Below are 143,669 nucleotides of genomic sequence, written 5' to 3'. Positions count from 1 at the left end.
AGGAAAATTGCTTCAGCTCAACACTTTGCCTCTGAGGCCTTATGGCCTTGGGCTCAGGGCTATGGTGGCCTCCAGTCTGCAGAAAAAGCCCAGCTCCCCCTCAGAAACAGCTCCCTCACCCAGGATAATAAGCAGCGGGGCAGGCGATTTGGCAAAGAAGGCCTGAGAGAAAGCAGATCTACCCATCTGCAGAAACTCCTGAGTCATAAGTGGGGAGGAGGAAGACAGAGGGCCCAGCACCAGCCGCAAGTTCGGTCCTCACTCCTTTGCCTCAGGAAGGGGCCAGCTGCAGGGAGGCGGCCAGGCCGGAGGAGGTAAGGGTGTGTGCTGGGCAGGTACTGGGCAAGCTTCAGTTTTGGCTCTTGTGTAAACTGACACCCCTAAGTGGGTAGGGCTGATGCCAACCACCCAGGCCAGTGCCAAGAGTCCACTGTGAGCTCCAGACTTGTGCTTGGCTGGTTTGCAGCAGTGCCACGTGGCCACAAGCACGGAGCTCTGGCTGGGAGTCACCACTGAGCCGGGTTTGCCCTCAGGGGTACGGAGGCAAAGCCCCGTGAAAAGCACTTTGAGCTCCTGAGATGAGGGACCTTGATGAGGAGGCCCTCGAGGAGGTGGTCCTGCCTCACTGGGCCACTGATTTATGTGTTTTTGCTTTATTGCTCTTATTACACTAGCATGGGCATTTACTCACTGTGGTTGTCCAGACCCCATATGTCAAGAAAATTCCAGTAAATCCGTGGCTGGGAGAGCTGCAACCCATGTCTGAATGCCACCTTCTGATTTCTGACTTAAATAGCATTGCCCTTTTCCTTCTTGCTCAGATTCACCCATTTTGACAATTTTTTATCAGTATGGACAGTTTACCAAGACTGAAATTCTCCATTATTGAGTTAAGAATCTTTCTATTCATGCTTTTATCTGTATTTCAGTCAATAAATATTTAGTGAGAGCCTGCTCTGTATGATTCCCTGTGCTGGTGTTGGGAACATGTGATGAATAAAACAAGGCCTTTCCTTGATGAGCTGACAGGCTGCACCCCAGATGTCACAGCCAGCATCACAGGGGAGTTCTCTCTGTACCCAGCCATGACTGCTGAACACTTTCAATTTCTCGAAAGAAAAATCTTAGAGTCCTTAGAAGACAAGAACACCCCAAATAAGATTGTGATCTTTCAATATATTTTGTCACTTTATCTTTAAACATGTAATTACAGTCACATGGTTCAAATACAAAAACAACATTAAAAATCTCAGTAGGAAGTCTTCCTTCTAATTTTTTCTAACAGTTCTCATCCCCTGATATAAAAAAAATGCTTCTCCTTCTGGTATTTCTTTATGTAAATATATTTCCTTGGTTTTCCTCATTATTATTCAAGAGGTAGTTTATTACAATCACAGTTTTTCTTGACACTACATGTTAGGGATTGTTCCATATCCACACATGGAAGGTTCTCCGTTTTCTCTCACACTTAGCAAAGTGTTCTTTGTTCTAAGCCAGTCCTCCATTATGGAGAAGGCAATGGCACCCCACTCCAGTACTCTTGCCTGGAAAATCCCATGGACGGAAGAGCCTGGTAGGCTGCAGTCCGTGGGGTCGCTAAGAGTCGGACACGACTGAGCGACTTCACTTTCAGTTTTCACTTTCATGCATTGGAGAAGGAGATGGCAGCCCACTCCAGGGTTCTTGCCTGGAGAATCCCAGGGACGGGGGAGCTTGGTGGGCTGCCATCTATGGGGTCGCACAGAGTCGGACACGACTGAAGCGACTTAGCAGCAGCAGCAGCAGCAGTCCTCCATTGACAGCACTAGATAGTCAGTCTCTAATCTCTTTCTGTCAGATAGTGCAGTATCTGTCCTTTCCCATATGCACAGGTACACAGGGTCCAAGGGTTGGGACATTTGTAATTTAGAGAGACTTGCAAACTGTCCTCTAAAGATTGTGCCACATTCATTCCCACCAGCAATATGTGAAAAGGCCTATTTTCCCACCAGGCTGAGATTTTGAAAGAGAAAAGAAGGAGGCAATGTCTAGGCTCTGAAGAAGCAAGGGAAGAAGAAGGCCAAGTCTGGAGCACAAGCCCAGAGCACTCAGCTTGGCAGATGAGGTGCACAGATAGCAGAGGACTGTGTGGTCCAGGCCATGGTGTTTCATTTGTGCTTAAGCCTCAGGACTGATAATTGGAGTGCTGTTCCCTAGGAGAGCAAGGGACTCCAGGAAGAGAATCTGTGAAGGGAGCCCAAGGGAAGAGAGCTCAGCTGGTATATGGAGTGCATGGTACATGAACAAGGATCACGAGACCCAGCAGAAAAAGAAAACGAATGACAACTCTATTATTGTGGGTTTTCATTTTCTAGTAGTCATGTATGGATGTGAGAGTTGGACTATAAAGAAAGCTGAGCACCGAAGAATTGATGCTTTTAAACTGTGGTGTTGGAGAAGACTCTTGAGAGTCCCTTGGACTGCAAGGAGATCCAACTAGTCTATCCTAAAGGAAATCAGTCCTGAATATGCATTGGAAGGACTGATGCTGAGCTGAAACTCCAAAACTTTGGCCACCTGATGCGAAGAACCGATTCATTGGAAAAGACCGTGATGCTGGGAAAGATTGAAGGCAGGAGGAGAAGGGGATGACAGAGGATGAGAAGGTTGGATGGAATCACCAACGCAATGGACATGAGTTTAAGTAAGCTCCAGGAGTTGGTGATGGACAGGGAGGCCTGAAGTGCTGCAGTCCATGGGGTCGAAAAGAGTAGGACACGACTGAGCGACTGAACTGAACTGAGGGAAGAACTTGTAACTTTGAAGGTGTCTCATCCTGTTTAAGGAGGTGGAAGGAATTGTGGAAATTCCTCAGTGGGATTTCCCAGAAGCACCACCCAATCATTCGTGCAGCAAATGTCAAGCCCTAACTTGGCACCCAGAACCACCCTGTGTGCTGAAGATACAAACGTTAATCAGACAAAAATCTCCGCTCTAGGGGACTACCCAGGTGGTCCAGTGGTTAAGATCCCATGCTTCCACTGCAGGGGTGCGGGTTTGACCCTAATCAGGGAAGTAAGATCCCACATGCTGCACAGCGTGTCCAAAAAAAACTCAGAGTTGGACAATTCAATAAAGGATGAAATTAAAAACAAAAAACAGCTCTGTGCTACAGAGGTCTACAGGGACTAAAGAGGTAAACAAATAAATACTTCAGATTGTAAGGGGAAGGGCTAGAGATTGCAGATGAGATGGAAAAGAGGGAAATCCACTCTGAGGAAGTGACATTAGGACAGACAAGTCCAGAGAAGTGGCCCATTCACAGGTCAGAGAAAGCAAGTCCAGGACGGGTGAAGGGGAGAGCAAGGTGGGGGTCCTGAGCGTGAAGGCGTGAGACTGCTCACAGCACCGAGGCATCGAGTGAGGCTGGAGGAGGCAGCCAACGAGACAGGCGGCAAGCTGGGGAGCCTCCGGTGGGTGCTGGACCATGGCAAGAAGTTCGGGTCTTATTTTAAGAATAACAGGAAACAGAAACTGGTCACAAAGACATATAGACATGGCTCTCTTTATGGGAAATATCTAAAATAGGCAAATCCATAGACAGAAAAAGTAGATTAGTCTCTAAAGTAGATTCACCCAGGGCTGGGAGAGTTGGGAGGAAATGGGTCAGTGACTACTAATGGATACAATGCAGGGGGTGGGGGCAGTTGATGAAAATGTTCTAATACTGATTACAGCTGTGGTCATTCACACGATCCTGTGAATATACTAAAAAAAACCCCACTAAATTGTATACTTTAAATGGGTGAATTACATAGTATACGGATTATATCTCAATAAAGCTGTTATACAATAAAGCTGTTATAAAAAATGATAATGGGAAGTTATTGGAGGCCTGCATTAATCAGGGAATAACATCATGCAGTGAGCTGCGGGAGGATAAACTGTAAGGGAGCACAAGCAGAAGTGGAGATAGCTGGGAGGCTACTGCCCTGGTGGAGAAGGTAATGTACTCTTGCCTGGAAAATCCCATGGATAGAGGAGCCTGGTAGGCTGCAGTCCATGGGGTTGCGAAGAGTCAGGCACAACTGAGCGACTTTCCTTTCACTTTTCACTTTCATGCATTGGAGAAGGACATGGCAACCCACTCCAGTGTTCTTGCCTGGAGAATCCCAGGGATGGAGGAGCCTGGTTGGTTGCTGTCTATGGGGTCGCACAGAGTCAGACACAACTGAAGCGACTTAGCAGCAGCAGCAGCAGCAGCAGCTACTGCCCTGGGCCAGGCTCAGGGGTGAGGGATACGTGGGGGAATGGTGACTTGGCCTGGGCTGGTTGCTTTGTGATAGAAATTAATGAAGAAGTCAGACTAGGGTATTTAGAAACTAGAATTTGATAATGGATTGGATGCAAAGGGAGGGGAAGAGAGATGAATCCAGGCTCTTAAACTACAATGGGGAAGACTGGAGGAAGAGTTGGGTTGGGGGAGGGACAGGCCTCAGAGCTCAGTTTTGAACATGACAGGCCTCTGAGATGTCCACTAGGTAAGGGAGATGTCAGAATCAGAGTCACCACCATGCCAACTGTCACAAGCTGAGGGTTAGCAGTCCAATGAGGACAGCTCTACAATTACCCCATCTGTACTGGACACAAGGGCTTCCTAGGTGGCTCAGTGGTAAAGAATCCACCTGTCAATGCAGGAGACACTGGAGATGTCGGTTTGATCCCTGGGTCAGGAAGATTCCCTGGAGGAGGAAATGGCAACCCATTCCAATATTCTTGCTGGGATAATCCCAAGGACAGAAGAGTCTGGTGGGCTGCAGTCCAGGGGTTGCAAAGAGCTGGACATGACTAAGCAACTGAGCACACACTGAGCACGTGCCAGCACACTGTGTGCACTGCTTCAGATTCCCTCGGCCTCCCTGCGGAAGAGTTGATCCCACTGTGGTAATCAGCTTTGCACAGGCCTTGACCAGCATCAAGGCACAAAAGCACCAACAGCATCCTTCTGCTTTCGTCTTAAAGCCTCCTGACACCCATGGAGGAGGGGGACACCCATGGAATCCATTTGGTGTTGACCCATGAGCCACCCAGCAGGGCAGGTAGTTAATATCCCTAGGGTAACTTCATAGGAGCCGATGTACAAGTGATACCCCCCCACCCCGCCTTTCTTCTGGGAGGTTCTGAAGTACATTTCATAAAGCTTCTCAGAAGATCCTGCAGGATGGAGCAGCAATCACACATAGAGACAGCCAACTACTTTCATGTCTAGACCAGCAACTCTCTATATGTGTTTCTCGCTTCCTCTCCCTCACTCCTGTTCCCTGGGTCATGTTCCCAAATACACTGAAGCCTCTGTCTCAGACTCTGTTTGGGGGAGATCCCATTTAAGATACCATCTACCGAGACACAGAAGATTAAGGTCACACGGTTCATCGGGGTGGAACAGGACTCATATCTAGACAGGGGGTCCTGAGCTGGAGCTGCTGTTTCATCCTCTACTCTGTTCCTCATTGCTTCTTCTTCTTCTTTTTTTTTTTTTTTTAAGTATTATTGATTTATTTCTTTGGCTGCGCCTGGTCTTAGTTGCAGCACATGGGATTTTCGATCTTTGTTGTAGCATGTAAGATGGAGTTTCCCAACCAGGGCCCCCCGCACTGGGAGAACAGAGTCTTAGCCACTGGACCACCAGGCAAGTCCTTCCCCTTGTCATTGCTTCTTAAAGACTCCAACTTCTAGATGGCATTGAAAGTCACAAGCCAAGATGGGATCTAAGCAGGAGAGACTATAAGTAGGAGAGAAGTCCCCACACCATGCTAACAATTAAAGGTCAAGAAGAGTAAGAGCCAGTGAAGACGCTCAGGAAAGAGCTGCTATGCAGGTAGGAGGAAAACAGAGCCATTTGTCTACTAAGCAAATGCAGTTGAGAGGTGGGATAAAATGACAGGAAACTGATCTTTGGCTATGCCAAAAAGGAAATCATTGGTGACTTGAACAAGTGCAGCTTCAGTGGAGTGGTAGAAATAAATCTTGGCTGGAGTGGGCCAAGAGGGCATAGGGGTGAGAATGCGGGGTGGGAGGAGACAGGGCAGAGCTGGAGAGAACATAGGGTCAAGCGGGGGTTTGCTTTTAGGATGAGAGTGATGACAGCACATTTATCTGCTGAAGAGAAGATCTGGTGGAGAAAGTGCAGAGAAGAGAAGGATGATGTGGGGCGAAGTCCTGGAGGGAGCGAAGGGATTGGAATCTGGTGAACAAGAAGAGGGGCTGGCTGGGAATTAGAGAGGAGGCCATTCATTGGAAGAAAAGAAGGCAGTGACTAGAATATAGTTGCAGGCACCTTGGGAGAGCTGATGGTGAGAAGAGAAATACTTTTCATATGACTGCATCTATTTTCTTAGCAAAATAAGGAGCAAGGCTGTTAGCTAACAAGGCTGTTGTTTGTTAGGAACAAACAGGAGGTGTTGAGGACTGGAGAAGAAAGGAGATGTGAAACACTCATCTGGAAAGTGGGGCAGTGAATCTAAAAGAGAAACACAATAGGATTACTGGGCAAGCTGAGTGCCCACTTGAGGTTTGTGGTCAGAGACGTAGAGTGTAGCTAGTTGGCATGGCTGTGAATTCTTCCCCACGATGTTCAGCTACTCAGCACAGGTGCAGAGTAGGTAGGGTGTTGGGGTTAAGTAGGGTCAAGGTGTGTCAGGAGATTCCAACTGAAGGGAGAGGGCCAAGAGAGTGGAGGGCTTATGCAAAAAGGTGATTACTGTCAGACCACAGACTCAAGCTGGAGAAGGAGGCTAATGGGAGATCAAGGGACTAACGGACAGCAAAAGAGGGTGAGTTCAGTGGAATGGTGGTCCCAAAGGGGACAAAGAATAGAACAGAGGTGATGGAGTAGATGAGCTAAAAACACAGGAAGTGGTGATCAGGGAGTGGGGCCTTCAGAAGTGTAGAGTTCAGGCTATGGGCATGGGAGTGTGTGGCAGAGGTGGGAAGAAGACGTCAACGACCATCAAGGCTAGGTGTTGGGTCGGTTATCTATGTAGAAGTCCTCCCCTGCCCATTGCGTCTAAGACAACTCCTCATCACCTGCATTAACCCTCTACCTGCCTTTTCCCCCTTCATCGTACCTCTGCCTAACATTATTTTGCGTGCTCAGCCGCTCAGTCACATCCAGCTCTTTGCAACCCCATGGACTGCAGCCCACCAGGCTCCTCTGTCAATGGGACTTTCCTGATAAGAATATTGGAGTGGGTTGCCATTTTCTCCTCCAAGAGATCTTCCCAACCCAGGGAGTGACGGCTCCTGCGGCTCCTGCATTGCAGATAGTTTCTTTGCCACTGAGCCACCAGGGACATTATTTTATGTAGTACTTACTTGTTAATTATCCTTACTCCCATGGGAATGTAAAAACCTTGAAAGCTGGGACATTTTCTCTCTAGTTTACTTCTATATCCTCAATTCTAAGAATGCTTCCTGGGCACATAGTAAATGCTCAAAAATATTTGTTGAATGAAAGGATGATTGTTAAGGTCTCAAAAAATAATGAAGGAGTGGTGGTGGAGGGGAAGATCATGAGCCAGGCACTAAAATATTCCAGGATTGAGTGGAATGGCCTAGAGTGTGGTAAACTTCCTCAAAGCAAAGGGGAGGTGGCTGATTTGATCTGATGGCACTATCTTGCCCTCCTGAAATTCACGTGGAGGAGACAGCGTTTCTGATGCGTTTCTCCTTTCCCTGACCGCCTGTCTTCTCAGACTCCCCACCATTTAGCCCAGGCTTTATTTTCCTTGGGGCCCTTGCTTTATGTTAACCGCATTCCCACTGTCAGGAGAGCTCTCTTTCTCCTCCCTGGCTCTAAAATGCCCTTTGCACTATCCCATGCTACTCTGATCCTGAGCAACCAAGAAGGTAGGCATGCCTTCCCTTGGGCACTGGAGGGAACTTCAGGCATGAGTGAGGAGCCAGAACTTCCCAAAGGCCGCAGGGAAGATGAGCAGGGACAAGTGACAAAGCCACAGACTGACATGGAAACTCCCCAGACCCTCTGGAAGGGAGCGGAGCCAGTAGCCCTGGCTCAGGGATGGGCTGCTCACTATCCAGCAACTCTGAGCACCTGGGGCCCAGCCCAGGGAAATAGCCACAACAAGGCTTCAGCAAGGGGGCTTGATTTGAAGCTGGGATGTGAGGGAGCCATATTCTCATCCAGGCTTCCCCAAAAGCAAGTGTGATCCTCCCTGACCCACTGGGCAGAGAGAGTTATATCCACCTTGCTTACCTCGCTTGTAGGAAAAGTCAAACACTAAAGGCCAACATGCATGAAGCACTCTCTGTGCATCAGGCATCAAGGACTCCTCATAGGGCCCTGTCTGATTCCCCCTTTAGGGATGGAGTCAAAGGGACTCAGAATATCTATGTTACTCATCTGAAGTCCAACAGCCAATAAGTGGCAGAGTGAGAATTTCAACCTCTAAAACACACATAGTTTAGTTCCCTAGGAAGCAGGTATCATTGTCCATTTTACAAATCTGGAAATGGACGTGGAGGGGTTGAGTTATTTGCCCAGGGCTACTGGGCTTGCTGATGGCAGAAGCAGGACTTGAACCCAGGCCTGACTCCACAGCTCATCCTCTTCTCACTGGTCTATACAGCATCCCCAGCATTAGCATGGGGGGCTGCCCTGCCCAAGGCGTCATCTGTGTAAACAAAGAAATTATACTTTCACTCAGGCAGGTTCTGCAGGGTAGAGGAAGTAGCTAGCCAGATGCTGGCAGGAAGCGTTTTGCTAGGATACATCTCCATCTTTCAGAGAAGGAAATGGCAACCCACTCCACTATTCTTGCCTGGGAAGTCCCATAAACAGAGGAGCCTGGTGGGCTACAGTCCATGGGGTTGCAAAGAGTTGGACACAACTTAGTGACTAAACAATAACAACAAAATCTCCATCACTTCAGAACTCAGGCAGCAATACCGATCCCTTTTTTTTGGGTGGGGGGCGGTGCTGCACTGGGTCTCATTCGTTGCTGCAAGGGTTTCTCTAGTTGTGGAGCATAGGCTCTCAAGTGTGCAGGCTCAGTAGTCATAGCTTGTGGGCTTAGTTGCTCCACGGCATGTGGGATCACAGTTCCCTGACCAGGGATTGAACCCACATCCCCTGCACTGAAAGGCTGAGTCTTAGCTACTGGACCACCAGGGAAGTCCAATGCCTATTCCTCTTGAAACTCACCAGGAGGAGGTAGATTTTCTGATGCATAGGAAGAGTCAGACTGGCCCCCATCTCGGTCTTCTCTGAGGATTTCTTTGAGAATCTCTGGAGACTTTGGAGTCATGGTCAGCTGGTAAAGATTCACCTCACCATCTCTCAGGTTGGATAAAGGCATGAAAGGGCAGACTCCTTCACCGAGTCCTTTTCTGGTGTATTTTATGTGTAACCTGAGGCAGGAAGTGGAGACAGGATGTGTCGGTATGCTCTTCAGAATCCACAGGTTAGGGGGGGGACGAGGGATTATTGAGCTGTACGCTACAGGCCTGCAAGCCTTTGACTAGTTGCCCAGCTTTGAGACCAAAGAAGGGGTCTAGAGACAGTGACAGAAGTATTAATGGATTATTGGATAGGGGGAGCCTACACAAAGGTTCCTGGAGCAACACCCCTCCATGTGTGGCAGATAGCAGGACATGGCAGTAGACTTCATTGCTGGAGAGAAGGAGGCTACCATTTCTAGAGGGAATTGACATCAGATGAACTCATCAGTTACCAGGACAAATTAAGCGCTACAATTAAGAAGATTGGATAGCCACATGAGGAAAACAGGCACTGGCCAGGCAGGGGATGTACACAGAGCAAGAGAACAGCCATCTTGAGTGGCCTAACCATACAGGGGGATCTACAGCATCTGTTGCTGAGGAACATGTGCTGATGATGGTGAAGACACCATTGCCAGCCACATGGTTCAGAGACCTTAAACCACTCACACTGAAAATCTGAGGGCTCCTGTTTCATCTTGTGGCCACAGGACCACATTCCACCTTCCATGCCCACCTATCACACACACAGTATGTGCTCAATAAATATTAATCAGCTTCATACAGGGCTCAAGAAAGGCTGTGGGGAGAAAGGAGGTGGTGTTTCACCTCGGCCTTGAAGAGTGCAGAGGACCAAGGCTGACAAAACAGCACAGCAAGGTCACGTGATACACTGAGGGACGAGTGCAGTGTGAGTGGAGATGAGGCCATAGCTCAGAGCTCCCGAGTGGGAACCTGGCTACCGCACGGTGATTTACATTTCTTGTTCTGGAGATGTGGACTTGGGCCCAAAACCATATTATCACCCAGCATAGAGCTGCACCTCCTTACACAGAAAATCTTACAAATTGCCCCTGAGTCACTGGATCAGCTGATAAGGATCCTACTTGATAATCTGGCTCATCTCATTCATTGCAGTGACCGTACTTCATGCTTTAGAGTCGTCTACAATGATGGGAAAGTTCTCTCTCTGCACTTCCAATATGATAGTACCAGTCACCTGTGGCTATCAAGCCCTTGAAATGTAGCTAGTGACACTGAAGTCTGCATTTTACATGTATTTAATTTTAATTAATTTAAACAGCCATATGTGACTAGTAGTTACTGTATTGGGCTATGCAGGTATATGTTGCTGCCTGGTCATGGACCGTGAGCTCCATAAGACACAAAGGTGCCCCGTTTTACTTACAGGCTTCTCCCCAGCACCTACTCAGGGCCTGGAATATGACTGGCATTCGTTAATGAAGGGTTGCCACATAAACTAAGGAGCAAATTCTGTTTCCCCTCACTACTCTATAATCTCTATAAGAGTAGATACCACCTTTTTTGTGTACAGAAAAACCCATATAACATAACATTTTCCATCTTCATCATTTTTAAGTGTACAGTGCAGTACTGTTACTATACTCACACTGTTGTACAACAAAAGGGGGTATCACTTTGTGTTCTCAGACACCAGCACAGCACCTGGCAGGTGCTCTTAGGAAACACTGGCTGAAGGACTGAAAAACACCAGGTTTTTGAGAAGCCAGAGCAGAATTCCAGTGCCACCTCCTACCCCAGCCCCACACGCTCCCTGGGGCTTCGAGGATACCCCAGTGTGAAAGCTCTAGAGCACTGGGTTACAAAGAAGGGTGGGGACAAAAACAAATTTCATGTTTTTAATTTCTAAAATAAAATGTAATCCACATAATGTAGGGACTGACAGCCGTATACGTACATAACTTGTACATCTAGGAATGCTGCCTCTCAGTTTTTGCCGATTGTTTGGAAACAGCTTCTCTAGGACCCTGAGATAGACTGATGCTTCTAATTGATGAACCAGGTCTCTCTCAGCCTCCAGCCACTTTATTCCCTCAGTTCAGGGGACCCTTGATAAATAATGCCGATACACAGCAGGTTTCAGGTGGAAGCCTGAGGAAGGCTGGACTAGAGGGAGATGAGCGCTCAAACTCCAGTACTTTGGCCACCTCATGCGAAGAGTTGACTCATTGGACAAGACTCTGATGCTGGGAGGGATTGGGGGCAGGAGGAGAAGGGGACGACAGAGGATGAGATGGCTGGATGGCATCACTGACTCGATGGACGTGGGTCTGAGTGAACTCCGGGGGTTGGTGGTGGACAGGGAGGCCTGGGGTGCTACAATTCATGGGGTCTCAAAGAGTCGGACACAACTGAGCGACTGAACTGAACTGAACTGAAGGGCAGTCTGAGGGCTGTGAATATAACAGGGAAGAATCTTTGTATTCTATTTAGGAGTCAGTTACTAAGGGTATGTTGCCCATCAGTTTAAATTGTACAGACTGGCCCATTTCTGGGAACCCTGTCTCCCACGTAATGAGTGTTAAGCTAAAATACCATTGTTTAACTCACAGGAAACGTCTTAACCAGACCCACCTGTGAATGGCTGTAGGAAGGAAGAAATTAACACATCCCCTACCAAATATGGGGAACCTGGACTTTAACCCCTCCCCTTTTAGTATAAAAGAAGCCTAAATTCTAACTTCAGAGAAGATGCTTTTTCAGGACTTAAGTCTGCCTGCTTCTCAGTCTGCTATTCCTTGCCCCAATACCTCATCTCTCAATGAGTGGCCTATAGTGAGGTGAGCAGTAGGAGCTTGGACTCGGTAACATGAATTACAGCTTTGGCCACAAGTATCTGTGTGTTTAAATCATGTCTGGGGCTTACTCCTAGCAGAAGAGTCAGATATTAAGCATATAACTTGGAAGAAGTTCAAAGAATTGAATGTCATTCCTGTAACAAAACTCATTGGTTTCCATTTATTTACTTACTTATGTGAACAATGTTTAAATCCATAAAAATAAAACATGGAATGAAATAGACGCTGAACTTTCAGTTTAGCAGTAAATTATAGTCATTTACATATAGATGCACTAATTGGGAAGAAAACTTGCCCCTGCCACCTCATTAAGAGTTCTATTTCCTCCAAAATTTTACTTTTTACGTTTAATAGTTTATCAAATTGTATAATTACTTACATGGCTATGATCAATCAATTAGTAAATCACTGTGACAACTAAAAACATAACAAAAATTGTTAGCTAAGGAAGTTGTAACTTAAAACCTTTTATTGATATTATTACTCAAAAGAAGATTTTCAATCATAAAAAATATATTAGGATAAAATGTATAACAGGAGTAGAATGGAAATAAAAGCTCATGGAGAGAAAGAACAATGTAAATTTCCAACTGTTGAAAAATTTGTCTATTTCTCTATTTCTTAATGGATAATGGAGGATATCAAATTGCTATGATATTTAGATCCCATTGAACATTTAAAAGAGATTTTAAATTTTTTATTTTGAAGTGTCAACATTCATTTTTCTTTGACTTTTCATGACTATAATATATAATCAAATAAAGGCACATGTTAAGTGAAAAAAAATCAATGCTCATAGGATGCGAGAAAGGATATCCTTTGGAATTATTTAAACTTGCGATGAAAAATTTTAAATGTGAACTTAAAAAATACAAGCCGGTACGTAATGTTAAAAAGTCTTTTAGAGGATTTGGAGGCCACTGTCTGGGAGTGAAGAATTCGGTGTCTACAGCGCCTGCTCCCACCCTACGGTACCGATCAACCTCTGGAAATGCATCTGTACTGCTCCGCCTTTACAGGGAATCTTTGATGTGGCCAAAAAAAAAAAAAAGACTAAAAAATAAACCAAACCCTCCCCCGCGTGCCCTGCCCTGGGGCTCTGGACGCCGGGCCAACAGGGCTCAGCCAGCCGTCCGCCCCTCCCCGCCAGCAGCCACCGAGCCCCACTCTCCCCCCCTGCCCTGCCCGGCCGCCAGCCCGGGCCACCTCCTCCCCGCCCCCGCCGTCCAGCCCCGGAGTAAATAAACCGCCGGGCAGGGACCCAGACAATGGGCTTTGGCGAGGAGTTAATGGGCTGGGCCTCTGGCGTTAGCCGAGTGTGACCGGAGCTGGCAGGGGGCCTGGCCTGGCGCCAGCATCGATTACGACTAGACGGAGCCAGGGCAGACTTGGCACGGGCGGGCCCCACAGCTGGCAGATTCAGTCACCCTGGCCACGAGGGCATGAGGCCTGCCCCGGGGGCTGCTGCCACCCGCTGGCCGGGCCCCAGCCAGCTGCAGGCGTCACTGTCAGTGGGGAAGGGCCGCCTGTTGAGGCTCCAGACCCCCGGCTCTGACCTTTGGTCCTCCCCAGGGGACTGCCCTGATAGAGCCTCTTCCTGTCCCTGGCTGCCTCCGAGGCTGCTCTGCGGCCCCGCTGATGGGGGTGGAGGTGGGGGTGGGGTGGAGAGTCGGGGATGGGACAGTGAGAGCAGGAGGACCACAGGAGGTTTCTAAGCTTGGCTGGTGTCTGTCAGCAGGAAGAGCAGGTGAAGCAGCCCTCCCTTCTGCTCTCCAGATTGAGGCTTGCTTTTCCTGTCCCTCGAAAACCTTGCAGGGCTACTTGGCTCAGCTCCACCTCAGCTCCCCTATCCTGAAGAGGGAGTGGGAGGGGTGGCAGGGAAGCCAACCTGAGGGCTCTCTCTCAAGCCTGGTTGCTATGAAGCTGTTCGCATTGCAGTTTATGAGTGGGGGCTTGGCTGAGTGGAAGGGAAATTCTTTGCTTTCTTAAGTTTACTTCTAGCTGCCAGACTTCCCTGGAGGCTCTCCCCTGGGCAGTGAAGTATAGTATCACCCTTCACCACCACACATGTCTCCATTTCAAGTTGACTCTTTAGTCTGTTCAGAGGAGATCTGTGGTCTCACAGTCTTGCTGATTGGGTCTGACATCAGGGAGATCATCCTGCCGGGCAGAGTCTCTAAATTTTAGGGAGTGGTCAGTCCATCTCTCCCCTGAGGTGTTCAGAAAAATAAACCAGGGAGAGAGAAAACGCCTGGCTATGTGCCCAGAGTGACAGTCCCTGCTCCCTGAGGCCTGGGGTGGAAAGCAGGGAGGTCAGGTCCTGCAACAGTGTGATGGTCCCACATCCTCAGAGATGCACAAGTGCATCCCAGCCCAGGAGGCAGTGATAGGAACCCTAACCCCACTGTGACCCAGAGAGGGAGGTTGAAACAGGGAGTGAGAGAGGCATTTGAAACAGCCCTCTGAGAGCAGAGGAAGGACAGCGAGCTCTCACGCCATCTTGAGTTCTCTTTCTAACCCTCAGTTTCCCTCGCTTCGCTCTTCAAGCTCTGGGACCGGATCCTCTACTTTTCTGTGACCTGTTCTCAGAGGGATCTGATGGTGGAATGACTGACTAGCTGAGGGTGGGTGGGTTGGGATGGGGTGGGAATGGGGGGTGGGGGATCGGGAGGGGGATGTGCTATTCACCCAGTGACACAAGCTCTCACAACACTGGGGACTTGCAGCCTCTGGACTGTGAAAAACAGATGCGGTGACAAGTAAGAGACACACTGGTCTGCACTCAGGATAAGTGTCCAGGCATTTTGGACAAAGGGAGGAGTAGTGAGTGGGAGAGATGACTTTCCTTTAAAACAAGTTTGGACATTTGATGGAGAAATAGAAATACATACAATTCATCCCCCCCTCAACCACTGCTCTTACTATTTTAGTGTCCTATGAGGACCTACAAAAATCACTTAGGTCATTTAGGAACATAAAATGTGCTGTGTATAACTTGGCTCATAAAATTGTCACCTTTGTTATATGGTTTTAGAGATGAGAAGGCCTGTTAAAAAGTTAAAAACGTGTTGTTAATGGAGAGTCTTTATTTTTCCCCAGTATTTTTTAAAAACCAAAAGACTCCTCAGGGAGTCTGATTTTTTTTTTGTTCCACTCTGCCCTTCACTTCTACAGTCTGGACTCATCCTTTTGGCCCAGGGGCTTACAGGCCTTTCACACGGCATAACCTCCACATCCAGGGCCGGTTTCACAGATCTGTGACCTGAACAGCCACACAGGGCCCCATGTGTGCTTAGAAGGGCCTGCACTGGGTTTAATAGTCTGCTGTCGCCATCTTAAAATTTTTCATCACATTTTAACAATGGGCCTGCATTTTCATTTTGCACTGGCTCCCACAAATCACAGAGTAAGTTCTGCTCACATCCTGCCCGTCCTCCAGCCTGAGGCCAGTGCTGACCATCCCAATCCTTCACGGCTGGGCCTCATCAGCACAGTATCTCCCCAGGGGCCTGGATGACCTTGCCCTTGCTTAACTCTCCTTCTTCTGTGCCGGCCCCAGCATTCCTCGCCAGATCCTCTGCTGTCCCTGGCCAACTCTTTGGCATCTACATCTTACACCCCCCTTTCCTCTGGCTCTGGTGATGCCAGGAACCCGACAGCCCCATGAGCCTGTTTCCAGCCTGGGGTCAGTCTGAGCAGCCAGGCTTGCTTACCGCACCAGCTGGGATTCCCCTCCAGAAGCATGCTTCGCGCAGAGCGGGCAACCTTCAAAGGAGCCACGTCTTCCTGGTTGCTGCCTCTGCATCCTGATCCAGTCTGATGGTGTTTTTGCAGTTTTCCTGTCAGCTTGGAGGGGAGAAGTTCAAAGAGACTCTGTCTTCCTTTCTGGCTTCCTTTGCAGACAGAGCAGCTTTCTCTCTGCAGCTCCCCTGCCCCACCTCTCTCAAGGAAATTGATGTCTTTCCCACTCCTTCCCTCCCCTACAAAAGGTTCATTCCTAAGGGTTATACTGAAAACAGGTATGTTGGCAGGGGGTCTGAAGCACAAGGCAGCTCAGAGTTCAATCCATACCCTGGCTTGGGGGTCTCTTTGCCAATACTCTCCTATAGAGTTAGACACTCAGAGGCCTGGAGAGAAAGAAGGAGGGAAAGAGAGAGCTCCTGGGGCTAGGAGAGCATTAGCTCCTCTCACTAGAGCTCTTGCATCGCCAGTTCTGAAAGCAGGTAATGGATTGTTTATAACTTGCTTCTCCTGTTCACACTTCGTAGGGACCAGTGACAAACAGGAGTTTGCCCCACCTGCCTCCTTCCTGTGGGAGAAGCTTTGCAAAGAAGTTATTCACTGGGAAGAACCTTGGATCCCAGAGGTCTTGGAAGGGGCTTCTGGGCCCAGAATGTGTGGCAGGCACTCCCAGCCCAGATTGGGAGTTCCCTGGTTCTCTCAAGGCATATGTGCTGCTCGGCACTGAACTTGGCCAGTCTAACTCAGAAGACCTAGCACAGTGCTCAGGACCTGCACAAGCGCAGTTAACCCCGTGCCTCTTTCCCTGCTCTCCCTCCCTCCTCCTCTATCTATTAAGATGGTCAGCAGGACCCCGGGGGTAGAAGTGCCTTGCCTGCTGTTCCCATGCCAGCCATAACCACTCATCAAAGGAGAGCCTGCCAGGCCCAGGGACGAGCCCAGGGCTTCAAGTCTACCCTTCCAGATCAGCACTGAAGCCAGCCAGGCACAAACTGTGTGCTGTCCCTGGAGACAGGAACAGGACCAAATAAGTAGGACTGCAAGCAGGCCAGGAGATGAGGTGAACAGTAGGCCCACATCAGCAGGAACACTCTCTGAAAATCAAAATCCTAAGAGTTGAGGAAACTGGTTTCCAGAGAGCTTCCAAAGGAGAAGCCTCGTGGAGGAGACTCAAACGGTAGAGGAATATCTGCTGGGGCTCCAGGGAAAGAGGGACAGCACCAAGGGTAAGAGAAGGACAGAGGAGCAAACCAGGGCATTCAGCAAGTTACTTGCCTGAAAGGGAAGAAGAGTAAGGTGGGAACTTCCCTCTAAGCCAGACTGTCAAGCTGCCGGGTAAAAGAGGAAGAGGAAGGAGGTCCAGAGGAAAGGAAAATCACACCATGGAATCAAAGAGATTCACTTTGAGCCCAATGAGGAGAGGAGGGGAATAGCGTATTGGGGAAGGGGCGGGGGAGAATTTTAGCCACTTTAGTCAATCATGTGACCCAGCAGTGCTGGGGACTTTCCTCACTGAATTAATGCAGATTGACTTGGAATACCCTTTGTGGCCAGAAATGGTTAGCTGTGCACAAATTATGTCCCCTTCCATATCATGCAGGCTAAGACCGTAAAGAATCTGCCTGCATCACCGGAGACCTGGGTTCGATCCCTGGGTCAGGAAGATCCTCTGCAGAAGGGAATGGCTACCCACTCCAGTATTCTTGCCTGGAGAATTCCATGGACAGCAGAGCCTGGCGGGCTACAGTCCATAGGGTCACATAGAGTGGGACACAACGGAGCAACTAACCCTTTCACTTTCACTTTGCGTAGCATGCAGGTGATGCTGGGAGGTGCCCACCCAGCCCGGAGCTCTATCCCTCAGTTTTCCTGGCATAAGTACAGTACCATGTGACTAGAGCTCACTAATGGAAAATGAACGGAGCTGGTGTGTAGCATTGCCAAGCTGATGCGGTGAAGAAGCAGACGTGCCTTCTTCACCCTCTCTTTACCCATCAGTAGGGGATTTTAAAGGTACATGCTGAAGCTAGATGAGTAACAAGCTAGAAGGAGTCTGGATCCCTGAAGCACCCATCGAGTACCCACATTAGACAGCTGTATATGAGAAATAAACTTTTGTGTGTTAAGCCCTTGAGATTTGGCCAAGGGGTTGCTATATAATATAGCAGTTAGCATTCCTAATATCTCTGACCTAGATATTACACTTACAGAAATCATCAGAGATGCAAAGATTTAGAGAGCCAAAGAAGAATGAGCAGAACCTTAAATGGTTATGATCTCAGTGAACACTGCATTGGACTTGGAGATATGGGAATGGGAAGTGGGCAGCTGAGAGAAAAAAATCAGATTGGGCAATTGCACTGTAGTACAAATCCTAATAGCTCTGGTGGGAAGAAGGAAGAATAGTAGCTGAGAAGAAAATAAGAAAACTGATCAACAAGGCTGGTGGTTATTAATAACAAGTGCATAAACTGAACCATCTGTGGAAACATTTTGGAAGAGGTTGGTGAACAGATCTTGGCATGGGAATACTTTGTTAATTGTGATTGGCGATAATCAGCATTTTTTCGTAAGAAATCCTTTGGCATATAATTAAATTACCTTTTATATCCTTTACCTTTTATATCTAGAGTTTTCCAGCCCAAGTACCCCAACATTAGTGTTTTCAGGAATCTGAAATCTTTTCTTCTCCTTCCACAAGTGATCCTTCTCACCATCCTCTCTGGCCCCAGGCAGTGATGGTAGTATTGGTAGAGTAAGCACTAGTCCTGGAAGTTATGTCTAAAATATACTTTATTTGTATATTGCTTATATTAGGTTGGCCAAAAAAAGTTCATTTGGGTTTCTGTGTCACATCTTATGGGGAAAACCCTGATGAACTTCTGGCCAACCCAGTACTTTCAAATTACTTTCAAATGCATTTTCACTATTTTGTAGAATTGTAATCCCTACTGCAGACAGTATCTTCCAGATTGGTGACACTCATATACACCAGAGTTGATATTCAAAGTTCTATCATTTCATCTTTTTGAAATAGTAACTTCAAATATGGGCAGACAATGAAAAAATAATAATAAAAAATTGTTCCCCCTTGTTAACTCTGTTAGTCAGGATACGCTAGGGTATGCTGCAGCAATAAAGTAACTCTGAATACAGTGGACACAACAAGTCTTCTTTCTTATGTGTTCATTCCAGGGCGGCCAGGGGCTTTGCTCCACATAGTTCTCAGGCACCCAGGATAACAAAGGTTATACCATGTGGTAGTGGAACTTCTGAATAAGAGTCCTCCTCAGTCACTGGAACAAGGCAAGAGAGTTAAAAAATGGCTCACAGATATTTTCTGCTCCAACCTGGGGGTGACGCGCAGCATTTCTGCTCCTATTTCACTGCTTAGACCTTGTGACATGGCCTGCCTACAATGCAGGACTAAATACAGTGTTAGTGAGCACCAGTGTCTTTGCCATAATTACTATGTCTTCTCCCATCTCGTCTGCCGTTTCCTCTCTGGGACTGCCTGTTTTCTACTCATCTTTCTGTGCGTACAGTACTCTTAACTTTCTGAGATTGCACTAGGACAGAGACAGCAAACATGGCTGTCATTTCCTCCTCGCTGCTTAATCGAGGCACTCTTTTCTGCTACGTCTAGATACACCATCAGAATCCGTCCCAACACAGGTGGCTGCCAGTTTGTCAGTATTATCACTTGAGATGAGACTTATTTGCCATTCCCTATCTATGGAATTTCACTGACTCCTTGAACACAGAACTGGTTTTCTTGGCTCCGCCCCCACTACTTTCTTTGAAGATGGACATGAGACCAACAGACACTCATTTCTGATTTCTATACTGTTTACAGATATCTAATCTGGGGCCTCCTATGTTACCAGTGATCTCAGGCTCTGGTATTTTTCTCTTCAACTTCTACCACTTTGATCAGAGTAAAAAACAATCAAAGGAAATTTGACTTCCTTCACAGCTAACATGGGCTAACACAAAGACAGAAAGAAAAGAAATCTTTAGGGAAAAAACAGAAACTCAGGTCCTTCTGACCCAGAACTTTGAAATGGATCGGTCCAGACCTTCTCTCCAACAGCCTCTGAAGTTTCACAAATCACTCCCTTAGACCAAGAAAGGGAATTTTCTTTCCTATTTTCAGCAGCATGGAGTGAAGAGAACATCTTTTGTTTAAAAAAAATTATAAATTTAAAAATAAAGATAATATTCCTTTCCTTAAGAGTTAAAAAAAAAAAAAAGCAGGATCACAATAAGAAAATTCAGAATGTCCTTCCCCTCAACCATTAAAACTCGGCTCACCATTTTCTATTTCTTGCAAGCTTTGTCCTGAGCCCCTGGGGTCTCTGGTAAGAGACACTTCAGAAAATAGAGAAGTTGGGGCAGGCTGCCGGCTTGCTTGTGTTTTGTTTTTGTTTTTTTTTTTTTTCCCTCTAAGCTGTTTCCCAAAACTTCTTGAAGTCCTCACACTGTACAAAGTGAAGATTTGCTCTCTTACACCAAGTAGTCGAGAAGTCTCTCCCGACCGAAGTTTCACTACCGTTGCTGTTTGGAATTGGCTCAGCAGACGTAAACAGGGTCATCCGGGGCCAAAGAGGGTGGGTGTTTAGTTTTAAAGCTCTGGGGTTAAGAGTGAAAGCATGTGACTCCAGCCTGGCCAGAAACAGAGAAGCCTTTGTGTGCAAGGAGCGAGCAATAGGCAGTCCTGAGGCTAAACACAGGGGGAACGGGAAAGAGAGCGCTGACACAGGTTTCAGGGGTCTGACAGGATGCCACTGGAGGGAGATTAACTCTTTGTGTCAGGCTCCAAGGCTTCTGTGGGGGAGAGCTTCTATTTGTGGCTCATGGTAGAGCAGAGGACCTCCAAAATAAATAAATAAATAGAGCTTCCTTGGCTTGCAAAGGGACACAAGTACTCCTATAGCCAGTATGGGGAAGAGGCAGGCTGAAGCAACTGAAAGCTAGAGCAATGTCCAGGGGGAGAGTTTTTGATAAATTAGGCACCAGGACTTCCTTGGAATCCTAACATCTAAACACTGCAGGCTGTTCCTGGGCCAGTGCTTCCCCCAACTCCTCCCCATCCTTGTTGTGGATGGCTGGGACGAACCAGAGAAGACGATGGGGCAGCCTGGACCACATCTCCCCCTCAATGCCCCCCTCCAGGGGAGGAGAGTTGGCACTGCCAGAGGAAGGCTGGCAGGTTGCTGATTCAGCCCACCCTGGTTGTACCCTCTGGCACTTGCAGCCCATGGCAGCATCATTCACCATGGGCTTGGGTAAGCTTCGGTTCTGCTCACAGCCAGTACTGAGCCTGACCCACCATCCTATACTGCTCGTAGCCCATCTGCCCCAGTGCCAGCATGCCCTTTCCCTGACCCCACCTCTGCCCAGAAATCACTGCATCCAATCTCACTAAAGTGAGCAAGTCAAGTTTCCTGAAAGTCTGCAAAAATTTGACTTCTAGACTTCGGCAGGGGAGGAAAAGGAAACAAGATTCATTTTGCCACTTAACGCCTGGACCCACGGGATTCAGGAGGAGTTCAGAAATAAATATGGCGGAGAATGGCCTATCTCACTGAATATCACGCTGGTACTCATTACATTCCTCCCATTCTTATTCATCACTCCTTCCTTCCACAAAGGTTTCTGAGCATCGTGCAAGTGTCAGGTTCTTTGCTGGATAGTGGGGATAGAGTAGTGAATGAGACAGACCAGTTCCTGCCATCAGGAGTCTATCTACACAGGCACACAGTCATTCACATGCTAATCAAGGAAATGCTGGTTCTCATTCTGGGTAAATGGTGGCTGCCAGTGGCAAGAGGCGGTCCTGATGGTATGACAGCCATTCTTACAGGTGAATTTCAGTTTCCTCAGTAGATGAAATATCACCAGTTCTTCTCTACATTTCAGAAGGGAATCACTGTTAGGTGTACAGCAACAGCAGCAGCACATTGAGCAGTATCCAGCCTCAGTGCTCCAGCAAAAGGCTCACTGATTGCAGGTTTGATCTACCAGACTCAGGGCTGATCGATCAGACTGTTGTCACTGTTTAAACCAGTACTCAGCCCACTTGAGTGTGTGTGTGTGTGTGTGTGTGTGTACATGTACAGTCCCTGTAAAGTTTGTACCTGGCGTTCAAGGGCACTCTGGGCAAATGTAATGATGTGTTAGAAATGAGGTTGCTGCCAGGCACTGAACCCTCTCCACTTCAAAGGCAGAATCACCAGGCAGAACCCTGGACTCACTCACGTGTAAAGCAAGAACCTTTTATCAAGGGTGCCCAGAGTTCCCAGGCCTTTCACCTTGGCAGCTCCTGGGTCTCCCATGGCCATGGGCCATGCTCTCCTTCATCGTCAGTGTCCAGTTGCTTCCTGCCAGCTCCTTCAGCACAATCCTCCAAGACACCTTCATCAGAAGCCCCTTTACTCCCTGAGTTTATAGGAAGGTGCCCAGATCTCACTGCCCCGCTTCAAGATGGATGAGATCAAAGAGCTACAACACTGTCACAGCTTCAGGCCCCTGTTCACTGATGGAGAAGTGGGTGTCTCTGAAATCAAGAATGCAGTAAACACAGTCCCTCCAGAGATAACGCCACTCTCCCTCACAGTGGACACGAGGGTGAAGTGTCTGGGAGAGAAGATCACTTCCTGTGGAATAAGCAAAGGCAGGGGAAGAATGAGGAAAGAGCTTGCTTTGGTTTCTGAGTTTTTGCATTACTCGTCCTTTTGCTTTTGTCCTTAGAGTCCTTAAATCTGGAAACCAAGCGACCAAATAACCTGCCTGGGATCTGATACAAAAATCCTTGAGTCTGTGCCTTCTCCTGAGGAAAGGATTGGTATACAGTTCCAGCAGAATCTCTTTTAAAAGAGCTTAAGATCCAACAAAGAAACTGCAGAAGAAAACGCTGGGCAGGTCACAGATAGGCAGTGCGGTTCCACCCTAATGTCCAGATGAGGACACCAAGGACCAGAGAGGTGAAGTCACTTCCCTGCCCGAAGTCATTCAGCTAGTTAGTGACGGAGTCAGCTTAAAAGCCCGTCTCCCTAATCCCAGCCAAGTGAACTTCTCATTGCTTCTGAGTAACTGGTTTTCTTTGGGACTTAATGTTGAGGACAGGGATCACGCGTTTCTTTGAAATCTACGCATGAACTTTCAGGGGCATCATGATGAAGGACTCCTGGCAAAGGGCTCAGCCAGGGCCATCAACTTGTTCAGTGAACCTTGTTGTCTCACAGGCAGCGCTCGGCATTAGTTCAAATGCTAGTGAGAGATCTGCCTGCAGGGTAGCATGGAGCCAGGGCACCTCTGAATGGTAGCAAAGCCACAGCCAGACTGGATACCACTTACATCACGTACTCTCTACCCTCCCTTCAAGGCAGTTCCAATTCTAACTCCATTCAGACCCTTCCCACTTAGGGCAAAAACTTCTCCAGGAAAGCAGGGGATTAAGGGCCGAATGACTGGTTTCAGGGTCCAATGGAGTCTCAATTCCCACAGGGACTGCTTCTAAGGCTTCCTGTAAGACCAAAATCACAGGAAGTGAAAATTGCCCTTGAAAATCCTGTCAGACACCCATGAAGAACAACAGGATCACTGCTCAGGAAACCCCAGACAGCCAGCTTTCCTTCAAGTTGGAAGAGAGTCCTCTTGCCTTGGTTGAGCAGCTGAGGAAACCACTGACGTTTAGGGCCAGACTGGACCAGAAAAAAAGCATCTTTGAGGGATAAGATGCTGGTGCGATAAGAGGTCATTGCATGTTCCTATGTTACATACTATGTTCCTATGTTACACTCACTCCAGGTACCACATGTTCCCTGAGTGCAGGGCCAGAGACCCATCTGCTGTACTACCTTGGTGAATGTATTTCTCTCTCCCCATTCCCCCTGTCTCACTCAACTTGTATAGTATAAACTGAATGGGTGCTCCAGGAATCTCCATCTTCATACTAGCCTCTCAACATACTGCCTCCTTGGGATGCCACTTCTGACCCATAGAAACTGTGAGGTGATAATAAATAACTGTGAGATGACTGGTGGTTTTAAGAGGTTTATGTGCGTGGTGCTCAGTCACTCAGTTGTGTCTGACTCTCTGTGACCCCATGGACTGTAGCCCACCAGGCTCCTCTGTCCGTGGGATTTCCCAGGCAAGAACACTGGAGTAGGGTGCCCTTTCCTCTTCCAGGGGATCTTCCCGACCTAGGGATTAAACCCACGTCTCCTGCATTGGCAGCTGGACTCTTTACCACCTGAGCCACCTGGGAAACCCTTTAATCAATTACATTTAGGGGTAATTTATCATGCATAATACACATATAAGAATACACATACAGTGGAGAAGGAAATGGCAATTCATTCTATTCTGATCCATAGAAACACAAGTTTCTATGGGTCAGAATACTCATACAAGGGGGACTGGAGAGGCAGGCTAAGAAATGAATGTGGACCGGATAGAGTAGAACAAGTTTTCCAGTGGAGAGGGGTGGAATGGAGTCGGTCTTTGAGAAAGGTCCCCTGGCAGCGGAGAAGGCACTGGGGGTGTGGCAAGGCAGGGAAAGAGACCAGGTAGGGGCTTGCAGTTGTCCAGGGGAAAAACTGACCCTGAAACAGTGTAGCAGAGAGAGAAGACAGGTGCAGGGGCTATTTCCAGATAACAATGGTCAGAGCTTATTGGTCATCTGCCTACAAACCATAATAATAAAAGCAATAATATTAACAGCTAATATATATTTTAAAATGAACATGTAATAAGCACTATTCTAAGTCCCTTACACATAGTCACACATTTAATGCTCACAACAAACTTATGAGATTATTGTCATCTCATTTTACAGATGAGGAAACCGAGGCACAGAGAGACTATGTGCCCTGCCCAGTGTGGCTCCGCTGACAAACAGCAGGGCCTGGGTCAAGCTTGGGCAGCTGAGCCTTTAACTTCTCACTGGACTTCTGGAGGGATCAGAGAGAGAATGGACAACCTGGCTGGGACAAGTGAGCCATCAGGTTTCTAGCTGGGCACCTGAGTGCAGCCTCACCTGAAGCAGGCATAGACGACTTACAAGAAAGTCATTTCTGTCACAATCACCTAATACCCCACGAACCTCAGAGGAGCTGCTTTAAGGGCTCAACTGCCACCCCGCATGTGAAATGTAGAATAACATCCGGATATGGCACCAGGCCCCACTTCTACCACACTCCAGTAAAAATAAACCTTGCTGTCCAAATATAGAGTGGTTAGAAGTGCCATGTTTTACAGGAGAAGAGGCAGTTATTTGGCATTAAAAATAGATGAGTTTTGGCTTCCCTGCAGATCTGGGCAAGAGTACTGCAATTTCCAAATGGAAACCAAGATGGATGGGGTGAGCCCCACTCCGACTGACTCAGCTGTTTAAAAAGTCCCAAGAGAAAACTGCATCCCTTTTCTGGGCCTCAGTTTTCTCCCCCTTAAAATGAAGAGGTTAGATAAGACAACTGACGTCACTTCAAGCGCCCACTTTCTACCAGGCTAGGAGCCCAAGTCCAAGGCTGATCCTCAGGGAGCCAACAGCTTCCCAGGTCATGGGGACCCAGCACAGGCCGAGTGAGTTGGCCCTTCGTTTCATAGCTTACTGCTGTGGGTGGTTTTCCCCAAGGATTTTTAGAACTCTGTCAAGCGCTTTAAACTACCCTTTTGAGTCAAACACATTGTTAATCCTCAAAGACAAGCCAGGAAGTCCTCCTACAGCTAGCCTACCTTGTGAGATGCTACCTTGATAAAAGGAAAGCCAGGCCTAGGATGACAGGGGTGAGCGGTTGTGCGGAGGGTGCTTCTGATCACTAAGGCTGCCATTGCCAAGGGCTGGCCCCAGGACAGGTCCTTGGTCCACACTCCCTTTAATCCTGCAGGGCAGGCACACCAGTAATTTACACACAGAAAAACTGAAGGCTCAGAGAGGTTATTCGACTTGCCTATGATCATTCAGCTGGTGGAGGCTGGAACTGAATCCAAATCCAGGTCTGGATCCACACTTTGTGTTTTTCCACTTCACGGGGCCTCTGCTGTGCTTCTCCTGTGATCAGAATGTCTCTTCACTACCCCCAAGAGGGAAAAGAAGTCCTGACAAAAGCTGGGGTCCCGGGCGGGGGTGGGGTGGTGGGGGTGGGGTGTCACTCATGAGGGCAGCGAGAAGCAAGTTAGGAATCTCTAATCCGTTAACAGACCCCCTTGCATTTTTATTACACCTTGGAAAAGACCAGCTTTGCTTTAAATGGTTTTATTAAAAACTGTACCAATTGATGGAGGCAAAGATATATACACATATATGCACGGGAAGAACACACAGCCAAATATTCTGTACAGGTTTAGAAACAATGAGTTCCCATCCCCTCCCTCTCTTCTCTTGTCTCTCTCCCAGAGGCAGAGCACAGTGAACCCAGGTCAGCTAACCTGGGAGGGACAAAATGCTACATTCTCACTAGGTCTCCCCCCACAGCCCTTGTGGACCCAGGGATGGAGCAACCTGCTGGGCGATGCTCACAAAGCAGGGAGAGGTGCTGGTCTGCTGTGCAGAGAGAAGGGCAGCACGGACTAGGAGCCTGCAGAGCTCCAAGCACCTTCAGCCCAAGAGGCTGACGCATCTACGAAGCATATGGCTTGCTCTGCTGTTCCCTCAAGGCTCAAAGTGCCCACCAGCCTTGGACACCCACTGCTCAGTGTTCCCAGGAGGCTTCACAGGCTAATGAGTTAAGGAGTCAGCCTGAGTAGTCTACCACTAAGGTGTCCCCACCCACACACAGAGGGACCCTGCAGCACCAATGTGCAGAAGCCCCCACAGAGCCGATGTGCCTGCTTCTGCTATCCCTCACTTGCCCCACTCCACTTCATCAGAACTCTCTGCGTGCTAACCAGGACACTCACAGTGGCTCCCCAGCCCCCAAGTGGAGGAGGCCCTGGCTGGACCATGTCCCTCCTTGCCATGTCCAGCCCATCCTTGGCTGAGGCTGGGCCACTGGAGACAGACAGACAAGTCAGCTGGGCCCCTCTGAGCCTTCAGGACATGCCTATCACATAAGCCCCTTGCTCTGGGGGCTTGAGGGAGGTGATCCTTGGACTGAGCAAGAAAAGGCCCCAGGGGCAGCCTCTTCAAAACCAGTCCAGGCTTTGAAGCAGGCAAAGATAGAGGAGGCCCAGCTGAGTCCTGCAACTGTCTGAGTGAGTGAGACAGCTGGCCTGAGGGGGTTCCCTCCCTAGTTCTACCACCTTCCAGAAGCCCCTACTCTGGGGTTCTTAATGAGAAGAGTTGTTTTGACCCTGAACATCAGGCTTCCCTTCCCTCCAGGGCAATTCCTACCAGGGAAGAGTTTCCAGTCCCTCTCCCGAACCCTACCCTCAGCTAACCACAAAAGCTCCACAAGTCTTCTGTTGGTTACAGGTCAGGAGCCAGGTCAGACTCTCCCTCCCTCTAACTGATTCTCCACCCCCTAACTGGAGACAGCCAAGCTCCTGGGGGTCATGGCTGGGGAGAGGGAGCCCAGGGGAGGGACGGGTCTCCTGAGGTTGAACTTGAGGAATGTTCAGACCAAGTCACCAGGCAGAGGGGGAAGAGGCCAGTCTAGATCACTACGCCAATTAAAAACAGCCAGCCAGGAGGAACCTCTTCCTCCTGGGACTATTCTACCTGCTGGGTTCTGGCGGGAGGGGAAGGAGGGGAGTTTCACATTTGGTCCTGGCTTGCTTAGGATAGTGAATTAGTTCCTGGCTTCATAGAATATGGAGACAGTGCAGTCAGACCGACCCTCTACCCAGCCCCAGGTGCAATGTTCAACTGAGCTTCTCAGACTGCAGGCTCAGTTCTCAGGAAAGGCCACTAGACATCCTGCTCAGCCCAGCAAGGTCTCTGAGGCTGATGACTTTGCCTAGGCACCAAGGCCTGGACCATTTATTTGCACTCTCACTCAGCTCACACGGAAAGTCTGCTAAGAGGGGGTAAAAGTGGCTGGTAAAAATAATCCTGTTTTCTTATGCATGCCACTTGAGGTATACCAGCACCCTGCCAGTCACAGCCTTGGTCCAGGAGAGGGAAAAATAACACATGTCCCATGCAATTCAAAAAAATGGTGCGAAGACCCACAGGGAAGGCTGGACTTCACAATGGTCAGCCTATCCCAGCACCAGTCTCCATGCCTGTTCCCAAGAAGGAACCTATCTTCTTAGCAGACAAACCATGGTACACACCCTGAGAATACAATTCTGACCAAGAATAGGTAGGTAATACCTCTAGAATATCCAAGCAGAACAAAACCAAGGCTGATGCACAGTTTGAAGTCCTTCTTCAAGCTATTGAGAGCTCATAGGGTACCTCTGTGCAAATTAGGAAAGGCATCCTTCCTGTAAGTGGACACAGCCCAACACTAGGGCATACGACTTAGTGAGCAGAGCGTGGGCTGGAGTCTAGCTTCCATCACCTTCCTGGGCCGGTGCCCTTGTGCAGTGAACAACCTGCCTGACCGTACATCCAGATCAGTGTGTCCTTCAATGGGAATGAAGACTTGCTCTCTGCACAATCAGAGGAGCTGGGACTTGTTCAGATATGAGAGTCTGCTCTGGACTCCTCCAGTTTCCTTGGGTAGCCCTGGGGCCTTCTCAGCCCAGGGAAGCCATCTTTTCTTCGGGCCTTGCTTCACCGTTAGCACCAATGTTAACCTCTCACATATGCAAAAATGATAATTTAATTTCTAGGTGTCTGGTTAACAGATTCCCTGCATCTTTTTCAGATTCCCCGTGTCTGGTCTCAGAGCTGCCAGGCAGGCTGCTTTAAATTCTCTCCATTAGTGCCACAGCAGGGAGAGAAAAGAAAGAGTTCAGAGGCAGCAGTGATCCTGCTGAGTTCCAGAGCTTGCCTTTCTGGCCTGGCTGGAAGCTGAAGGAAGACGGGAAATGTGCACCCAGCTTTGACAGTTCCTCACTCTAATCACTGTCTGTTACTTTAAAAGACACATTTCAGCTGACAAAGCCACTGTGCTGGCTTCTTCCTGGATCCCACTAGGTGTGAGAAAGGAATGGGGATAAAAAGGAGGAGGTAACTGGTTTCCAAGGAAACCAAGGGGTCTGGGTTCCTCTAGGGCTTACTCTTATGGGTGGGATGGCCGCCTGGTTTCCCGGCACCTCCACAGTCCGGTCCTGTCTCTTCCGGCCCTAGAGTGCTGCTGTTGGGGGTGGGACGCAGTCTGTTGGCTGGCTCTTTCAAAAGAAAACCTGACAAAGGCACAAGCTGCTGGCTACACCACGTTGACTGGCTATTTGGCTCCTCCATGGTTGACACCCAGCCAGTCCCGGGCAGCCAGAGTGGGCAGTGGTTCTGCACCTCAGGACCAATCCTGGGCTTCCAAGTGGGACAAAGGCAGATGTGAGGCCTACCCAGAAGTTTGGTTCATTTTTGCGGCACTTTTTGAGGGTCCATGGAGAAACCCAACCCTCCCTGAGGTCTGCTGGAGATGACAGGGGCTGGGCAAGAATCCCTGAGCCCATGGGGTGGGCGATGGCTGGGCCCAGTGAGAGCCCAGACATGGAGCTGGTTGACCGACCTAGTGAAGTTGCCATGCACAGCTGGAAAGCCCCTGGCTGAGGCCCTGGGCAGGGGTTAAAGCAGTGTGACTCGTCGGATAGGGGCTCCATTCACGGTGGAAGGCTGATAGCTTTGGTGGAACCACAAGTCTAATCCAGCCTCCTATTTCTTAAGTTCCTGTGGGAAAACTACAGTCCTCTCATGGGAGATCACTACCTGGTCGTCTTCAACAACCGATGACAGAGGATCTACTCGTCCGAGCCCTTAGGAGGTTCCACGTCACAGACACACCAGCCTCTACTTCAACAGTGTTTGACAAAGGCCCCCACTCCTGGTCGAGGCCCTGAACGGGGAAAGAGGTCCTGCTTGGGTATGTCTTATGTACACAGAGAAATTTTTAAAATAAAAACACAAAACAACAACTTCACAAGACGCAGTGTCAGTCCTCGCCGGTGTCCTTCCATGGTACCCGTGCGAAGGGGGCAGCCCAGCCTCACCTGGGGCCTGCCCCGTTCCTGTTCTCATCTCCATTCAAAGCCACGTTGTGTAGGAAGAGGAGGATCTGCCACCACATGCGATTTCGGTTCTGCTGGTACTAAAAGAAAAAAAAAAAAAAGACAATGTAACTCTTAAATGCAACCTTAGACAACAGCTTATCATTTCCAATGCAAAAGTTCAGATCCACATGTCCCAGGGCAGCACCTTAATCCCATCAGGACAGCAAACTCGGGGGCATGGGGGATTTGGGGGAGTGATGAGAGAAGTGGCGACGAGGGGGAGATAGCAGCGTTCTCCATATACAATTGCAGTGTGAACATTAAAAAGAAAAGACCAGGCTCTTTATGCACTGTGCACAAGAGGATTAAACTTTTTCCCCTGCTTGCAGGATTTTCCAGAGTTTAGCCAAGTGCTGCTTTTAATCAGATTGGCTCCTGAGCCCCTCAAACCTCAGCAGCACCAACAACAAACTTTCTTCAGAAAGAAAGAGAAGAAGTGCCCCCCTCTCTCCCCCAACTCCAAAGTAACACAGAGAACAAGGGGGAAAGGGGTGGGGGAGCCTCCATCTGCAAGTGATTTGACACTGTGAAGGTCAAAGGGTTAATCTTCCATTTAAACCACACTGCTGAGGCAGCAAAAATCTGATTTCATCCAGTGCAAACACGCACACACACAGACACACACACACACACACACACACACACACACTTGGGCGCCTGCCCTCTCTCCCTTCCCAGCATCTTCAGCTCCGCGCTGCCCTTTTTATAGCCGCTCTTGACAGTAAGCCATAAATAATCCCTCTTGGAGCGCTTTCCTACTGACTGGAGCCAATTAAACGTTAAGCAAGAACATACTTGAAAACAAAACAAAAACAAAGAATGCACACTACTCTCTGGAGGTTATCCCAGGTCCTACTGTCAGGCAGGGAAGCTTGGGGCAAAGGTCAGGGGTCAGTGACTCACGGGACTGTGGCTGGTGCCCCACCCACACAGGTATTGGCAGAGGCCCGGAGGGGACTAAGGGGTGCTGGGAGAGGCGGTCTTTGTTCTCTCTTTATCTGCCAGGGCAGGAGGACGAGGCTGGGGCCCTCTCCACGGGGTTCTCAGTGGACAGGGGAATAAAAACCTAGTGTGCAAAAAAAAGAGCCAACACAGAGGCTGGACTTGGACTGCTGCAGCGGCCTGGGCAGCAATCACATTTATGTGAGGTGTGCGAGTGTAGGGGGAGCTGGAGCCCCTGCAGTCTTTAACCACAGCCCCGGCCCCCACCAGGCAACTCCCAGTCAGCTGAGCAGAGGCTAGAGTAAGTCAGTGGCAGAGTTGGAAAGTGAGCCCCCAGAGCTCCTGGATTCCCAGAGCTTCCCAGGAAGGTCAGGCCCTGACCCCCTGACCTGTCCCCAGGCAACTGGGCAGGTTGCTGGGTTCCCTGTCATCCTGCCTGAGGCCACAGAGAGAGAGGAGAGGTGAGATGTCAACTGAGGCTGACTTCAGGGCCCTGTCCTGTATCTGTGTCCCCACATCTGTAGCAATAGCATTGCTCTTTTCCCTGCAGAAGGGGAGACTGGAAAACCCAGAAAGCTGGAGGCACGGCTCCTGCTAGGAAGGGGAGGGAAGTCAGGGTGTGCCACACAGGAGGCCTGGCAGACTGCGACTGGAGAGACTGATGGCTTCCTTGTGTTTTGTAAACAAAGACGAGTAAAAAGAGGAAACACACCAGGCTTAACAAAATCTGGTTAGAGTAAAGCAGCGTGAAAACGGACTCAGCTGCAAACCTGAAGACTCAGGCCTGCCTGCAGCAGCTGGACAGAGCACCCCCTCCTCCTGTCTCCCCTCTCCAGCTGCTACCCAGGACAGGTGCAAAGGTCATGGGTGGAATAGGAGGAAAATCCAGGAAAAGACTGGTCTCTAGGGAGGCCAGTCTGCTGGAATTTAGAGGCTCCTCAGGTGCCTCTTTGAAAAGGCCAAGTAACAATAACAACCACGATCCAAACAGTCATGGTAAACTGAGTGTGTCAGGTTCTGGTTTATGTCCTTGGTTCTCAAAGTGTGGTCCACAGACGAGCAGCTTCAGCATCAGCTGGGAGCTTATAAGAAACGTAGACACACTGAATCACAATGCTTTTTTTTTTAAGATTTTTTTTTTTATATGGGCTATTTTTAAAGTCTATTGAATTTGTTACAAGATCTCCAGGTGACTTTAAGACATATTAGAGTATAAGAAGAACTGCTCTACACACATTAAGCTCCTTTGATCCTCTCAACAACCCTATGACACATGTATATATTATCATGCCCATTTTACAGATGAGATCATTCAAAGAGTTAGGAAACTTGGCCACAGAGCTAGTAAGTAGCAGGGATGGCCACATAGCTAGTAAGGAGCAGGGTCTGGGTAAAATCCAGACCACCTGGCCCTAGAGCAATGTCCTTACTCATTACCACTGTGCTCCAAGTGCCACCACATACCCTTCTTTATACCAGAGCAGGCCCTCCATCTTCCTTTTCTCTAAATCATCTCAAAACAGCTCAAGGGCCAAGGAAGGAGATCACAGCTCTACAATTTGGGGCCTGAACCAATCCCATCTCTGTAGGCCTCAATCTCTCCCCACATTCCCCTAATGGGGGCCACTTGCCACTCTGGGTAACTCTCTGGGCCCGCAATCTTTGTGGATAAGGCAAGAAAGAATCCTCACTCTAATCATGGCGGGTTCTGCTGCTGCTAAGTCACTTCAGTCATGTCCGACTCTGTGTAACCCCATAGATGGCAGCCCACCAGGCTCCCCCGTCCCTGGGATTCTCCAGGCAAGAAAACTGGAGTGGGTTGCCATGTCCTTCTCCAATGCATGAAAGTGAAAAGTGAAAGTAAAGTCGCTCAGTCGTGTCCGACCCTCAGCGACCCCACGGACTGAAGCCTTCCAAGCTCCTCTGTCCATGGGATTTTCCAGGCAGGAGTACTGGAGTGGGGTGCCATTGCCTTCTCTGACGGCAGGTTCTAGGACCCAAAAGACAGTGGTATTAGACTGGAAGGTGGAGACGTTGCTGGGAGACACAGACTGGCCTAGGTCCACAAGGGACCAGCCTTAGGAAGGACCTAGGTTCTGTGCCTCTGCCTGGGACAGGCCTCGGGGCTCCTGAATCAGGAAGGAGGCGCTCTAGGCAGTGGGTAGCATCCCGGGGCCAGGAATCAGAGGACCTGGGAGGCTGGGGTCTCTCACCAGCCAGCCTGAGTCTTCCCTCTCCTCATAGGTGAAGTGGAGGTATGGTATTAGTGGTTCCCATACCTGCTGTGTCACAGAATCCACTGAGGTGCTATTGTAAATACAGAGTCCTCAAGTCCCACCCAGAACAACTGGGGCAGAATCTTCAGGGAAGGGCCCAAGAATTTGTATATTGAAATGCTCCCCTGAGTGACATTTTTTGAAATCAGAAGTAACATCTATTGTCTATTTTAGTTATAAAAATAATACATCTTAAAAAATAATAATAATAATACATCTTAACTGTAGAAAAACTGGAATACAAGAAATTAGAAAGGAAAAAATAAAATCACTCATGATCCTATAGCCTAGAAGAAAACATTTCATGATTTGGTATTTTCTTTAGTCTCTTTCAATCTCCTCCCACCAAAGTAATGACTTGGCGAAGCTGGAGGTTAATCCTGCCCAGGTGCTTCTAAGGCAGCCAGGCCACACAGGCATTTAGAAACCACTGAGGTGATTTCCAACTGTAAAGCTTGGTGATTCGGAGTTTGTCACCCACAATCACCTTCAGGATTATAACTCAGAGCTCCAACAACTAAATCCAGCCTGGTGGAGGGTCTAGGTAGGCTTGGAGAACAAGCTGCCTAGTATAGGGTCAAGCTGGCTGCCTCGGCAGCCATAAGACACAGCAAGACCAGGGCCTGGGAAACCATCTACTGCCCCAGCAACCCTTTCTGTGAGCATGAACAATGCCACACATACCCCACCCAGCCTTCTCCTGCCACAGGGTAAGTTCCAGAAGGCCCTTTTCTGAAAGGACATCAAATTGCCACACAGTAAGAGAACCAGAATGCCTTGATTATGAAGAACAACGATAAACAAAATGTTTTTTTTTAATTTTTTAAAAAGGACATTACTAGAAAGGAAAGAAAAAGGACTTGAAGGGAGGCCAGGGAGAGAAAGAGTAAGAAAAAAGGCAATCAACATTCACTGAACCGGATGAGGTACACAAGACACTGAACATCAGAGCACATGGATGCTTCCAGGAGAGGGTGTCCAGGAGAAAGGGAGAAGGAAAGGGGAACCAGGAAAAAGTGCGCTTGGCCCCTGACTCATCACCTGAGATCAGAGAGTGCTGACCCCTGGCACAAGGCTCAGCTCTCCCAAGCTGCTTGGGACCCCTCAAGTTTGGGAATCTACAAAGAATGGGGGTTCCCAGAATGCACAGCCAGGGTATCCTCAGGGGTAGAAGACGGGCTCAGAAGATGAGAAGCTAATGGGAATTTAACTGTACACCAGAGCTCTCAAATTTGGTCCAGAAGGTAGGACCAAGGCGCGGAAGGCAAGAATCGAGGTGAATGCCCCAAAGGAAGGGGTCCTCACATGGTGGATAAAAATGCTCTCTTCAGTTAAGAAAGCACAACCAGGATGACAGACCCGGGGTTCTCTTTTCAGCCCCACTTTCCTTCTGTGGTCGGGGGATGAAGGCAGTCAGCTGACAAGTGTTGGAGTCATTCCCACTGTGTGCAAGGCACTGTGACTGAATACCCAGTCATTCCTCCTGGATGATGGGGAACACGTAGGGCACACAGTAGGTATTCAACAAGCACACTGCCCTGACTACAGAAAAGCCAGCGTTCCAAGATAACCTGCTTGTCTGAAGCCAGGAACAACTGATGTCTGGCCAGGTCTGAAGATGTACCTGAAGTGATAGGATCAGCCTCTTGCCTAGAGAGAGGCCCAACTATTAAAGGCTTTTTTATTTTTTTTAAGAGCTGGCTGCAGTGTCTGACAAGGTTGTATTACACATATCGAACTCGGTTTCATCCCACATCGCCTCTGCTCTAAGCACAAAGAGTGTTCCCTGCTCTCCCCTGATAAGAATCTCCCTCTGTCTCTCCCGTATCCAGTTCACACCCTCTGGGGGACTCCGTGTGTCACCGGTATACCAGATGCTCCAGCAAGAGCTAGTTCACCCTCAGAGAATTTGGGTAAAGAGCAAAGCTACATTGTAGCCCTGATTTCGAAGAACCAAACACACAAAATGCAAATTGACCAAACAGATCAGTTTATAACAATCTCATACCTAGAATGCTTTCTTATCGTCTCTTTTGCGCCTCACAAAAATCTGGGCCATAGGAAGGGCAGATATTATTTTCAATCCCATTTTACAGATGGGAAAGCAAAGGCTTAGAAAAGTTATCCCTAAAGTTAGTTGGGAGGGGGTGATTCAGATCCCTGACTCCAGAGCTGTGTTCTTTCAGTAAAATATTACAGTGTATTTATTCACATTATGAAAATGATATTAACTGTTCAAAGAGAATCACCACCTAACTGCCCCCCGCCCCAGTATGTTTAAAGAAATTGTTTCCAGATCATTAACTATTCAGTAAGGATGCTGTGGACTAGAAAGACGATAAACCTTTCAGAGGCAGAGCTAACTGAAGATCAAACAGAAATAAAGCTAAAACTGGTCTGAAATGTTAACTTCAGATGTTTCTCTGAAACCAAGCTCAGTTTCTTTTAAAATATAGGGCAATACACTCTCTATAAAATGTCGTTTTCCTACTGCACCTCTTTCCTTTCCCCATCAACTCTAAACCGACCATGGTGAGGCTGAACCACAAAGCCTTGCTGTTGACAATGGAAATACAGAGCTAAGGAAGACTTCAGAAAAATTCCACATACAAGAAGTCGGGAAGATGTTTCTGTTTGATTCAGCAAACTTTTATCAGGTACCCAGCTGAGCTAAGAGTTACGAAGGACACAAAGATAAGCAAGCTGTAAGCCTTGTCTTCAATTATTTTACAGTCTGAAGGGGAGAAAAGCAAGAACTCAGTTTCACAGGAGGCAAAGCTGAGCCAGGGTGGAGAGTGGGACCTCCATCAGATTCTCACCTTCTGGGCTGCACCTGCTGAGGAGCAGGGATGGGTGATGGGAAGACCATGGTTTTAGGATCAACAGTGTCACATGGGCATGTTACCCCACTTCTCGGAGCCCTGGCTTCCAATAAAATGGGGGTAATGAGGTGTTGAAGTACAAGGTTGCTGTGATGCTTAAATGAGAAAAATATCTGTAAAGCATTGGGCCAGTGGCTACCTGGAGCAGCTCCCCAATCTCTGGTGAGGACAAGGGAAACCTGGTCCAGACTCGACTTTGTGGAGCAATTCCCTCGACACCCTCAGCTCAGAGCACCTGCCCCAGGAGCACTATCTTCTAGGCAGGCTCATGAAGTCCTGGGGGAATCCCTGACTTCTCACTCTGAGATGGGCCATGGCAGCCGGAGGCAGCTGGGTTCAGAATTCCAGGCTGCCAAGCTGGGCAAGGAATTCTGAGACCCCCGGGGCAGCCCAATGGGCCCTGTGGGCCTACTGTCCCAAATTGCTTTTGACCCAGATACCAAGGAACAAGCAACGTGGCAAAACGGAAAAGGAAAAATATTCTCGCCAAGAGCTTCCTCAGCCGAGCCAGCAGCACTAACGGATGTTGGAGCTATCAGTCACCACCATGGCAACATCAGTTGCTTCTCCCAGAAGGGCAGCCTGGGCCCAGCTCAGTCCAAGATAGGAGGGCTTCCTCTAACATAAGTGGAGGCCACCGGCTTCAGTCCCTGGGGGTGGGGGATCGGGCTGTGCTTGCCACCCATGCCCCAGAGCCTTGGGTTGCCCCTCTGTGGCCTGGAGACAGGAAGTACTGAGGCCCTGACCCAGCTGCCCCTAGGGATGGCTCTGTCTCCCCCAGTCTGAGAACAGCTCCTTCAAACTACTGAGCAGCTTCTTAGGAACTCAGAGAGGAAGAGGGGTATGTGTGCTCTGGTCACAAGAGAGGGAGACACATATGGCTGATTCACATTGTTATACAGCAGAACTAACACCACGTTGTAAAGCAACTATACTCCAGTTAAAAAATAAATAATTATTTTTAAAAAGTGAGGGAGAGAGGGGAGTGAGGAGGGAGCAGGTCCGTTGTGGATCTACAAGGAGGGGGAGAAGGAACCCCCAAGGCTCTACCTCCCGACCTGAGGCCTTTGCAGCTGACTGTTCTCATCCCGCCCGGGGCCACTCCCTGGACAGGACGGTCAAGCCAAGCACCGAAGGCCAGACTTTTCTCCTCACCCCACACACTGGCTGTTTCTGTACTGGTCATAGAACATGCCCTCTTGGTTGCTAGACACAGATCAAAAGGCAAACCAGACTTTTTTCTTTGTCCTTCTTTTCTAATGCCTCCTCCAAATCCCTCCCTCTCATCACCCTCCCTGCCCCAGGGCGGGAAGAAAAAAAAAACCCAAAGCCAACCCCATCCCCATGGCTTGCCTTGGTGGGGAGGGAATGGACTGTCCGGAACTACAAGGCCCTTCTCCTGGAAGAGAGAGTAGTCAGGTGCAGAGTTGTGTGGGGAACTCGGCTCTAGTCAGCCACGCTGATGACTCAGAAGCTAAATATAGCGAGCGATATAAACAGAGCCAGCCACAGAGCAAACACAGGGCCCCCAAGCCCCAGCACTGGCTCTCACGCACAGCACTCTCCACAGCTCCTCCCCCAGGCTCACTCTTCCCCAGGCACTGTCCGAGGGGCACCTCCCACTCTGGGGCTGGCTCCTAGGGACCCTTCTTACCCTAGAGAGAATCTCTGGGGCTCCTGCCCCGGGCTTCCCCATCTAGAGCCTGAACAACTTTATTAGGCATAGTCTGAACTCCAGAAAACTACTCACCAACAAGGACAGCATCCTAAAGGGTCAGGAAGCAGTGAGGGGCTCCCTGAACAAAAGATCCAGGCTGCTGGCAGAGAAGCCACTAGTTAATAAACCAAGAAAACACCAGCTCAGGTACAACTTCCAAAAGAGCTCCCCAAGAACTCCAAAACCAGGTCAAAACAAAATCCTAAAACCCATTTTCAAAAGTGTTAAATTGTCTAGGCATTAATAGTTATTGTGTGTTAGTCGCTCAGTCGTGGCTGACTCTTTGCGACCCCCTGGACTGTAGCTCACCAAGCTCCTCTGTCCATGGGATTCTCCAGGCAAGAATACTGGAGTGGGTTGCCATTCCCTTCTCCAGAGGACCTTCCCGACCCAGGGATCGAACCCGGGTCTTCTGCATTGTGGAAAGATTCTTTACTACTGAGCCACCAGGGAATTAATAGTTAAACATATTACAATTTCCAAAGGGCTTTCACATCAACTCTGCAAGGTGTGTATGAGAAACTGAGGCTCAGATAAGTCAGTTACATGATTTGCCTATGAACACAGGACTCATAAGGGACAGAGCTGGGATTTGAACCAGACTTTGCGTCTAATTCCAGGATCCTTTCTCTGACCTTACAACTAAAGATGGTTTCCACTGAGTGGCTGAAATTTTTCTCAGATCTCATTTTCCATAAAGTCTAATTACTATTCAGGGAATTTCCAAATCTGACTCTTCTGAATGGAGCCACTCCTGATCCAAGTGAAAAAGCCATTTCCAACAAGAATTTCAATTCTCCTGTAGCTTTACTCACTCAATGGTCTCCAGAAGCCACTTTTTTTTTTTTTTTTTAATGATTCTTGGCTTCTTAACACTGCCCAGAAATATACTACAAAGTTCAAGATGGTGCCATTGGGACAGGAGACTTTCCTAAGGGGAGAGGACACCAGGTTTTTTCCATTCTTTGACTCATGTTGGAGGAGACCACGGCAAGGGGAATGGAAAGAAGCTGGGACTCACCTCTGGGCCAGAGCAGCCCCTGAGCACAGGGAGGAAGCAAACCTGTACTGCCATGTTCCCTGAAGAAGCTGGACAGACAAGAAACACCAAGGCACCATTACAGAGCCAAGGTCAAGGTAGGCTAAGGTCACCAGACCACCACAGAGCACGTGTTGCAGCTAAGCTAAGCTCACAAAGGAGCAAAGAGGGGAATCTTGCACTCCTGACCCAGCCAGAGGAAGTTAAGGGTGTGTGACCAGGTTTGGAAAGGCTTTTTATCTCCACTCACTCTGCCACCAACTCTCTTGCTGCTTTGGAGACCCAAAGCATTGACAGCAAGCACAGCTTCTGTCTCCAATCCTTGCCCATTGGTCCAGAGAAGCCATCCGGAAGAGATCACCTGGGTAGCCAAGCTAGACCTCCATCCAGCAAGCTCCTCGAGAAACATGCTGGGAGGGTTTACAGCCCGCAATAACCAGCACCAGGGGGAATTTGGAGCATGTTGCCTTTAGGGTCATGCTGACACACTCACTTTGCCATAATGCCATCCTATAAGGCACTACCATCATCACACCCTTCCCTGTGCTCCACATCTCCTAGGGCTTCCCCTCAAATAGAAAAAGTATAACTGGAAATGACTGACAGTCCAGTGATTAAGACTCCATGCTTTCACTGCTGAGGGCATGGGTTCAATCCATGGTTAGGGAACTAAGATCCCACAAGCCTGATGTAGCCAAAAAAAAGAATAACTGAGGTCCCTAACCAGGGACAAAAGGCAGAAGCTTCACCTTCCCTACAGGATTCGGGGACCAAGGGCCATTGTCTGGCCCTGGACACCATCCCAGACCTGAGAAGAAAGGAGATGGCCGGGCTCCTTCAACCTTCTTACTGTGTCTTGAGTTGTCTTTCCTGGTTATCTAAACTCAACCCATAATGATGGAGACTGATCATCATTCCCCCAGGAGAAATGTACAAGGACAAGGCCCATAAGTGAATAGCTTAGAAGCCAATTTCTCTGAACAGGGCGGGTGGAAGGGAGCCCACAGGAGGCAGCTCTGCTTAGGGACTAGCTGGACAGGTGGGCTAGAAGATGCACTGTGAACTGACAAGAACAAATGTGGGGGATGATCGGGATTATAGAGACAAAGGAAACAAGCATTAAAGAATACCTGCTGTGTGCCTGGAGCTCAGATAGGTATTTTCTCACTGAATCTTCATGATCAAATTCTGTGATATTAGGTCTAATTTACAGAAGAGGAAATAGGCTCTGCCAGATCAAGGGTCTTCCCAGTAGCTGGTAGCTGGCATTCAAACCTGGGCCTTCAGACTTTGTATCTGAAGCCTCAAGACTTAACCTAAATTACTTCCACCCCTGTGCCTCAGTGTCCTGCTTGCAGAGATGAGGGGAAGGAATAGGGAAAGAAGGTGAATTATAAGAATGTAAGAGTGACAACAGTTTTGTGTGGATATGAAATATCTAGACGTTAGTTTATATTGTAATCAAGTTCAGAAAATGACTCACTTCTTAAAACTAACTGCTAAAAGGTCCTACACATGCCAGCACTCCATCTGCCCATGGCCATGATCCCAGTCCTTCCCACAGGATGGGCTCCCAGGGAAGTGAGCAGGGTGAGTGGGGAGGAGGGGGATAAAAGTAAGAAGACTCCCACGGACAAAAAGCCTAGCTCTTTGCGATGGAAAATTTGGGAAAACCAGCTCTCGGCCTCATTGGCCGGCCTCCTGCCACTGCACAGTAGGAGAAGGTAGCTGGCAGGATGGTGAGGGGCACAAGGAAGTCAGGAACCAGCAGTGGAGGAGGTGCAGAGCTGAGGAGACTCTCCTCTAGTTCTCCTCCCACTCTGTGGCTCTGCCCCTCCTCCTCCCAAGCTGAACCAGGCCCTCCAAGAGACAGCTCTGCACTGGGGTCAGTGATGCCAAACAGCAAAGGGCAGGGTCAGACCTTGGCATCAGGGCCAGCTTCTCCTGTGAGGGACTGAGTTGGGAAGAAATGGTCCTGGGCTGAGTTCTAGTCCTGTGCCAGGGCTCGACTGGGCAAAAGAGGCCTCCCAGCCTGCTCCCAAGCCTAGAAGGGCTTACCAGTGGATGGTGGAACATTCTGGGAAACAGCTGTTGAGAGAGATCAGGTCTAATGGGAATCCAGAACACTGCCTTCCAGGTAGGCCCCCAGGTGAGTCCAGGAGACCCAGAGCCACTGTGTCCTCTATCAGTTGCAGCACTGGGGCTAGGAGCTGCGAGCTCAGGCCAACCACAGGCCTACACAGCCAGCGTAAAGTGAATGGGTAGGAAGAAGGCCAAGAGGTAGAAATCAAGAACCAGAGTGGACTGAAGGGAAAACCCTAAGCCAAGTTTCCACAGAACAATCAAAGGAGGGAATAGGGGCTGGAGCTTGGAGCCAGAGGAGGCAGCCAGGCTGCCTTATTATCTAAGCACAGGGCCACCCTCTCTTCCTGAGGGACTGGGGAACCCACAAGGACCAGGTCTAACCCCACGTTTCCCTCAGAACCCCTTGGCAGAGACGCTCACCTTGGCAGAGACTAACCCCTTATGGCTGGATCTCAGGAAACCTAAACTCAATTTCTGTCTCCCCACCCCACCTCCTACCAGGTGCTGGCCATGTTTTGGTCCTCAAGTCAAACCTATTATCAATAGCTCTCCTCTGGTCACCTGAATTTCCCCGTCTAACCTCAGGGTCTGCCCAATCATGGTGGATTAATTATTTTCTTGATTTCCTGATATACAATCAGATATAGACACGCATACACACACACATACACACACACACACACACATACACATACACAGCCGACTAGGCAAGGACACTGTCCCAGAGGCAGGGAATGTGTTCATTTCCAGGTGGCATGACTTTGCTTCAGTGGTGGTTGTACTAGCAGGGATCCAGCCTCAGGCTCCTCTCCCCGCCTTGGCAGCCATCCAGAAAGTCAGCCCAGGAAGGAAGAGTTAAGTGCCCAGGGGCCGGGCCAGACTGCCGCTGCAGAGCCAGGCAGCCTCCAGCCCAAGGCACAGAGGGCTCCTCCACACGAGCCCGCCAGCCGCCGCCTTTGTTGATGGGCTCTGCCACAAGCTCCACTGACACGCGATGCTCCGCCCTGGCGGGCTGGTGCCAGGCTGCCCGCCGAGCACCCGGTCACTGGTCTGGAGAGACTCTGAGGTACACAGTCTCCAGAGTCCCAACCCTGGTTTCCAGACAGAGACAATGAGGAGCGGCCTCCCCAGCTGGAAAGTGTCGGGTTACAACCGGTTCCACCACTTTTCCCAACTCAGACCCTCCAGGCCTTGGTTACCCATTTCCCACTGCACCGCAGCCAGGTACCTCCGACTGTCCAGTTTTCCTCAGCACCATGAAAATCTTCCCCTTAGGTCTGCAAGGGACCATCTCCCACTGATGAACTCAATAAGATATAGTGTGTCAGTCAAGGCTGCAAGAAGCTATGCCATTCTCCGCAAGAGATTGGAGCATTTCCCAGGGGCCTGAGCTGAAAGTAGGCAGATGAACAACTTGGATCTCAGAGGTGAGAGCAAGAGCACTCATCCAGCCAGGCCCATTCTCGATTTCCAGTTCAAGAGAATCACGGTAACATGGGGCCTTAAACGTGGGGCCTGGCAGAGAGAGTTGCTGAGGCAGGCCCCAGCCCCACAGCCCCAGCAGATGCACACCACCTCCCCCCACCAAGCCCCGGTGCCTACTTGCTGCATATGAAGCCGATGGAACTGGTCTGCAATGCACTGGAGTTTTCGGGCAATCTGTATCTCTGCTCGATGTTGCCACTGCCCTTCAGGGGGTTGCTCACCAAGGGGCAAGCCTGCAGGGAAACTGGCAGGAAGGGGGAGCCGGTAGCCAGCATTGCCTGCAAAGACAGAGGGCCCACATCTCAGCAAGCTCCACCACTGCCCCATCTTCCCCATGCCTGCCACCCCTGGTCAAGACCCAGGGTCAAGGGTAGACTCTAGTATAGGAAGGGAGAGGAACTGAGCCTGCCTTTCTCAGGGCACTCTGCCAAATGTGGACAGCCTGACTTGCCTGCTGCCCAAGAGTATGAAAACTGATGCCAGGCTTTCCTTCAGCCCTCCCTTCACTGGCAGTGCCACGGCAAAGGTAATAAGTGTGGCTGAACTTGCCAACCTTCTGTCCTTATTTACCCAGCTACGCTTGACCACAGTTCATTATTCATTATTCATATAGTAGTAGCAGGCTGAAGCTCTTCTCTAGAAAAACATTGGAGGCAGCTCTCCAGAGATCCTGAGTTGAGCAGAGCAAGGGACAGAGAAAGAAAATCAGAAAGTAACCTCACTTTTTTAGTGTAGCAGAGAAAGGCTGGTTTCAGGCCCTGAAGCTCTGGGCAGTGGCACAAAAACATAGGGAGAGAAGACGCCTCTGAGCCACAGATTAGCCAAGTTCCTCTCTGGAGCCAGCCCCAGGCCAGACACCTAGACCTGCTCTCCTCACTGACCAAGTGCTGGTCACCGAGCTGCCACTAGGGGCGCCCGCTTGCTCCCGTCTTTCCCTCCTCCCTGCCTGCCTGCCTTATCCATCTTCTCAGACTCTTGCCAGAACTACTTTGCCTGAATTGTCCTACAGTGCAGCTCCTTCTGGGAATAACTGCAGCGTCTCCTCAATCCGCTCTATCAGACCCAGCAAGATAGCCTCTGAACCACCCTTCCCTCCATAAGCTTTGTGCTAAATGAAGAACACTGGCTATCTAACCCTGCCCTTTTGCCAAGGAGGGCAAACTGCTAAAACCAACCACTGAAGCCCACAAATGAAAGGGTCTTATCTGACTGAGCCTTGGAAACAGCCCCTTTGCTGGCAATGAGCCTAGGCAGGCCCAACCTCTTTCTCCAGTTCCCCTTCCAAACACAGAAAGTCCCAAGTGACAACTGGGCTGGGGGACCTTCTGCCTCCAGGAAACTTCTCTCCCAGAACAAGCTGGGTTTTCCCCTTCAGTGTCAACAGCGAGTCACAGATCCCCCAGCCTTCTCCAGGGCAACACTAGCCACTTTACGGAAGGTACATCACTATTACGACACAAAAGGCTGGGCCACTCAACAGGCCATAATATGTAAAAGCCAAGACCCAGGTACCCTTCTTCCAACCCAAGGAGACACCATGGACCCAAGGATCCCTCCAGAAAGGGACAAATGAGCAGAAAAGAATGGCAAGGCCAAAATCTGTCCTGCTTGTGGCCTGAGGAGCACAGGCAAGCAGCAGTATATGAGCAGATAGACAGCAGGTGAAGAGTTGAGAGATCAATAGCCCCTGCTGCTCAATTTGGGGAAGGAAATAGCAAAGAGCAGGTTTGGGGAGGGAAAGTCCCCTCTTTTCCCCCATCTCTAAGGGAGGAGTCCTGAGGCTAAGAGCACTCACCATAAAAGAGTCGCTGGGGCTCCTCAGTCACCCCACAAGGCAGCATGACACCCTGGCTCGGGGAAGCTGGGCTGAGAGTCTGGGTAGCCTTGTCTTCCTGGCTGGTGGGTCGAAGCCCAGGGCCACAGCAGTGCGTGAGAGGGAAGAGCTGCAGACGGCTGAGGGGGCAGTCCAGCTGGCTCTGGGCAAACAGGTCAGCAGAGAGCAAGCTCCTGGGCTGGGTCCCCGGCTCCCCATCCTCGGGCTGGAATACGTCATCCTCCAGCTCCTCCACACACTGGGGTGGCTCCATCTCCCCTGTGAGGGTGCAAGGCAGGCATCCGGGAGGCTGCCCCCACCCAGGCTCTACCTAGAAGGACTTCCCTCCCTTTCCTTCTTTCCTGCTCCCCCTTCTTATGTGGAGAAGTGGGCTCAGGCACTGATGACAGTCAACCCTACAGATAAAGCATTGACAAGGGTGACAACCCATCCCCAAATGTGGGCTGCCTTGCAGTTTCGGGATTCTCCATGTTTCTTCCCTGTGCCCACTTGGAGCCACCTTCCCCTCAGCCTCCTCTTCTGACCCAGGCTGGTCACAGTCACACAGTTGGACTGCTACTGACTCTCAGCCATAGCAGGAGTATGGTCAGCTGCTACGAGCACGGAGGGTACCTGGAGAAATGTCAACAAGACTAGACTCTGCGAGTGGCTGTGGGAGGGCAGAGGGCGCTGTGACTGGCTGTACCCACAGTGCTCACCACACACACACCCCTTTGCTGGCCTGAGGAGTAACCATCAAGTTCTCATCTCAGTCTGAGCAGAGCTCCAGGCTGGGCAGCAAAAACAAAAGCCAGCGATCCTAGCCCGGCCAGGTTCCCTCCAAACCTGCTAAGCCCCGCCCAAGACTCTAGTCTCCACCCGCTGCTTGCTCAACACAACAAACAGGCTCAACGATGTGGTAAGAGTGTGTCCTGGGAGAGAGAGGGGGAGAAAAACCCAAGTTAGTCATTGCAGCTGCCCTCTCAGCAGAGTAGAGCTATCTGCCTACCACAGCTTAGCCGAGAGGAGAGGTCCAGCAACCAGCAAAGTGCCCAGAGTCCCCCAGCTCAGTGTGGAGTCACTAATCTCCACAACTTCAAATCCTTCCCCACAGCCTACCATTCCTGCCAGCACCGAACCTGAGATGGGTACAACCTGCCTCATAGAAGGAAGTGAAATTCAGCCCTCTCTCTATGACCTCACTTGCTGCCTGAACTCAGGTTGTTGATATGAGTTTCTTGGTGATAAAGAAGTTCCACTTGCTCCATTTGATGGCTCTTGGAAGTATGAGCTTGCAGTCACCCAGCTTCTTGTGCTCAAAGTCAGTCCCCTATACATACACCAGGAACCCCCCAGGGTCCCTGGGGCAGTCAGAAAAGCAACCACCTGAGTGGTTAAGGATACAGAGAGATGGTGTTTGTCACTGCCAGAGTCAATTAGAGGTCCCCTGGGAATTCTGTCTTCCAGTCTCTTGCCCTTGAAGAACAAGCCAAATGGTCTGTGGGTTGGTAAAGTACTTAGAGGAAACTCAGTTAATTCAAGAATCTTGGCTTTCTCAAATGCAAGCTTTCTTTAAGGCGCCTGCTTTAACTCTCCCTCCATCCCATCCTGTCCTTGAGCTATCTATGGTCCCTATCCTGCCTGCCCTCTTCCCTGCCCACTTGGATGGCAAAAAAAGGCACGTGGTGCTCTTGGGACAGTGTTTTCCTAAAAGGTGTGAGAGAACTAGTTTATCAGTGCCAGGAAACAAGGCATCCTGCAGAAAGGACCAAGCGCTGTCCTACCAGTCACCTGGCAGGAGCTCCCCTCCTGCCCTTCCACCTCCTCTATGCAAGCTGGCAATCCCAACCTAAGATGGGGCCCTCCAAAGCCAATAGCAAGCAGCAGTCATTGTCTTGGCTTTTCCTTTGAAGCTTATCACCTCTCCCACCCCCTCCCAGCAAAGCCCCAAAGTTCAGCCCTTGCCTGCACTGGAGGTGCAGCCAGAGGTGTGGGTCTGCCAGCCTAGGGGGACCCTTCCCACTCTCCACAGGAACTACAGATGGCTCTTCTGCAAGTGGGAGCCTTCAGAGGGGTGCTGGGCAAGATCAAGCGCAAACTGGGATACAGTAAAGAGACTTCTCCCCTTCCCCTGAACTGAAGAGGTGGTGTCCAAACAGGCAACAGGAGGGCACTTCCTAAATGCACTACCAGAGAAGCAGTCCTATCAAGGAGACCTAAAACCTGCTGGAGCCATCCCAGCCCTTAAGGACTCTAACAGGGATGCTGAACTCAGACTCCTCCTCCTCCTCCTAGGAGAAGGCAGTAGCCAGACATTCTGAACCTCTTCGAGGGCTAAAATCTGGGAACGCACACATACATACACACACACACACACACACACACACACACACACACACACACACACTCACGCACTCACACAACACACAGCAGACCTGGGTGGCTCCAGGGGAGAATCTCGGCCTCCGAGTCGTGATGCCAGGGTTCCGTGCCAGGGTCCAGCGTGACGAGCACTCGGGGGCTTGGCGCCCAAACTCAATTGGGAAGGAGGGGGAAAAGCCCAGCTGTTAAGGAGAGGAGCCTTCAGACTCCGCAGGGATGTAGGACGTCCCACAACTCCCTGCCCTACCCCAATGTCAGATCCAGAGCGCCCAGATCTGCTCAGCGGGGAAGCGCAGGTTCCCCTGCCCACCTGGACCCAAGTCATTAGAGACTCAAATGCTACTAGTCCCGCATTCCTTTGTGGAGCAGCGCACCTACATGTGGGTTCGGTACCCCGTTCCCACACCCCAGTGCCCCAGTCCATGGTCACTCCAGACGCCCGCAGCCCAACCCTTCCCGGGCCCCCACGCGCAGCGCGATCCTCTCCCCACTTCCCCAAGGAGGTGAGATCCAACTCCGCCCGGCCCTTGGCCGCCCAGGCGCTCACCCGGCAGCTGCGGGCGGCGGGAGGCGCGGGCAGGGGCGGCGGCGGCAGGAGGCGGGCAGGCTCGGGTGGAGGCCACTCTGCACCTCGCGGTATTGTTTCCAAAATACGCCCGCTCGGGGCATCCCGCAAACAGCTGATGAGGCCCCGCCTCCGGAGCGTCACACGGATGGCTGGCCAATGGAGAGTGGAGCCCGAAGTCCCGGGCTGGGCGGCTGCCAGGGACTGTCACGATTGTACTAACCTTCCCTTGGAAACATTGCAAGGGACCGAGCCAAATTCCGACCTCCGCCAGAAACGCAATTGGAGCGCCGTCGCCCAAGCAAACTCTGTTCCTAACACGGACTTTGGAAGCACTCGAGAGCCTTTTAGTCCTCCCTGTTAGGCGGGAGATAGGGGGCGCCAAAGTGATTTTTGTCTTCTCTTTCATGCGTATGGTCTGAATAATTTCGGCGCGTCCAGAAGGGGAGAGGAAGAGAAGGAAGCGGGGAGATTTTAGATGATGAGGCTGGCAGCATCCAGAGGGCCCAAGATACGGGTGCCGGTGGATCCCGGCCACCTGGTGGCAAAGCATCTTCCCGGCTGCTGGACAGGTCAGAAGCAAACTCCAGCCCTCAAAGCTGTAGGAAGCTTGAAAACATGTGTGACTGACACTGTTATCTCGAGTGACATTCAGATCAAACATATCCAAAGGGACCCACAGGCTCTCTTCTTGACTGGGAATGGACAGTCAAACAAAATTAACATCTGGCTGAGGAGAGGAGAGATCAGGAATGCAAGGGCTGCTCGGGCAGTTGATACGCATCCTGCTTATGGCAGCACTGAGAGATGGTGCTAGGGCTGCAAGGAAAGCAACGTGTCCTGCAGACCACCTACTATCGGCAGGGGGATCTATGGGCTAGTTCACAAACATTTCTTAAACACCCTCATTGTGCCGGGTACTGGGCTAGGTACCAAAAACCTGGTGCCTGCCCTCAGGGAGTTTACAACCTACTTAGAGAAGTAGACCAGAAGATAATGGAAAGCAACATGAAATATGGTAATGCCAGGGATAATGACTGCTGGGAATGCAGAAACATTCAGAATGCTAAGGCTGGGGAAGGCTTTAGGGAGGTGGCTTTTGAATTGGACCTTGAAGGATGGGGCAATTTTTCAATCAGGAATACCAGATAAAATAGCCAAGACCTAGCTTTAACACAATCAAGCGCTGAACTGGAGAATTTGTCAAGGGACCAAGGGCAGGGGGACGTATAGGATCATTGGGTGCACATCTGGACTGAGGAAGGGTGAGCATGGGTAGGAAGGTTCAGATCAAATTACAGAGGTGTCCCTGGAATGGCAGCTGAGGAATCTGCACTTTATTCCAGAGGCATAGGTCAGCCAGCAAAGATTTCACAGAAGATGACTGACTTGACCAAGCCTGGATTTTAGGGAAGATAAATGAAGAGGCCAGAAATCAGTGAAAGAGAGCCAGTCCCTGCAACAGGTTAGGTGAGGGATGATGGGGCTTGACCCTGGGGACAGTGGGGACTGGCAGTGGGGACCACTAAGCTGCTCTCTCTGAGTCTGTAAACTCAAATGTAAGCTAAATGGGGCTGGGACTCTTAGCACAGTGGAGCCTAAAGTCTCCTTGTCTCTTTTTCCTGCTCATTCTGTCCCTAACTCCTTCAAAGGGTACCTAAGAAAGTGGACCAGGCATAATGAGGGCTGTGGTTGCTAGAGTAGGAAAATGCTATCCCCAAAAGATGGAGAAGAGGGAAAAGGGAAAGGGGCAAGAGTCAAGCTTGGCCATCAGCCTGGTCCCCATATAAGTTGACAGATGTCCAGAAAGAGGTGCTGGAGCCAAATGGAGGTATATTATTTTACCAGGAGGCTTGGCCAAGAGGAGTGTCAGAGCTGGTCAGGGTGACCTAGCAATCCTGCCATATGTGAGCAGATGAGAAGGCCAAGACCAGCCTCCATGCGGGGCACTGAGGAGCCCTCACCACGTTGCTTAGGTCTACACACACCTTCTTAGGTCCATCCTTCTCTTCTGACTGGCTCTCCTCCTGGGGCCGTATCTCAGGTGGGCCAGCTGGGCCTAAGGGCATGATTTAGGGTCAAGAGTAGAACTGAAGGGCAAACCAGGTCTGAGTGTGTCCTCTGGGGCAACACAGGCCCCAGGGTACATTGGTCATCCTGACCCACTTGAGCTGCTAAAGCTCTGTCTGCCTTACCACAGCTCTGCAAGGTAGAATTGGGTCCACAAGGCAAGGAATCTGGTAGAGAAAGCTTATAACCTAGGGTCCATGTATTCACCAGGCTCACCAGGGGCTCCTCAGCATTAGGAGAGAAACTTGCTAGATTGTATTTGTGGGTTCACACAAGCATTTTTGTGTGGGGGTGGTGGTTCTGTAGCTTAGAACAGTTTCCCAAAGGGGTCTGTGACCCTGTAAAAGCTTTAAATTCGCCATTGTACGGGAGTGGAGCTAAGGAGCAGAGGGGATCATTTTAGTGGATCTGAGCAGGTTGGAAGATAGAAGGGTCATACCCTGTAGTAACATTTCTTCACAGGCCTCTCTACCAGGCCTTTCCAGCTTGCCCCCTTGGGCTCCCTGTGAAGGACACCCATAACTTGGCCTCCTTTGCTCTCAGCCTCTAAGGTCAAGCAGCAGGGGCCCAGCCTTATGAGCTAGAGGAACCAAAAAAAGACTGTCAGGGATAAAGGGGTCAGGGAGATCAGAAGCCTCACTCCCCACTTCTCATCACTGTCAAAGCAGACCCTTCCCCATGCCCTTTCTCCCTTCCAGCACAGGATAGACTCTGCAGCCCAAAGCGTCAGGACTTGCTGGGCTGGAGGTCTTGGCTCCAAGTCTCCTACCAACAGCAGCACCCTGGGAACAGAAGAATCCTGGACTTGTGGTTCGGAGCACATGCATCTTGCATCCGCAGCAGAATCTCTTTTCCCTCTTTCTCTGTTGAAACCATTCTTTGCCCCAGTTTTTTGTTTCTTATTTTTTCCTCTGCTAACTGATGCTAGCTCTGGGAAGCAAAATTTTGCCCCAAAAAAGGCCAAGTTACTCCGAAAGGCATCAGCTGGGCGCCTGAGAGGGAGGCACAGAAGACTGGGGAGGGAATGCAAAGAGTTAAGGGGAGGCTGCTTTCAGCAGAAGAGAAAACCCAGCTCCCCGTAGAAAGCTGCCGAGCTCTCTCCATTGTTTCACCTGGCTATAGGGTTTCTCTCTGAGACAAGGAATGGGCTCTAAAACTCTAGTAACTGGATCACTGGGAAGGGAGGTTTTTAAAAAACACCAGCTGACAGCTGAATAATAGGAATTACCAGGCAGGCCGCCCTGGGGTTACTGAGGTTTGTAACTCAACCCCTAGGGAGGGGTTAGATTGGAAACTGATTTATGTGTAAGGTGGGGGTCTTGGTGGAGAAGCCCATACTGCTTGACTCTCTTGCCTCTTAACTCCCTCTGGGAGGGATCGTGTGTGCAAGAAAGGCCAGGAACCTGGAAGGCGTGGTGTCCTTCCTTGGTGGACTTGCTCTAACAGAGTGAATTTATCTCTCTGAGTTGCAGAGAGGTGTTTGTGTGTGTGTGTGTGTATGCGTGTGTATGTGTGCACGTGGCACAGAGGAGGGGCAAGGGGTTGGGGAGGGAGGAGAACCTACCAGAGCTGACAGAGTGGCTTCTTCTAATTGAGTAAGCAAGAGGAGAGACTTGATTCCCTAGTCACTGAACTCTCTCCTTACCAATCACTGGAGAGTGGGGTTCAAATCAAAAAAGCGTTGCTAAAGAGAAAATATTTAGGAATTCCAAGACCTGGATGTAAAGGGAAATGCAGAGACTGAGGCTACCATGGGAAAGCCAAATGGAACCTAAAAGATTAGGTGAAGTTTGGGATCACATGCGTTATGACAGTCAGTACACAGTTTTGTTTTGGGGAATACTCAAAAAATATTTGCTGAATGAGTGAATGAATGTGCCTCTCCACATTTAGAAAATAGAAATAGTCCTGTGTTTGAAGAGTGGGGAAAAAAGCTGCAGTGGAAGACCTTCCATGAATGCCCTATCTATATTGTCTTGGCTTACGTGTTTCTTCTCACCAGCAGAGCCGCCCCCTAAGAGGCACAGCTGATGCCATCAACATCTTGATACCCTCAGACTACCCTCTTCCAGGTCTGGCACGTGACAGAATTTACTAAGCTTATGGAGACAAATTTACAGAAAAACTATAAGCATGACCCTCAGGAAGTGTTCTCGCCTCTTGCCCAGTCCAGCACTCAGCCTGCTCAGCCCATGGAAAAGAAGTTGGCTTTATCCTGCCAAGGAATGAAGAAATCCAATCAAAATACTCTGGCTTTTACTCTACTCCTCCCACCATGCATCCTCTTTCCTGGGCAAAGTTACATCAGTACATTAGTCTCCTTGGGACTGGCACGAACATCTCAGAAACTTCCAGCTGAGGCCAGAGTACAATCAGTTGCTATCAAGGAAACCTGCCACCAGAAGCGCTGGGGACCTGTGCTTTCCAAGCTCAGAGCCTCTCAGTTTTTGAATCTGGTGTTCAAGAGGCGCTGGGCCAAGAAATGAGTTGGATCAGCTGTTTCCCAGCCAAACGCTCAACCCCCCGCTGTCCTGGAGTGGGAGAGGGCCACTATCTGAAAACGAGCCAGGTGTTCACTTACCCACGTGTGAGTTCACCAGACATTTGCTGAGCACTTGCCACGTGCTAGGCTCCACGCCAAGAGCTGGAGGTGCAGATAAATCCCTGCGGGGATCACTGAATATATCCGCACCCTTTCATCCCAAACATGAACTCTCATCTGCACACCTACACACAAGCTCAAACAGAAACTGAGGGTAGGAGGAGGGTATGGCAGGAAGAACTGCAAAAGCACGAGGTAAGGGAAACCGGCCTTTCCAGGAAGGCTGAGCATCCCCAGAAGTGGTCTTGCCTTTCCTTGCACAGAGCGTCTGGGAAATGCCTGATGCCCCGCTATCATCAGGCCAAGTAGAAAGAATTCAGTTCCCAGCTCTGCCATCAACAAGTGACCTTCCAGCACTCACATTTACATCTTTGCTCCTACAGATTCAGAGGTGGCATAATTTAGGTAAACAGGCAGGCTGGGTAGGGGTTAGGACTTTGGGGCAGCACCAGCCTCTTATCCCAATCCTGCCTGAGGTCCCTGGGCTATAATCAAAACAATTCTCACCTGTTGAGCACCTACTGAATGCCAGGCACAGTTCATTTAATCCTAAACAATCCTAAACAAGAGGGATCTATCAACATCAGTGCCATTTTACATTCAAGGAAGCTAAGGTCACTTCTCCAAAGACAGGCAACAGAACCCTGATTTAAGGTCACATCTGTCTGGCATGAAAGCCAGTGCTTACATCCCCTACATCTACTGCCCAAAAGACACGCCCAGCCCCTCCCGACAGGCAGGATTCATCCCTCTTCCCCCTCAATAACACACTGTCCCCAGTGCCCCCAAAACTGGAAGGCCAAGCCAGAGGCAGCCTAGCGAGGTAAATTCCAGCCTCTCTCAGTTGCAGACACTCCCACCACCGCCGCCACCTGCGGCAGAAGCGATTGCATCACCCGCAGGAAGCGGTCCAGCAGCCCAGCCTCAGCTCTGGGGCACATTTTCAGTTCCTGCTTCTATCCTTGCTTACATTGAGCACACTACCTTATCTTTTACTACCTTATCTTTTACCCCTGTGCTGTCCCTGTGGGTTCAGGCTAATGTGCATGTCTGGACAAGGGACTGTGGCTTGTTATTCGAATGGGTTTGTAGGGACCTACTGGGGCCATTCACCCTTTTCTGAATGCTGCTGGATGGGGGAGAGTAAGTCAGGCTGAAGGGGCTTTCCCAGCCAAGAAACAATCAGAGATCCTGTAAGCTCAAAGAAAAAGTCCTCTTGGATGCAGGAGACTAGTCCCAGGAGCCACCATTACCATTACTTTCTGTCTGGTCCGCGTGGGCTTCTCAGGTGGGCCAGAGAGGAAGGGGCTGTAGAGCCTGCCAACACAGCTAGGATGTCTCAGGCCCATTAAACAGGCAGACACATGGCTCTGGGCTTTGCTGCGCTCTCTAAATGGTTATGGAATTTTCTGGAACTAAGGATAGCTCTTTGCCCCCAGAGTTCCTCTTCTGCCCATCCTGGACTTCTTTCCCTCTCTGCCAACTTCCTTTTCTCTCTCTGCCATGCAGATTCTGTCTCCTTCATCTCGCTTCCTACCCTGCTTTCCTTTTGCATTTGTCACCTCTCTTGGCCCCACCTTGGGCCACAGCCACAGCAGTCAGCCTTCATGAGCTCATAAAATGCTCAGCATTTTAGTGCAGTCATCCTGTGTGGAGGTTGTGTACTGCTTTTTTTTAATGTATTTTTACTTTATGTTGTTTTACTTTTAATCGTATATTATTTAATTATGTTCATAACCAGTCATTAAAGACAAAAAAGCAGAAAATACAGCAATGTTGAAATAAAAATTAATGAAAATTAATCTGTTGTTTCACTTTAAGATACTCTTTACCATATGTATAAGCTGCATTCTTCCAAAGTCCTCATGTAGACCAATGAGTTGTCTCCAGTTCTAAGATGCTGGTCTGTCTCAGAGAAGGAATGGAAAAGGCTGCTTCTTTTAATGTTATCATCCCCATTTGAAAATGATTGGCCTCCGTCTGGGTGACATTGTAAACAGCTCTACAAGTGGGGTTATTACTGTCTCTTTACCCAGAGAGGTAGCTATGCTAAACCAGTGACCACTATATGGATCTCTCCCAGCTTTCAGATGTTCTCTGTACACAAACCTGACTTACTCCTTGGCAGGTGTTAGGACACAGAAATCAGTGATTTGAGTAAATAGCAGGTTGTTATTTTAAGACCAGCCCAGCCTTAAATTACTAACACTGGCTAACTTTGTTCAAAGAAACGTCAAACTGCGACATTAGGTAACGATAGGGCCATTTCAGTCTCTTTCCTAAGGATTCAGGGTCATTGAACCTGTTCTAGATGTGATGACCTCTAAGGGATAAAGGGGGAGGCCAAAGACCCTCAACTCTTTCCCCAGATCAGACCAGATTATGGAGCCTGTTCCAGGTTTGACAAACTTCTAAGCATTATTATCTGAGACTATGTAAACTTGTGATGAAGAAACTTAAGTATTGGGGTCAATCCTGGTTTTCACAACTGGAGAAAAATATCAAAAATTCCCAGATGCTTCAGAGTAGAATTATTTTTTCCATCCTGATCGCTCTCACAATGAGGATATATAATATACAAAACTGACCTCTATGTAAAGCCCCAGGCATAAATTCTTACTGACTTTAGAAACTACTTCGCAGCCTAATTCAGCTCCAAGACAGGATCACGGGGTATGACCTTTACTGTGCCTTTGGACTAGGTAAGCTCCCAGAAGAGGAGAATAAAACAATGTTGGGTTTAGAATATAGTTCCTCTAAAAGGATCCCTGGAGCTTACCAGTTTCCTTGTCTGCAGGAAGGAAGTTTTTGCTTGAATGTTTGTTGTTCAAATATTCCCTGTAGGCAGAGGCTTCTATATTCCATTTCTTTGTACTTGAAATAAAGTTTGTGTCATTATCTTTGAAATATCATTTTAAAAAATTAGTCTTATGTTTTGGAGCTCTTGTTTTATTTGATCTCTTTTGATACTTTGTTAATGAAAGGAGGTTTCTTCCTATTTCTACACATCCCCAACAGGTTTAATGGAAATCATTATTCTCTGCAAAGAAATTATCTGCTTTACATTGAATATTTATTGAACACAGGCTGTGTGCCTCTAACTATATGAGTGTTAAAAAGGCTATGAGGAATAAGACACATTTCCTGCCTGCCTTCTCATTGCCTGTGCTAAATAGTCTTTATTGAGATATAATTGAGTTATAATCACCTACTCAAAATTCATCCACGTAAAGCAGCAGTTCCCAACCTTTTTGGCACCAGGGACTGGTTTCACGGAAGAAAATTTTTCCACGAACAAGGCGGTGGGGCAGATGGTTTCGAGATGATTCAAACACATTACATTTTCTGTGTACTTTATTTCTATTATTATTACATCAGCTCCACCTCAGATCATCAGGCGTTAGATCCCAGAAGTTGGGGATCCCTGATTTAAAGTATACAATCTAATGTTTTTTTTTAAATACTCACAATTTTAGAACATTTTCATTACCCTCAAAATAAACCCTGTACCCTGATACCCTCTATCAGTCACTCCCCAGCCCAAGTAACCAAGTAACCACTGATCTACTTTCTGTCCCTATAAATTGGCCTATTCCTGACATTTTGACAATGGAATCATATACTGTGTTGTCTTTTGTAACTGGCCTATTTCACTTACAGTCGTCTCAAGATTTATCCATGCTGTAGCATGTATCAGTACTTCATTATTTTTGATGGCTAAATACTATTCCATTGCATGAATTTATCACATTTTGTTTATCTGTTCATTAGTTGATGTACATTTGAGTTGTATCCACCATTTGATATTATTAACATTCATGTAGAAGTTTTTGTTTAAATACCTGTTTTCCATCCTTTTGAGTGTATACCTGAAGTGTGCAATTGCTGAGTCAAGTGGTAAATTTATGTTTAATCTTTTGAAGAATCACTGGGGGTTTAATTTGCATTTAAGTAATAACTAAAGCTGACCGCCGAAGAATTGATGCTTTTGAACTGTGGTGTTGGACAAGACTCTTGAGAGTCCTTTGGACTACATGGAGATCCAACCAGTCCATCCTAAAGGAGATCAGTCCTGGGTGTTCATTGGAAGGACTGATGCTAAAGCTGAAACTCCAGTACTTTGGCTGCCTCATGTGAAGAGTTGACTCATTGGAAAAGACCCTGATGCTGGGAGGGATTGGGGGCAGGAGGAGAAGGGGACGACAGAGGATGAGATGGCTGGATGGCATCACCAACTCGATGGACATGAGTCTGAGTGAACTCTGGGAGTTGGTGATGGACAGGGAAGCCTGGTGTGCTGTGATACATGGGGTCGCAAAGAGTTGAACACGACTGAGCAACTGAACTGAACTGAACTGAATGCTTCATTGGAAGGTCTGATGCTGAAGCTGAAACTCCAATATTTTGATCACCTGATGTGAAGAACTGAATCACTGGAAAAGACCCTGATGCTGGGAAAGATTGAAGGGAGGAGGAGAAGGGGATGAGGATGAGATGGTTGGATGGCATCACGGACCTGATGGCCTTGAATTTAAGCAAGCTCCGGGAGTTGGTGATGGACAGGGAAGCCTGCCATGCTGCAGTTCATGGGGTCACAAAGAGTCAGACACGACTGAATGACTGAACTGAACTGAAGTGAATGCTGTTAAATATGTTTTCATGGGCTTTGGGCTTATTGGCCATTTGCATATCTTCCTTAAAGAAATGTCTGTTCAAATCTTTTGCCCATTTTGAAACTGGGTTATGTGTCTTTTTATTGGCTGGCTTCCCTGGTAGCTCAGACAGTAAAGAATTCGCCTGTAACGTAGGAGCCCAGGTTTGATCTCTGGATCGGGAAGATCCTCTTGAGAAGGAAATGACAACCCACTCTGGTATTCTTGCTTGGAAAATCCCATGGACTGAGCAGCCTGGTGGGCTACAGTGCATGGGGTCGCAAACAGTCTTGCACGACTGAGCAACTAACTCTAACTTTCTGTAAGAATTCTTTATATATTTTGGATACAACTCCCTTATCAGATATATGATTTGCATATGTTTTCTCCTGTTCTGTTATCTTTTTACTTCTTGTTTTGATGATGTCATTTACAGCACAAACATTTTTAATTTTGATGTAGTTCAATTTGTCTATTCTTTCTATATTGCTTATGCTTTTGGTGTCATATCTAAGAAACCATTACCTAACCCAAGGCCACAATGATTTACTCATATGTTTTCTTCCAAGAGTTTTATAAGTTTTAGCTCTTACATTTAGGCCTATTTTCCATTTTTACTAACTTTGTATACAGTGTTAAAAAGGGGATTTAAGTTCATTTTTTTATGCATGGATATCCAGTGGTCCCAGCATTATTTGTTGAAAAGAGTATTCTTTCTCCCATTGAATGGTGTTGGTCACTAAGTTGTATTTCTCTTCCTTTCATGTATGTGTCTATCCTTTATTCCCTTACCAAACTATCTGAATTACTGTTGCTGTATAGTAACTTTTAAAATTGGGAGGTGTGAATCTTCCAACTTTTCTCCTATTTTTCAAGATCATTTGGATATTCTTAGTCCCTTGTATTTCCATGTGAATTTCAGGATACACTTGTCAATTTCTGCAAAAGAGCCCTCTGGGATTTTGATTGGAGATTGCATTGATCTGTAAAGCAGTTAGGAAGTATGGCCGTTTTAACAATATTAAGTCTTCTGATCAATTCATGACAATGGGTATCTTTCCTTTCATCTAGATCTTTTTAAATTTCTTTCAACAATGTCTAATAGCTTTCAGTGTACACTTTTGCATATTAAATTACTCCTGAGTATTTTACTTTTTTGCTGCTGCTATAAATACAATTGTTTTCTTAATTTTATTTTTATATTGCTCATTTCTAATGTATTGAAATACAATTAATATTTCTATATTGATCTTGTATTCTACAATCTTGCTGAATTCACTTATTTAGTCCAATAGCTTTATTTTTTTTAATTTTTTGAGGAATCAGGCTTTTCTATGTACAATATCAGGTCATCTGTAAGTAAAGATAGTCTTACTTTTTCAAGGTCTGTATGTCTTTTATTTCTTTTTCTTGCCTAACTTCCCTGGCTAGAACTTCCAGTAAAATGTTGCACAGAAGTGACAAGAGTGAACATCTTTGTCACGTCCCTGATCTTAGGGCAAAAGCTCTCAGTCTTTCACTAGTATATGTGATGTTAGCTGTGGGGTTTTTGTAGGTGCCCTTTATCAGGTTGAGGGAGTTCCCTTTCATCCCTAGTTTATTGAGTGTCTTTATCATGAAAATTTTTTAGATTTTACCAAATGCTTTTTTGTGTCTACTGAGATGTTCATGTGATTTTGTTCTTTATTTTATTGATATTGAGTTAGTTATTGATTGATTTTATGTATTAAACCAACTTTGCAACCTTACAAATTCCACTTCATGTATAATCATTTCTATATGTCACTAATATTAGTTTGCCTGTCTTTTGCTCTATTTTAGGCTTTTGAGGAGATAAAATTTATATAGAAGAAGAAATAGAGGACATTAACACCAATAGTATGTAACCAAGTACTATAAGGTAGAGAGCATCAGTGCTATTCTAGTGAGTATTTATTGTGTACCAACTATGTGGCAGGTACTGTGATTTGGGGAGATAAAAGCTACAGGGGCCAAGGGGCCTTGGTGAGTGTGCCTCCCTGCCATTCTAGCCAGCATCTTCGAAGTCATCAAGACCCTCACTCCCACCCCTTCTCCACTCCAGTCATTCCCACGGTCCATTGAAAAGAGGACCAGGACTCCTTGGGAATTTAATTAGGTGGCCAGAGATAATGCTGTGACTCAGTTAAGAAGCCAAAATAACAGGGTAAGAACAAAGCTTTGGAGTCAGACAAATGGGAATTCAAATTCCAGCAAAGGCACCTACTGGTGATTTGGAATGAGTATATTAATCTCTCTGAACTTAGTTCCACCATCTGTCAGATGGAGATAATTATACCTCATCCTCAGGTAGTTGTTGGGAAGTAGAAATTGTAATAAATTACATGAAACACCTAGCAGAGAGCTTTTGGTACATGTTAGATGCTCAACAAATCATAGCTATTACTATGCATTCGGTACTGTGTGACAACCATAGACCAGGAAAAAAAAGTCCAGAAGAAAAATGAAAAAGTCATCAACTCTATTTTCAGAAGGTGCATGTTCCAGTTAGGGAGTCCAACCTAGCACATATAAAATAACTGTAGCATTATAATAACAGCATATAAGGTACCTAAAAAATGATTGTATAGAATATGACTACTGTAGGAATAAATGAGGCGATAATATGTAAAATGCTTAATACTAAAGTGTTAAGTGACATATAATAAGTACTCAATACATGGTAGTAACTATTATTATACAGTTGCCTTTACCTAATCTCTCTAGAACAGTGATTTTTCAAAGTGTGGTCTCTGGTTCAGCAGCACCAGCATCACCTGGAACTTGTTAGAAATGCTACTAATTCTTTTTAAAAAAATATTATTTATTTACTTTTTGATCGTGCTGGGTCTTCGTTGCTGCACAGGCTTTTCTCCAGTTGTGGCAAGTGGGGACCACTCTATAGTTGCGGCGCATGGACTTCTCATTGCAGTGGCTTCACTTGTTATGGGTCACAGGCTGTAGGGCACATGGGCTTCAATAGTTGCAGCTTCTGGGCTCTAGACACAGGCTCAATAATTGTGATGCATGGGCTCAGCTGCTCTGAGGCATGTGGGATCTTTCCAGATCAGGGATCGAATCTGTGTCTCCTGCATTGGCAGGTGGATTCTTTACCACTGAGCCACCTGAGAAGCCCAGCTAATAATCCTTGATCTTCTCAGATTCACTGACTCAGAAACTCAGAGTGTGGGCCCAGCAGTCTGTGGTTTAATAAAGCCTCCAAGTGATTTGGATGCAGTGGTTTTAAATGTTAGGATTACCTGGGGAGCTTGAAAAAATCCCTATGCCTCTGCTCACCTGGGCATCCCAGATAGGGCATCCCAGATAGTGCTAGTGGCAAAGAACCTGCCTGCCAATGCAGGAGATGCAGGTCAGATCCCTGGGTCAGGAAGATCCCCTGGAGGAGGGCATGGCAACCCACTCCAGTATTCTCGCCTCGGAAATCCCATGGACAGAGGAACTTGGTGGGCTACAGTTCATGGGATCACAAAGAGTCAGACACAACTAAAGTAACTTAGCACACATGCATACTCCCCTCAGACCATCCCCCCTAGGGAGGGGATCCAGGCCTCGGAATTTTGTAAAACTCTCTGGGTTATTCAAACAAACATCTGAAATTTAGGGCTACAACTCTAGATAGAGACTTACATTAAAAAGGAAAAAAGAAGATTCAGCCTTTAAAATTAATAAATTTACTAATGCAGGTTGTAGTTAAAGTCCTAAAATGCCCCTTTTCCATCGATGCCTCCTCCTCCCAAATATGCCCTACAAGAAGGGAAAAACGAGAAAACAGAGCCACTTCTCTAACCTGAGGTTGAGCTAGTGGGTGTGGAACAGTGTGTCCTGCCCCTTTCCCTTAGGGTGACTGTCATCCCAGGGAACAGACACTGCAAGTTTGAGCCTGATGTTCATTTTTAATCACCTATGTTAATTCCCTCTGGAAGACTAGCAGGCGTCTGCCTTGAACACAGAGGGTCTCACGTCATTCAAATCCTTACCTTATTCATGAAACCAGAAAAATCCTTCATCAGCCCCAATCGTGCACCACAGAAGCCTGATCCAGGTTGTTCCAGCATGTAGCCTGTTCGCTGCATGTACGCTGCATGTACGCCTTGCCTGATCTGGTGTATCTTTGATGCCTCCAAAGTCCAAGACTACTTCTCAGACAGAAAGAGAACTTGGTATGGAGGTCAGCCTCTCAGAGTGAAATGGAAGCCAGGGTGGCCTAGAGCTCTTTTATCAACCTATATAAGTGGTTGTGCAAGATATGGCCTCTGGAGGCAGCAGATATTTGCCCCTAGCCTTGCCAGCGATTACGAGGATAGCCACCAGTCTTGGTCGGGCTTGCCAGTAAAGCAGAAGCTTCCTCTGCTATGGGCAGTTTTAGGGAAGTAGCTAGTTAGTAAAAGAAGGGTGGAGTTTGGAATCTCAGACAGGAAGAAATCCTGCTGTGTCCCTTATAAGTTACTTAACATTTTTGCATCCTAGTTTCTTCATCTGTTTTTAAAAACTGGGGATTAAAAATGAGATGACGCACAAGCTCATCCTTAGCTTGGTGCTGATCACATAGATGCTCAGGAAATGTTAGTTTCCCTTCCCTTTCCCAGAAAAGGGAAGGAGCAGCAGGGGTATGATAGGCCAGTCGCCTGAGTCTCCTCTGTGACCTCCCAGAACCACCAGTGTCCCTGTATCTCAGCATCTGTGTCTTTCAGAGCTGCTGCTCATTAAAAACAGGATAAGATTTACATGTTAAATACCTCTTCAGTAACTACCCAACCAGGGCTGCAGCAAACCTGTGGTTTAATCCACTTTCAGTTACAATCTACATTCTCAGCACATAATTTAGAGACTCAAATAGCTGAGTATAAACTTTGTTTTAATTCCAAAATGATTATGACATTATTCAAAAAATAATATGACAATCTTACGACCCTATTTCTTTAATGGAGAGACAGTGCTTCCAGGCTGTACCCATTCCCATGAAAACTTGGGCTTTTTTTTTCTGGACTTTCAATTTTGGTTTTGGGTTCACATTTCTCCTTTCCCTCACTGAGTCTAAGGCTGAATTTCTACTAGAAAGAAGAAAAGGAAGTAGAGGGAGAAAGGACTGTTTTAAAAAGGAAACAGTTCTGTCCTTTAAATGCCCCCAACCCACATGAACCCCACGTGAACCCTGCATTTCCAGCCCAGGAACCTGAACAAAAATAACACTAAGATTCTTGGGATAGTCCAGATGTTGTTCTTATTTGCATATATTTGCATACACTTATAAGCAACCATGCACAGTGAATTAATTAGGGCGCCCAGTGGTGACTGCAATCAACCCTAATATTACAAGCTGGCCTGTGAAACAGGTGGCATGACCACAGGCCAGGGCGGAACAGTGCCACAGCCCAGAAGCTCCTACTGCTCTGGGGGGAGCTCCCTGAAGTGAGGCCAGAAACCCAGTGCCACAGAAACTGAGTGTTCTCTGTTAACCTCTCTACCCTCTTTACTTCCCCCTTTGCTTTGTTCCAGATCCAGATCCATCTGCCCTTCCCTTCTCTCCCTCCAGATCCAGGGAAGGCCATGGCTCAGTGACTCCCTCCTGAAAGCACTGAGTAAAGGCAGGCCTGAGCCCCCATGAAGCCTCAGACTGCAGAGAGTGCCCCAGTCTGGGAAGAGAGAACCTGCCAAGCACACATCCCTTTGGCAGTGCCTACTTCCCCCCAAGAGAATACACACAGCAGTTAGAGTAGGGCAGACATGTAGCAGCATGACAGTAGCGTGGAGCCTTGTAGGAAAATCTCCTGGAAGGCAGGCAGAGGAGCAGACCCTGGGGGGCTGGAGGGTGGGGGGATGGGGCAGGATTTGGCCCTGATCCATTACACCTGCCTTTAAAGTACACCATTAAAGTGGCATGCTGTTTTCTCCTGCAGAGCCCTTTGTTCTCTGGCCATTGCTGACCAGCCTGGCTCCAGACAAACCCAGACAGATTGTTCTAAAGTTTGAACTTTCAGGCTCTCTGCATCTAATGAGCTGTCACTCAGAACTCTGTCCTAGAAGCCTGGCGGTGCCTGGAGGGAGTAGGAGGGGATAGCATGTGTGGTGCACCCACAGCTGGGACTGAGCCTCCCCCAGTGAGGAGGAAGTCTGAACTCTGGCCCCAGATTTCACTCTCAAGGAGCTCTGTGCCCTTAAGCTGTTGAGTTACCTGGTTTCCTGAGGGCAGAGCCCAACCATGACTCATGTCTCTAGATCCTACATGACCCTCAGGCCAGAGCCACCCACACAGCATTGCGAAAGTTACCTTCTCTCGTCACAGGATTGTCCATACTTAGGCCAAGAAGGTAGGTGTTCATGCGGAATGACCTGAGAAGTGTCCCCAAAGCTCTCAGTTTCCACAGCCTGCTCTGAGGCCTGCAAATCCCACAGTTGGAATCCTTTTGGAGTATCGCAAGATCTTATTAAGATGCAGCAGTTGCTAGAAGAAAGGCTTGGAGAAAGAAGCCGAGGCCTCCCCTATAGAAGGTGCTTCAGTTTATCTGGGGTAAAGTTCAGCCACAACCTCCTCCTGAGGGCTAAGGGGTTTGTTCCCTCCTTTGACAAAAGCCACAGACCCAAATTTCCCATTTTACTTCCCTCCACTTCCACATGGGGCTTCACACCCTATGTGTTCAGTTGGCCATCCTTGGACAAACTGCTTTAGTGCAGTGTGCCTCGTAAGTGATTAAGAGGAATCAGCCAATGGGGTATGAAGCCTGCTAAGAAGGATGGTCCATTCTAAAGGAGATCAGTCCTGGGTGTTCATTGGAAGGACTGATGCTAAAGCTGAAGCTCCAATACTTTGGCCACCTCATGCGAAGAGTTGACTCATTGGAAAAGACTCTGATGCTAGGAGGGATTGGGAGCAGGAGGAGAAGGGGACAACAGAGGATGAGATGGCTGGATGGCATCACCGACTCAATGCACATGAGTTTGGGTGAACTCTGAGAGTTGGTGATGGACAGAGAGGCCTGGCGTGCTGCAATTCATGGGGTCGCAAAGAGTCGGACACGACTGAGCGACTGAACTGAACTGAAGAAGGGTGGTTATTACAGCCACAAGGAGGAAAATGACAGGTGCATGTTCACAACCCCTCATCCAAAACTCTGAAATGCTCCAAAATCTTAAAGAAACAAGCAAAAACCCACTTGGCATCAAAGCCTATTAAAATGAGGTGAAGCTATTCATAATTTCTATTCCACTTAGGGTAATTAATACTATATTTTTTCTGCCAAATTAGCAAAGTATTTACAAATGCAGTGCTGGCGCAGACCCTGCTGGAGGTGGTAGAAAAACCCCATGGTATATGCACCATATTATCTGGCCCCAAGGGTACATATAAGAGATTGTAAACACATATAGAAAGCTATTACAGGTGGAGTAGAAACAGGAGCCTATATAGACTATGTTAAGAAAGTAGGCTTTACATTACATTACAAAAGAAAAGAAAGAAAGCAGACTGTGACTCTGACCTGCTGAATTCAAATTTCTAGCACGGAAAGTACAGAGTCCTAACCACTGGACGTGGGGGCATTCCTGATTTCATTGGTTTCAATCAAAAAGTGCAATATATCAAACCTCAAGCTACTGGACAGATTTAATGCCTAAGAACATTTGACAAGAGAGACAGCTGGGAGGCACAAAAACATGGAGAAATATGGACGAAACTGACATCTGTGTGATCCAGAGGAATATGCTGCTCGGGTCCTCACTTTTCTTCTCTCCCTTCTAATGGAATTTGCTGGAGAGGAAGAAACCACCACTGTGTCACGGCCAGTGTAGATGTTTTCCCATAGTCAAAGAGGGCCCAGGATGGGCCTTGGGGAGGCTTGGAGAAATAAGCTAGAAGAAGGGGACTAGAGGGTGGTGTGCGAAGACTCAGATGTGGACCCTTCTTGGAAAGGGAGATGCAAGCAGAGAGGACCCAGAGAGGGGCCACGTGTAACTCATTATGTGTTAGTTTTGGATTTTCGCCATTTCTAAACATTGAGCCCTGCTTACTTCTTTCAGATCAGACCTACTCCAAGGGGTACAGATTTTGGTACAATCTTAAATCTTACCCATACCCTGATGATGCAAGGGTAAGACCATCAGTCTCATCACTCAGTATCTGTGCAGGGTGGGAACCACCATAGAATCGTGGGCTTTTAGATATGGAAGTTCCTTCCTTGGACCCAACACCTTCCCTTTAAGGTAAGCAAATACCAAACTCAAATCCAGTCCCAGTGTTCTCTAGAAGAGTCCATGGTGCTTCTCTTTCCCCTGGAGGAGACAGCCTGAACAAGGACAGCTGCACAGTCCTCACAGAATCATCCCTGTACCCCCTCTGCAGGGCACGAAGGACAAAGAGAAGAAAAGCAAATCCTCTGCCTGGGGTGGAGGGTGGAGGGCGAGAGGATTGGTTTATCAGCTTTTGGGCCACCCTTAGAGGCCAGCAGGCAGGATTGTATTCCTGGTGATTCAGTCTCAAGCATGATTCTCAAGAGGACTCTCAAAAGGACTCTCAGGAGGGCCTGCAGGAGGGGGGTCCAAAAGGTACCACCCCAGAGTCAGGAAGGACATGTGTCCAGATTTGCCTAGGATAGTCCAAACACGTAATATGTAACTGCTGCCCAGGCATAACTATTAAAAATGCCCCCTTTCACTACCTTGGGGCTTCCCTAGTGGCTCAGAAGTTAAAGCGTCTCCCTGCAATGCAGAAGACCGGGGTTCGATCCCTGGGTCGGGAAGATCCCCTGAAGAAGGAAATGGCAAACCAATCCAGTATTCTTGCCTGGAGAATCCCATGGACAGAGGAGCCTGGTAGGCTACAGTCCACAGGGTCGCAAAAAGTTGAACACGACTGAGCAACTTCACTTTCACTACCTATCACTGTTATTATTTTAGACAATCATTTCTCTGGTCATCCTGGAGTAGCTCTGAGTTTCTGTCTGGTGTCTAGGTCTCCACTTTGGTGAGAGTTATGGAGAGACACCCTTGGTGTGGTCAGAAAATTGCTCTGCCAAGTTTTCCTCAGAATTTCTCTCTTTCTCCTCCACATGTCCAAGCTGCATATGCTACCTCTCCTGAATCACTGACCCCACTGTACTGCAATTTTCTTTCCCACTAGGCTGGGGGTGACTTGGGACAAAGATCCCACCTTATTTGTGACCCTCTTGCTCAGTTAGTGCCTGGGATGTAATAGTAAATGCCCAATAAGGATTTGCTGACTGAGTGACTGAATGAAGAAATAGGAGTTGGACTGTGCCCTCAAATTTGCCCCCATTACATACTATGTGACCTTCTAGTAGATAACTTCTCTGAACCTTGGTCTCCTCATCTGTCATTTGAGAGAGTTGCTTTAGAAGACCTCCAAAATCTCTTCTCATTCTGACATTTGGTGATTTTTTTAACTCCCACCACAGACCAAAAAACTCCCGCCTTGGCAGGTGTTTCTTTGGTTTGAAATGTTAGCTCCTCACACGCATGCGTGCGTGCTAAGTCACCTTAGTCGTGTCCAAGTCTTTGCTATTCCATGGACTGTAGCCTGCTAGGCTCCTCGGTCCATGGGATTTTCCAGGCAAGAATACTGTAGTGGGTTGCCATGTCCTCCTCCAGGGGATCTTCTCAACCCAGGGATTGAACCTGTGTCTCTTATGTCTCCTGCATTGGCAGGTGGGTTCTTTATCACTAGCATCACATGGGAAGCCAGCTATTCAGATATCCCCTGTTAAAATGCACAACCACCACATGAGGAAGTTATAATAAAAAGTGCATCAACGTCACTGAGGAAAATTCTCTGGTGTTTATAATTAGATGGTCTCAGAGACAGGTGTCTGGAGGGAGGGGCCATAGGAGAGGTCTTTGTTGACGTGGATAGGAAAGAAAGTCTGAAGCAAGGTGAACTGTGTATTCTGGGGCTAACTGAGATTCTGCAAGAACAGGAGGCTAGGACCCTGGGTAACTGGAACATAGGGACATAAAGACATTGGGGAATTATAGGCACACGGAAAGTTGCCAGAGAAAACACCAACTGCCTGTGTCTGTCTATCAGAATAGCTGAACACGAGTCAGGCTGTGGAACAGACAGGCTGTGGATCTCAGAGCAGGCAGGGGCTGATAGCTTGCTCCCGGAAGGCAGACCAGGGAACTTGATGGGAGGCATCTCTGGGCGGCAGGCTGTCAGGATACAGGCTGGAGCCATTGACCTTCCACTGCGACACTTCATGGGACAGTCCTGGCATGGCTAAAACTGAGCAGAAGATAAAAAAGCCTGTCTTCCTCACCTTCCAGATTCCCCTCCACTCTGCATATACGAGGAAAGAATCAGACCCGAGGGTGCCTACTTTTGTCATTTGCATAACCTGTCACGTTCTCTCCCCCTCGCAGATAATTTTGCCATCAATATAATGGTATCACTTTATTATTAGTCACTTGCCCTGTGTAAATCACCTTTTTTTTAACCCCAGGTACACTGGATTAATCATAATCCTTGGTCTATAGCCCCCTTTCTTCACTGATCCTTGCATGGTCCATCTTTGTGTTTATTTATGTTTAACTGTTTATTTCAAAATAATATAAGAAACTGTCATGAACACTCAGTGCTAGAACCAAAATACGGACTCCAGCCACCTCTACCTATGTGCTCCTCCTTCAACCTGTCCCCCTCCTTGCCACCCACTACCCTCCACAGTTGTGGTTGCTTTCTTTTTTATTTGCTCTCCAAGGCTGATGAAGTGTAACACCCACTACCAAGCTTACTCATCAGGACCACGACCCAGTGCTTCTGATGTCTAACTGGCTGGGTGCGATCATGCTGAGAGGAACCCCAGTCTCAGCGGATGACGTGTTCACAGCATCGTGGCTGGAGTCACTAATGCAATGAAGTGGCAATGAAGTCAGATTCCCCACAAATATAGTTCCCATTGTTTAAAAATTTTATCCGAGCCAGGGTTTCTCAGCCTTGGCAATACTGACATTTGGGGCTGGGTCATTCTTTGTTGTAAAGGGCTGTCCTATCCATTGGTGGATGTTCAGCAGTATACCTGGCCTCCACCTGCTATAGATGTCAGTAGCACCCAAGCCCCTCTCCCCCAACACTCCCAACTCCCCTAGTTGTGACAGTCAAAGTCAAAAATGTCCCCTGAAGGAGGAGGCAAAATCACTACCATGGAAAACCACCAACCTAAGCAAATATTTGGCAATATTCAGTTTAACAAATTCGGCAGGTAAAATGTCCTTCCCTAAAAGAAAAGACATGCACATTTGTGCTGTAAAGCCTTGCTTTGAAAAATGTTTGTGGTCTTGAACCAGCAGCACAACACCTGGGAGTTCATTAGAAATGCAGATGCTCAGGCCCCTCCCCAGACCCTACTGAGTCAAGATCTGCATTTTAACAAGATCCCCAGGTGACTTGTGTGCAGTGAAGTGTGAGGAGGAACACTGCTGCAGAGATTACACAAACTGCACCCTGTGAATAAAGTGGGCTCTGATGCAGTGTTTCCCAACTAGGGAAGTTACTGCCATTTGAGGGGACAATTCATTGTTCTATGTGGTTGTCCCGTGCTTTGCAGGACTTCCCTGCCCCATCCCCAGTAAATGCACACAAGGAGCTCGGTCTCCTAGGTGATCACAGTTATCCTCACCCTCTGGATGCCCTCTGGGGACCAGAACTACCCTGTGGTACAAACCCCCCGAGTGGAATGTTTCTTGAAGTATAGACAATTTGTCCAACAGCAGGCTGCCTCAGTCTACAGTTGAATCCAGGAGGCAAGGAAAGGCAGAAGTTAAAACATCACAACTCTCCACCACAGCCCCAGTTGGGGGAGGGTACCAGCTGCCGAGCACTGGCCTGGAGGAGCCACTCCAGCCAATGGGAACTCGTCAGAGCTGGGGGTGGAGGGAGGAGCTGGAGGAGGGGAAGCAGGGGAGACATAGGAGCCCTCTGGGAAAGACAGAGCTGCATCTGCAGCCCAACCAGTCAGACCAGCTGGGGCAGTCCCCCCTGGTCCTGGCAGCCTCGGCAACCTAGTCGGGATAAAGCAAATAAATGACAACAGTTTGGCATCCGAGAGCTGTGTCTGAGGTGAGGAAGGGAATGCATCCAGGTAGGCGAGGCGCCCATTCTGTGCCCTGCGCTGCCCCCTTCTCACCTGGGATGGAGGAGAGGGATCATCAGGCCCTTCCCAGAGCCAGCTGGAATACGTGGTTCCATAGCTGGGAAAACTGAGAGCTCCATGGAAGAGCTCCAGCTTCTAGACTACAGCTGGACGCCTGCCCTAAACGGGAGGTGAGAGGGCTGGGTTTGCCCTCCAACCTTGCAGTTTGCCAGGCGTAGGGGGCGGGGGCATCCATAGCCAGGTCTCCACGTCTCCTCTAAGCGCCTACCTTTGTAACACCCAGCGCACTCTCTGTTGCCTAGGATGACACATTAGCTATGCTGTTCCTTCTGCCTTGAAGTCACTTCCTCCTCTTCCAGTATCTCCTACACATTTTCTAGGACCCCTCTTCTGACTTCCCCTTCCCTCAGCTCCCAGGAAGGGAAGAAACTACATTCTCTTTTGAGTTCCCCTAACTCCAGGCTCATAAGCTGCCATATTATAGAATTTTTTTTAAGCACAGGACTTATGCAATTGTTCATATTTATATGAAAATGTGTCCATACCTGTCAGGTTTGGTACCTGACATGAAATACTTATGCAGTGTTTGTTGCGTGAATTAAGGACATCCCGCAGTGCTTGGTCTACCAAGGTCATGTTTTTGTGCTCATGCTGAGTCGCTCAGTCGTGTCCCACTCTTTGCAACCCCATGGACTGTAGCCCACCAGGCTCTTCTGACCATGGAATTCTCCAGGCAAGAATACTGGAGCGGGTACCCATTCCCTTCTCCAGGGGATCTTCTCAACCCAGGGATCAAAGCTGGGTCTCCTGCATTGCAGGCAGGTTCTTTACCATCTGAGCCATGTTCACTTCCATCAATCTGGGAATTCAATGAAGAGCCAGAACCGTGATACCCCACATCATGGTTCTCTTTTAAAAAGTATTTATTGTATTATTATATTTGGCTGCATTGGTTAGTCGCAGCATTCAGGATCTTTCACTGTGGCAAGTGGGCTTCTCGTGAGTTGAGGCACATGGGCTCAGTAGTGGTGGTGCATGCGCTTAGCTGCCCCGCAGCCGGCGGGATCTTAATTCCCCTACCAGAGATCAAACTCATGTCCCCTGCATTGGAAGGCAGATTCTCAACCACTGGACCAGGGAAGCCCCACCTCATGGCTTTTACACCCCACTGAGGGACACACTGTAGAATGTAGAGCCTCTGACTGCTCAGAGGAGCCAGCTGGTCCAATTTCTTTGTTTGCAGTTGAGGAAGAAACTGTCTCCCACAGGTGGGAGGGCTGAGCCTCTTTCACACCTGTCTGTGAGGCGTCATCTTCCCCATGAGAGCCGCCATAAGTAATACGCATCCAGGGTCTGTCTGTCCCAGACACAAGGCTCTCAGTTGGTAGAAGCCAGCCTCTCAAATACCACAGCTCCCCTGGTGAAGTTACAAGGACCACAGCTGGCAGATGTCCCTGGGTCACTTTTCTTGGAATGCTCACTGCCTTCTCTAACTCCTTACAAAGGGTCTGGATGGAAAAATCAGAAACAAGATCAGATTGATCTACTCTTGTCTTTAGCTGTTAGGAGATGGTATTTTTCTAACTCTGCCTGTTTCTGGATTCTTTCTCCTTCCTTCAGTTTGGGAACCTGCGTTGAAAGAAAGACATGGAAACTTCCCAGAGGCAACATGTCCTGAAGACCTCCAAGGAGAGAGAAAGTTTGTATGGTTCTGATCCAGCTCAAGAGCTTAGGGTTCTCATCACTGGCATGTCCAAGCCCAGGAGTGAGCCTGGGACTCTGAAATGTGAAGAATTTCCCTAATGTTGCTCTAGAAGTGGCCCAAGTTCAGGTCTTTCACTGGCTCTCAGTCTCAGAATTGACTTAAGAAAGGAACAATGTTGACCAGTCCTGTGAGGACCCACCCTTCCAAGCAATGATCAGAAAAGGACAGCCTGTAGAGGAGCAGGAGGAGGTGGGAGCAGAGGTCAAGTAACTTGTCACATCACTTAATTCTCTGAATCATCTCCCATCTAGCCACGGCCAGCTTTTACTGTGCAATCCAAATATTTCCATGCTTGGCTCCCACATTCAGCCAAACTAAGTTGTTTCCAATCATCTCATCCTGTCCCAGCCTGGGGGCCTCTGACCTCTAGTCATTTCTTGGAAAAGCATCACATAACCCAGATCCACAGAATGTCTCCCACAGCTGGGCCCCTCAGAATGTCAGAAGCAAACTTTCCAGTCTGCACCATACCCCAGGAGGCAATAACTGAGAAAGGGAGTGAGGAAGCCTTCCAGGTAGAGAAGTAATGGGAGGTGGGGTACCCATGCCCTACACACTCCATCCTCCTGTCAGTCTTCCCACACTGGTTGGCTCTGCCAAGAGCTATCCCAGTTGTGATCCACCTAGCATGTTATCACTACCTCCTTGAATGAGGACAGACCAGTATGAAATTCATTCTTAGCTCAATGCTATGGAGCCACCTGAACATGAATAATGAAAATTCCACTGGCTCTTCCATAGGCTCTCCAGACCCAAGGTCTTGGTTAACACATACATTGCTTTGTGTGAATTAGAGAAAGGAGGTCCCTCTGGGCATATTCCTTTTTAAAGTGCCTACTCTGAGTGAATGAAGCAGGAAAAAGCTTCTCCATTCGTGCCTCTGGCCAGGCATTCTTGGGCATAGCATAATTTGGACAATTATACATGAAGGCCTGACTCACCCTCCCTTTCAAAGCCTCCCCCAGGTCATCTGAGTGTTTCCCAGAGATCTGGCACTCAGCAACCAGTCCATTCCCCGCTGAAGCCACCCAGTATTTGCCATGCTTTTCCCTCTCTGCTCTAGCTCCCTGGTTGAAGGCCTCTACCTCTGAGACCACTGGAGGATATTTCCCCTCTGCTGGAGCCTGCAGCAAGGGTGCTGATGTGGCACTAGCACAGGGTCCAGGAATGGCCTCTCAGTGCTCTCACGATGGCCAGAAATTGAGATGTTGGAGCTGGGTTGTGCCCTTGGCAATTGGGCCTGAAGACAGTGCTGCTGGAGGCCAGCATTACACAGTATCAGTTTCTACAGCCTCTGCCTGTCAGTCCTTTCTCTACAAAGCCAGAGTCCTTGGGGCCAGGTCAAGAAGGGTCACTGCCCAAGACAGATATCAAGTGGCCCTCCCCATTCCAGTTCTCCCCAGGCCTATGGTTCCACCATTTTTCTTCCTCAAAACAAACAAAACTGCCTGCCAGGCACCCCATCCTTTTTTTTTTTTTTTAATATCCAACATGTTGGAATAAGTGGAGGTTCCAACTCTTCATAATACTAGTTTCCTCCCCAAGAATTTGGCACCCAGAAGCTGAAGTTAATTAAACATAAACTTACGTTGAAAGAATTCAACATAAATTAAGATTGAATCCCTTAATTTACAACTGAAATTTGTGGCACCCAGATCAGTGGTCTAGAAGTAAGAAGCTGGCAGCATTCAGATCCTGTTCTGTTCTTCCTAAAATGGGTGACTCTCATTGCTACTCACTTCCTTGAGGTTGGATCACCTCCTGTATAAATTGAGTACAATGATGAGTATTTGGCAACTCTCTAAATTCTCCAAGACCTTCCTATAGGGTGAAACTCTGGTCGGGCTAATTCCAGATCAAAACAGCTTACTTTTGCACTTCTTATTGATGACATAGCTTGTATCTTACCTGGTATCTTAATGGCCCTGCCATATGAATGCTTCTGTTCTTAGCTTGTGATCCATTCTGACCTTTTGGCTCTTTTCTGCCAGATGCAGAAAAGTTGATAACTGGTATCTTCTTGTTCAGTATGTGTATTTTTTGCATATATCAGTGTGGAAATTCAGGGTCAGGCAATCTCCAGTGATTTGAGAAGACCCATGAAAAGTAGGGTAGTTCTTCCGAAGAGCAGAAGTAGAGTCCAGAAAGAAGTTTTCATAGAATTGGAGGGAAACCCAGCTCCTAGGACAGTTCCCTAATACCTTGGCACAACAGCTACTGTGAGATGCAACTAGGCAGCAGCCAGTAGCTGCCAGCCCTGGGATTAATGCATCTTCTCACCCTTCCTCCCAGCAACACAAAGATGGTTTGGATTATTATGCCTCCTCCTCATTGGTTCTTCTACCTCAGGACAACTCATCACTGGTAAACACAAGATGCAACCACTGCCCTGATTGGCTGATCTGTTGCTGGGGCAAAGGGCAGCATGGTGATGCTGCTTTGCCAGATGTGGTTTCCTTCAGGTCCTGAACACACATACCCTCATTCAGTCTCTCTTGACCTTCCTCCCATCCTCAGAAAGTCCCTCTCTCCTTCTGTGGTTGCACAGTAAACAAGCAGTTTGTCCAGGGTTCCCTGGAGACCCAGAGGTTTTCATCTTTGCAGTGTTTAGCCTGCTAAAGTAGGGTTTTGTATAATTCAAGAAGGCAAAGTTGGGGAAAATCAGCCTTTGACAATCAAGAACACACACATCCCTCCATGACCAAGCAAGAGATCGTATATTTTCTGACAACTAAACTAAACTACCACTGATGCAGATAGGTATGGTTTTGCACGTAAATGGGTGAAAATGAGAGGCTTGCTAGTCCCCAACTCCTACCAGTTGCCACTGAACCTGAAATTCCATCATTAAGATTTATTCTGCTATAAATTTTCTTCCCCTGGGACCTACTGTTAGACTACAAAGAGCCAAAATCTGTTCTGAAAGATGTGTGAAAAGGCTTCTTTATGGTCAAATAAGTCTAGAGATGGCAACATATTTTGGCATCCCCTGTGGTAGGCAGAATAACGGTCCCCAAAGATGAGTAAGTCCTAATCCATGGAACCTGTGAATATGTCACCTTATGTGGCAAAAGAAACTTGGCAGATGTTTTTAAGGTTTAGGACCTTGAGACGGAAAGGTCATCCTGGATAATATGAATGGGTCTGATATAATTATATGAGTCCTTCAAAACAGAGAGATTTTCCTGACTATGATCAGAGAAAGACATGTGGTGACAGATACTGGGTCCGGGAGAGTGATGCTACTGGCTTGGAAGGTGGAGGAAGGGGGCCACAAGCTAGGGAATACTGGCGAATGTCTCTAAAAACTAGAAAACAGGAAACAAATTCTCCTGAAGGGCCTCCAGAAACACAGTCCTGCCAACATCTTGTTTAGTGTGAGACCTGAGTCAAATTTCTGACTTACCAAATTGTAAGGTAATAAATTTGTGATGTTTTAAGCTGCTAAGTTTATGGAAGTTTGTTAGCATTAGAAGACAGAATATACTCCCTCCCTCAGAGATTCATGAGTGTAGTGAATCGGTCAGGACTGCTGTGCAGCTAGGCTTGTTCAAAAACCCTGCTCCCCAGCCACATCTGAGCTTACCATGGTTTCTTCCTCAAGAAATCAGAACTGGGACTAAAGAATGTCAGTAGAGGCTGGTCTGCTGAAGGGGAAAAGAGGCAAAACCTCCGGAGCTGTAGCATAGCTGTATTTTCTGCCTGGGACTGCAGCAGAGAAGCAAGGTGGTGTCATTACCACATTACAGATGAGTTAAAACTGAAGGTCAGAGAGAATATGTCGCTTGCCTAAGGCTGCACATTTGGTATGATTTCGACAGAATTAGATTCTAGTTTTCTTCAATTCAAGTGCGGGGCAGGAAACAGCTGGGTCAGAGCCGCCTAAGAACTCTGGACACTTGTGACACTTGGGGCAGACAGCAGGGGGTGGTCATAGCCTGGCCAGCCAGTCCAGAAATCAGGTCAAGCGCAAGCACTCAGAGATATCTCACTATGCTCATTATATCAGAGAATTCTGATGCTTAAAATGTTCCTCGCTTGGCTCAAAGATTAGCTCTAGAGCCTGGACGCAGAAAGCACCTGTTGAGAATTTACACCTCCTGAATTTACACCCGCTAAGCTTGCAGCACCTGGACAGCCACAATCCCCGGAAACTACCACTCCCACTATGCACCGCGACAGCGTTGACTAAACCCGGGATAAACTACAAGTCCCAGGATTCCTTGGGCACGAGCGCAGAGGAGCGGAGGGGCGTAGCACGTTGTCCGCGCGGGACCGTTAAATTTGAAACTTGGCGGCTGGCCGTGAGAGCTTGGGGTGGCTGGTTCGTGAGGGAATTAGGTGCTTGCTTTTTCGGGGAGCACCCTCCGGTCGCTTCAGTGCCTCGAAGGGTAGGTTGCAGAAGGAGGCCCAGGCGATCTGAGGCTCTGAAGAAAGGCCCGCGGGAGGACGAGGCCCTGAGCCGGGAATGCAGGATGGCGGCGATGCAGAAGGAAAGGGGTGCTCCGAGGTAGGTACCGGAGAAGGGCGGCCGGGAGCTGGGCCTGCGAGCTCCTAGGGTGCCTGGCAGTGACGGAGGCTCCGCTGAGAGCAGTCCAGGAGAAGAGCAGGCCCAACCGAATCGTCCTCCCTGCTGGAATTGGACGCGAGGAGTGGAGGTGAAGGCACAGGGTTAGCACTGACCTCAGTGCGCTGAGGGCGCGTGAGAATCCTGCTGCGTCCAGCTGCAAAGCCAAGGAGGCTGTGGGACCCCGGGGGTCCAAAGGGCTTGGAATTTGTGGTCTGTGTTTGTATCTCAGCCCAGCCATTCGCTAACTCTGTGACTTTGGATACGTCTTTAAATGGAAGATGCTGCTGTTAACGCTACCTACCATTCCGAGTTCTGGGAGAATTCAGAGTATTTGTAAAGTAACTGCCTCCAAATAAGTGCTTAGTACATGGTAGGTGCTGTCTTTAAGTTAGTAGCATAGTTAGAAATCTGAAAAGCCCTTCTCATGCTTGCTGCTCTTCCTTATTTATCCATAAAGAAATGGCAACCCACTCCAGTGTTCTTGCCTGGAGAATCCCAGGGACGGGGGAGCCTGGTGGGCTGCCGTCTATGGGGTCGCACAGAGTCGGACACGACTGAAGCGACTTAGCAGCTTAGCAGCAAGCTCTTCTGGATTGAAATTCTATGTGCGTTTTCATTAGGGGCTACACGGTACTTATGGGCTTCCTAGGTGGCGCAGTGGTATAGGATCTGCCTGCCAATACAAGAGACACAAGAGAGACTCGGGTTCGATCCCTGGGTTGGGAAGATCCTCTGAAGCAATAAATGGCAGCTCCAGTATTCTTGCCTGGAAAATTCCATGGACAGAGGAGCCTGGTAGGCTACACTCCATAGGGTCACAGAGAATCAGACACCACTGAGCACTACCACCACCACACAGTACTTAGATAAATGTCATTTTACGAGCTCTTTAATTCATGCAAAAGATATATATACTTTTTATTTTATATTGGAGTATAGCCGATTAACACTATTGTAATAGTTTCAGGTGGACAGCAAAAGGACTCAGCCATACATGTATCCATTCTCCCCTAAACTCCCCTCCTATCCCGAGTGCCACCTAACATTAAGCAGAGTTCCCTATGCAATAGGATAGGACCTTATTGGTTATCCATTTAAAATATAGTGATGTCATGCGAGATATATTTATTAACCACCTACAAAGTACTAGGTGTAACAAAAACACAAAAATCCCTATCCTTATGAAGCTTAAGTTCTGGGTGGGATGAGGGTAGGGAAAACAGGATAAATAAACTAAAAGGTAGATAGTGGTTGGTACAAAACAAACAAAACTGGGGAGGAGGAGGGTTGGTGCAATTTTTGATAGTTTTGAACAGAGGGCCTCACTGAAAAGGTGTTATTTGGATCAAGACTGGAAGGAAACTCAAGAGTTAGTCATGCATTGATCTGGGGGGAGAAGTACAAAGACTGAAGGTGAGAGTTGGGTGAGGCAGGGGCACTGGCTGAGTAATTGGAGCAGAATGAACCAGAGAATAAAAGGAAGTAAAAATGGTGAAGATGCAGGCATTGGAAGGACTTGGCTTTTACTCTGTAGTTGAAAGTTATTGGAGGGTTTTGAGCAAAAGAAAGACATGATCTGACATGGGTTTAAACAGGATCACTTTGGCTGCAGTATCGAAAAGACTAAAGGTAGAAAAGGATGGAAGCAGAGAAACCAGTTTAGACATTATTTAAATAGTCCAGGCAAGAGAAGATGGTGGCTTGAGTCAGGCTGAAAACAGTGGAGATGCTGAGAAGAAGGCTTATTTCTGGATATGTTCTGGAGGTGGAACAAACTGGACTTGCTGGATGACTGGGGGCTGTGAGAGGGGTGTCTAGGTTGGCATTAAGATTTTTTACTTGAGAGCTGGATAAATGAAATTGCCATTTATTTGAGATGAGGGAAAAAGCAGGTCTTTGAGGAGGCAAGAGGAGAAGGGAGGGAGGAAGCAATCCCAGCTCAATTTTGGACATTTAACAGATATTTTAATTGCTATTGTAAGAGAAGAAATCTAGAAACCTCAATATTTATTCACTGCTTACTACTGTTAGATCCTGTGTTAGATCATGAGAATAGAAAAATAAATGACATGGCCCTTATATTTACACAAAATAGTTAAAAAGATAAGAGTAGTTACAACTTACATTATTAATCACTTACACTTTGTTTTCCTGAAGGGAGTTTTTAGCTCTCGTCTAGACTGAGGTCACACAAAACTTTCACTTTATTTTTGAAAAATAGTGCCTGTCTGTCTCTGTTTTAAACACAGAAATAGCATCTCTTGGCCAGAAGTAAACTTCTCTTCGAGGATTGTAGAGCTCTGAAGTTCAGAGTATATACCCTTTGTGGTGATTACCTCCAAAAAGCTTTTGCAGATTCCCCCCCCATAGAATTGACATAATTGGAGGAGCCATTTATGACCAGTAAACTGTATTTTTGTCTGCTTCTACTCTGGGCAACCTATATATATAAACTTCAGCTTTAAGTAATCAGTTGAAACATGGGGTTAGTCTGATAAACACTTTGCTAATTTTAAATTAAACAAGGTGATGTATTCAGTGATAGGCATCAATCTGACTTTTGTCTAGTTTGCCAAATTTATAATATTTTTTTCCCTTCTTTCTTCCTGTCATAAACTTTCTTCTTAGGATATTGCTCACAATACTGTAGCCATGTTCTCTCTTCCATTAGGTAATACTGCAGCCTTGAACTTGGAAACCAGGTCACAGATAGAAGGTTAGGAGTATAACATTAATAACACTACTAATCTGCTGGCCCACTGTATTTAACCCAAAGATCATGAATTATCACTTTTCTGAAAACATTTACAATAATCCAGTGTTGTAACAATTCAGTGTTAGTATGAGATTTACTTTTGTTTCTCTCTTCACAGTGAAGTCATGTCCTTGGAGGGAGATGAATGGGAGCTGAGTAAAGAAAATGTCCAACCTTTAAGGCAGGGGCGGATCATGTCCACACTTCAGGGAGCTCTGGCACAGCAAGAATCTGCCTGTAACACTACTCTTCAACAACAAAAACGGTATGTAGGATGGTTGGGGCTCCAACCAGTCATCATTCACCCCCAGCTGTGGTAGTTAATGTGGCCGTGGACCCATGCAGGATGGCATAAGGAGTGGAGTACTAAACTACTCTTCAAAAATTGGTAGTCTGAGAATCTGTTCCCCTCCTGCTTTCTTATCACACAACAGCTATCTAAAGATCCCCTCAAGCGCACTTAAGAAAAAGAGCTATAGGATTCCATTTCACTGGAGCAGCCAAACTCTTTATCAATAGAAATATTTCTCATACAGGGGTAACTGATAAGCAAAGCAGTATCATATTATAGTATTTACCAAAAGAATTATGTCATTCTGAATCCTGAAACAGAATTAACTCTTTGAGACTAATCAATTAATGAAATTGCTTCTTTGTGTTCTGAATACTGAGGGAGAGTGCATCTGTTTATCCTTTGTCTGTACTCAATTATTAATGTTCTAGGAAACTATTTTTGAGAATGTGTGCAAAAGAAATAGTGGTCTCCAAAGAAAATGTAAGCCTTGGAGAAACTGAATTTAAGGAACTCAGGGTGATGAAAAGCTGAAAAATACCACTATATTGTTCAATATAGTGAATGATAAAACTTGCTCTCCTTTGACAAATGTTTTGATAAATACACTTCTTTTCAAAAAGGTAAACTAAAGTATTGGTTTCTACCTGCAGTCTCGTGACCAAAAAATTCTTGTATTATCAGAAAATTATCATAATTTTGATCTAATGTAATGATTACCCTTGATCATCTCTTTGAATCTTTAAAAGCATTGGATTTTATGTTTTTGTTTCACAGATGGTGTTCTATTCTTAAATCTTTTTGATGACATTCTGTGACATTGTACTAGTTTTTCCACTTCACTAACTACTGTTCCTTTTTGCTTGTTGGCTTCCTACTTCATTTTACCTAAGTTTGTGTTCTTTGCCCTCTGTTCTCATTCCATATTCAAATTTTCCAGCATTATTTAACTACTGTCTACATCTCTTACTTGCCTTCTAAATATCTTTTTATCTTCCTGTAACATATGATGAGATAAATATTTCACTAGTGTATTAAATACTGAATATCTTCTCTCATGTAGGACCTTCCTTTTTCTACTCCATTTTGATTAATGGTATGAATTAATCTGAATGATTAATTAATTCAGATTAATTAACCTGAATTACCTCACTGCTCTCTCATACTCATTGATTTAGTTGATTGCTAGGAATTGGTGATTTTTTTTTTAAAGATCTAATTATTATTATTTTAAACTTTTGACTGTGCTGGGTCTTTGTTGCTGTGTGCAGGCTTTCTCTAGTTGTGGTGAGCAGGGAGTACTTTTTGTTGCAGTGCGCAGGCTTCTCATTGAGGTGGCTTCTCTTGGCCACCTAGGCACATGGGCTTCAGTAGTTGTGACTCTCAGTCTAGTAGTTGTGGCGCACGGGTTTAGTTGCTCCAAGGCATGTAGGATCTTCTCAGAGCAGGGATCGAACTTGTGTCCCCTGCGTTGGCAAGAAGATTCTTAACCACTGGACTACCAGGGAAGCCCCTGATTTTTTTAAGTATAATTTGCATGCAGTGAAAGGCTCAAATTTTTAAGTATGCTTAGGTGATTTTGATACACATTTCAAGACAGAACATTTTTATTACCTCCGAAGATTCTCTCCCGCACCTTCCCAATCAATCTTCCCCTCCTCCATGAAGAAACCAGTGATCACATTTTTATCACCATAGGTTAGTTTTGTTTATTTTACTATATATAAATGGAATTATGCAGTACTTTCAATATATTTTTTAGGCATTTTCACGTTGCATGTATTTAGTAGATTGTTCCTTTTTTTTAACTGAGTAGTATTTCATTTGTTTATCCATTTATCAGTTGATGGACAAATGGATTCTTTCCAGTTATGTGTTTTGTGGGTAAAGCTGCTATTTACATTCTAGAGTAAGACTTTTTGTGGACATAGATTGTCATTTCTCTTGGAATAGCATTGCTAGGTCATAGAATAAGTGTTTGTTTTCCAAAAAGGTTGTAATATTTTACACTCCTATCAGACACGTATTAGAATCAATTTTCTCCAGATCCATTCCCATATTTAGTGTGGTGGGTTTTTTTTGTTTTTTTGTTGTTTTCATTTTAGCCATTCTGGTGGATGTGTAATAGTATCTCATGATGGTTTTACTTCCCATCTCCCAGGTGACTACTGAAGTGAGCACTTATTTATTTGTTTATTGGCCATTTATATATCTTCTTTTGTGATGCATTTGTTCAGATATTTTGCCTTATTTTACAATTGGAAGATCCCCTGGAGGAGGGCATGACAACCCACTCCAGTATTCTTGCCTGAAGAATCCCCATGGACAGAGGAGCTTGGTGGTCTACAGTTCATGGGGTCGAAAAGAGTTGGACATGACTGAGCATCTAAGAATAGGACTGAAAGAGTTCTTTATGTAGTCTGTATACAAGTCCCTTATCAAATATATGTGTTAAAATATTTTCTCCCAGTTCATGGCTATCTATTTTCTTGGTATTTTTTGACAAGCCGAAGTTTTTAATTTTGATGTCTGATTAATTAGTGTTTTTCTTTTAGTACCTTTTGTGTCTCCTCTAGGAAATCTTTGCCTGCCTAAAAGGTCCTTTTTTCTGAAAAAAGGAAAATATCCTGTAATTTTTTTTTTTCTCCTAGTAGCTATGTTTTAGCTTTTATGTTTAAGTCTGTGATTCATCTTAAATTTGTCCTTGTGCATGGCGTGAGGTTAGAATAAAAGGTCTTATGCTTCCGTCCCTACCCTCATATGCCTATCTGCCTTCAGTTGTTGAAGAGAGTTTTTTGTCTTTCCCCATTAAATTGCTTTGGGGCTTTTGTCAAAAATCATTTGGTTGTGTATGTGTGGATCATTTCTAGACTCTATTCTGTTCCATTGATCTAACTGTCTACCTTTTCATCAGTTGTATGTTGTCTTGATTAGCTTTATATAATAAGACTTGAAGTCAGAATAAGTTCTCCACTTGTTCTTTTTCAAAATTCTTTCAGCTATTATTGGTCCTTTGCTTTTCCAAATTTTAAAATCATTGTGTCAGTTTCTAGAAAAGAGACTGCTAGGATTTGAATTGGATTGCATTGAATCCATAGATAAATTTGGAGGTTTGTTGATTTTTATCAATAGTGTCTTGAATTTTTTTTTTCATTATTTCATTATCTTATACTTAAATCACCATTTTAGTCACACAATTGTGGCCCCTTTTCTAATTTCTCCTATTCTTATACTGTTGTTATCAAACAGGGTTCTTGGATTCTTTAATCAATAGAAATTGATAAGAGGCCAGACAAGACATTCAAGCAAGGCTTTACTGGGACTAGAGCTGCAGGGAGCAAAAACAAGTAACAGGTTCCCTTGCTTGCTTCCTGAACATGGGCCAACTGGTGCCCTAAAGGGAATGAGGGTAGCGGTGGGTCCAAGGTTTGGGCTGGAGCGGTGGCTCCGGTGATCTGCCCACCCCCTTGGTTTTGCTGTATGCAGGGATCATACTGCAGTACCCTGCTTTTGCTCTGGACACCTTAGAAGCAGCAGTTGAGTTTTTGGACTTTTTGTATCTTGTTCAAAATTTGTTCCAGCTGTGTTCATGTACACAGTTATTTTTAACTCCCTTATAGTTTCTTTATATTCTCTTGCTCCAGAAAACATTTCTCCAGGTACAAGCACTGTAGCCAAGGGTCCCAGGTCTCAGCCTTTTTCAGTGTTACCTGATTAATCTTCTTGAAATCTTTACTTACCATATTCAAGATACTCTCCAACTGAAGAACCAGTACTGGCTTGAACAGGCAGAATCCAAGCTCTTTAAATTTGCATTTAAAGCATTCTCTTACCTCTCTAGATATCTCCATTTATTCCCAATACTGACTCTATGTTATAGCTGGATAAGCTCTCTGATTTTGACAACTGTATTCAATACTGATTTCCCTCTCTCTTGGAAAACTCTCTTTTTCTTTGAAATCTTATGTTTCCTTCAGAGTCCCACCTTCTACGACTGCTTCTATAACGCCTCCTTTTGACATCATGAAGCCTTTACTATCAATTCTTGGCAGTTGTAATATACTGCTCTGTATTGTTAATTTTTCATTTATGTACTGTCTTTCTTATTAGAGTTTAAGGGTCTTTTGTGTCAGGGACTACTCCTTTATGTTAAACATAATCCCTTATACAGTTGTTATTGATAAATTGTTTATTTAAATTGTGGTTTATTACATAATACTTCCCCTCTATTCTGACTGGTCAATCTTTAACTTCATCTTAGCCCTCTGCCTTTGTAAGCACTTTATAAAGTCATATTTCACACTTTCTCTGAAACATTCCTCCAATTTTTATATGGTCTAATTCTTCTTTGACTAATGTTATCCATGGAATTTCTCTGTAAGAGTCTTATTTCTGGGTATATATTTATGTGTGTGTATATATTTAGCTTCTTCAGTACTATCATATGCATATAAAGGTAGTGGGTGTCATTTATTGAGTACTTAACTACTTACTTTGTTAAACACTTTACACTTAAGACTAATCAACCTAATAAGATAGATCATATTATTATCCCCATTTTACAGATGAGGTAACTGAAAGCAGAGTTTAAGTAGCTTTTCTAATGTCAGTTAGTGATTAGTGGAGCTGCACTGGAACCTTGGGAGTCTTGTTCCAGAGCTTTAAATGCTGTGTAATAGTGCTTTTCTATAAGTTGTCTTGAAATTTCTCTAATTTCTTCATATTTTGTCTCTCCAGTTATGTTATCAAACAGAATCCTGATTATTTCTATTCTTTTTCTTTCTGTTTAACAAGCTCTCAAACTCCAATACAGTTATCTAGATTGATATTAAATACTTAATAATGAATAAAAATAAAGGTGACACTTGTTCATTTGGCTGTTATCACTATTGCTTATGCTAACATTTTCTGTTTAAATTTCAGAGCATTTGAATCTGAAATTCGATTTTATGCTGGAAATGACCCTCTGGATGTTTGGGATAGGTGAGTCTTTTTTATTTAACAGGGCAATAGAAACTCAATAGATGGAGTTCTTTTAGCTATGCTTCTCAAACTGGGTTGTGTGAAGCAGTGTGTTAGAGTAGAGAGTAGTGTTTTTGAGACACAAAGAAGCAGAATAATCATAGTGTATCTTCCTGAGGTGTGACTGTGAGCTATACCCGTCTGCCACCATCCTCATTTTTTCCCACAGGTACATATTAGCAATATTTAGAAAAGTTTGAGAGATACAGGTTTAGGACATGTCACTGAAAAACTCTAAATAAACATTGTCAACATATTAGATATTTCTACTTTGAAAAGTCCAGAATGGATCTTGGAACAAGACATGTTAAACTTGAAAAATAATTCATTTCCTCTCTTCCTATTCAGATATATTAACTGGACAGAGCAAAACTATCCTCAGGGCGGGAAGGAAAGCAATATGTCAACATTATTAGAAAGAGCTGTAGAAGCACTACAAGGAGAAAAACGATATTATAATGATCCTCGATTTCTTAGTCTCTGGCTTAAGCTGGTAAGTCTTTCTGAAGTGCCATCTGAGTTTAAAATATTAAATTAAGAGATATTTCTCTATAGGTATCTTATACATCCAAAAACTGAGCTGTTCAGTAGATACTAAACATTCCATAAATACTCAATATTTGTTAAATTGTTTCCATCTAGAGATGCATTTTACTATATTTTTTTAACCTATTAAAAGTGATCATAAGGCCATATCTGGCCATATCATAAGGCCAGATAAGATCATCTCTCTCTGTAGGAATGGGTTATTTATCGATTTTAATCATCATTAGTCCATGCAGCTGTACTTGGGGAGGACATATAGGAACCAGCACGTGGTAGGTAGTAGTTCAGTTGTTTGGGAAAAGCTTTTGTAGGTGATTCTGCTGTTCCTTTCTTCCATTTTTTGAATCATCACCATAAAAAAAAGTGTTGTTTATATTTTATCTATCTTTCATTTTTTTTTCATTTAGTATGTTGCTATAATTAAAACTATTGACCTGACCACTTTGTACTGTCTTACTTGACATGTAGTTCTTTTAAGAACACTTTTGAGGATTTTTTATGAAAACATCTTTATAAAAATGATGACCAGAGTTTCTTAGACATTAACTCTTCTCTTTTATTCTAAAAGAGATTAGAGAAAAGCAACTGGGGACTTCCTGGTGGTCCGGTGGTTAAGAATCTACCTTCCAATGCAGGGGACACAGTTTCAATCCCTGGTTGGAGAACTGAGATCCCGCAGGCCATGGGGCAACAAAGCCCACACACGACAACTACTGAGCCTGCACACCACAACTCGAGAGAAGCCCACACGTCTCAAAAAAAGACCACCTAACCCAACTAAGACCTGATGCAGCCAAAAATAAATAAATAAATAATTCTTTTAAAAAAAGGAAAAATGCCAAGTGGTAAATATTTAGAATAGAATTTTAGGTGATAGAATTAGATATTGGATAAAAACTTTAAATAAAATATATAAAAAATTAAAAATAAGTAGTCAAGTAATTCTAAATAATAGACTGTTTTCAACAATCATTGTAATACGATGAAATACCAACATTGGAAATTAATAAGTTTTCTGGCTAAAATATATCTCCATATTTCTGGCTAAAATAAAATAATTATTAATATAGTTAAATGAATCTTGAAGACATAATTATCTTGATTTCTGCAGGTCATTTGACATATCTTGGCATCCTTATGTAAGTTGGTGACATTACCTTAGGGATAGTAGTTATGGAAATTTATAAGAAAGGGTGGCACACAAAGAATGCTAAACAGATTTGTTAGTATGGAGACTGTGGTTCCTGATGGTGTACCAATAGATTTTGTTGTTCATTCTATATATAATATTCTTATATGTGACTTATTAGAAGGTTGAACTAAATAAACCTCTAAAGTGACATTTAATCCCAGGTTTCTATGATTATATTTAGTTGGGGCTATTAAAAGTAGTAATTGGAATAATTTCTCTGTTCACTTGTGTTAACCCAATGTTTATAGTGAAGAGTAATGATTATCATAGAGTAAAAAGCATAATCTAAACCAGTGCTCCTGAAAGAATGATCTGTAGACTGTTCAAGGTAAATACAAAAATTGAGAGTAAGCGTTTAGAAATTTTATTAACAATTTAATGTTGTGCATCTATGCACATCATTTTTCTTGTAACTTCTATTTTTATTGTCTTTTTAAAAAATATTAGTCAACAATGCAATGAAAACTTTTAAACACACACGCCTAAAACTGTCCCCTTCACCACAGGTAATTGGAAAAGCACTGGTCTAGATAACCCTCAAGTTCAACATTTAAAAAAAAAAAACTGCCCCCTTCACCACAGGTAATTGGAAAACACTGGTCTAGATAACCCTCAAATTCAACATTAAAAAAAAATAAAAACCCTCAAATTCAAATTATTAGTCCTAGAGTGATCAGCAGTAATCTCTAAACTTTATACCTGGGAAACAAGGTGCATATTAAATTATTTTGCTCTCTTTCTTAGTCTAAAGGAATAAAGATGGGTTCCTCAAACTACTCTTTTGCTTTGCAGAAAGTTTTTTCCAGTCATTTTTATAAAGGATAACTAAAATCTAGCTAAGGAAAAATTTGTTCTTAGAAAATATCCAGTATTTTTAGTTAAAAGTTTAAAATGGTTTTAATTTGGCTTTTTAAGAGTTACCAGAAAGATATGTTTAATAACTTTTGAATCGATTAATCTAACCATCTTATCCTTTTATTTATTTCTTAAGTGATCTTATTCAGCACTCTAGAATAACCCAAACTGTATTCAGTGCCCCATGCTGCACCACAGTTATTCAGAAAACCATTACTGAAGTGCAGTCAATTTTAAACTTTATTTATGTAGTAATAGATATCAAGGACTTGCTCTTACAGTGATAAACATTGAGAATTATTACTTTGCTTGAAATATCATCACATGTGGGAAAACATCTCTAATTTGAATAAGCAGAAAAACTCCATTACTGAATTACTGTGAAATTAAACTATAAGATACTAATGGATTTTGTTAAAGATATAAATGGAACATTTCATTTTTTTCTACTAGACCGTGGGTAGGGACTGGAATGTAGTAGAGAGCAATGTTTTCTGCCTTTGTGGGACTTACTTTATTGAGAAAGACAGATGGGTTAAGTCTAACAGAAGAGAAAGAGGGAAAGTGTTGAGATGTATGGTAAAACATACGAGGCAGACTAAACCAAGGCTACGCAATCAGGAACAGAAAGATATGAATGAAAATACATGTAGTAAATGAACAGGAGAAAATATTATCCTCTGCAGTAGTAAAAGAACTCTTAATGAGAACACTGAAATGTTATTTTTATATGAAAGTAGAAACTTTTAAAAATAAATATTAGCTATGAAATTATATTTGGAAATAACTACTAACATTTTAAATTTGTATAACCATCTTAGAAAGCAATTTACTTTTTAACATAGTTCCACTTATAGGAATTTATCTTAAGGGAATAATGTAAAATGTGAAAGGCAATATGCTTAAAGGTATTCATTACACAGTTATTTACAATTGGGAAAAATTAGAAGTGATTTGTCCAAAAAATAAGGGAATAGTTAAATGATGAAAGATCTACTAGATGGAACATTGTTCACCTGTTCAAAAATATTAATTAAGTAGCAGCATGGAAAAATGAATGATGCACAGTTAAATGGAATAAAAATATTTAATTATGATTAAAACTATAAAATGACAAAAATCTTTTTATCCTGTGGAAAAATGATATATGTTCCTTTTTTTCCTCAAGAGAAAAATAAAGACTGAAAAAATACATCAAACTTGTTAGTGGTGTGGGATTTTACTGATCCGTTCCCTTTCCCTTTTCGCTGCTCGAATTATCTGTATTGTAGCTGGTCTTAATAAGGTCCCTTTTAAAATACAGGTTTGACCGTGTCATTTCTTAGCTCTCCTACCCCAACACATATAACATTGACTATCAGGTATATTTACAATTGATGAGCTTGACTTTCAAGCCTGGTCACACCTTTTTTCCTCAAACTTCTATCTAGCCTACACCTCCACAAATTTAGTCTTCCGTGTCTTTGCTTATGCTTTTTCCTCTGCCTAGAGTGCACTTCATTTCCCACTCTTTACCTTATATAAGTCTATTTCTCCTTAAGGGCCACACTCAAATGTCATGCATTCTTGAAAGCTTTCTTCCCCATTTCTTTTTCTTACAAATTAGTTCCTTACTTTTGTCAGGTAAGGGATTAGTGTAAATGTGTTTTAGGTCCTCCCAATATATTCCTTATAATCTTGTGTTATAATAATAGATAATATTTTTTTCAGTGCAGAAACTACATATTGTATCTCCAGTGACTGGCACATAACAGACAAAATGTGAAGAAAAATTGGTTAACTGCTAATGCTTTTAATTTGTTACAGGGGCATTTATGCAATGAACCTTTGGATATGTACAGTTATTTACATAACCAAGGAATTGGCATTTCACTTGCTCAGTTTTATATCTCATGGGCTGAAGAATATGAAGCTAGAGAAAACTTTAAGAAAGCAGATCTGATATTTCAAGAAGGTATTGAACAGAAGGCTGAACCACTGGAAAGACTGCAGTCCCAGCACAGGTAAACTTCCTCTCTGCAGCTTTTTGTAACTCTTTAATAGATACAAAAAGTTGTTTTGCATCTGAATAAAGTGCTCTCTGTGGATTGGCAAGTTAATTTCATTACTATTCGGTTTTTTAAAAGACAATATTTCAATATTTTCTATTTAATATACAGTAAAATCTAGTCTTTGATGTACAGTTCTGTATGTTTTCACAAGTAAATAGAAACATGTAACCATTATCATCATTAAGATATAGTTGAATTATTTCATCACTCCATAGAATTCCCACATTCTATCCCTTTGTGGTCAACACCTACTCACAGTCCCAACCTCTGGCAACCACTGATCTATTCTCCAGCCCTATAGTTTAGACTTTTCCATAATGTCATGTCAGTGGAATCATATAGTATATAGTCTTTTGATTCGGGCTGCTTTCATTTAGCATAATGCATTTGAGTTGTAAGAGTTCTTTATTCTGAATACAAGTCTTTTGTCAGATGAATGATTTGTAAACCTTTCTCCCAGCTTAATTCTGGAAGTGACTTTTACAGTACAGAAGTTTTTAATTTTGAAGAAGTTTAATTTATCAATTATTTCTTGTATGGGTTGTGCTTTTGGTATATCTAAGAATTTCATCTAGCTGAAGGTCACAAAGATTTTTCTCCTGTGTTTTTATCCTGAAATGTTATAGTTTTACTTTTTGTTTTTAAATTTGTGATCCATTTTGAGTTAATTTTTGTAGAAGGTATTAAGGTTCTTTTTTTTTTACCTATGAGCCTTATTTATTCACGTGCCTTTTGTTGAAAAGGTTTTCTCCATTGAAGTACCTTTGCATTTTTGTCAAAAATCAGGTGATCATATTTGTGTAGGTTTATTTGTTACTCTGTTTTCTCTTTTGATCTTAATGTCTATCATTGGTATATATTACCCTTATCTAGATTGCTGAAGAGTTATAGTAAGTCTGGAAATCAGTTAATTATTCTTTTTAACTCTTCTACTTCATTTGACTTTCTGTATAAATTCTAGAATCACCTTTCTAGGATTTTGATTAGTATTATGCATGAACAAGATGTATTTCTCCATTTATTTAGATCTTTTATTTCTTTGAATAGGCTTTGGTAGTTTTTGTCTTTCAAGGACTTGGTCCGCTTCATCTAAGTGATGAGTTAGTAGGCATAGAGGTGTTCATAGTATTCCTTTATTATCTTTTTAATGTCTATAGGTTAGGTAGTGACCTTCCTTCTTTGTTTTTTCATATTGATAATCCTGATATTGGTCCTCTGGTTTATCAGTTTCTATTGATCTTTTTAGGAAATCAGCTTTTGCTTCCATTGATTTTTTAATCTTAATTGATACTCTGCTCCTGATTTTATTAATTTCTGCTCTTTATTATTTCCTTCTTTGTGCTTACTTTGGGTTTAACTGCCCCTTTTCTAATTTAAGGTGACACTTAGAGCACTGTTTTCTAGAGCTTTTTTTCCTAATATAAAAGATTTCTGTCTAAGCACTGCTTTAGCTGTATCCCACAGATTTTGATAATAATACTATATTTTCATTTTCATTCAGTTCAAAATATTTTCTAATTTTCCTTATGTCTTCCTTTTGATCCATGGGATATATAGAAGTGTGTTATTAGGAAATGTTTGGAGATTTTTCAGACATCTCCCTGCTACTGATTTCTAGTTTAATTCCATTATGGTTAGAGAACATAACTTGTATGGTTTCAAGTCTTTCTAATTTATTAAGGTTCACTCTATGGCCCAGAATATGTGAATGTTTTGTGTACACCTGAAAAATGTGTTTTCTGCTATTTTGGAATAAAATATTTTATAAATGTCACTCTTAGGTCAAGTAGATTGGTAGTCAGTTCTGGTCTTCTTTATCCTTGCTGACTTTCTGTTTACTTATTCTGTCAATTACTGAGAGAGGAATCTTGAAGTCTCTTTTATTGTGGGCTTTTTTTTGTGGGATTTTCTTTTTCTTTTTTTTCCCACACAGCCTGTGGGATCTTTGTTCCCCTTCCAGGAACTGAACCTGGGCCCTCGAAAATGAGAGTTCAGAGTCCTAACCACTGGACCACCAGGGAATTCCCTCTTTTATTGTGAATTTATCTCTTCTTTGAGCTCCTATCAGCCTTGCTACATATATTTTGAAGTTCTATTAAGTAAATACACATTTAGAATTGATCCCTTTATCATCATATAATGTTCATCTTTATCCCTGATCATACTTTTTCTGAAGTCAGCTTGATCTGATATTAATATAGCCAGTCCAGCTTTCTTTAGTTTTCATGATATGTCTTTTCCTTTCTTTACTTTTTTTCCTAACAGTTTTAAAGGTATGCAACCATTGCCACAATCTAATTTTAAACATTTTTAACATCCCAAAATGAATTCCATACTTACTATTATTCCACAGAACTGGAAAAGGTCAGTTTTCATTCCAATCCCAAAGAAAGGCAATGCCAAAGAATGTTCAAACTACCACACAATAGCACTCTTCTCACATGCTAGCAAAGTAATACTCAAATTTCTCCAAGCTAGGCAGTTGCGACCCACTCCAATACTCTTGCCTGGAAAATCCCATGGACGGAGGAGCCTGGTAGGCTGCAGTCCATGGGGTCGCTAAGAGTCGGGCATGACTGAGCGACTTCACTTTCACTTTTCACTTTCCTGCATCAGAGAAGGAAATGGCAACCCACTCCAGTGTTCTTGCCTAGGGAATCCCAGGGACAGGGGTGCCTAGTGGGCTGCTGTCTATGGGGTCGAACAGAGTCGGACACGACTGAAGCGACTTAGCAGCAGCAGCAGCAGGCTTCAACAGTACGTGAACCAAGAACTTCCAGATGTTCAAGCTGGATTTAGAAAAGGCAGAGGAACCAGACATCAAATTGCCAACATCTGTTGGATCATAGAAAAAGCAAGAGAATTCCAGAAAAACATCTACTTATGCTTCACTGACTATGCTAAAGCCTTTGACTCTGTGGATCACAACAAACTGGAAAATTCTGAAAAAGATGGGAATACCAGACCACCTTACCTGCCTCCTGAGAAATCTGTATGCAGGTCAAGAAGCAACAGTTAGAACCAGACATAGAACAACAGACTGGTTCCAAATTGGGAAAGGAGTACGTCAAGGCTGTATATTGTCACCGTGCTTATTTAACTTATATGCAGAGAGTACATCATGTGAAATGCCGGGCTGGATGAAGCACAAGCTGGAATCAAGATGGTCAGGAGAAATAGCAATAACGTGAAATATGCAAAAGACACTACGCTTATGGCAGAAAGTGAAGAAGAACTAAAGAGGCTTTTGATGAAAGTGAAAGAGGAGAGTGAAAAAGCTGGCTTAAAACTCAACATTCAGAAAACTAAGATCACGGCACCCAGTCCCATCACTTCATGGCAAATAGATGGAGAAACGATGGAAACAGTGACAGACTTTATTTTCTTGGGCTCCAGAATCACTGCAGATGGTGACTGCAGCCATGAAATTAAAAGACACTTGCCCTGAAGATAAGCTATGACCAACCTAGACGGTATATTAAAAAGCAGAGACATTACTTTGCCAACAAAGATCCATATAGTAAAAGCTATGGGTTTTCCAGTAGTCATGTATGGATGTGAGAGTTGGACTATAAAGAAAGCTGAGCACCGAAAAATTGATGCTTTTGAACTGTGGTGTGGGAGAAGACTCTTGAAAGTCTCTTGGACTGCAAGGAGATCAAACCAGTCAATCCTAAAGGAAATCAGTCCTGAATATTAATTGGAAGAACTGATGCTGAAGCTCCAATACTCAGGCCACCTGATACAAAGAAGTGACTCGTTGGAAAAGACCTGATGCTGGGAAAGATTGAAGGTAGAAGAAGGGGATGACAGTGGATGAAATGGTTGGATGGCATCACCAACTTAATGGACATGAGTTTGAGCACGCTCCCGGAGTTGGTGATGGACAGGGAAGCCTGGCCTGGTGCAGTCCATGGGGTTCCAAAGAGTCAGCTACAATTGAGCAACTGAACTGAACTGAACTGGTTAGCAGTGACTCTCCATTCCCTCTCAACCCAGTTCCAGGCAACCATTAATCTGCTTTCTCTCTCTGGGTTTCCCTATTCTGGACATTGCACATAAATGGAATCCTACGTTATGTGGTCTTTTGTGACTGGCTTCTTTCACTTACCGTATAGATGAACATAGTTGTGGCATATATCAGTATTTCGTTTTTATTGCTGAATAATATGTCATTCTATAGATACAGTGCATGACTTATCCATTCATCAGTTATTGGGCATTAGGTTGTTTTCATTTTTTGGCAATTATGAAATAATGCTGCTACAAACATTCATATTACAGGATTTTGTGTGGATTTCCTTTTATTAACAAAGGGGGTTCTTTTTATTGAAGGGTAGTCGATGTACAGTACTGTAGAAGTTAAAGGTATACAATGTAGTAATCCACAATATTTAAAGGTTATACTCCAGGTGGTGCTAATGGTAAAGAACCCACCTGCCATTGCAGTAGGCATAAGAAATGTGGATTTGGTCCCTAGATCAGGAAGACCCTGCATGGCAACCACTAAAGTATTCTTGCCTGGAGAATCCAGTTGGCAGAGGAGCCTGGCTGGCCACAATCCATAGGGTCACAGAGTTGGGCACGACTGAAGTGACTTAGTGTGTGCACACACTCCATCTATAGTTATTATAAAATATCGACTATATTCCCTGTGTTGTACAATATGTCCTCGTAGCTTAGTTTGTACCTAATAGTTTGTACGTTCCTATCCCCTACCCCTATTTTGCCTCTCCCCACTAGTAATGACTAATTTGTTCTCTATATCTGTAAGTTTCTTTTTTGTTTATTCACTAGTTTGTTGTATTTCTTAGATTCCACATTTAAGTGATATTATGCAGTATTTGTCTCTTTGTCTGACTTATTTTGAGTCCCTGGTGGCTCAGAGGTTAAAGCATCTGCCTAGAATGCGGGAGACCCAGGTTCGATCCCTGGGTTGGGAAGATCCCCTGGAGAAGGAAAATGGCAACCCACTCCAGTACTCTTGCCTGGAGAATCCCATGGAGGGAGGAGCCTGGTAGGCTACAGTCCATGGGGTCGCAAAGAGTCGGACACGACTGAGCGACTTCACTTCTCACTTCTTCTGACTTATTTCACTTAACATAATCCCCTCCAAGTCCATCCATGTTGTTGCAAATGGCAAAATTTCATTCTTTTCTGTGACTGAATAGTATTCTACTATATATGTATACCACATCTTGTTTTTCCATTCATCTGTTGGTGACAATTAGGTTACTTCCATATCTTGGCAGTTGTAAATAATGCTGCTCTGAACACTGGGGTGCATGTGTCTTCATATTAGTGTTTTTTTTTTTTTTCAGATATATACCCAGGAATGGAATTGCTGGGTCATATGGTAGTTCTATTTTTAGTTTTTTGAGAAACCTCCATGCTCTTTTCCACATTGGCTGTAGCAGTTTACATTCCCACTAACACTGTACAAGGATTCTCCACATCCTTGACAACGTTTGTGATTTGTGTTCTTTCTGATGATGGTCATTCTGACAGGTGTGAGGTGATACCTCGTTGTGGTTTTGACTTGCATTTCCCTGAAGATTACTGATGTCAAGCATCTTTTCATGTGCCTTTTAGCTATCTGCCTTTCCTCTTTGGAAAAAGTCTGATAAGGTCTTCTCTCCATTTTTAAATCAGGTTTCTCTTTTCCCTTTTAACTTGACAGTGTCTTTTTATTAAAAGTGGTTCTTATACACAGCAAAGAGTTGGATGTTGTGTTTTTCTCAACTCTCACAATGTTTTTTATGTGGTTTATTTAGAACATTTTGATGGAATTACCAACTTTGTGGGATTTAGATATGTTATTTTAATATTTGTTTTCAGTTTCTCTGTCTTTTGTTCCTTTGTTGCCCCTTTACTGTCTTCTTTTGGATTTTTTTTTTTTTTTTTTTTTTTTAGTATTTCACTTTATTGACTGTTATTTTTTTAGTGGTTCCTCTAGGGTATATAATACATATACCTAACCTTTCACAGTCTACTTAGAGTTAATATTTTACCACTTCAAGTAAAATAATAGAAGCTTTATAATCATATAGGTTCTATATCTTCCCTACTTTCTTGATATACTGGTGTTAAGTATTACATTTACATACATTGAAAATCTCATCAGACAATGTTATAATTTTTGCTTTCAAAAGCCATATGTATTTTAAAGAACTTAGGAGAAAAATAGTCTGTTATATTTACCATTTTTGTTCTCCTTATTCCTGAAGTTCCAGGTTTTCCTCTGATATCATTTCCTGTCAGACAAAAGAAGTTTTTTCCTAGTCATTCATTTAGAGTGAATCTTTTCCAATAAATTCTCTTAGTTTTTCTTCATCTGAGAATGTCTCTCCCTGCCCCCCCACCTCCAGCCTTACAGCATGCAGAATCTTGATTTCCTAACCAGGGATCAAACCCGTGCCTCCTGTTTTGGAAGCGTGGAATTTTAACAACTGGACCCCCAGGGAATCCCCTGAGAGTGTCTTTATTCATCTTTATTTCTGAAGGATATTTTCATTGGATGTAGAATTTTGGTCCAACAATTCTTGTAGCATGTTTTTGTCTTCTAGACTCTCTGATATCTGATGGGACATCTATAGTCATTTGAATGGTTCTTCCCCCTTTTTGTAATGAGTTGATTTTCTCTAAGTTTTTTTTTTCTTTAACATTGCTTTTCAGCAATTTGATCATGATGTATCTGGGTATGATTGCCTTTATATTTAATCCATTTGGGGTTTACTGGGCTTTTTGAATTTGTAAAGACATGCCTTTCACAAAATTTGAAAAGTTTTCAGCCATTATTTTTAAAATACTTTTCTATACCTTTTTTTCTGGAACTTCAGTTCCACATATATTAGACTCTCTGATACTGTCCCACAGGTCCATGAAGCTCTATTCATTTAAAACAAAATTTTAACTTAATTCTTTCTATTCTTTAGGGTGGGCAATTTTTATTGATTTGTCTTCAGGTTCATTTACTCTTTTTTTCAGTCTTTTCCATTCTGATATTGAGTATATCCAGTAAATTGTTTACTTCAGATATTGTGTTTTTCAGGTCTAAAATTTCCATTTGATTCTTTTTCATAGTTTCTGTGTGTCAGTTGAGAATTTCTGTCTTTCCATTCATTTAAAATATTTTTACCTTTATATTATGGAGCATCATTGCATTAGCTGCTTTAAAATCTGTCTGAAAACTCAACACCTGGGTCATTTGATGTTTTTATTTATTTTTTTTATTAATTAGTTTATTTTAATTGGAGGATAATTACTTTACAATATTGTGATTTTTTTAAATATTATTCTTTAAACTATATATAAAATTTCTACATAAATACCAATCATGGTTGTGCTGTGATTTCTATATTTATATTTTTGGTCACTGTGCTGTAATGTGCTTAGTCACTCAGTTGTGTCCAACTCTTTGCGACCCCACAGACTGTAGCCCTCCAGACTCCTCTGTCCTTGGGAATTTTCCAGGCAAGAATACTGAGGTGGGTTTTTATGCCCTTCTCCAGGGGATCTTCCCAACCCAGGAATCGAACCCAGTTCTCCCACATTGCAGGCAGATTCTTTACTGTCTGAGCCACCAGGAAGCTGTCATTTGATTTGTATTTCTGTTTTTCCTTTGAGAATTGGTCACATTTTCCTAGTTCTTTATATGTCAGGTGATTTTGGATTATATACTAGACATGTATACTGGTATTATTAGACTCTAGGTCCTGTTAGTTAATGTTGATGCTTTTGTCTTATTAGGTAACCAGCCTTCAGATATAATTTCTTTTTCAACTTATGTGAGTAGTGGTTCTAATGTCAGTTCAATTTTCAGAGACCTTTAGGTGTATCCCATTTGTCTGTTACTCCAGGGTTAGTCTAGTGCTTGGACAGTGGTTTATATTATAGTTCAGTTCTCAAAGCCTTTTCTGTGCTGCTTTGGGTCTGCTTTGTGTATGCATAGCTCAAGGGTGGTCCAGGGCTTGTGCCAATTCATGTACAGAATCAGGTGATTCTCTTCTTTAGCTCATCCCCTCCAATATTTCTCCCATACTCATTGGCCCTCACAGTCCACTTTTTCCTTTCCTCTGGAAAAAAAGATGAGATTTCCTTAGGAGTTTTAGCTTCCTGCACTGCTAATGTAACAATTCAAAACCAAATGGAAAAGAGAAGGGGGAAAAAAAAACAGGAAACAGCCTTGAGTGGGTTGTTTCTTTGACTCCTCTCCACAGTCTACTTGCTTTTGTTTACTTTTTAGAGACCTCGGTTGCTTTTTTTGTAGTTTGTCTGGAGTTTTTAATTCTTTTTTTTTTTTTTTTAAGTTTTTTTTTTTAGAGTTTTTAATTCTAATCGGTGAGAAAGAGAGAAGCTAATATGGGCTTATTGCATCTTGGCCAGCATTTGCAGTTTATTCAATTTCTTTACCCTTTTGATAATACTTAATACTTTGGCAACTGCACAGAAGTTTAGTCTTCAAACTTCTACCAGTTTTACTAAAATGTCATGTTTAATGCAACTTCATTCATCTGATTCAGGGAAAATGTTGGGGTAGGGAATCCGATGGGGATTCTATATAGCAAGAGAGACAAGAAAATAGATGTGTCAAGATGTTAACAATTAGTTAATCTAAGTAAAGAATATATGGGTGCTCACTCTTTCAACTATTTTGTGAGTTTAAAAAGTCATAATAAAAAGTTGATGGGAAACTCTGATCTTAATATATTCTATAATCTTAATCTAAGACACTGATCTAATCCCGAGGTCAACCTGCTGGTGCTCTTCAGAGTATTTTTGATTGGTCGAATTTGGACATACAAATTTGGACCTTCTCTGATTTCAAGGTGGCTTTCTTTGTTTCTGAGAGAATAAACACTTTCTTTTGGCTATTTTTATATATTTCTTCCCTTACATCCCACTCTTTTCCCCTGTTTAGGAAATTAGGAAATTGAATTTGGACAGTAGTGTTCATCTCACCAACTGTTAATGGTCCCTTCTCTTACTTTAGACAATTCCAAGCTCGAGTGTCTCGGCAAACTCTGTTGGCACTTGAGAAAGAAGAGGAGGAGGAAGTTGTGGGATCTTCTGTACCACAGCGAAGCACACTGGCTGAACTAAAAAGCAAAGGGAAAAAGACAGCAAGAGCTCCAATCAGCCGTGTAGGGGGTGCTCTCAAGGGTAAGTTTGTTAAGTGTTATTATGGGAAGCTTTTAGTTTCGGGTGGTAGGCAAATTATGTAAGGAAATCATGTATAAATATATATATGAACATTGTCCTACTGTTCTGACTACTAGGAAGCAAAAAAGAAGTCTAAGGAGAAGCTGAGATCACAGTGTACAGTAACACTAAAACATGTCAGCATTTTGTGTCATTAATTAAGAAACACCTACTCTGGGACTCTTATAATGCAAAGAAAGAGGGAAAGACAGACGGAAGGAAAAGAAAAAAGAATAACTTAATCTAATATTTATCTAGAGTAATAAGCAACTAGAGTTTCTGAGTTTCAGTTATTAGTTGAAAGATATGCAGTAATATAGCAAGTATTATCAAAGTAAAGCTTACATGTACCAAATTCACAAAGAATGTATTAATTTGATCTTCAGTTTTGGAGGGTGAGAAATTGGGCTCTCTTTGTATACTTAAAGATGATCAGCAATAGCTGTTTTTTAAATCTACTATTTTTTTAGGTAAATTTTAGGTTCCCAGCAAAATTGACCAGAAGATACAGAGAGCAGTAAGCTTTTATTAACCACATTTATAGCAGTTAGACACACAGACCAGATATTTAGATCTCTTATCCCTATCCTGATATATCAACTTTGTAATACTCAGAATGTTCCTTGGAGATCTGAGAATTAGAGTACAGAGAATATAGTCCTAAAAAATATTTTATCCAGGTCATGATGAAGCTTGAGTCTAATAAGCAGCCCCACTAAAGAGAATACCAATAATAAGTGAGCTAACTTGGTTTTTTTTTAGATTCAGTACATTTCAGCTGAGAGAAAAATTTTACCAGAAAAATGAATATTAAGATTTCAGTTAATCCTGATAAAATTAAACAATGTTAGAATGATGACTGAAGGAAGATACAGAATTTGTTTTTTGGATATCTATATGTAAAAGATTACAGGTGAGGGAAAAGAGGGAGGGTATAAGTAACAAATGCAGAATAGACTTAAAAATTAATTATTTGATGCATTAAGGTTTTTAAAAATTATTATTTAAAAAAATCTCTGATTCTATGGTAGTAGAAGTAGTCTTGATTTGGGAAAGGTTCAGGTATACCTTATTGGGCATCTAAATTGGTGAAGATTTTTAAATTTAGATTTTGAAAGTTTAATATTTTTCTCTTAGCTCCAAGCCAGAACAGAGGTCTCCAAAATCCAGTTCCTCAACAGATGCAAAGTAATACTAGAATTATTGTTTTTGATGAAAATACTGATGAGGCTTCTAGAGCAGAGCCATCTAAGCCTACAGTCCAGCCATGGATAGCACCTCCTGTGTCCAGGGGCAAAGAGAATGAGCTGCAAGCCGGCCCTTGGAACACAGGCAGGCCTTTGGAATACAGGGTAAGGACTCTAATCCAATTTATTTGTTAACATAACAAAGTTCAAATAGAGGAGTATTTTTAGCATCTCTTTTAATTCCTCTTGAATAATTAGGCATGGTCTGCATATGGTGCATCAGAATGTAAAACCATGGTAATTTTAGTTTTCTTCTTCATCGCCAGCCTCGAGGCAATACAGCGTCTATGACAGCTGTACCCTCTATGCTTCCAAGTTTTACTCCATATGTGGAAGAGACTGCACAACAGCCAGTTATGTGAGTTTGATTTCCAGATATTTTGTGGTGGAAATTACTAAGTTTGGCAGGGGCACCTATCTAATTCCTAAAGCCTTTTCTTCTTTGTGGAAATGAAAGTAAACAAAAGTTTTATTTCCTTTATGTCTTTTTTTTTTTTTTTTAGTGTGTTAGGGCTAAAAGACCACTTGTTATTCTTATTAAGGAATAAACTCAATAGGTTTATATTTAAATTGGTGTAGTCAAAGATAGTCACTGTTATTTAAGGGAGATGTTCTACCTTTATTATTAACAGTAGTGAGGAATTATGGCAGTTTTTGCTCATAACCTGCTTTTTCTTTCTGAATGTCTTTTTCTTGGCATTTCTATGAGATATAATAGATGATTAAATAATCAGGCAGTCTGAGATTCAGTCTAATATATAACATTGTGGAGTGGTAATATTAGGTCATATTTTGTGTCCCATTGCAAGAGTTTCTTCATATATAATTTGTAACCCCTCATTATATGCTAGGTATATGATGTTTGTGTAGGTTTTTTCATAAAGTCTTTTTATCAGTTGAGCAAATTGAGGACGCTTTTTAAGCATGTAGATGCTTGGACCATTAAAAGTTCTGATCCAGTGTATCTGAGTTGAGGACCAGATACAACTAAAGAACAATCTTTAGTTGTAAAAAGATACACAAAAAAATAAAAGATATATAAGTGATTCTGATCCTGACTGAGGTATGCTCCATTTTCAAACCTGTATTACCACTCTCTACTCTTCCCCTTCAGCTGATAATGTTGAATTTTACATCATCAGTTCTCTAAATGCTGTATTTCTAATTCTTCTGGGTTCAGAACAGTGAGAAATGGGCATAAGTTAGCTTCATTTTGTACACTGGATTCTATTTAGATTTGGTTATTCACCACAGTCATAGAAAACAAATTTATGGTTACCAAAGGGCAAAGTGTTAGTGTTAGTCGCTCAGTCATGTCCGACTCTTTGCGACCCATGAACTGTAACCCACCGGGCTCCTCTGTGCATGGAATTCTCCAGGCAAGAATACTGGAGTGGGTAGCCTTTCCCTTCTCCAGGGGATCTTCCCAATTCCGGAATAGAACCCAGGTCTCCCTAATTGCAGCCGGATTCTTTACCGTCTGAGCCACTAGGGAAGCCCACCAGAGGGGAAAGGTATGGGATAAATTAGGGGATTGGGATTAACATATACACATAACTATATATAAAATAGATAACCAACAAGGACCTACTGTATAGCACAGAGAACTATATTCAATATTTTGTAATAACCTATAAGGGAAAAAAATCTGAAAAGGAATATATATATACATATAATATATAATATATAACTGAATCACTGCTGTACATGTGAAACTAACACATTATAAATCAACTATATATACTTCAATAAAAATATTACCTCCTTTGAAAAAAAGATATGTTATTCAGATTTATTTTTACCTATAAGTAATATAAGCTATTTGATGACTCTTAACTTATAGCTAATTCCTTCCTCATCCTAGTAGTACTCAGAACATAATTGTTGATGGACTATGTAAATTATTTTTAGCCTCTTAATCATTTTTGTTTTTTGGAATCCATCATATATAATCTTACAACTGACATCATCCCTGTGTTTTGTCAAAACGTAAGAAACAGCTCGTTTGATCTATATGATAAATAATAATTATCTTGCTTCTTTTAGGACACCATGTAAAATTGAACCCAGTATAAACCACATTCTAAGCACAAGAAAGCCTGGAAAGGAAGAAGGAGATCTCCTGCAGAGAGTTCAAAGTCTTCAGCAAGAGTCTGAGAAGAAGGAGAAGATGATGTATTGTAAGGAGAAGATTTATGCAGGAGTCGGGGAGTTCTCCTTTGAAGAGATCCGGGCTGAGGTTTTCCGGAAGAAATTAAAAGAGCGAAGAGAAGGTATGTGTATTTATCTAGCTCAAGTTTGTAAAAATAACTTAGTTGTAGGAAGACTGGGTTGCTATTTTAAGCCTGAGGAAAGTTACTGCTGTTGTGTGTAACTTTGTGTGATGCTTCTGTGGTTTCTATGTTTCTCTATTTAAGCTGAACTTCCATTGCTGCTTTCTATGAAACCCATAAGGGAAAATTTTAAACAACTAAGTTTGTGTTCAAAAGTAAAGAAACTGCATGACCAGTTCATCTTTCCCTGCAATAGGCAGACAGAAAAGTGCTTTTTCCTAATATTTCCTAAATATTTCACTTTACTTTTGATACTGTGCCTGAAATTTCTCCCAGGGCTAATTTAGATTAACGGACTCTGTCATTTAGATGATAGTAGTATGTCCTGTTTATTAAACAATTCTTTCTGAGTTAAGGGAGGCTTATACATTGAAAACGGAGAAGGCAATGGCACCCCACTCCAGTACTCTTGCCTGGCAAATCCCATGGACAGAGCAGCCTGGTAGGCTGTAGTCCATGGGGTCGCTAAGAGTCGGACATGACTGAGCAACTTCACTTTCACTTTTCACTTTCACTTTTCACTTTCATGCATTGGAGAAGGAAATGGCAACCCACTCCAGTGTTCTTGCCTGGAGAATCCCAGGGACGGGGCAGCCTGGTGGGCTGCTGTCTATGGGGTCGCACAGAGTCGGACACGACTGAAGTGACTTAACAGTATACGTTGAAAAACTGGAAATTTGGAAAAAGTAGGAAGTGGTTCTGATTCTAAAGCCTAGAGATGCTTGGGGGCAAAAGGTGCCCAAAACAGGCTGAAAGTAGGGAAGTTTAGCATTTGGAATTTAAAGCATTAGAAGATGAGTGAGAATACAGAAGAGGAGGTTGGGGGTGGGAGGAGTACAAAAATAAATTTTATCCATTTAGGCATTTTGACTAGGATATACCAAGAATGAAGAAATGTTTATTATTATTATTATTTTTAACACAATCATCCAGAGTAACCTGCAGCTCAGCTCACTTAAAGAGATGTGACATTCATAGAGCTAGCTGGGAAACTTAACCGTCACTTATAATTTGTTTGAGAAAAAAAATCATTTCAGAGTTTCAGGTGGCAGGTTAGAAGCAAAGCTCTGTAAAGCAGCCTGTTAGTAAGTTTGGAATTGCCTTATTTGTTACATCAACTAGTGCCTTCCAAGACTGACAGAAGTGCTCTGGCCTCAATATATGGAAAAATGGAATCTATGTGTCTAGGTAGGAGAGAGGGAATGCATAAAAGTTAAGGGACTAGTTGTGTGAAGCTTTTTAAAAGTGGAAACCACCACAGCAAAGAAATAGGCTAGCAGAATAGCCACATGTGAGCTGGGAAAGGAGCAAGGCACTTAGGTGAAACTACTGCTTCCTGAAGGGAAGGCTCTAGCGACGCCAAGTATATTAAAGTAAAATAGTACATTTTATTCTCAACTAGCTAAAGAAGAAGCTGAGCTAGGGTTAGTTGGGATTTGAGTACTGAAAGAAGTATTGACCTCTGAGGATATTGTAATACTCTTTTCCTAATCTTGTCTCTGAATCTAGTTTGTACTCTTAAGAAATCCTCATGCCTATAAGAAAGTGGTTTCTTGTTATATTTAAAACTAGCTTCAAAGATTATTGCTGAATTCAACTCTCAGGTAGGGACATGAGAAATGAGGAAGCCACAGGTTGGGTCTAAAGACAAGGCTGTTATCCTTTCTTCCCATTACTACTTCTAAAGCATTTTCCCCCTTCTTCAAAAAGTTTCTTTCCAATTCATGTCTTCCAGTTTTTTTCCTACCCATCAAACCTCCTTAGTATTCTACATACCTGCCTCATTTCTTATTTCTACCCCTACACCATCCATTCTATTGTATTCACCTGGCAAAACCTCAACCCTAGTTAAATCCAGCTATCTCCTCACACTCTGTACCTGCATCCAAGTATAATAGTTTAAATGTAGCTGGAGAAAAATGCAACTATGAATTGGTCTCATTTTAAATCCTTTTTATTTTTTATTTTAGCTATGCTGGATCTTCGTTGCTGTGCGTGGGCTTTCTCTAGTTGTGTTGCACCAGCTTCTCATTGTGGTGGCTTCTCTTGTTGCAGAGCGTTAGCTCTAGGGCACATGAGCTTTGCTGGACCAGGGATCGAACTTGTGTCCCCTGCATTGGCAGGCGGATTCTTAACCACTGGACCACCTAGGAATTCCTCATTTTAAATTCTTGACCACGACATTTACCAGTGCCTAACAATCTTACTAGTTATCTGATAGGTGAATTTCTTCTTTCTGCTAAACAACTAATTTAATTTTCTTTCATTTTCAAATATACATCCCTGTACCTCCTGACCTATCTCCTTTGTAACCTCATTGAGAAAATAGAAGGAATGTGATGGTAACTCCATTTTCTTCCACCAAATCTGCCATCTCTGCTATCTGTACACTCATTCTTTTTGTTAAAATTTAGCATTTCTCTGTTCCTATCAAAGGAATGGTCCTTATTTCTTCCCCCTCTAGCATTTTCCCTTTTTACTAAACCATTCTTAGTAATTTAGGCAAATATAATGTCTCCATTTTTTAAAAAGAAAGAAAATCTTCATTATCCTTATTCATCTCCAACTACAACCCCATTTTTATACTCCCTTTCACAGCAAGATTTGGGGGCAATTGTAATCTTTTGCTGCCTACTATTTCCTCAACTGAAAAAGCTGGCTTAAAACTCAACATTAAAAAACAAAGATACGTCATCTGGTTCCATCACTTCATGTCAAATAGATGGGGGGAAAGTGAAAACAGTGGCAGATTTTATTTTCTTGAGCTCAAAAATCACTGCAGATTGCTGCCACAAAATTAAAAGATGTTTGCTCCTTGGAAGAAAAGCTATGACAAACCTAGACAACGTATTAAAAAGCAGAGACATTACTTTGCCAACAATGGTCCATATAGTCAAAATTATGGTTTTTCCGGTAGTCATCTACAGAAGTGAATTGAACCATACAGAAACCTGAGTACCAAAGAACTGATCCTTTCGAACTGTGGTATTGGAGAAGACTCTTGAGAGTCCCTTGGACAGCAAGAAGATCAAACCAGTCCATCCTAAAGGAAATCAACTCTGAATATTCATTGGAAGGACTGATACTGAAGCTCTAATACTTTGGCCACCTGACGTGAGGAGTCAACTCTTTGGAAAGACCCTGATGCTTGTAAAGATTGAGGGCAGGAGGAGAACGGGGTGACAGAGGATGAAATGGTTGGATAACATCATCAACTCAGTGGACATGAGTTTGAGCAAACTTGGGAAGATAGTGAAGGACAGGGAAGCCTGGCATGCTGCAACCTATGAGGTCGCCAGGAGTCAGACATGACTTACTTATTGAACATTTCCTCAAGCATCATTTCTATTCCATTGATCACAGTGACCAGAAACCTCCTTTTTGCCGAATCCAATGGCTGTTTCTGAGTCCTGATCTTTATTGACTTCTTGGCTTCATTGAGTACAGTTGATGAAATGCTTTATGAAATGCTTGTCTTTGGCTTCTTCCTTGGTGGTGTATTCTTGCTCCATTTCCTTTACTGTTCTCATCCAGGACCTCTTCCTCAGGCCCAGGAGAGTTCTGAAATATCCCAATTATCTCTTCTTTCCACAGCCATCTTTAAGTAATGGATTAAATACTGTTTACAAGCTATCAACTCTCAAATTCATATCCCCATCCCTGACATTTCACCTGATCCCCAGACTGATATTTAGTTGCCTGCATTTATTGGCTGTCCTAATAGGCATCTTTTAAAATTTATATGTATTTGGCTGTGCTGGGTCTTAGTTGCAGCACACAGCATCTTCAATCTTCATTGAGCATTATGGGGGTCTTTAGTTGAGGCATATGGAATCTAGTTCCCTGACCAAGGATTGAACTCAGGCCCCCTGCATTGGGAGTTCAGAGTCTTAGCCACTGGACCACCAGGGAAATCTCTCCAATAGACATTTTAAGCTCTACATAACCAAAAACAGTTGATTTATATCACAAACCACACCCCAATATACAAATGTACCACAGGCTTCCCTATTTCAACAAAAGGCATCACCATGCACCAAGTTGGTTCAGTTCAGTTCAGTCGCTCAGTCGTGTCCGACTCTTTGCAACCCCATGAAATGCAGCATGCCAGGCCTTCCTGTCCATCACCAACTCCCGGAGTCCACCCAAACCCATGTCCATTGAGTCGGCAATGCCATCCAACCATCTCATCGTCTGTCATCCCCTTCTCCTCCTGCCCTCAATCTTTCCCAGCGTCGGGGTCTTTTCCAATGAGTCAGCTCTTCGCATCAGGTGGCCAAAGTATTGGAGTTTTAGCTTCAACATCAATCCTTCCAATGAACACCCAGGAATGATCTCCTTTAGGATGGACTGGTTGGATCTCCTTGCAGTCCAAGGGACTCTCAAGAATCTTCTCCAACACCACAGTTCAAAAGCATCAATTCTTTGGTGCTCAGCTTTCTTTATAGTCCAACTGTCACATCCGTACATGACCACTGGAAAAACCATAGCCTTGACTAGACGGACCTTTGTGGACAAAGTAATGTCTGCTTTTTAATATGCTGTCTAGGTTGGTCGTAACTTTCCTTCCAAGGAGTAAGCATCTTTTAATTTCATGGCTGCAATCACCATCTGCAGTGATTTTGGAGCCCAGAAAAATAAAGTCAGCCACTGTTCCCACTGTTTCCCCATCTATTTGCCATGAAGTGATGGGACTGGATTCCATAATCTTCGTTTTCTGAATGTTGAGCTTTAAGCCAACTTTTTCACTCTCCTCTTTCACTTTCATCAAGAGGCTCTTTAGTTCTTCTTCACTTTCTGCCATAAGCGTGGTGTCATTGTCATATCTGTGGTTATTGATATCTCTCCCGGCAATCTTGATTCCAGCTTGTGCTTCCTCCAGCCCAGCGTTTCTCATGCTGTACTCTGCATATAAGTTAAATAAGCAGGGTGACAATATACAGCCTTGACGTACTCCTTTTCCTATTTGGAACCAGTCTGTTGTTCCATGTCCAGTTCTAACTGTTGCTTCCTGACCTGTATACAGGTTTCTCAGGAGGCAGGTAAGGTGGTCTGGTATTCCCATTTCTTTCAGAATTTTCCACAATTTATTGTGATCCACACAGTCAAAGGCTTTGGCATAGTCAATAAAGCAGAAATAGATGTTTTTCTGGAACTCTCTTGCTTTTTCCATGATCCAGTGGATGTTGGCAATTTGATCTCTGGTTTCTCTGCCTTTTCTAAAACCAGCTTGAACATCTAGAAGTTCACAGTTCACATATTGCTGAAGCCTGGCTTGGAGAATTTAAGCATTACTTTACTAGCGTGTGAGATAAGTGCAATTGTGTGGTAGTTTGAGCATTCTTTGGCATGGCCTTTCTTTGGGATTGGAATGAAAACTGACCTTTTCCAGTCCTGTGGCCACTGCTGAGTTTTCCAAATTTGCTGGCATATTGAATGCAGCACTTTCATAGCGTCATCTTTCAGGATTTGAAAGAGCTCAACTGGAATTCCATCACCTCCACTAGCTTTGTTCATAGTGATGCTTCCTAAGGCCCACTTGACTTCACATTCCAGGATGTCTGGCTCTAGGTGAGTGATCACACCATCATGGTTATCTTGGTCATGAAGATCTTTTTTGTACAGTTCTTCTGTGTATTCTTGCTACCTCTTCTTAATATCTTCTGCTCCCCCAAAAAAACTCTGAAAGGCATCTTTTATCCCTCTTTCCTTACCATTCCCCCACATCTAACGAATAAACCAACTTTGCCACCAAAAAGTTTCATACATCTTTCATTTATCACCAGTCCCATTATTACCTCAGTCCAAACCACAGTCTTTTAGCTGGACTACTACAGTTAAGACTTTCTGCCCTCTTTCTGGCCTTCCCAAAATTCATTGTGTTCACAGCACATTATCATTTTTGGAAAATCAGGTCATGTCCCTCCTTTATTTAAAATTCTCCCGTGTTGTTTCATTGTCTTAGAATGCAGTACAAACTCTTATAAACCCTACATGATTTGGCCCTTGCCTAACTTTCCAATCTCATCTTTTACTTTGCTCCCTATTTCTATGCTACAATCATGTTGGTGTTCTTTTGAGTCCTTGTACCAGTGATCTTGTTCCTCCATTAGGGCCTTTATGCCATCTAGTCCCTTGCTCTAGAAACTTTCCTCAGATCTTTATATGACCAGCCTCTTGTTATCCAGGTTACAGCTTCATAATGTAACTGACTTAGATGATCTCCCCTGATCACTGGTTTAGTAGCTCCTGACCTCCATTCCCCTACCCAATAACACATTTTCACATCACCTAATTTTTATTTTTAGCACTGATTATCTTGTTAATTTCTGTGTGTTTGTCTCTGCCAAATTGAACATTAGCATCACATGACCAAGGACTTTGTATTATGTGCCACTAAAACCTAAATACCTTGTTGTGCTTGGCATGTAATGGATTTCTATTTCTTATTGACTGAATAAATAATAGAGACCGAGACCTCAAGTTGAGGACTTTGCTCCATTTGTGTCATTCTTATCTGTAATATTGACTGTCCCAAAGACAATCTTTGACAGGATAAATTGCTATGAGGAGTAATGCCTCAGCCAACTTTACTGTTTCTAGCTGAGCTACTGACCAGTGCAGAGAAGAGAGCAGAAATGCAGAAACAGATTGAAGAGATGGAGAAGAAGCTAAAAGAAATCCAAACTACTCAGCAAGAAAGAGCGAATGAACAGGTCATTTTCTCTTTTCAGTACATAACAACTAATGCTTATTGAAACAAATTTAAAAATATGAAAATATAGAAGGTAAAAGTCCTGCCAGTGCCCACTCAGTTTTTGGTAGTTTCTTAGCTACTAGTATCAGCAAAGTTGAGCAGAAAAGTAATTTTAACAGGTGACTTCAAATGGAATTTGTGGCATATAAGTGATATAATTTATTGACATCTTAGTTATACTCTAAATCACTATTCTGTTACTTCTGACTTTAATTTTTTATTCTAGTTATGTTCAATTAAAAAGAGATTAGCTAAAGAAATTTAGTGTGTATTTGCTTGCCACTACTTAGTTAAGTACAGCAGTATCAGTTTATACTGGTAACATAAATTTAAGAACTTCTGTGGGACAGACATTCTATATGGTTAGTAAATATCTTGGGAAAGTGTATAGTAAAGCTAATTTTGGCACTAAAACTTGAAAATAGGTAGCATTTTCTAGATAAGAGGGACATACTAATTTTGTTTATTTAATGCAAATAGCAAGAAGAAAAGATGCCTACAAAGGAGACAGCTGAACTGCCAATTGCTTCAGAGTCTCAGGAAATATCAGGAATGGCTCTGTCCAATTTTGTTTGCCCAGTAAACTCTTGTGCCAGGTAGGACCACATTGGTGGAAGAAATGATACTTATAGGAAGGAGGGCATTTAGAACCAGCCTTTGACTCTCTAGACTTGAAGTCTCCTTAACTTTTATAGTATTGAGACATGATTTTTGCAACTCTTTGTCACAACGTCGGCTTTGATACTAATGAAGGAGGTCTAGGTGCTGGCTTTTTTCCATTAAAAAAAAAATAACGTATTTCTTATAATAACAACCAAATAATTTTTTAAATGGTAAAACCACTCATTTCTACCACTAAAAGATGACTAGTATTAACATTGCTTTATTTCTTCTTTATGTGTTGTTTTGGATTTGTTTATAAAAATGAAGGTTTATCATTTTGTAATCTGCTTATATTGTTAATGTAACTTGATGTCTGCTATCAAATATATTTCTGTAACAATTCTAATGACTGAAGGTTCTATCTTAAAGAATTTGGTTTAATGGTACTAGAATATTTTCTTTATCTTAGAATGAAGATTGTATTTAATTTTTTAAAAAGTCTCTTGGACTTCTGAAAATTAAATAATTTGTTCTGTGGGTAGTAAGCCACATGTTTAAAATCGAGTTTCTTCACAGGGAAACATCACTTGCAGAAAACGTTTGGCAAGAACAACCTCATTCTAAAAGTGAGTTGTATTTGACAATCTCATGAAGACCTTACTGATAACAAATGCATTATGTAACAAGTATAAATAATTTTATTGATTGTAGTAAAAGGAGGTGAAAGAAAGCAAAGAGAGGGACTCAGGTTTGTAATCTTTGAATCATGGAGTTCAATTTATTAGCATATAATTCAAGATAGGATAGACATTTGAAAAAATATTTTTGTAAAATAACTCATTGCTTAAAAATATTTGATTTTAAATGTAATTTAAATTTATACTAACTATAAAATAATATTTCACTTTAGTTAGTGCACTCTAACTAATGGCACCCCACTCCAGTACTCTTGCCTGGAAAATCCCATGGACGGAGGAGCCTGGTGGGCTGCAGTCCATGGGGTCGCTAAGAGTCAAACATGACTGAGCGACTTCACTTTCACTTTTCACTTTCATGCATTGGAGAAGGAAATGGCAACCCACTCCAGTGTTCTTGCCTGGAAAATCTCATGGACGGAGGAGCCTGGTGGGCTGCAGTCCACGGGATCACTAAGAGTTGGACACGACTGAGCGGCTTCACTTTCACGCATTGGAGAAGGAAATGGCAACCCACTCCAGTTTTCTTGCCTGGAGAATCCCAGGGACGGGGGAGCCTGGTGGGCTGCCATCTATGGGGTCTCATAGAGTTGGACACAACTGAAGCGACTTAGCAGCAGCAGCAGCAGCTAAGCATAGCAGTAGCACCCAGGAGCCAAGACTGGAAAGTGGTTTTTTGATAGGAAGAGGGGGGAGAAGCTTAAAATTAAAGCTATTTTATATTCAAATTTGGTCTTTTCAGAAACATGTTAAAAGTGGTAGAAACATGAATATCCACCTAGTAGTTTAAAAAATTCAGTAGAATCTGATTAAATGTTTAAGTCTAACCATCAGTTTATAGGAAATGCAAGGCATAGAAGAACATTTGAAACAAAAATATAATTGGCCAAAAATCCAGCATTATGGGGTGTACAACCCAGTTTCTAAAATAAAAAATTAATAGCAAAAACAAAAACCCTATAAAATAAAAGCAATTAAAGAGACAATTTCAACTGGTCACAGTGTTTGAATCTACTTTGCATTCCTAATTCAAACTTTCTAAAAAGTTTTGATAAAATGTGATACTTTTGATTGTATGTGTGAATTCAGAAATGGTTAATTCTGTAGATATGATCATGTTTTGAGATTATGTTTTTTAAAAAGACACTATTTCTAAGAAATGTGTACTGAAATATTTACATATGCAATGATATGGTGTTTTGTATTTGCTTCAAAAATAATTCAGAGTTGGGTTAGATTTGGGGAGCAGTGATGGGGAATAAAGATGAAACAAGATCATCCATGTTTAGATCATTGTTATTAAGTGATCTTTACTTTTGTACTTTGGAAATTATTTATTATAAAAGATAAAATTGTTTTTCTGCTTTCAGACAGCAAAAATGTTAATTGACCTAATTGTCTTGAAGAGTAGGGCATTTACTCTAAAGAGTGTAAATTTAGTCTCTCTTTCTATAGGTTCCAGTGTACCTTTCTCCATTTTTGATGAATCTCTTCTTTCAGAAAAAAAGCCTGTCAGGTTTGAGGGTTTTTTTTAATTTATTTTGTTTCAACAATTAAAAGTTTTCTATTATTATATATAAGGGTGAAATAGGAGGTTACTGTTATCTGTGTTAAGAGAAAAATTGCTAAATGAGATGTCTTTTTCTAGTCCTTCTGCAGCTCCCTCACGTGTTTTAGCCCAACGAAGACCTCTTGCAATTCTCAAAACTTCAGAAAGCATCACCTCAAATGAGGATGTATCTCCAGATGTTTGTGTAAGAAACAGTATCCCTAAGTTTATATAAATGGGCTAGTGTATAGTTTCATTCATTTCTCACAGAAGTTTAGAGTTAAAGTAAAAATCATTGGCTTGAAATAAGCACATGAAAAGATGCTCAACACTGTTATCAGAGAATGCAAATCAAAATCATGGTGAAATACTATACACATGCACTTGGGTGGCTATAATCAAAAAGACAAAATAACAGCTGTTGGTGAGGATGTTAAGTAACTAGAACCCTCATACGTTGCTGATGAGGATGTACAGTGGTACAACCTGTTTGGAAAACAATCTGTCAATTCCTCAAAATGTTGACAATAGGGTTACCATATGGTCCAGCAGTTCCCTCCTAGGTAAATATATCCCAAAGAATTTTTTAATTTAATTAATTTTTAATTGAAGGATAACTAAAAGAATTTAAAACATATCATCACACAAAAACTACATAAATGTTCATAGCAGCATTGTTCGTAAGAGCCAATAACAGGGAACAACCAAACATTCATCACCTGATGCTTGGATAAACAAAATGTGTATCTGTAAAGTGGAATAGTGTTCAGCCATAAGAAGGAATGGAATATTGACATATCCTACAACATGGGTGAATCTTTAAAACACTGCTAAAATGAAAGCACGCCTAAAAGAACACATACTGTATTATTCTGTTTATGTGAAATAAACAGAAGTCTTTCATAAAGGCAGAAAATAGATTAGGATTTCCAGGGGATTAGGGAGAGAGTGGATTGGAAAGTGACCACAAATTGATATAGTGTTTCTTTTTAAGGTGATGAAAGTGCTCTGAAGTTAGATAGTGGTGATGGTTGCAAGTGAGATAGTGGTGAAGGTTGCAAAGCCTTATGAATGTGTGATACTAAAAACCACGGAAATGCACATTATAAAAGAGTGTATTTTTTGGTATGTTAATTATATCTCAATTTTTTTAAGTAGGGAAAGATCACTGTCTTCAAAGCCCAGGATCTTTTTTCTTTATAAAAAAAATTTTGTAGCAATGAAAGTTATGTGAACCAACCTTTTTTTTTTTTGTAGTAATGTTCTGTTTTAACCACTGTGAACTAGTGACCCTGCACACATTCAAGTCAAAGTAAATAAACTTTATCAATGACATTTTATTGAAGGTTTAAACCAGCATCTGGAAACTTGTCTTAATATTTAAAGAGAACTGAGTATGTTTAATCTGAAGCTTATAAGGGGAGACATGATCAGTATCTATAATGATTTTAACAGTGTTAAATCAGTGTATTCCAATGAATCAAACATGTTTTTCTTTTTGTTTACCCATTTATTGAGGTATATCTTATATCCATGGACCTCCCTCAGTAGCTCAGTTGGTATAAAGAATCAGCCTGCAATGCAGGAGACTCAGGTTTGATCCCTAGGTTGGGAAGATCCCCTGGAGAAGGAAATGGCAACTCACTCCAGTATGCTTGCCTGGAGAATCCCATGGACAGAGGAGCCTGGCAGGCTACAGTCCATGGGGTCACAAGAGTTGGACACGACTTAGCAACTAAAGAGAGAGAGAGAGCTCTTATATAGATACATTGCACAAATATTAATTGTACAGCTAGGTAAAATTTTAAATATGTGAATATCCATGTAGTCTTCACATATATCAAGATACAGAAAATTTGCAGCAACCCAGAAGAACCTCAGGAGCCATGTATGACTGAAGGTGCTGAGGCCCCATTCCAACTATACTGAATTGGAATTTCCAGAGATAAAATCCAAGTATGTATTTTTGTCTGTTTTAAATACTTGCCCAGGTAATTCTAATGTAGATAATAAAGATGAAGATGTAGAAGAGTAATTTTTACATACTGGATTCTGGAGAATACCACCAGAGAATAGGCTGGATTTGGAGGTAGTCGTTCTAGGTTCAGATGCTCAAGGATGGACTAAATTATTAAGAGGATATCTTAGGTTTTTTTGTCTTAAACCTTTTACTTGAATTTTGTTAATAGGTACCTACCAGCATTTTTTTCCCTAAAAAAAAAATCATATTTAAAGTGTCTAAACTAATAGGGCCATAAATAGTATTTGCATAAAATGTATCCATAGACTACAGACATCTATTTTACTCTAATCTTACGATTCTTCAGTTTCATCTATTGTTTCTTCTAGATGTATCTCTCACCTCTACTTAATTATGTTGAACCAGAAATTCGGAGTATATGTCATATTGGTAATGATCTAGAAAATTAATATCTAGTATCTATGAGGGTTAAATGAAATAGGCACTTTTGTGTACTTCAGGTAAATGTATAAAGTGGTACAATATTTCTGAGGGAAGTTGGGCAGTATGAATAAATACCCTTAATGTCCCATTACCTTTTTGACCTGGTAGTTCTATTTTTATGAATTATTCCTAAGAAAACTAACATATTCCTAAAGATTTAAATCTATAAGAATATTTAAAATAGTTTCATGATAGTAAAATACGGGGAATAGCCTAAAACAGTTGGTCAACTTCTGATAGACCCACAGTGTTACCAACATGTTTTTAAAGAATTTTTAATAGCACAGAAAATAAACTAAAAAATATAATGATAATGAATAATATGGACTAGCATATATGCTGTAATTTCACTTGTTTTAAAACCTCTTTTTAAAATGCATAAAATATGCATGTATCCTACCAGATGTATATGGTCATAGCAGTTGTCTCTGGATAGTGGAAACTGGGGACTTCCCAGGTGGCACGAGCGGTAAAGAACCTGTCTGCCAATTCAGGAGATACAAGAGATGCAGGTTTGATCCCTGGGTCCAGAAGACCCCCTGGAAGAGGGCATGGCAACCCACTCCAGTATTCTTGCCTGGTAAATCCCATGGACAGAGAAGCCTGGTGGGCTACAGTTCATAGGGTTGCAAAGAGTCAACACAACTGAAGTGGCTTAGCATGCACATACCAATAGTAACTGGGGTGGAGAAATAGGAGGATCAAGTGTGGGAGGGAGACTTTTTTACTACAGATTCTTTTAAAATAGTTGACTTTTTAAAACTATATACTTGTATTACTTTTAAAGACAAAGGCATATTTTAAGTGTTTTCCATTATTTTATATTTTTTCCCCCATATCTTCTATCATCCTGAATTGTTGTTTAGTCGCTAATTCATGTCTGACTGTTTGTGACTCCATGGACTGTAGCCCACCAGGCGCCTCTGTCCATGAGATTTTCCTGGCAAGAACACTGGATTGGGTTGCCATTTCTTTTTCCAGGGGATCTTTCTGGCCCAGGGATTGAACCAATATTTCCTGCATTGGCAGGCAGATTCCTTACCATTGAGCCACCAGGGAAGCCCATGATCATGAGTTACCTTTTAGAAATAAAATAAAAATTGTCATAGAATAAGACCTAAAAGCTAGGAGGATAGTTGATTACCAGAGGGTATTCTAGGCCAAAGCCAGAAGAAAAATGGTATTGGTTCTTTGGTTCCTAGGTGAAATTGATTGAGGAGAAAACATTGTCCAGTATTTTTCTTTGTGTGGAGAATCTTCAGTGTATTTTTGATGAAATATAGTTTGCTGTTTTCATAATACAGAACCTTTTTCCTCAGATGTAAAGATGTACTTTTAAAAATTGTCTTTCTCTAGAGATTCTGTGTTAAAAATCACTTATCTAACGCCTCTTTCAGTAAAAAATATAGGCCATTCATATGCTCATTGAAATGTTTCAGCTAAATTTTATGTGGTTTTTATTTCAGGATGAATTTACAGGAATTGAGCCCTTGAGTGAGGATGCTATTATCACAGGTTTCAGGAATGTAACTATTTGTCCTAACCCAGAAGACACTTGTGACTTCGCTAGAGCAGCTCGTTTTGCATCCACTCCTTTTCATGAAATAATATCCTTGAAGGATCTCCCTTCTGATCCTGAGAGACTGTTGCAGGAAGAGGATCTAGATATGAAGACCTCTGAGGACCAGCAAACTGCTTGTGGCACTATCTACAATCCACCTCTCAGCATCAAGAAGCTGAGGTAAGTGGTGATTATAGGTTGCACAAACCAAATTGTTTGAGAGCTCTTATTCTGTGTATGCCTGTCAATTATAGCCATCAATTATCAAGCTTTTACTACCTGCCAAGTATTGTGCTAAGTGCTTTACATGACAATTAAGCTCCTTCAGATAAAATGTTAATGGGATTTAGTAATTTATTTGAATATGAGAGTTAGAAGTAAATTTTTAAAAAATATTTATTTATTTATTTAGCTGCTCTAGGTCTTAGTTGCATCATGTAGGATCTTCCATCTTTGTTGCAGCATGTGGGACCTAGTTCCCTGACCAGGGATCAAACCCAGGCCCCCTACATTGGGACCATGGAATCTTAGCAACTAGACCACCAGGGAAGTCCCATGGAAGAAGTAACTTGGGGTGATTATGGTATCTTTGAGGAAACTCAGAAAGGGTCCCTGATTCGTAGAGAAGAGGCGTGTATTTTTCCTTTAATATTGAATTTTAAATAATGGTAGAGTAGCTTGATGCTAATTTTAAATAGGCTGTTAGAGATATACTTTTCAAAAGTATCTTGTGATAGAGAGAAATGAATGAAGTAATAGCAGGAATGGCATCGAGAGCCAGGGACTAATAAACCTTGTGATCTATCCGTATTTAAAAGTCACCTAATTTAAACAAGTTCCAGTTTTAGGAATATTCTTTAATTTGCCAGTTTGTGCTTTTAAAGCTGTATTTTCAAACTTTGTCCCCAACAAACTTTTCTCAGTTTCTAGCACATAGTCACCTTGATTAATTTCCTGTTTTCTTTCTTGACCTTTGCTTATTGAAGAGTTAAAAAGTCCAAAGAAGAGATAAAGAGGAAGAAAACTAGTGTCTTAATCAGTTTTTCTCGGTCTAGTTTAGGATAGATGGAGAATAAGGCATTTGCTATAGATTAGGTTGTTGTTTAGTTGCTAAGTTATGTCCAACTCTCTTGTGATCCCATGGACTCTAGCCCTCCAGGTACCTCTGTCCATAGGATTTCCCCGGCAAAAATACTGGAATGGGTTGCCATTTCCTTCTCCATGATAGATTAGGTTGACAAAGCACAAATTTAATAGCTGGCGTTGCTCATCAACCATGGTAGATAAAGTTACCTAGATTCTGATTATGAATCTTTTTTTTTTTTTTTTTTTTTCAGGAAAATAATAGACTTTAAAGTGAGATTGAATAGTGGATACTTTTTTTTTTTTTTACTTTTGTTTACATTTATTTTTTGCAGCATTTATTCCCAGGCCATAAGTTTTTATTTCTTTGGTTTCTTCTAGGGTATCTTCTATGCAACTTCCTCTTCTGGTTTAGGACCTATTTGTTCTTTTTCAGTGAGAATTGATCATCTCAGTGTGGCAAGGAGAGTTCATATATGGGTTGATCTGACCATGAACTCTCTTAAGTTCTGTGCCACATCTTGGGGACTTTGTTCACCTGGAATGTGCTCAGTAACTAGAGAATCTATATCTAAGCCCTTAAGTTCAGAATTACTCTCTGCATTTTTGAGCATGTGCAGTAAACATTCAGCACTCTTTTTGGGCCATTGACCCTGCATCCACTGCATCCCTGACCCACTGTTTAGCCTGTGCCCACATTACCAACTCTACCATTGTAATGACAGAATGGCACGCATTGCTTCTTAAAGGCGACATTTGTTAGATACTTGGTTGCCTTTCGGATATGCATACCCTTAATGGCCTGGGCAGTTTCACGAATGTTCTTAAAGTGAACTGGAAGATTTGAGCCTCTTGATTTACATGATTTTGTGGGGTTTTCTGGGTCAAATAAATAGCACACAATTTTTAGAGGTCACCTCGGGCCACTTATGGTTCCCAGGTGGCTCAGTGGTAAAGAATCTGCCTGCCAGTGCAAGAGACCCAAGAGACTTGGGTTTGATCCCTGGGTCAGGAAGATTACCTGGAATAGGAAATGGCAACCCACTCCAGTAGTCTTGCCTGGAAAATTCCACGGACTGAGGAGCCTGGCGGGATACAGGGGTCGCGAAGAACTGAACTTGACTGAGCATGCTACTGGAGATCAGTGGAGAAATAACTCCAGAAAGAATGAAGGGATGGAGCCAAAACAAAAAGAATACCCTGCTGTGGATGTGACTGGTGATAGAAGCAAGGTCCAATGCTGTAAAGAGCAATATTGCATAGGAACCTGGAATGTCGGGTCCATGAATCAAGGCAAATTGGAAGTGGTCAAACAAGAGATGGCAAGAGTGAATGTCGACATTCTAGGAATCAGCGAACTGAAATGGACTGGAATGGGTGAATTTAACTCAGATGACCATTACATCTACTACTGCGGGCAGGAATCCCTCAGAAGAAATGGAGTGGCCATCATGGTCAACAAAAGAGTCCAAAATGCAGTACTTGGATGCAATCTCAAAAATGACAGAATGATCTCTGTTCGTTTCCAAGGCAAACCATTCAATATCACAGTAATCCAAGTCTATGCCCCAACCAGTAACGCTGAAGAAGCTGAAGTTGAACGGTTCTATGAAGACCTACAAGACCTTTTAGAACTAACACCCAAAAAAGATGTCCTTTTCATTATAGGGGACTGGAATGCAAAAGTAGGAAGTCAAGAAACACCTGGAGTAACAGGCAAATTTGGCCTTGGAATACGGAATGAAGCAGGGCAAAGACTAATAGAGTTTTGCCAAGAAAATGCACTGGTCATAACAAACACCCTCTTCCAACAACACAAGAGAAGACTCTATACATGGACATCACCAGATGGTCAACACCGAAATCAGGTTGATTATATTCTTTGCAGCCAAAGATGGAGAAGCTCTATACAGTCAGCAAAAACAAGACCAGGAGCTGACTGTGGCTCAGACCATGAACTCCTTATTGCCAAATTCAGACTGAAATTGAAGAAAGTAGGGAAAACCACTAGACCATTCAGGTATGACCTAAATCAAATCCCTTATGATTATACAGTGGAAGTGAGGAATAGATTTAAGGGCCTAGATCTGATAGATAGAGTGCCTGATGAACTATGGACTGAGGTTCGTGACATTGTAGAGGAGACAGGGATCAAGACCATCCCCATGGAAAAGAAATGCAAAAAAGTAAAACGGCTGTCTGGGGAAGCCTTACAAATAGCTGTGAAAAGAAGAGAAGCAAAAAGCAAAGGAGAAAAGGAAAGATATAAACATCTGAATGCAGAGTTCCAAAGACTAGCAAGAAGAGATAAGAAAGCCTTCTTCAGCAATCAATGCAAAGAAATAGAGGAAAACAACAGAATGGGAAAGACTAGGGATCTCTTCAAGAAAATCAGAGATACCAAAGGAATATTTCATGCAAAGATGGGCTCGATAATGGACAGAAATGGTATGGACCTAACAGAAGCAGAAGATATTAAGAAGAGATGGCAAGAATACACAAAAGAACTATACAAAAAAGATCTTCACGACCTAGATAATCACGATGGTGTGATCACTGACCTAGAGCCAGACATCCTGGAATGTGAAGTTCAGTGGGCCTTAGAAAGCATCACTACGAACAAAGCTAGTGGAGGTGATGGAATTCCAGTTGAGCTCTTTCAAATCCTGAAAGATGATGCTGTGAAAGTGCTGCACTCAATATGCCAGCAAATTTGGAAAACTCAGCAGTGGCCACAGGACTGGAAAAGGTCAGTTTTCATTCCAATCCCAAAGAAAGGCAATGCCAAAGAATGCTCAAACTACCACACAATTGCACTCATCTCTCACTCTAGTAAAGTATGCTCAAAATTCTCCAAGCCAGGCTTCAGCAATATGTGAACCGTGAACTTCCTGATGTTCAAGCTGGTTCTAGAAAAGGCAGAGGAACCAGAGATCAAATTGCCAACATCCGCTGGATCATGGAAAAAGCAAGAGAGTTCCAGAAAAGCATCTATTTCTGCTTTATTGACTATGCCAAAGCCTTTGACTGTGTGGATCACAATAAACTGTGGAAAATTCTGAAAGAGATGGGTATACCAGACCACCTGATCTGCCTCTTGAGAAATTTGTATGCAGGTCAGGAAGCAACAGTTAGAACTGGACATGGAACAACAGACTGGTTCCAAATAGGAAAAGGAGTTCATCAAGGCTGTATATTGTCACCCTGTTTATTTAACTTATATGCAGAGTACATCATGAGAAACCCTGGACTGGAAGAAACACAAGCTGGAATCAAGATTGCCAGGAGAAATATCAATAACCTCAGATATGCAGATGACACCACCCTTATGGCAGAAAGTGAAGAGGAACTCAAAAGCCTCTTGATGAAAGTGAAAGTGGAGAGTGAAAAAGTTGGCTTAAAGCTCAACATTCAGGAAACAAAGATCATGGCATCTGGTCCCATCACTTCATGGGAAATGGATGGGGAAACAGTGGAAACAGTGTCAGACTTTATTTTTCTGGGCTCCGAAATCACTACAGATGGTGACTGCAGCCATGAAATTAAAAGACGCTTACTCCTTGGAAGGAAAGTTATGACCAACCTAGATAGCATATTCAAAAGCAGAGACATTACTTTGCCAACCAAGGTTCGTCTAGTCAAGGCTCTGGTTTTTCCTGTGGTCATGTATGGATGTGAGAGTTGGACTGTGAAGAAGGCTGAGTGCCAAAGAATTGATGCTTTTGAACTGTGGTGTTGGAGAAGACTTTTGAGAGTGCCTTGGACTGCAAGGAGATCCAACCAGTCCATTCTGAAGATCAGCCATCTGAAGATCAGGGATTTCTTTGGAAGGAATGATGCTAAAGCTGAAACTCCAGTACTTTGGCCCCCTCACGCGAAGAGTTGACTCATTGGAAAAGACTCTGATGCTGGGAGTGATTGGGGGCAGGAGGAGAAGGGGACGACAGAGGATGAGATGGCTGGATGGCATCACTGACTCGATGGACGTGAGTCTGAGTGAACTCCGGGAGTTGGTGATGGACAGGGAGGCCTGGCGTGCTGCGATTCATGGGGTCGCAAAGAGTCGGACATGACAGAGCGACTGATCTGATCTGAGCATGCATGCAGGTCACTTACTAGAAAAGAGCAAATAAAATTAGAACAAAGATAAGTTGATATAAATTATCCTTTGGAAGACTGATTCATTTGTGGTTCTTTCAGCCCAATTATTGAAGACAGCCGTGAAGCCACACATTCCTCTGGGTTCTCCGGATCTTCTGCCTCAGTTACAAGCACCTCCTCCATCAAAAGTCTTCAAATTCCTGAGAAACTGGAGCTCACTAGTGATACTGCAGGTAGGTTCATATATACCATTTGTGAGGAAATATCTACATCTGCATCCAGTGAGCAGTTGTTTATCAGAGCAAACTGAGGTATATGTATTTCTTCTCTGGAAAAGTTGCCATAAATTGTGAAATCACTAGACTAAATGAGTACAAACTGAATTCAGTATCATAAAGACCTGAGATAGATGAGTGTTGTTAGATTAACAGTTTTGATCATGCGGTCTTGGGGGTTTTTTGCCCTCCTCTATTAAAATACCCATTTTGGTTTTAAGGTAATTTTTTTCTCAACTTTTTTCACCCAGACAGCCCTACTCAGTCACCCTGGTGTCCACAGTATCGCAGACAACTGGTAAAATCCCTACCAGAGCTGAGTGTCTCTACAGAGTTTTTTGTAGAAGATAGACCAATGCCTAGTTTGGAAATAGAGAAGGAAATTGAATTAGGTAAGTATCATTGAATACATGGCCTTTTGTGTGTGACAGTATATAAATAAGTGACTATTTATACTTGAACTTGATGCTTAAGCACAATCAATATTTCTAGAATGTAAGAAACAGCATTATAGAAGTTGACACATTCATAAGTTTATGTCCCAGTAACAATAGGAATTCTGTCTTCCCCTCTTTCAATTTTTAACAAATGATTTTCAAAAGTATTTTAGATGCTACTAACTGGCAAATATAAAGTTCCTTTAGCCCTTAAACCAGGAAATAAAACCTAGGGGGCTGTACATATTCACAGTGACTTTTAAATGGAATCAAACCTTCTCAACAGATAATGAGGAATATTGCATTAGACAAGAATACCTGGTATGTGAAGACTACAAATTATTCTGGGTGACACCAAGAAACACTGCCGAGTTAACCATAATAAAGGTAGGACTGATTCTTTGTCATTTCATTTACTTCATAAATAATGTCAGTTGAAGCAGTAATTGTAACTCCATAGCACCATCAAAATCCCTCTGTTAGTCTAGGAGCTGCCTTATATGAAAGTCAGTGATGCATCAAGAAATCGCTCACCATTATATGCCAAGGTCTGATGTGAAAAATGAGAGGGTATTGTGTAAATCTCTTAATGTGTTCAAACATGTTAGGTATTCTGTCAGTTTTATCTTCTTGAGGACATCCGAAATTTCCTGGCTTCCTTCAATCTGGACAAGTTACATTCTAGGATACACACACACACACACACACTATATTACTTTGAAATTTCCATTCACCGTCATCTCAGGGATTCATATTACTTCTTTTTTATATTGACTGCCTAGTTACCTTGGATCCCTGTTTTTTTCCTTCTTTCTTGATTTAAATCCTCATATTTCAGTAGCTCCTTGAGAAAGGATGTATAGGATATAAAATTTTTGAAACCTTGGATGTCAGAAAATTTCTTATTCCACATCTTTATTTGATCGGTAGTTTAGCTCGATATCAGAATTCTTGGTTTAAGACTTTTTTCCTTAGAATTTTGAAGATGAGCTTCACTAGCTTTTGGCTTGTAACCTTGCTTTTAAAATCTTTTGCCATTCTCTGATTTCCACCTGCCCCACCCCTGCCCCCCAGATCCTTATAGGATCTTATGTTTGTCCCCAGGATTCTAAAATTTCACAATTATGTGCTTTGGTAAAAGTCTATTTTCACTCATAATCATAGGCACTTGATGGCCATTTCAACCTGGAAACTTCTTCAGTTCTGAGAACTTATCTTCAAAGAAAAAATTATTTTTCTCTCAGTCTTTGCTCTTCTTATATCCTAGAATTCCTTTTGTTAGGATTAAGGGTTTCCTGAACAGATTTCTTTAAAAATCTTACCTTTTTTTCCCCTGTTTCTCTTTATATTTTTGCTTTACTTTCTGGAATGTTTTATCAACTTTATTTTCAGCCTTTTTACTGGGTTTTTAATTTCTTTTATCATGTTTTAAATTTGTAAACTTTCTTGTTTGCACTCAAATTTTTTCTTCTTTGTAGAATTCTGTTCTTCATTTCAAAGATGAAATATTCCTTACCTCTCTGACTATATTAACAGTGCTTTAATTTTGCTTTCTCCCTGCTTCATCTATTTTCTTTTGTCTGTTTTGATCTCCATCTTTCATATTTGAGGCTTTCTTCAAGTCTTTGGCTCTCTCTTCATATTTAAGCATGGGCCTCTAGAAAACCAGTTAAAACTATGTATATGGAGGGACCTTGACAGCTGTAGGCCTCACAGTACAATGATCTCATTTGACCTTGATGTTGGAAAAACCTCCAGTCTTTAGGTCTTTTCTCTTGAGCTTATCAGATACCTCAGAGAAAACTTCTGGTTTCTTACCTAAGGTATATAATCCTGGCTGCTAGTCTCCTAAAAGTTTCATGGGGAAATAAGTTTGGAAAGTAGAAGGGCAGGAAGGTACATCTTAACATTTGACATGTAATAAACTTTTTCTTCTTTTCCTTATGGCCTTCCCACTTTCAACAGTGCATAAGTGTCCTTTAGTCTAGAGCCCTTCTGTTTTATATTCTCTAGGGAAAAAAAATGGTCTTCAAGAATGAAAGAGAGGCTGGGCTACAGGAGCTGGAAGGGTAGTCAGGGGTCTAACTTTCTCTTTAACAGAGTTCAACCCCTCCAGTTATAGCTCCACATTCACTCTTACCTCTATAGATAATTAGTGCTACCAGTTTCATATTACAGAAAGGTGGTCTTGTAATATAAATTTGGTTGCTGTCAGCTTTCTCCACTGCTAGAATCAGCTTTCTTGGGTCTGTTAAGTGGATTGTTACCTCTTAATATTCTGTTTCCAGCTTCCAGAATATCCTGCTGCTCTGTTCTTTCCTAAAGATTTATGCCTTTTCAAATATCCCTTTTCTACTATTACTTCTGATCAGAAGGGCTGGAGGGAATGTTTTCAATCTGCCAACCATTACCATAGATTCTAATGGCTTTTATTTTTAAAATATATTTTCTTACAGGTATCTTCTCAACCTGTCCCATGGGACTTCTATATCAACTTCAAGTTAAAGGAACGTTTAAATGAGGAGTGTGATAATTTGTGTAGCTGTTATCAATACCAAGATGGCTGTATCGTTTGGCATCAATATATAAACTGCTTCACCCTTCAGGTTTGCAATAATATGAAAACATACCATTTAAAATCCTCAAGTAGAGAGATTTGTATGCCATTTGGCAAAGGAATTTAGTATACAATTCCTATTAATCTTCTAGAAATAGACTAATTAATTTATTTTCCGAAGTTATTTTGACCAAGAACACATTTTAACTCTTTATTATGTCAATTTTCAAACATATAAAAGGAGACAGAATTGTGTAATGATCCGGTCATTTATGATCATCACCAGCTCATGGCCACTTTTGTTTTAAATTCCTGGTCTGATAATTCCAATATCCCTGCCATGTCTGGCTTTGATGCTTATTAAAATTGTGTTTTTTGCCTCTTAGTATGCTTTGTAATTTTTTCTTGATAGCCAGACATGATATACTAGGTAAAAGGAATTCCCTTTAGTAATGTGATGATAACGTGTGAGGGGAAGGAAAGTGTTGTACAGTGCTATTATTTATCATCTTTTGTAATGCGCATATGCCTTTGGACTGTGAACTTCACAACTTTCTCAGTTTCCTAAACCGGCCCCCATAAACTCCCACCTGCCCAGCTTAGGTGGGACAAAATAGCTGGAGTGGGCTGGAATTGGATATTTCTCTTATCCAAGGTCAAGTAGACTCTGATAATATCCCAGTATGTTAGGCTCTGGTTAATTAGTTTCCCCTGAAGGCAGGCCTTGTTAAAAAGAACAGCGTGCTCTGGCCTGTTTCAAATGTTTCTTTTTCCCCTCCCCCTGCTGAAAACAGTAGGGAGATTTTTCTATGATATTTACTGTGAAAACCTGATCTGCTCCTAGAGGTGAAATTCACAAAAATGTAGGTGCTTCCCCTATACTTACAGATACTAGAAGAGTTGTTGATTTTTTAGTTTGTTCAGCTTTTTACATGTTCGGACAGAGTAGCAACTTCCAAGTTCCCTACATGAGGAATGGAAACCAGAGTCTATTTTTGCCACTCTTGTTTTATCTATACTACCCCTCTGGATTATTTTTAGAACCCAAACACAATATGTCTTTTTTTTGACCATGCTGCAGGGCTTGTGGGAATCTCAGTTCCCCAGCCAGGGATTGAACCAGGACCCTTGGGAGTGAAAGCCTGGAATCCTAACCACTAGGCCACCAGAGAACTCCTTATAATATGTGATTTTATTCTTTGGACTATTCTTAAGACAATTTTATGGCTTTTTTTTTTTTTTTTTTTTGAGATTATTTCTCCTATCATTTTTATTTTTTTTTAATGTTTCTGAGATTATTTCATTTCTCATCTCTTTTTTTAAATTGAAGTATAGTTGATATACAATGTTATATTAGTTTCAGGTATACAACATAATGATGGTTTTGCTGCAATTTTGATGGTAATATGAATTCTCCAAAATTGTTGGCATGAGGATAATTTTAAACTACCATTTATATAGAGATCCTACTATGGGCCAGCCTCACCCTGTATGAACGATCTTACTGGAGAGCAGCATTGTTAAAAATGGGACAACAACCAATCTGCAAAGGAACCCACATTCTAACAGAGAACCAGGAAGAGTACAGAGCAGCAGTAAGCAAGGTATTGAATATGTCACCCCAATTTAAATACTTTTCTGTCCTTCTATTTCCAGGATCTTCTTCAACACAGTGAATTTATTACCCATGAAATGACGGTATTGATTATTTATAACCTTTTGACAATGGTGGAGAAACTACACAAAGCAGAAATAGTCCATGGTGACTTGAGTCCAAGGAGCCTGATTCTTAGAAACAGGTTGGTCCTTTTCATTCTCTTATAATTCTATCAGCTTTGGCTTAAAACATGGGTAGTTTCCATTTTCTTTTGCCTTTTGATAAATACCATATTAAAAGAATACTGTATGTTAAGAGGATATTTGCTTCCTAAAAGTCAGTAGTCACTGAGAATAGTTTAAAAGTATTCAAAGGAAAAAAAACACACACACATTGAGGAAATAATCCAGAAAAAAAGAATTAACTCTATTGTGATGATTCCTGTTTAGAGAGATGTACAAGATAAATATTTGGGGAATGTGAAGTAGATTGTCTAGTGTTTCTTTGTGTGGGGCCAGCGCAGAGGTAGATTGCTAGCAAAGTTGAGGCACTGCTCAGTTTCAAAGACCAAAGTTTAAATCATACCAAGCTGAGGTAATTGCTGAGAGAAGTAAGTAAAACCAGAGAGCGAATGCAAACCATGCCAAGAAAAGGGGCTTAGTGTTGAAATCCAGTTTAGCCGTCAAGTTCAAGGAAGGAAATTTCAGAGCATGAAATAAGAGATGAAACCCAGATACTCAATTAAGAAAATATAGAAAACATTGAGGCATAAACAAGGCAAAAATGGTCAACAATTTTTGTTTTATGGAAAGGACTAGAGGACCAGCACACCTAGTCTAGTGGTCATTGATCTCATGGTGTTTGAGTAAGTAGTGTAGTTTAAAGATGCTTTTTCTGTCCCAAGCTTGTGACTTGGGTAAGCAGTTAACTTTCTCTTTGAGGTCTTTGGTGTACACAAAAAGCTGGAATCATCCTCTACATTTCTCCTGACTACTTATTCTGTAAGAAGAAACTGAATTAGACTCCAGATCATAGTTGGCATGGAAATTAAATAAAAGAATCTGCAGTGTATTCTTGCAATCATAACCTTTTGGTTATGAGCATCCTGCCTTCTTTCCTGAGATGGTGGAGTCTTAAAGGCTTCCCCAAGCATAATACAGCAGCATTTCTCATCCAGAGTACCATAGGTACTTAGTGCAAGTCTGGTCCAAGCATTTCAGGATTTTTATATCTATTCCCCTATAATTACCTCCCACCAAATTAAATACAAGTTACAGTCAACCAGTCATTGTGATCACCAAAAAAATCTCCCCATATGTTTCTAAATGTGAAAAACCCTGGTATAGTTTTTATTTTGACTCTGTTTCACAGCACTGAAATTTCAGAGGGATAGTACTAGAGTTCACAGGGCTTTTCTCAGGACTTGTAGGCAAAGAGATTTTCTAAGCCTTTTTAGGATTGGGCATTTGTATTCTGTATATTTAGATATCCTCTCAGTCCCCAGAGGACTCCAGAAAACCACATAATGTTCAAGGGACATTGCCTTTTAATATGTCACAACTTTTCAAATTTGATAGGAAATTTTGTGTAGATTCACAAGGAGTTGAAAGAGCCTTTTGAATGATTTAATGCAGTTTCTATATTGTGTGTGTGTAAAATGAGATCCAAGAAAGTGGAATGTCTTTCCCAGGGTAACAGTGAATGGAAGATTAGAGAGTTAGGAGACCTTTCTGCTTTTCATTATTCTAAGAAACATTTTCCTACCTCTCCCAAGTTTTGAAAATATTTGGGGATTACAGTTTTATGGCCAAAATAAAATTGTAAAGCAAAATGGGAACAGTTGTAAATTTTAAAGTAAAATAGATAAGCTGGTGCTGTGGAGGTATATGTGATAGGATTAATCAAAGCCTCTATTTAGAAATATAGGACCTGCCATTGATATCAGGAACTGAGAAAGCAGGGAAAGAAAAGGAACACATAAAAAATAATCCATTTTTTCCTCATATAAATAATTCCTTTATCTCTTTGGAGAACAGCTTTATTACATGGAATAGGTAATTCCAAGGAAAATCAGTAGTGAATTAGTGCTGTAAAGTTGTTTATGTGTGTATTTTTTAAGAAAATAAGGGTTGGAATTACAGATAAGTGTAAGATAGAGTATGGTATTAGTTTAATGTAAACAGGATAGTTTACAGTATTTTGTAAAGGTGTCACTTTACCAAAAAACAGTCTTATGTTGTTTTTAATTAAACTCAGTGAAGGAGTCTGAATGATTCTCAGAAAGCCTAATCTATAATAGTAAACAAGAAAGGCTATGCCACCTATAAAAGCTTAATTTCCTCCATCATAATCCTTGTTAGTGTTTATATAGTACAAGGTCAAGGCCTGCATTCTGCTTCTAGTACTTAGTTTATGTAATATGGAAACTTGGTAAATGTTCTGTTGTGACCATGCACTTTGGCTTCTATAGCTTATGCCAGTAAACTACTCTTGACATTGCCCAGTTGGGTGGATACAGGCACTTCTCTTATAGGTGCATTTTCATAACTAACCACTTGAGGGAGCTATTGGCATAGCTAAAGCACACCTGCGATACCTCCTTTTTTTTCTTTGCCTTTTTTTTTTTTTAAAAGACCAGCTATGCAGCTTCTTTCATGGCCTGTTTTTTAAATCTCCTTCTCTTAAATTTGGGCTTAGAATCCACGATCCCTATGATTTTAATAAGAACAATCAAGCTTTGAAGATAGTGGACTTTTCCTACAGTGTTGACCTTAGGGCACAGCTAGACGTTTTTAACCTCAGTGGCTTTCCGACTGTACAAACCCTGGAAGGACAAAAGATCCTGGCTAACTGTTCTTCTCCATACCAGGTAAGTGTAAAACAAGCCAGAGCAAATATGGTGAGGGTTTCTTCATCTCTTTCTTACCTAAATAAGCCATGAAAGCTAATGTTTACTGATACTATCTCTCCTGAAACAGATGACCTAGTTTTCCTATATCACCAAGTCAAGCAAAATGTACCATTTTTCTGTCACAACACTGAAGAATATACACATACACGTGCAGACACATGACTAACTCAGTAACTGTCAGGGCCGTTTCTACCACTTATCTGTGTTGTATTTTGTAAATCATTATCTGTGATCCTCTGTAAAATAAAGAGTTTGCTATATGTACATTAGAATTCTTGTGAGGAATAAATGAAATGATGTATATAAAAAGAACATTAGGACAAATGTAAAGTGTTTTATATGGTGGCATTATATGCAAAAATCCCTTCTGACTCAGCTCTGGATATACGGCGTTTGCTGATTGAATATACAGCATAACCCTGAACTAGTCATGTGCAACACACTTAGATCACAGCTGGAGTCCATGCATATTTAGTAGGTATACAAATTTGAATTTGACAGTCCAGATATTTTTGTCATCTTTTGTTCTTAAGGATAATTCCTAGAGTTGGCTCTGCTGCTCACTTCTTTGGGGAGTTTCTCCCTTTACTGTAAGGATAAGAATAGTCTACTGAAATGTATGTCATAAAATAAACTTAGCTAAGCACTATAATGCCTGTCAACTTCCTATATAAATAAATTGTCATCATAGTAGCAGAGAATGGTTTTAGCTGATAGTGCTTTTTGTGATTTCAGGTAGATCTGTTTGGTATAGCAGATTTAGCACATTTATTATTGTTCAAGGAGCACCTACAGGTCTTCTGGGATGGTTCCCTCTGGAAACTTAGCCAAAATATTTCTGAGTAAGTATTGGTGATTTCAGGGTCTTTGCCTGTCCAAATGATCTTCTCTTTATCTCCGGTGCTCTCTCTGCATTGACAGCTTGGTTTCTTAATCCAAATGCCATGATTTCATTAATTTTAACCAGTTTTCATTAGATCTTCAGTGGAGTACCTTGTTCAGGACAAAGGAATTATTAATAAAAAGGGAATCAAACTATTCAGCTTCAGGACATTATTTTGAACCTAGATATATAAATATGACATATAGGTTGACTAGAGTATGGAAGTCTCTCAGTTTAGAAGTCTTAATAGAAACATTTGTGAGAATAATTTTCTAACCAATTGGTGTTAGTCTTATACCCCTTTTTAATTGCTTTTATGAAAAGGTAATAAGCATCTCTTGAAGAGAGTTAAATTTCTAAATTACATAATAATTTTAGGCTATTATTTAGTTAATGAATGGATAAAACCAAAGCAGAGAATTGAATCTCCTTGGTGAGGAAGTAAATGCTCTCTTAATAAGAGTTGCTTGGTCTCAGAACCTTAGTATTCCCTCAAGCCTGCTCATACTACTAAATATCCCATCTTCCATCTTACCTTATCATAGCTGTTAACTTCCCAGAATAAGTATAACAATCTATCACCTACTAATAGATTCTTTAGTTAAAAGAAGAATCAGTATTGATACTTTAACACCACTTTACTTCCATTTTCCCCTCCCAACAATTGAATTGTTGTTTTTCTTTACTCAGAATTTGGCCAGTCTTATTTGTCTCTAACATATACTTTCAAAATGGGTTTGAAATATAATTAAGGCATAATATAGGATAGAGTTAGGTATCTCCAGTTGGTTATGGTCCTAGATGAGTCTTACATAAGCAGAAGCAGGTAGGGGCAGGTGGGATTTTCTAACAACCTTGCCTTATACAATAATAGAAGCTTATCTGATTAAAAAAAAAAAAATTTAATACAAACATCATAGACTTAAGCAGTAGTTACTTCAGTCGAGCTTAAGATTCTGAGAAGGTTGTAAAGATAATAAAATACTGGGCAAGGGGAGAGAGGAAGCTGTCATCTTTCTAATGACCTAGACGTTAGGAAAGTTAGAGGAGAGGAGACAAATTTTGTTTTTCTTCTAGTCGTAGAAGAGAAGTGCTGCATCTCAGTACATGGAGGAAATTTATAGATTCAAATGAAAGATCTTTCCCTTTAGGTGCGTTCATCGTATTATAACTTTTCCCACTGTGGTAGTCTTTTTTTTTTTTTTTTTTGTAGTTTCACCTTGCGGTTTCAAAGGACACTGCTTGAGTGATCTCTAACCCTAGAGTTAGGTATTACCTTAAACCATGTTGGTGCATAAATATACCATTGAGTTAAACACAGAAAGAATTCAAACTCCTATATGCCTAATCTTGATGAAAATGGTTTTATATATTTTTAGGCTAAAAGATGGTGAATTGTGGAATAAATTCTTTTTGCGGATTCTGAATGCCAGTGATGAGTCCACAGTGTCTGTTCTGGGGGAACTTGCAGCAGAAATGAATGGGGTGTTTGACACCACATTCCAAAGTCACCTGAACAAAGCTTTTTGGAAAGTGGGGAAGTTAATCAGTCCTGGGGCTTTCCTCTTCCAGCAAGATAGGCAGTCAAGCCTCTCACAGATTCCTGCCTAAAATCAATGGTTGTACTATGGAACACTGGATCTGTATATGCTGTGATTTAATTTAGGTACACTACTAATACTTTTCTAGTTTTTGATAGAAGTATATTTCTACGTAACTGGCAGTTTCTTCTCAACAATGTACCTACTCTTGGCCTTGACTAAGTTTAACAAAGAACAGTTTTATTCTAAATAGATTCAATATTAATGGGTACCTTGCTGTCATTTAACACATTTGCCTCAACTTTTCCTTGTACTTTTCCCATTTGTAATTTGTTACATGTATCCTTGTGATCACTATGTATTTTGTAAATAATAAAATAGTGTTTGTTAAATTTGTGCTTCTAACATCTCATCTACTTTTTGCCAACTAAGATAATAAATAGCCTTATTTTGCAGACAGGAGCTACTTTACCATGGAATTTTGTGTATTCTAGACTTGTAACTGTTATTATAGGATCATAATAATACAGAATAGCCAACCATTCCTGTAGGTGTTCCTGACTTTCCACTAGATGGTCTAGATTGAAAAGTAGATAAAATGGTTTATACAAGGCCAAATTTTCTTAAGTTTCAAGTGGTAAAGTTTTTTTTATTATGTCTTAATGTTTTCATTTTTTTATCCACCACGACCCTTGGTCTTCTTATATAATCTAGTGGTGCTGTTGCTGCTGGGCCTCTTGATAAGGGCTGTGTGAGTTAGGGGAAAAAGGATTTTGAATGGACTTTAGCAACCTTTCAGAAACGGAATGATCATCATTCTGTTACATATAAAATGACTTGTTAGGGGCAAGGTTAATGAAGGATTAGAAGAAGGTTTTTCATTTGAAAAATTTGAAGAGGCAGAATATTAGAATAAAAAGATGACTTGACACAAGGAATCATTTGGGAGTGCATAGGTCTAGATGAAGTATTAGACCACTAAACAAGCTTGAATTATATCAGGTTTGGAGATAGGGAAGAAAATCCGTAGAAAGGGCAGTGAAAACTATTTCATATCATAATATCAAAATTATCAAATGTGCCTCTTATGTTGGTGCCTGTGTTTTTTTTGTTTTTTTTGTTTTTTTTTTTTAACTCTAGTTGTCACTGTTACTGCTCTAAAATTGCTGGAAAGCAGAAGGTTCTAAGTATATCTTAACTAAAAATATTTAAGCATATATACTTGAAGCACTGAAACATGACTTGCATCTGAAGGATAATCAACTTAGAAATTTTTGCTCTTAACCAAAATATGACTTTTGATACATTTTCATGTTTGTTTCTTGTACAACTAAAGATATAAAATTATATACTGTACCTTTTATGTAACTGAACCCATCTATCCCTCTGCTGTTCTCTCATTTCTCAACCCACCACTTTGACATGTAAAGTCATTACTCTGAGGCTAGATGGTAAATTTAGATTCTTTCTTAACATAGGCTTAGCTTCCATCTAGTGAATTTTTCAGCAGCCTTGACAGCATGACTGACAAAGCACTGCTTTATGGATACAGCTTTATTTCTGAAAGTCTGCTCTGAGGAGAGGGAGGGAACTCTGAGGAAGTTAATTTATTAGGGAACTTGGAACTGTTTTGCCGCCTCTTCCTGCATTCCCCATCCCTTCCAATCCTTTCTTTGTAGAGGGAAGAAAATAGTACCTGATCAGTTAGGACCAATGATGTCTTCGTTTTCTCTTAGCCTGAGCATAAAACTATAAAGTGGGTGTGTTTGCCTCTTCCTTATAGTTTATGTTGTTTGTCTTGGGAGAAGGAAGCCTCTATTTGACTTCCTTCAAATGGTTATTTCTTGTCTCACTAAGGCAGTGATAGTGTAACGATGGACCTGAGGGGAAAAGAACACAGTTGAAAAGAGGATTTTCACTTTTGTTTGAAAAGAAACCATGGAAATACAGTGACTCACCATTCACAAAGTGTACATCCACTAATTTTCTACTACTGTTAGCATCTTCACCCCCTGTGACAGTTGCACAAGAAAGCTTCCACCCAAGTCATGGTGCTCTGCTGCCAAACCTGAATCTGGAAATGAAAAGAGCTCCTGGAGCATTAGGACTTTTGACTGTTAGTTGGGCTGTTATCTCAAGATAGATAAGAAAGCCTTTCAGAGGGTTAGCAGAAAACTCTTTGAAATGACTCTTGTATTTAGGCTAAAATCTTTAAGCAAAGACAGCAAAGAAATGCTTCTTTTCTATTGCTTTGGAAAAAGAGGAATTCTTCCTCCAGCCTCACCAACTCTTACACCAAATTTGCTTCCAATCTGGCTTCTAAAATTAAGACTTCCCTAGTGAGGAAAATGCATTAAAAAAAAAAATTTAGTATGGCAAACTTCAATCTTAATGAGGTTCTTGGTTCCACCAAAGATATAAGAAGCTACAAATATTTAATAGGATAAAGGTGGCAGTCCAGGTAACTGGTATTGAAGCATGGATTAGAGTTTGAACTTAGAGGATGAACCAGTACCAGCACTAGTTCATAAAGCATGCATGCAAGCTCAGCTGTGTCCTACTCTTTGCGACTCCACGGACTGTAGCCCGCAGGCTTCTCTGTCCCTGGTATTTCCCAAATAAGAATACCAGAGTGGGTTGCCATTTCCTCCTCCAGGAAATCTTCCTGACCCTGGGATAGAACCCAGATCTCCTTCGCAGGTGGATTCTTTACCACTGAGTCACCTGGGAATCCCTAACTCATACAGCATGCTTGTGCACATTAGAAAAAGGCTCCTCCTCCTGTTGCATTCAGTCCCTTCCTATGCACCATAGCTTGGCTGGATTTCAGTCCCCACTTACCCTCTCAACCTGGTACCCTTGTGCAATGAATACATTGCACTGCTATATGCGGTAGTCTTTCCTGTTTCACAGCTACCTACAAAAAAAAAAGATCAAAAGCATTAATGTAAGAAGCTGAAAATATACTAGATGACTTTGTAATTTTTTGTCTGTGACATAAAACCAAGAATAAACCAAGAAGATTGCTATTTATTACTATAATAGATAAAAAACAAAACCTAATGTAGTCACCGATCTCCCCTTGCCCCCGCGAAAAAAAGAAACTCTAAGCTCAAACTAGGAATAATCACTGGCCACATGTTTGCATCATTTTTCACTTGCATTATCTCAAGGTCTTATAACTAGTCTCTCTGCTCCCCCCACCCACCTCCAGTCAAAGCAGAACCCTCCAGTGGCTTCTAGTCTCACACAGCTCAAAATGGGAAGACTTCTCACAGCCTGCAAGACCCTACCAGGTCTAACCTGGCCATTCCCTCACCTCTTCCCTGACTCCTTTTCCTTCCTCACTCCACTGTGGCATGCCCACCTCCTTACTCTTCCTTAAACATGCCAACTAGTTTCCTTCTTTATGAACGTTTAGCTTTCCATTTCTTCTGCCTGGAATATTCTCTCCCATAACTTCACATGCATTACTCCTCTACTCCCCTTCAGGTGTCTTCTCAGATTGCCACCTTATCAGAGGCCTTCCCTGGCTGTTCTATACAAAACACCACACCCGCCCTTATACACACTGCTGTTCTGCTGTCACTCTCTGTCTTTCTTTACCCTGCTTTATTTTTTCCATAGCATATATAGAAATATATTTTATCCTTTCCCCCTGTATCCCACTACTAGAATTTAAGCTCCTTAAGGGCAGGGATTTACTTTGTTTTAACCCCAGTGCTTAGAGCACAGTCAAAGCACTATTTTATACCTAAGGTACAAATAATTTTTTTAAAAATGAAAACCAGTTGAAATAGACAAAGGGCATGAACAATTCACTAAAAACATTTCAATGACCAACATGTGAGTTGTTCACTCTCATTCCTAATTAAATAAAATGCAAAATAAATGTGAAATGTCCATCATTCACATAGTAAATGGTTGAATGTTGTATTTGTGAGGATGAGTGGAAATAAACACTCAGATGTTATTAGTGGGAGTGCAGATTGGTACACTACTAGGAGGTGATTTGGCAATATTTATTTAATTTAAATCTGAGAAATTTTCCCTAAGATTTTACTTTAAGCATTGGCACAGATGCTCAAAGATGAAGCACTGCATGTGATAGCTGTCCTTCTGCCTCCAAATCTCATGAGTCCCACTGGGGTAATAGTGCAGCCAAGCCTGGCAGAAGAGGCGCCCGAAACCAATGCAGAGGTAAAACCAGACCATTTCTGTAGATGGCGGTGGTGCTTGGGCATTGGTGCCGAAGCCCAAATCTTCCAATTTGGCACGAGCCTGTAGAGATGGCAGAACCTGAGTTAGACTTTGAAAGTATAATTCCACACATTTCAGCTTATGTTAAAAAAAAAAAAAACTGAGGGGGAAAAAGTGGTTGTCTTTGAGGAGAGGGGCAGTGAGAGGAATGAATAAAGGCTTTTACTTCTGAGCACTTTGAACATTCTCATCACTTCTTTTATGTCTGTGGGATAATCTAGGCTAAGAAATTATGGGCTATGGTTTTGTCATCTTTTCCCTTCTGTACATTAAAAAAACAAAAAGCCCTAATAAATGTTGGGTTTCTGTTTTTTAAGCAGGAAATTTAGGAGACTGCATCATCCATATATAAAAACAAGATTAATTTGGAATTAAAAAGAGAGTAAAAGCAATTTTACATTACTGAAGATAATATATCTAAATTTTCATCTTTGGTATGTTAAAAATCCATACATGTTCAAATATTTTATAATGTTTCTATTCAAAATACTCTTTCTAAAATTATCATCTTCCTACTATTGCAACTTCCTATGTCTGAACTGGGGTTTGAATGACAAAATTTGACTTTTCAAAACAAAAATCATTTTATAGGTTTTGTATAAAAGCTCATTGAGTTTCCACAAACTGACATAGTATGATTAAGAAAAGAACAAACTAATAAATTCAGGCTAAATGTCTGTAAACATACTTTTTTCCATCAAAGCATACTACTTCCAATAGTCTTGCTCTTTAGAGGTTCCTACAGCAAAGTCTCGTCTCCCTAGCAGTGTTGTCCCCTAATTCAAATTGACTTCTCCATGACTTAAGTTCAGTCAGTTCAGTCGCTCAGTCGTGTCCGACTCTTTGCAACCCCATGAATCGCAGGACGCCAGGCCTCCCTGTCCATCACCAACTCCCGGAGTTCACTCAGACTCACGTCCATCGAATCAGTGATGCCATCCAGCCATCTCATCCTCTGTCGTCCCTTCTTCTGCCCCCAATCCCTCCCAGTATCAGAATCTTTTCCAATGAGTCAACTCTTCGCATGACGTGGCCAAAGTACTGGAGTTTCAGCTTTAGCATCATTCCTTCCAAAGAAATCCCAGGGCTGATCTCCTTCAGAAAGGACTGGTTGGATCTCCTTGCAGTCCAAGGGACTCTCAACAGTCTTCTCCAACACCACAGTTCAAAAGCATCAATTCTTCGGCGCTCAGCTTTCTTCACAGTCCAACTCTCACATCCATTCATGACCACAGGAAAAACCATAGCCTTGACTAGACGAACCTTTGTTGGCAAAGTAATGTCTCTGCTTTTGAATATGCTATCTAGGTTGGTCACAACTTTCCTTCCAAGGAGTAAGCGTCTTTTAATTTCATGGCTGCAGTCACCATCTGTAGTGATTTTGGAGCCCAAAAAAATAAAGTCTGACACTGTTTCCACTGTTTCCCCATCTATTTCCCATGAAGTGATGGGATCGGATGCCATGATCTTCGTTTTCTGAATGTTGAGCTTTAAGCCAACTTTTTCACTCTCCTCTTTCACTTTCATCAAGAGGCTTTTTAGTTCCTCTTCACTTTCTGCCATAAGGATGGTGTCATCTGCATATCTGAGATTATTGATATTTCTCCCGGCAATCTTGATTCCAGCTTGCGTTTCTTCCAGTCCAGCATTTCTCATGATGTACTCCATGGGAAGTAGTGGTTGCCCAATCACACTGCTAGTTCTCAAACCCCTTGTGAGCAAAGGACTGTCTATTAATTTTATATAGTCCTAGAAATTAGGAGTGAATTAAATATGTAGTGAGTTAAAAAAAATAGTGAATTTAAATGTGAAAAATGTGGCCACAAGTTCAAAAACTAGTTATATCAGAGTCTTGGTGAAGAGGAAAAATCTCTCCTAGGCTGCAGATGTGTCTGGAATCATCTCACTTTCATTTCTAGTGTCTCATTTTGTGTATGTTTCTTTAATCTTACCGTCCTGGTCATGTGATACATTTAATTGCTTCAGTCCTACAATTAGCAAAGTGAGGATGGCATTTCATAAAAACAAATACCCATTAAAATCTGTGAACAGAAAGATGAATATACATTTGCCTTTGCATTTTTAAAACAGAATTGAAAAAAACGTGGTAATTCTAGAATGAAGTGATAAAAATACTGAAAAGGGTGACACATGAAGCTTCAATGAGACTGGCTCATTCCAGGAAATGAGACAGCTAAAGGTGAGTGAGTGTGTGGTACAGCAAGTCAGGGAGTCCCAGAGAATTGAAAGAATCAGGCAGGCAGAAATATGAGCTAGGCAGAACAGACAAGTTAACTGGCATTGCTAGGAGAGACCTTCCAGATCACCTACCCTGTCACTGAACAGATAAGAAAGCCACTCGATCAGAACTCACCCAAGCAGGCACATGCAGTACCCGACCTAGCATGTGGACAAGTGGGGTAGGCCCCTGGGGTGGCCCCTTAGCTCCCGGCTGCATCACACCATTGGTTGCCTTGCATACGTGCTTGTACATGTGTCTTTTTATAGTAGAGTTACAGCTTATATGTGGTGCTCACGTTATAGGGGTCAGCTTCACAGGCATAAGGCCTACCAGAATCTCCTCAATATTGAGGTGGTCCCCTGCCTGTGGTGCCACTGCTTGGAGGTTAGAGATGCTGCCTCTATGGCCAGAATGCCTGGGTTTAAATCCTGGCTGTGTGGCAATGAACAAGTTACTTACCCTCTCTGAGCCAGTGTTGTCCTCTATAAAGTAAAGATGCCTGAATGCCTACTTTACGGAGTATTTAGAACTAAATAAAGCTTTTAGTACAGTTGCTTGTAGATGTTTATATTGGTTTAGTTCTAACATGGTCTAAAGTCCTCTGGAAACTTCTCGAGTAAATTGGAACCTCAGCTAGATTAGGACCTTACTATAATTTACTGTACAGAGTACAGCTAAATCTGTAATATAATAAAGGCAGTTGAAAGAAACATGATATTCTGTATTCTAAAGGGGAAATAGTTATTTCTATTGGGAGTGACCTTCAGGAAACCAAATACAACAAATAATTGTACTTAAAGAAAACAGTCTCAAGATCAGCCAAGTTCTAAGCTATCAGGAAGGTCCATCTAGTCCCATCTTCACCCCACAGGGCTGTTTCAGTTCTGGCTTGCAGCTCTCTGCTGCTCCTCAGCCATGTTCAGAGCACAGGAATCTTAAAAGTTGCCTCGGGTCCTGTTTGCCCTGATGATACATATCAGGCAGGGTCTTGCTGCCCACACTGGTGGGAAGCATGATGAGATTCCCTCTCCTCTGGCCATCTGTAGATGTATCTCGCTCTTCTGCCGTCTCTTCGCTCCTTCACCAGGGGAAACCCCTCTAGCTTAGGCACAGGGCCTGCTCACCCCATTTAAGGCCAAGATATTTAGTCTCTTCCTGAGACTTTTGCTGCTAGAGCTTAGGCTTTCAGAACCATTTCTATATTACCTTCTGCTGCATCCCTCCCATGAGCCAGTGGATGAAAAGTGACCACTTGCTTGATAGGAAAAAGGAAAGATAGAATGCAAGAAGTCCTATGAGTTCGATTCATGAACTGGAAAACCTGGGCTGCATCCCCAGGTCTGCTCCACACTGGCTGCTTGATCAGGGCAGGTCAATCTGCCATCTATAAACTAGTGCTAAGGGCTGTTGTGAGAATTAACACAATATGGTTGCTAAACTTGAAAGTCCCATGGTTCCTGGCAAGCAGTGGATTCATCTCTGTCTGCCCAGCAGTCAGCCCAGAGCTGGGTACGGGAGGCAGCCAGAGCCAGTGTAACCCATCGTGGAATCTACAGCACAGTGGAGATACCTGACATTCCTATTCACTCAGGCTTCTAGCTGCAACCTGTTGACTCCTGTTCTACTCTTTGTTGGAACATGTTCATTTACCCCCTTCAGGACAGCAAATACTCTCTCGGAATGTGGCAAAAATGATTAGCCAATAAATATAAACTCTACTGAGGATACACTTTTAATGTCAGGCACCATGAAGGATATAAAGAAATATGAGGCATGCTCTCTCCCTTCAGAGAGTTTATAATTTAGTTAGTGGAACAGGATATTATAGGTTAAAGGCTAAGGAATATAGAGGGGAATATGTCAAAGGACATCTGAAGGTAAGGCTTGACCAAGAGCTAAGGAGTTGTGCAGATGTGTTGGGACACTTTGAAGAAGTGAGGGCCAACATGGGTTATGGTGTCCTGGGGGTCATCAAGGCATGGCAGGGATCGGAGCTTGTCTGTATCAGGTAGTTTGCAGCTGCGAAAATCAGAAAATCTAAACTAGCATACGGGGTAAGAATATCTGTTATCTCACATAACCAGCCTGAAGCCCAGCAATTCACAGAAGACCCACGCTTCTTCCTATTTCTCCATTCTCAGCATGTTGGCTTTTGTCCTCAGGCTGGTCCCCTTTTGGAACCAAGTTGGCTCCCGCAGCAAGCCAAACAGCTTGGAGCAGCACAAGGAAATTCTTCCCAAAAACTCTTCGGCAAACTTGTACTCCTGTCTGGATTGTCACATGCCTAGGGTCTAAACCTGGCAAAAAGTCCCTGGCAAAAAGAAGGGAATTACCAAGATTGGTTCAAACTAATTGAGATTACCCCCAGAGCTGGTGCCAGGGAGGAGCCCTTCCCTGAGCACACAGGAAGGGGAAGAGGATACATGCAAATAAGCTGGGCTTCTTCCAGCAAGTCAGAAGGGGGATATGAGACAGATTTAGAGAGGCGACCAGTAGTGTCTTGCGCATGGGTGGTGTTGGGAAGGAAAAAAAAGCAGAATTTGGTAGGAAAACACCACCCTGGACTCTGAAACGTTGCCTGGGTTCAAACCCCTGCCCTGTCACTTAGTGACCTGAGCAAGAACTTCAGGAGGCCTGATTTATCACCTCTAAAATGAGGTAGATAATAGTTCCCACCTAGATTGTGAATTTCATGAGGACAGGGACTTCTCCACAAAGTTATCCCTAGCGCCTAGCACAGAGCTTAGCACCTAGCAAGTACTCAATAGCTATTTATTGAATGGACTCATTAATTGGATTGTTAGGATTTAATGAGTTAATGTGTGATAAGGGCTTAGCACTGTGCATAGTCTCTAACGTGTGCTCAAGAAAATGAGTTTTTTGGCAGTCATTGATGCAGTAGGAACCCTCCATGTATGTGCTTCTGCTGCTGTGCTTTCTCCTGTGCTGCCAGGCTTATCACTAGCCCTTGCTCATTGAGCAGAAGCTCAGGTGTGTCTGGAAGGCTGTCCTGGGGCAATGGGCCTGGGATGGCAGAGGCCATCACTGTGCACTTGGGACTCGGCAGTTTGCAACTTTGCTCTGACCAGTTTCTGAGCCAGCCCCCATGTTACCATTAACGCCTCAGGGTTAATCCCCTAAAGCTTCCGGAGCCCAGCCTTACTCACCTCTAAAGCTGTATGTGCCAGAGTGGAGAAGGGGTGCCCATGTCACCAACAGAAGACTTTTCTTTTTAGCTGTGTCTCAAGTGAAGTTTCTTCTAGTCCCTCCTTTTCCCTGCTCTGACAGAGGGCGTCCAGCCCCTCCCATCGAAGCTGCTCCCAGGAAGTCTCATTTCTGGGAAATACCACTGCTGGACCTGCTGCCAGCCACTAAACTGGGGACTGGGGGCTGACCCTCTCCTGACTTCTAAGTTAAAGGCTGTGTCCTTGTCACATAGCAGTGAAAGTCAGCCAGAGGCAGCACTCAGCCCAGTCAGAGCAGGTTGTGGCCAGACCTTGACTGAGTGGCTCCCTTCAGCCAAAGGGTGCAGTGTCCCCCAGAAACAGTCACGCCAAAGCTTCCTGCCTCGGCACAGGGCGTTACAGCAGGAGCCAGGGCTTGCACGCCGACCCTGGCTTTGCCACCTCCTAGCTGATTCAGGGAAAGTTATTGAAACACTCTGAGCTGCAGACTCCTCATCTGTATGAACTGGGATAATAATACCTCCCCCTTGGTGTTTTAAGGATTCAGTGATCGAACAAGCAGGTTAGAGCTGAGCCTTCCTATCCTGGAACATGGTGTATACTTGATTAACATGTTTTCTTCTGTGGCCACCTCCATCTCACGAAACCAGGAATTTTCACAAACTTGATTCTGGAAAAAGAATTCCATTCCCTATTCACTTACTTGAAAAATCCTATTTCTCCTGGAAACCTCTCCTGGAGGTCAAGATCAGGCACCCTCGCCAGACTCGCTCCAAATCCTCCCTTGTGACCCCAGCAGCACTGTGACAGGCGGGGCCAGAAGGCAAGGCCATACACAGTGACGTCCGCCTTCTGCTTTCCCAGGCCATCTGCTAACACTGCCGTCTGCTCTGGGCCTGTATCCCGACTGGCCACGATCCTGTCTCCCTTTCTTCTTGCTTTCCCCAGAAGCAGAGGGGCTGGGAGGGGTGGGGCGGTGGCAGAGGCATGTGTGCTTGGTCACTCAGTCGTGTCTGACTCTGCGACCCCACGGACTGTAGCTACAGCTTCTCAGGGAATGATACCTGTCTCCCTCAGTCTGCACCGTGGCCCCTCAGCCTCCTCCCCATCTGCCCTGCCCATCGGTGTCCAGGCAGGTTCTGCAGCCCAAACTGGGCTTCCAGAAGGCCTCATCATCCCTTCTTTACTTCTAGTCGGAGGGCCAGTGCAGGGCCTTCTGTCAAGGCCAGAAGGGGAGTGGCCAGGCAGCAAGGCCGTCGGCCAGCAGCGATAGTAATTCCTGCTGCTGCTGCTGCTAAGTCGCTTCAGTCATGTCTGACTCTGTGCGACCTCATAGACGGCAGCCCACCAGGCTCCCCCGTCCCTGGGATTCTCCAGGCAAGAACACTGGAGTGGGTTGTCATTTCCTTTTTGAATGCATGAAAGTGAAAAGTGAAAGTGAAGTCGCTCAGTTGTGTCCAACTCTTCGCGACCCCATGGACTGCAGCCCACCAGGCTCCTCCATCCATGGGATTTTCCAGGCAAGAGTACTGGAGTGGGGTGCCATTGCCTTCTCCGGATAGTAATTCCTATTGGAGTCAAATTGAGTTTTTCCAATTTGCTTTTGTTGAAGAAGCATTCCTAGAGAAAATCCCTAACAGCAGCCCAGCAGGCACTCCTACTCCAGGAGCACGGTGGAGAGTCCCACCAGTCACACTCACAGCCCTCGGTCAGGGATTCTCTACACATCTTGCTGCACCACCAGGGCGTGCCCATTACCCTGGGGTTCTCACCCCACTCCACCCCCACAGGAGGGAAACAGGGCGGAGCGGGAGGAGAGGCACAGAAGGGGCCCAAGCACCCTTATATGACAAGGCCTTCTAGGCTCCATTCCACACAGGACCCCCAGGACTTGGCTGGCCCTTCTCCCTTTTGCTACCAGCACCTTGGAGGGTGAGTGGGGGCTCTGGAGGCATCTGCTATGGGAACCCCACCTCCCCTGTGGGAAGCCATTTGGGAAAATCTCTTGAAGGTGGGGCCCCTACCTCTGACCTGGAGGCTTGTGGGCTGAGGGCCACCTCTGAGGCAACACCAGCCCTGGAATGCAGGACACGGACCTCCAGTGACGACAGCTGCTCGTTAGTCTCAGCCCTTCCTTTCCGGAGCCTGCCCCGGCTTGGGACGGCAGTCGGGGCAGGCAGATCTGTTCCTCCTTCCTGGCCCTTTGGCAAGAGGTGCTGACAAGTGTAGGCAGGTGGAGACAGGCCCGCACGGCCGTCAGAAAGGCCTACGTGAAGCACCCTCTATACACACAGCACAAAGGAGGCGGGAAGTGTAGGAAAGAAGCTAAAGATCTAGAAAAAGCTGGCAGTAAAAGGGCATTTTTCCCACACGTTAGAACCCTAGACTTTGTTTCTGAAACTTGTTATTCTTAAGGAAAGCCTGGGAAGCATTCGTCTATGAAAATGTGAGGACTTCGCTATTACAGTGCCTTTCCAAACCAATCCCCAGATGATTTGTTTAAAGCCATTCGGTGGGATATTTCGGTGTCAGCTTTCAATCCAGTGGAACCTGACTCACCAAAATGGTGCCGACCAGACAAGTTGCTTTTGAGGCTTTAAGAACATCACCATTTTCAACAGTAAAATTGAGAAAAGTGAAAGACTGTATTAATTAGTTGTAAGGACACCATCTAGGCCGATTCACACGCTGCCACTCCCTGGGAGCCAAGAGTAAAAGGCAGAAAAACCCACAGTGACAGCACTGCTGCTGCCTTGGACTAAATGACAGATACTTCACTCTTGGGGCTTCAGCAGAACGGGCCTGCGTGGGCAGCAAAGGGAGCATCACCGGCCTGTGAGAAGGAAGGCTGAGTTCCAATCCTGACTGCCTCTAATTTCCTGTGTGGCTTTGCTGAGTCACTTCATCTCTGGGGGCTGCAGTTTCCTCACCTGCAGAAGGCGGGGCGGGGCTGATGATTTTAGAGTCCCCTGCAACTCCATGACTCACTGTGTTCCAAGTATACGGGGGGCCAGAGCACAGAGAAGGCAATGGCACCCCACTCCAGTACTCTCTCCTGGAAAATCCCATGGACGGAGGAGCCTGGTGGGTTGCAGTCCACAAGAGTCGGACACAACTGAGCGACTTCACTTTCACTTTCCACTTTCATGCACTGGAGAAGGAAATGGCAACCCACTCCAGTTTTCTTGCCTGGAGAATCCCAGGGACGGGGGAGCCTTTGTGGGCTGCCATCTATGGAGTCACACAGAGTCGGACACGACTGAAGCGACTTAGCAGTAGCAGAGCACAGAACCTCCTCATGCTTTCATTCACTCAACCAAGTATGTATGAGCATCTACTGTGACGGGCACCATGCTGGGGTTCCTGCTCCCGAGAGCTCAGCCTGCTGGGATCAGCAGAGGTGACCCGCTGGGGTGACGAAGAGTGCAGAGCACCCAAGCAATGGCCCAAGAATGCAGGCATCTGTCCGGCTGCCCCCTACAAGAGGCAGCCAAGCCTTTGAAGGGTTTCTTCCAATGGCTGACAGATTTCCCCTTTTCTACAACCTGTGAGGAAAGGGGTCTCAGTTGGCAGCAATTCTCACCAAATCAAGAATCCCTGTCAAAAAAAAATAAAAAGAATCCATGCAACATTATGTAGAGGAATGAATGAGTTCTACTTTGTGCAGGCGTCAGCTTCCCGAAGTCCCTGAAGACAGAATCAACAATGTCTGATTATCACTCTCAGGAATTTGGAAGGATGAGCGAAAGTGGCCAAGACCCATGGTGACCCTTGACTGGTTTCTGAACTCCAGCACCCTTTCCTTTGGGGCTTCCCAGGTAGCTCAGTGGTAAAGAATCCACCTGCCAATGCAGGAGCCACAGGAGATGTGGGTTTGATCCCTGGGTCAGGAAGACTCCCTGGAGGAGAAAATGCCAGCCCGCTCCAGTATTCTTTCCTGGAGAATCCCAGAGGAGCCTGGTGGGCTACAGTCCATGGGGTTGCAGAAAGTCAGACACAACTGAGTAGCTGAGCACTCATGCACATACCGTTTCCTTCAGCGCCTCCACCCTAATCTTCTTTCCCGCCTCATGTGGGTAATGGGAACCCTTGACAAGGCTACCCTCTGCTCCACCAGACCAGAGGCACACCAGGTGGAGCACGTGGTGGGAGCACCTTCCATCCAGGTGGGGGAGGCATGGAATCTGCAGAGTCAGGTCTGATGCCTAGAGACCTCTGTACTGGCTGGCTTCTGTCCCGGACTTGATTCTCCAGATTTCTCATCAGTGCTGGGAGCTAGTTACCTGATGGCTGTCCAAAAAAATCCCTTTTCTGCTCAAGATGACTAGTAGTTAGAAACCCTAATTGAGTTTTTATGACTAAACAGGCCACGTGGTCCCATACTGCACAGCTCAATCAAAATGTCTATGTGAGCAGCCTGAGACCGTCACTCGGGAGGTGACTGAGGTCATCGTTCTATAGATTAATCTGCCGCTGTTTGGTGGGTGGATAAGAGTGAGCCCCAAACAGCCCAGTCATGA

At 43.6% G+C, this 143,669-nt stretch overlaps 2 protein-coding genes, 1 long non-coding RNA gene and 1 other non-coding gene across 11 annotated transcripts; 2 read left to right on the top strand and 2 right to left on the bottom strand.

Moving 5' to 3' along the window:
- Nucleotides 1–26,105: 26,105 nt before the first annotated feature.
- BMF (Bcl2 modifying factor) lies at nucleotides 26,106–47,728 on the bottom strand. 3 transcript variants are annotated; one of them, XM_086321938.1, is made up of 6 exons: nucleotides 47,138–47,315; nucleotides 46,644–46,772; nucleotides 45,055–45,140; nucleotides 44,191–44,487; nucleotides 42,513–42,673; nucleotides 26,106–30,007 (listed from the first exon to the last, which is right to left on the bottom strand). In XM_086321938.1, exons 4-6 carry the CDS (start codon nucleotides 44,480–44,482, stop codon nucleotides 29,906–29,908), a joined length of 555 nt encoding a protein of 184 aa, XP_086178064.1. In that variant the 5' UTR covers nucleotides 44,483–44,487; nucleotides 45,055–45,140; nucleotides 46,644–46,772; nucleotides 47,138–47,315; the 3' UTR covers nucleotides 26,106–29,905. The 3 variants fall into 3 exon arrangements, with proteins under 3 accessions (XP_086178064.1, XP_086178063.1, XP_086178062.1); XM_086321937.1 differs by lacking the exon at nucleotides 45,055–45,140 and having other exon boundaries at nucleotides 47,138–47,286; XM_086321936.1 differs by lacking the exons at nucleotides 42,513–42,673; nucleotides 44,191–44,487; nucleotides 45,055–45,140; nucleotides 46,644–46,772 and having other exon boundaries at nucleotides 47,138–47,728.
- Nucleotides 47,729–74,647: 26,919 nt separating this feature from the next.
- Nucleotides 74,648–129,854, top strand: BUB1B (BUB1 mitotic checkpoint serine/threonine kinase B). 3 transcript variants are annotated; one of them, XM_086321928.1, is made up of 23 exons: nucleotides 74,648–74,894; nucleotides 77,828–77,974; nucleotides 82,925–82,984; nucleotides 83,372–83,516; nucleotides 87,423–87,619; nucleotides 96,660–96,829; nucleotides 98,006–98,220; nucleotides 98,382–98,473; nucleotides 100,162–100,388; nucleotides 107,052–107,164; nucleotides 107,686–107,801; nucleotides 108,385–108,434; nucleotides 109,959–110,019; nucleotides 110,152–110,257; nucleotides 113,983–114,257; nucleotides 119,361–119,494; nucleotides 119,788–119,928; nucleotides 120,260–120,360; nucleotides 122,430–122,579; nucleotides 124,187–124,329; nucleotides 126,825–126,996; nucleotides 127,774–127,880; nucleotides 129,301–129,854. In XM_086321928.1, the coding sequence occupies exons 1-23, from the start codon at nucleotides 74,860–74,862 to the stop codon at nucleotides 129,530–129,532; spliced, it is 3,189 nt and encodes a 1,062-aa protein (XP_086178054.1). In that variant the 5' UTR covers nucleotides 74,648–74,859; the 3' UTR covers nucleotides 129,533–129,854. The 3 variants fall into 3 exon arrangements, 2 of the variants coding, with proteins under 2 accessions (XP_086178054.1, XP_086178052.1); XM_086321926.1 differs by having other exon boundaries at nucleotides 109,944–110,019; XR_015134947.1 differs by lacking the exon at nucleotides 109,959–110,019.
- On the top strand, nucleotides 92,539–92,610 carry TRNAS-AGA (transfer RNA serine (anticodon AGA)). Its single transcript has one exon. It is a non-coding gene; the product is annotated as a tRNA-Ser (tRNA).
- LOC147364766 (uncharacterized) lies at nucleotides 126,150–141,309 on the bottom strand. Of its 4 annotated transcripts, none has more exons than XR_015134950.1 (5): nucleotides 139,132–139,261; nucleotides 132,304–132,379; nucleotides 131,421–131,536; nucleotides 131,159–131,342; nucleotides 126,150–128,031 (listed from the first exon to the last, which is right to left on the bottom strand). It is a non-coding gene; the product is annotated as an uncharacterized LOC147364766 (long non-coding RNA). The 4 variants fall into 4 exon arrangements; XR_015134949.1 differs by lacking the exon at nucleotides 139,132–139,261 and adding an exon at nucleotides 141,174–141,309 and having other exon boundaries at nucleotides 127,790–128,031; XR_015134952.1 differs by lacking the exon at nucleotides 131,421–131,536 and having other exon boundaries at nucleotides 139,132–139,445.
- Nucleotides 141,310–143,669: the final 2,360 nt, after the last annotated feature.

Source organism: Bos grunniens, chromosome 10 (assembly GCF_055505025.1).
Source record: "Bos grunniens cultivar Pamir isolate PY7600 chromosome 10, Bosgru_T2T1.0, whole genome shotgun sequence".
In the NCBI taxonomy this organism is placed as follows: domain Eukaryota; kingdom Metazoa; phylum Chordata; class Mammalia; order Artiodactyla; family Bovidae; genus Bos; species Bos grunniens.
This window is presented reverse-complemented; position numbering and strand designations above follow the sequence as displayed.

Coding starts and splice junctions, on each gene's coding strand:
- BMF (XM_086321936.1), bottom strand. CDS start 47,708: ATGCTTTGCCACCAGGTGGCCGGGATCCACCGGCACCCGTATCTTGGG. Junction 30,008..47,137: donor CCGCCGCCCGCAGCTGCCGG/GTGAGCGCCTGG, acceptor TTTTTCTTTTAG/TACCAGCAGAACCGAAATCG.
- BUB1B (XM_086321926.1), top strand. CDS start 74,860: ATGGCGGCGATGCAGAAGGAAAGGGGTGCTCCGAG. Junction 110,020..110,151: donor TCAGAAAAAAAGCCTGTCAG/GTTTGAGGGTTT, acceptor GTCTTTTTCTAG/TCCTTCTGCAGCTCCCTCAC. Junction 119,929..120,259: donor AGAGAAGGAAATTGAATTAG/GTAAGTATCATT, acceptor CCTTCTCAACAG/ATAATGAGGAATATTGCATT.